Source organism: Hetaerina americana, unplaced genomic scaffold, assembly GCF_022747635.1.
Source record: "Hetaerina americana unplaced genomic scaffold, ioHetAmer1.1.p SCAF_4, whole genome shotgun sequence".
Lineage (NCBI taxonomy): Eukaryota > Metazoa > Arthropoda > Insecta > Odonata > Calopterygidae > Hetaerina > Hetaerina americana.
Window position 1 is genome coordinate 1 of NW_027286985.1, and position 116,440 is coordinate 116,440.

Sequence of the window (116,440 nt, forward strand, 5' to 3'; positions counted from 1 at the left end):
GTGGGGGTGGATAACATTCCCGCGGAACTATTGAAATGTTTAAGAAAATGTGGGAGGAAGAGGCTATATGGGCTGATCCGTAGTATTTATGAGTAAGGAATCTGGCCGGAAGACTTAGTGAGATCAGTTTTAGTTCCTATTCCGAAAAAGGTAAAGGCTACATTTTGTGAGGACTACAGGCCAATAAGTTTGATATGCCGCGCAGCTTAAGTTGTTCTCAGGATCATAAACAAAAGGATACAGAGTAGGGCAAATGATTACTTAGGGGATGATCAGTTTGGGTTTAGGAAGGGCAGAGGTACGCGTGATGCCATTGCAGTAATGAGATTATTAATCGAGAGGAATATAGAACACAACCAGGAGGTATTTGCCTGTTTCGTGGAATTCGAAAAAGCGTTTGATAGAGTGAATTGGGAAAAACTAATGAGTATATTGCAGAAAATTGGAATAGATTGGGGGGAAAGGAGGCTAATCCGCAACCTGCGCTAGGCAAAGAGGCTTTCACAAGGAGGAGGGAGTTGATGACAGGGACGTTGAGTAAGGATGTTCAGAAAAGGCTCGTAAAGACTTTGATATGGAGCGTAGCTATGTACGACATGGAAACGTGTTCATTGAAGCAAGAGGATAGACGTAGACTGGAGGCTTTTGAAATGTGGGTGTGGAGAAGAATGGAGAAATGGATAGAGAAGAAAACAAATGAGGACGTACTTGGTATTGTGGGCGAGGAGAGGGGTTTGTTGGGAGAAATCCTATGGAGGCAGGAAAAGTGGATGAAGGGTGTATTGACCGGCAGTTGGGTGTTGAAGACTGTAATAGAGGGGAGAATGTTAGGCAAACGAGGAAAGGGAAAGAACAGGATGGGGATGTTGGACGGGATGAAGGGAGGAAGAAGGTACTCAGAGATGAAGAGTTACCTGATGTAGAGTAGGATGCTGGATGTTGTGTTTTGCTAGGAGTTGCAAAATATTTACTTAGGAGCTGTGTCCATCCAAAAACGTACCCTAAGCGGTAGATTACCTTATAATAATAATAATACATACCTACACACACACACGCACGCGCACACGCAAACACACACGCACGCAGGAAATATTTTTACATTCGTGATCTGCTTGATTCCGCCTTCCCCACCTCTCCTGTGTTCGTCCTTTATGTGTGTTCCCATTCCTTTTCCTTATATCTGTTTCTATATAAATGAGTATTTGTTCGCCATTTGGCGGGATATCGTGTTTGAATGTATATATATATATATATATATATATATATATATATATATATATATATATATATATATATATATATATATATATATATATATATATATACACTCATATATACAGAAACATATATAAGGAAAAGGGATAGGAACACGTATAAAGGACGAACACAATAGAGGTGGGGAAGGCGGAATCGAACGGATCACATCTCCTTTGGTGGGTGAAACAGCCCCCTGACGCCATCTCTTGGCTAAAGAATCGGGGCGCTTGGCGACATATTAGACCCACGGATCTCAGGGTAAATTACGTTTCCTCGATAGCTGCCTTGACAGCAGGACGTGCCTGTGTTCACCGAGTGTCTAAAATCGCCGGCGTCCGAGGCTTCGGCCGCCGGGGTTTGGAGAGCGGCACTGCCGGACTCTCTCGGAAATCGAGGTTCCGATCGTGTTTTGTTTCGAGCGGCGGTTGACCGCCTAGTTCATCAAGAAGCGTGCAGTTTGACTCTCGACTTCTTCCGCCGGGAAGGCCGTACTTTTGTTTTGTTTAGTGGATCAAGACTGACCTTGACTCCTGGTGTAGAGATTAGGCTCCTTTTGTTTGCTACCGCCGGGTGCGTGTGGCGGGGAGGGAGCGTTCGTGAGTGTTTTATTTCCCTTTAAAGTGCTCGTTTTTTTTGTTGCGCTTTCCTTCTTCATGCTAGTGTGCTGAATTTGATTTCTTCAAATGGCTGTGCGCCGCTTAAACACGCTCGCCTTGCAAGTTGACGAGAAGGCGAAGCCCCCTACCCCGTTGGAGGTCCACCTCTTCACGTTAGAGTCGCTGGGCCTCACACCCGAAGAGATAGTGGCGATCCAATTTGGATACAATCGCCATTTGATATTCCTGAAGTTGGCAACCGAAGCTACAATGACTAGGATTTTAGACAATACTCCGCGGAAACTACCGTTTCCGTCTTTAAGTGACCAGAGGACGACAATAACAATTGACGAGACTTCCGGCAGCCCGTGTAATGTCAGGGTTCTTTGTCTCCCCGTGGAGACCCCATTGGAAGACATAACAGGCGAGCTCCAACGCTTTGGTAAAATCCATCGCTCGTGGGAGAACAGGTGGGAGGGAGACAAGATGGCGCGGGTGCTTACTGGCACCAGGGTTGTGCGGATGACGGTCGAGAGAAATATCCCCTCGTACCTCCACATCGGCGGCAACCGGGCCATCATCATCTATGAGGGTCAGCGCCGCACTTGCGCCCGCTGTAACCAAGAAGGTCACGAGCGCAAGACCTGCCCTCGGAACCAGGGAGGTAAGAGCTATGTGGAGGCAATGACGATGCCCTCCAACCCTAACGCCGCCGTGGAGATGGACGAGCCCGAAGTGGCTGTGGAGGAGAGAGCGCGGTCGCTTCTACTCATCGAGGGTGCGGCCCCGGCTGTTCCCGTCGGTCCCCCGCATCTCCCTTCAATTGGAGGGAAATGTCAGCGGGAGCGAAAATCGTCAACGGAGGAAAGGGAACCGAAAAAGAAGAGGACAGACAAACCCAAGCTTCTGGTCTCGAATACCGATCTACAAATGGCTCACGTACCTACCACCTCGCCTAATATCACACGACCTCCAGCCCCCGTCTCCGTGAGCTCGTCAAATGAGGAGGGATGGTCTTTCGCCCCCCCTCCCCCCGCTCACGCCATCGACGCCCTCGCTACGCGATCCTTGCATCACGGGTTTCAAACACCCGGAGAACCTCTGGTGACAGGTGAGGAGGATGCATCTGATTGCGATGTTTTCCCGTCCCCAACAGCTCATCCCTCGACCCCTTTATCATTGACTGTAAAGGAAGCGTCACCGACCCCGGAAGTCGACCCGCATACAAGTTTCCCAAAGTCAAAAATCCCACGTACCCCATCTTCTTTCCCCGGACAGCCAAGGTGTCGACCATCTTCCCAGCGCTTCTCAAGATACGGACCACAAGCAACTATCGCCCCTGATTTTTCCCGACCACAACCCTTCCGCAGATGAGCCCCAGCCCGCCACTCCGACCCTCCCCGAGGGTACCTCCTGCCCCTTGGCGGCCCCCAGCGGTGCTCCTTCGAAGAAGGCCCCCTGTGGAACGCTGCCGAGTTACCCGGTCTTCGTGGGGACCACGGCTGGCTCTTCCTCTTCGGACGAGGCCGGGGGGGAGGGATGTAGCGAAATGCCGCGTCCTCGCTCGTCGACCCGTTGGACGAGGCGTCCCAGGAAACGGCGAAGCACTCGTCGCCCGGGGTCGAGTCGCGACCGGAGCGACGCTAGCCACGATCAGAACTCTGGGAAGTGATGTCCGGTAGCCACCCGGTGCCGGACACATTTCGTCCATCGTTGAAGAGTTTTTTTTCTGAATGACTGATTGAATCGATAATTTCAACCCTGCCATTGACAATTTCTTACAATACATAATTTTCCATTGCTAGCTAAAATCTCCCTCCTAATATCTGTGGACCTTGTCTTCCTTTCTTTTTTCTTTCTAAATGTTAATGGTCAAATGTACGAGTATGCGTCTGTATGCATATGCTTATGTATGTGCGTGTGGATGTGCATGTGTGCGTATGTATGTACAAGTGGATATGTATGTGGGGTATATGTATCATGTATTTATCCATGTATACACTTATACTAAAGAAAAACATGATGTACCCATAATCTGTGACCTGATATTATGCATAATGCTAACAAACTCTGTAATATTCTGAGCCGAATAAAATAATTTATATCATAGCTCAAGTGGTTAAGAGCATCCGCCCGGCAAGTGGAAAGATCCGGTGTTCGAGTCCCGGTTGAGGAAATATTTTTACTCTTGTGATCCGTTCGATTCCGCCTTCCCCACCTCTATTGTGTTCGTCCTTTATACGTCTTCCTATCCCTTTTCCTTATATATGTTTCTGTATATATGAGTATTTATTTGCCGTTTGGCGGGATTTCGTGTTTGAATGTGTATATATATATATATATATATATATATATATATATATATATATATATATATATATATATATTGAATTATATTGAAATTATATCTATATATATATATATATATATTGAATTATATTGAAATTATATCTATATATATATATATATATATATATATATATATATATATATATATATATATATATATATATATATAATTTGATCTCCCACCATCATTGTCATATTTACTTTCGAGTATGATAATTTTAATACCTTGTGTTAATGTTTCTATTGGGATTTGTCTTTTCTAAGAGTATCTGAACGACCATTCCTATAGACATGTTTTTTTCACACATGCCATCAATATTTATGTTATATTTACATATGGCAAAATGCCACATTTCTTGAGTAAACATTTTCAAGATTTATTGTTGTTAGCCTTATTGGTTCAGTCAAAATAAGGCGTGATACCCCTTGACTCTCAGTGTTCACTTGTTGTATCAAAGAGAAATTCAATTCAATTCAATTCAATTTATTCATTCACCATAAGCATAGAATTATGCATGGCTTTGTCAATACATGTTTTACACTTCATATCAATAAAAAACATTATGCAAAATATCAAAACAATATGAAAAATACAAATACACACAATTTATAATTTTTTTGGGACTAACACATTCCAATTATACATTTAAAATGGTATGCATTAGAAAATCATCTACACTATAGAATAATTTACATGAAAGTAGTTTTTTCACGGCACACTTGAATTTAAAGGAACTTTTGATATTTTTAATATAAGCAGGCAATTTATTGTACATAAGTATTCCCTGATGATCTATCCCTTTAATCGTTTTATTTACTCGGTGCTGACTTACATGGAATGCATTTTGGCTTCTCGTATTATGACTATGAAGGTCACAATTTTTAATAAACATGTCTTGATTTTTGTTAATAAGAGACACTGTTTCAAGAATGTATAGCCAAGGAAGAGGCAAGATTTCTAGTTTTTCAAAAATAGGTTTACTGGGAGCTCTATTATTAGAATTAGTTATTATGCGAATAATCTTTTTTGCATTTTAAATAATTTTGGAAGGAAGATAGAGGAGCCCCAAAAGGGAATATCATAATTGAGAAGTGACTGCACATAGCCAAAATATATAGTTCTCAATACCTGAATGCAAATGATTTCCTTGAGTACACGGAATGCATAACAGATTTGTGCCAGTTTTTGAGTTAATTTATTAATATTTTCCTCCCATGAAAGATTAGAGTCAATCCAAATACCTAAAAACTTTGTTACCTTTAGTTCTTTTATAGGGCAACTGTTAATTATTGGATTAAAATTTATTAACTTCTTCTTGAGATTGAAATTTAAATAATGGGTTTTACTAACATTTATAGATAGCTTATTGTCAGTGAGCCAGTTCATCAAATTGTGTGTAGTTTCTGTTACCTCGTTCATTAATATAATTGAAATATAATTGAAATTTTTACTCTATATGAAACATGCACATTGAAATTTTTTTTTTCATTAAGTTTAATAACTTCAAAGTAAAAGCAAGTAAAAATTAAAAAAGAATCATTGTCAAATGTGAAGTTTGTTGTCAACTGAAGCTTTGTAGTCCACATTATCTTGGCACTCGATCTGTTGAAGTCATCTGAATAAACTTAAATCAATTTACGAATTTATTGAAATGCAAACATCCAGTATCATGGGAGTGCCTGCTTCCCAATGGTGGCAAACTCTCATCAAATTTACCGTTATATCATGTGAGTCAATTGTAAATGTTCATGAATTTAGAAATGCCCTTAGCTTTATATACTCTAGTGAATTGCCATATTTTAGATCGTGCTGGTTGAAACAGAGCAACTAAATGTTGCTGAATGACACTCAAAACTTGGGGGAAAAATCATACCCAGCCAATTCGCACTGAATCATACATTTCCTTGAGCATGGGTTAGTGATTGAACTACACCATAACAATCCATCCTTTGACAAGTTTTCCATTAAAATGAAATTAAGGATAATGAAGGGTGGTGGGGCAGAGGCCAAGAAGTCCTTGCTTTGAGTCCCGCCGGGGTCATTGGTTTCATCTTATCTCTGATAGTTCTGCTCCTGGATGAACAGATGATCATCCAGAGTGGTTAATTGGAATCCCAAGCATAGCCTAGCTTATTGAAGATATGCATTGGTCAAAAATTTCAAATAATACTGCATTTGCCCATATTCGTGAGCTTTGTTTTCCTCCATTTGTGGCAAATGTAAGTCAATGGACATTCATGAGTTAATATCAGTTCTTCTCATCCAATGGTGCCCATGAAATAAGGCCTTCAATGCAAAAGGAAATGTTTTCATCAGAATCAGCATTAATTGTTTGGTCCTTTGAGTAGTTTTTATTTTTTAGAACTTATAATTAAATAGAAATTACTACTTATCATTCCAAAAGTAGTCCTTTAATTCAAAATGGTAATGTTTAGTGTAGAATTGCTGCAATTGTCTGTTAATACTAAAATTTTTTGGGTCTTTAATAAATTTGAATTTTTAATCAAATCAATGTCCCACTGCAAACAATCATATGAATGTTTTTAAAAGTATCATCTTTAATACATTGGGGTAGTTGAATAAATTGTGCCTTAGATAATGAATTCCGCAGTAGAAGGAATTGAAGGTGAAATGTTGGCATCACTGATATTTTAGATTAGACATACTTATCTAATAGAAAATTAATATTTTGAGTCATGCAAGAAAATTAATACATTTCTCTCTTCCAGGTTTTATTGTCTACTTTGCCATATCATGCACATACTATTGGCTCAACATCATGTTCATCAATATTTACATTAAATTCAGGTGAGATGTAAATTTATTTAAATCTATGTTTAAATATTTTCATGAGCCAAAATGATTTTCTAATCTGGTAAAAGAGAAAAAGCAAAATCTTTTTCATAAATTAAAATTGATGACACAATTAAGATTAAGATTAAGATGGCACATTCATTGGATGAGGCAATTAACAGTTCATGATATTTAGCTCCTGCAGTTATCACATTATTCCAAGTAGGGCTTGGATGATTTTCGGCTAGGAACAAAACCTGGTGTATCTATTGACTTTTTGGAATTTTAAGATGGTGCTGTATCTTCTTTAAACGTTTGAGACAATTATCTTTTTGCAGAGAAAAATTATGAATAGTTCAGCTGCGTATTCATCAGTATCACCTTCATGTGTGCATAAATATGGATTGGGGAATTGTAGTTACTCAGAATACCATTTGGATGGAATTGAATGCTAAGTAATTAATTCATAAATGAATCAGGTCCCTCAAGTACAGAGAGGACTTATGAAAGTAGAGAGCTATGGTAATTGCTGAATAGTAGGGTTTGATCGGGCAATAAATATATTTTTAAGAAAATATAACTAACCATGATACTGGAGTGAAATATTTAGATAATTGCAAAAATGAAAAAAACATTCATTCAACCAATTATAATGCCCTGGGAAGGAATATTGACAGCACAGCTTAGAGGTGGCAAGTACATTATTTAAAAATTGATTTAGAAGTAAATACACTCAAATAGCAGGTAATAAAATTTCATTGGTTACAAAACTGGCACCTCCTGTTAAAGCAGATAATTTTTCTTTTCTTTTCTTTTCTTAATTTTTCTTTCCCTTTTTCTCAATTGATGGTTGGTGGACATGACCAAGGATGCAATGAAAGGCATTTCACCTCCCTTTCTAACCTCTGACAAAATGACTAGTGGCCAAACAGTATTGCCAGATTCTGTGAATAGGGACATAATATGGGTGGCAAAGAGTCAAAATAAATGCTAGTTGTGTATCTTAAATTTTTGAACTCAAGCAACAGGAGACCAAAGGCTGTAAGGCACCTCAAGGCCGTAAGGAAAGGGATTGAGTTCCCCCTCATAAACATTCCATGCCCATCTGCTGATGTTGGCTTGAAAATTATGTTTACTGTGCTGACAACGGAAATGACAATAGGGTTATGGTAAGAACAGAGGTAAGTATGAAAGTAGTTGGGGTTTTCATCAAATCAGTTAGCTTTGCTGATGGTCAATCTTTAGTATAGCAGTCAGCAAAAGGGATTGTAATCATTGCTGAGCACTCTTTGAAACCGTTGTAATAGGTATGGGATCGGAATTAATAAAATAAAAATGAAGGTTATGTTGTTCACAAGAAATAGGTGCTTAAGTTACTAATAATAATCTAAGAACTTAAACTAGATTAGGTGGAACAGGTAACTTATTAACGAAACTCATTGGATAAATATGACCACAGTGGAGAGGATGTTAGAAATAGCTTCATGTTAGATAAAGAATCGTTTGCAATGAGGAGGGAGTTGACATAAAGGAGATTGAATGATAGTTTATAGAAGAGATTAGCATAAAATTTGATATGGAGTACAAATGTGAATGACTTGGAAACCTGTCCATCAAGGCAAGAGCATCGGCAGAATTTGTTCATTTTGTGGTGCGGGTGTGGAAAGAATTGAACTGGTAAACTAAACTGAAAGAAAAACAAAGAAAATGGGGGGAAAGATGGAGGAATATTGGGAGAGGCCGAAATATGACAGTAGAAGCGAATGTAGGTCATTTGGAGTGATACAAGGTTGTGATAGTAGGAAGATTGTTGCTAAGCATGGCAGTTATGTAAAAGGCAGAGGGAGGGAAGCATTAGGACTGCTGAATAGAAATGGAGTTTGGAAGTATGTGGATTCAAAGATTGGTTTATTATAGTCTAGGGTTTTATGTTGATAGTACTGTGAGAGATGAAGCTAATTCGAGGGTAGGCTGAAAAGTAATGCACACATGATTGTAGACTACAAACAAAAACAAATTGCCAGATCTGGCGAGCAGTATATTAAAGTACAATTCTTAAGTTTCAAAATCATGGATTTATTTTTCAACATGGTCACCGTTAAGGCTAACAATACATGTCTCTCAGCGTGTAACAAGTTTTTTCATTCCGTCACTGAAAAACCCTTCCGACTTTTCTCGAATCCAGGACTTGACAGCTGCCTCCATCTCATCGTCCGAGGTGTAATGATTACCCTTGAGGTGTCTCTTGAGTTGAGGAATAAAATAAAAATCGCAAGGCGCAAGATCCGGGGAATAAGGAGGGTATGGAGTTGGGGTTCAAATTTCAGGTTTCGCAGAGCCTCTCCAGTTGCGCGCGAGGTGTGTGGGCGAACGTTATCATGTTGCAAGATTATTGGCCCCAGGCTGCCTTTAACACGAAAAACTCGACCAAATGGTTTGCGATACCCTTACCTGCGTATGCATGTTGAGGAGAAATGTTACTTCCACATACCACAAGGAGTGCTTCTGAAGGTCATTTTGTTTGTGGTCTATAAGCATGAGTGCCTTAGTTTTCAGCCTACCCTCGTAATATATGCTGTGGTGGTCCACCGCTTTAAAAAATTTTAATTTTGAAATTTTAATGATAAAAGACACATACTGAAAGAGTGGCATTTCTCATGGCAAGTGAAGTGGACAGGGTGATTCCCTTAGTGATCGTGTGCCCGTTGCTTCAGTTTACGTTTCGCACTCGCTTCCCTAGCATCTTAGCGATCACAGATTTTTCCAAATTTGGTTCAGACATTATTCGAGACTTTTTTGTGCGAAGTTCAATGTTGTGCAAGGAAATCAAAATGCTTCAGAAGAAGAAGTCGTAATAAGACATTCACAATAGAATAAAAAGGCGTAAGAAATGAAAAGTGAGAAGGAGGTGTGAGCGTGGCTGATCTAGGACTCACATATTCGTGCAATCGGTGGACATTAGAGATATTCACTATCCTCAAGAACGAGGACAAAATTAAGGGCTTTAAAGGAAGTGACAAGGATATCTGCGCCAGGATTTCGTGTTCTCAAGGATGTTGAAAAGTTGTTTCTTATATGTATGAATGAAAAGCAATTGCGAGGTGACGCTATTAAAGAGGACATCCATGCGAAACTCAACTCGCACTCTTTGTTCATGTAATAATGCATCCCGGTGATATGTATATATGTATATATATATATATATATATATACTATATATATATATATATATATATATATATATATATATCTTATCTCGTGATCTTTTTTTGTGTTTCTATATTGTTTGTTAGTGTCTAATGTACTATTCGGCACTCCCGTGTTACGTTGACGAAATCATCTATACATATATATATTTGAAATCGAGTGGTTACTAAGTTTTCATGACTCAAAGAGCATTTTATTATACAGGAATCACAAAATATTTATTTAGCAGCTGGGTCCATCCAAAAACCTACCTTAACCGGTAGATTACCTAATAATAATATATATATATATATATATATATATATATATATATATATATATATATATATATATTTTAAGGTAATCTACCGGTTAAGGTAGGTTTTTCGATGGACACAACTACCAAACAAATATTTTGTGACTACTAACAAAACACAACCCTAAATTCTACTCTACACCAGGTCCCTCTTCATCTCTGAGTACTTTCTTCCGCCCTTCATCCCGTCCAACATCCCTATCCTGTTCCTTCCCTTTCCTCTTTTGCCCAACATTCTACCCTCTATCACAGTCTTCAACATCCCACTGCCGGTCAACACCCCCTTCAACCACTTTTCCTGCCTCCATAGGATTGCTCCCAACAAACCCCTCTCTTCGCCCACCATACCAAGTACTTCCTCATTTGTTTTCTTCTCTGTCCATTTCACCTTCTCCATTCTTCTCCACACCCACATTTCAAAAGCCTCCAGTCTACGTCTATCCTCCTGCTTCAATGACCACGTTTCCGCGCCGTACATAGCTACGCTCCATATCAAAGTTTTTACGAGTCTTTTCTTAACATCCTTACTCAAAGTCCCCGTCATCAACTCCCTCCTCCTTGTGAAAGCCTCTTTGCCTAGCGCAATTCTTCTCCTTACGTCCCTACTACTTTGACCATGTTGGTCCAAAACACTACCGAGATACGTAAACTGTTCTACCTGCTCTAGCTTCTGCCCTCCTATTTTAATGTTAAGCTTGCCCTTTTTCTTTCTAGAAAATCACATAACCTTTGTTTTATTAATGTCGATTCTCATCCCATACCTGTCGCACTGAATTTCCAATTCACTCAGATATGCTTGCAGCCCCTTGGCTGACTGACAAACTAAAGCTTGGTCATCAGCAAACCTAACTGATTTTACGAATTCCCCGCCCACTTTCATTCCTACCTCTAGTTCTTCCCATGCCTCTTTGATCATTTCCTCTGCATACAGGTTGAACAGCAACGGTGATAATGGGCAACCCGGCCTTACACCTCTTCCTAACACTGCCCAACCGGACTCCCCGTTTCCCACCCGCAACTGAGCAGTCTGAGACATGTATAGGTTGCGGATAACCCTCCTTTCCCTCCAATCTATTTCTTTTTTCTGCAGAATACTCATTAGTTTTTCCCAATTCACTCTATCAAACGCTTTTTCGAAATCTACGAAACAGGCAAATACCTCCTGGTTGTATTCTATAATCTTCTCGATTAATAATCTCATTACTGCAATGGCATCGCGCGTACCTCTCCTCTTCCTAAACCCAAACTGGTCATCCCCCAAGTAATCATTTGCCCTACTCTCTACCCTTTCGCTTATGATCCTGAGAACAACTTTAGCTACGCGGAATATGAAACTTATTGTCCTGTAGTCCTCACATGACGTAGCCTTTACCTTTTTCGGAATAGGAACGAAAATTGATCTCACAAAGTCTTCCGGCCAGATGTCTTCCTCATAGATACTATGAATCCCCCCATATAGCCTCTTCCTCAAATATTGTCCTAAACATTTCAATAGTTCCGCGGAAATGTTATCCACCCCCATGGCCTTATTTAGTTTCATCTCCCTTAATGCCCTTTCTATCTCCTCGTCTAGTATGACTGGAACTAAGCTATCTTCCTCTAAGTCATATTCTTTTTCAATGTCCTACATTGTTGGTCCAAGTTCTTTACTATATAGTTCTCCTATATACTCTTTCCATCTCTCTTGGATCTTCCCTGAGTCAATTATTGCCTGACCCGCCTTATCTTTTAACTGTTAGCATAGATCTCCTCTACTTACTTCCCAATCAAGATTTAACTCTGCTTGCACAGCGCACCAATTTCACCCTTCTCTGCAGACTTTCCATATCCTCGCACTGCGTCTTCCACCATGCTTCTTTTGCTTTATTTGTTGCCCGTCTCAATTTATTGTTTAGTTCCTTGTACTTCATTTAGCCTAAGTCTGTATTTACATTCTTCCATTTTCTCCGCTCATCCATCTTTGTAATCATCTCATCCGTGATCCATGGTTTTCTAGTCCTTTAAGCATTAACGGTTCCAATAGTGTCTTTTGCGGCTTTAGATAACCTTTTCTCGATACTTTCCCATTTTTCTTCGATAGTACTTAGCTCTTTACCATCCTCCATGATTTCCTCTACCGCATGTATGTATTCCTTCCTTTTCAAACCATTTAATGCTTCTACATTCCATTTTCTAACCCGCCGCCCCTGCCATATCTTTTTGAAACGGACGCTACATTTTATAACAACTAAATTGTGATCTGAGTCCGCATCCGCTCCCGGGAAGCAGTGCGAATTTATCACACTGTTCCTAAACCTGTGTATTACCAGGATAAAATCTAGCTGATACCTTTCTGAGGCACCTTTCTGAGCAATTATTATTTTTATCACGCCAGCATACCTCTAGGGGTCATCGGAACGCACAAGCCCTTCCACCACGTCAAGGTTGTAGTCCGGGGAGGAATATATATATATATATATATATATATATATATATATATATATATATATATATATATATATATATATGTATGTATGTATGTATGTGTGTGTATTTGTGTGTGTGTTTGTAAAAGTGTTGTTTGGAAGACAAAACGATTTATTTTCATATTCAATGCATTCACTTCCTTCAATATTCTTGATAGCAGATAGATGCATTTCTTTCAACAACCGATTCAGGAATCAATTTACCCTCTTTAGAGTTCATTCTAATAAGTTTATTGTTTCCCACTGCACCAATTAGTCTACGCTCACCAACACTTATCCTGCTCGGGTCAAGGTTTTACCTCCCTTTACTGCTTGCCAGAGGAGCCGTGCGCTTGATAACACTGCTGACTGCTGTCTCGGGAAATAGTTCACTCCTGCACACATGTACACGAGCCATACGGACGAACTTTCGAGCCATCGGTAAACTTATGCGGCTCTTAATCTATTCTGCCATCTTCCGTCAGCATTCTCCCGAGAAAAAACAAAATCAATCGTTTCTTTGACCTTTTACGAAAAATGAAACATATTAAGGCATTAAATCCATCACTCTTCCAATCTACGAGCGTAATAAACAGACATTTTCATCAACAGTAACTATGAAACAGCGAAAAAATGTTTGAAAACAACTTAGATTTAGGTTCTCTGAGGGATTTCCATGGTTTAACTGTGCCTTGTTTTTAAGGAATATTTTGTTTTCTTTCGTTATACACTTTTTTATTTCTTTCTTTTTCAGTTCTTGAGCATGCGAAGCCCGAGTCTCTTGGGATGGGTGACCCTGAGGCATTTGCTGCTTAGTTAGCCAACGGACGAGGTCGCAAACATTGGGAGCTTCCTCGCAGCTGCCTGTCTCGCTGAGGAGGGAAGGGGCGAAGGGAGATGATGACGTTCGTTTCCAAGGAATTTTAGCATCCTAACCGAAAAAAAAGTCGCACCAAGCAGGGGCAACTGGTCATGCGTAGCCTTAAATAATGAGCAAAAACAAATAAATTGGGACTCTAAATTGAAGTTGCATCCATCCGCAAAGCAGTGCGAGGAAGTCGTTGAAGGAAGCCTGTACAATTTTTAACTCGGTGGTCGGAGCATAACGAAAAACATGCACCGGTGGTAATGCCTTCTTTTGAAAAGGATCGCTAAATCCGCTGCAAAAACATCATTGGATGCGTGGAAATCTCAACCTTAACTTTGAAAAATAGTTGGTTAACACATTAAATGCATTTTATATAAATACTAGCGTTTACCCTAATCTTTTACGCACATATACTATGGTTATGGTACTTGCTGTGCGTGTCCTTTTCAAAGGAAACAGTGTGCTACTTTTGGGCGTTTCGAAACCATGTCTAGCTTATGTTAAGAATGTGTTCTAGTTTTTCCATTGGTTAAGTTCTCAGACCATGACACTGTGTGTTGTGCGACGCCTGTCGACAAAGAGCCAGGTCTTGAATTTTCCCCGAGCACAATTGTAACTCAGTGTAGTCCCACAATGGATTCGGGAGGCCCTCGTCTTTTGTTCCCCATTCAGAGGAGAATGATCGAAGGTGTGAAAGGTACAACGTAGAGCAAGAGAGATGTGGAGAAAGGTTACATAACTTTCGAAGAAAGTTCATTAGATTTGTGCAAATTTAACTTTTAAGCACGTTAACTCCTTACATATGCTAAATAATGGGTGGAATAATGGCGTTTATATAGCTGAATGATTTACTAAATGTTCCAAGCCATATTGCCCTAATATTGGCTGAGTACCATGTGCGCAGACGCAGTCAAATTGATTCCATGCCTTTTTCGTAAGTAAACATGACCCACATATGACGTTTTGATGTCATAAACATGCGTGCAACCTATTTATATTATTGATTCCACTAAATATTATTTCCACTCCTAATAACTCGGAGAAATAATACTAATTATTAATTACAGGGTTCATGATTTACTTGGCCGTTCTCAGCGCCTTCTTTTGGCTGAACATCATGCGCGTATACATGTGTTCTTGGCTTTTCGGTAAGCTCGAAACTATCGATTGATTCGCTCGAACTGTTCATTGAGAAACATTTGCCTTGTGCATCCATCACTAAGTTGTTTTTCAGTGCGAAGGAATGCATTTTACGGCTTACTTTGGCTTCTTAATTTTATGGACAGTAAAACTTCGGTATGCCACACTATACCGAGTTTAGATTCTCATGTGTTTATAATTGGTACCTGAATTTTTGGTAGCTATAACTATACAATGTACGTAAAATATTTGCTTTCCAGTTCACTCGAGACTAATTTTCACGCGTGGACAGGAGTCTTCCTTAAGGAAACTATTCCTCCGTAATTCTCGCTTGTTTTTCCATCAGGCCAATATGTATTTTGATTAAACTTAATATGTCTGTTGAGAGGCAACATGTTGTAGATTAAGAATTTAAAAGCCTCCATTAGATATTATATACTTCTTGTACCAGCATTTTTCCAATCCTCGAAACACTTCTGGATCTCTATCTTTGGTATAGCTTTTGTCTTCCTCTCTTTCAGCGGTGCGTTGGTAATCTCGTCTATGCTAGCAAAAGGATGACGGCCCTTTTAAGGTTCTCTTTATTTTTGAGAAGAGAAAAAAGTCGTACGGGGCCATCCGTGTCTGGCGAATATGGGGGTTGGGAAATCATTACTACTGTGCTGTTTTCGACCAATAATTCGCGAACAAGTAGTGAGAAGTGTATGTGAATTGTTTTGGTGTGAAAGGCATTAATTGATTCGTCACAATTACGGCTGTATTTTTTCGTATTCCTTCAAGTAAATGGCGTTGAACTTGTAACCGATACTTTTTGTTGATCGTTTGACCTTTTGGCAAGAACTCATAGTGCACCATGTCGTGCACACTGCGAAATTACGAAATTCCAGCTACTTTTTGATCGTATATTGTGTCACGACAGTGCAACAATTCCCACAGCAGTCCAAGATGTAAACGTAATTTTATTTGTAAATTAGGTTTATAAGATGTTATATACATTTGTCCATCATTATGCTGTTGGGGGTGGGGGAAGAGAGGGTTTTGTTGGGAGAAATCCTATGGAGGCAGCAAAAATAGATGAAGGGCGTATTGATCGGCAGTGGGATGCTGAAGACTGTAAAAGAGGGGAGAATGCTAGGCAAACGAGGAAAGGGAAGGAACAGGATAGGGATGTTGGACGGGATGAAGGGAGGAAGGAAGTACTCAGAGATGAAGAGGGATCTGATGTAGAGTAGGATGCTGGATTGTGTTATAATTTATATGCTCAGCTATTTTAACATATTCATCTGCATTCAGTAATGGAATTCAATGCTCCATACATCAACATTAAATAAATATGTTGGTAAATTACCCCTGCATCCTCAAGTACTTGCAATTTTAACTTTAATTGTCCACTTATATTGATGTATGATAAAGAAAAATCATCTTTGTGTGGTAAAACCATAATATATTTAAACAATCTCATTCGTAGTCCAATTGGAATTACGTAGATATCAAAAATATTTCGTCGTAATGTTTAAAGTATTTAACCAGATATTTCCTGGACATGATTATCCGACGTTACGGTTTGATTTACGTTGGGGTACAAAATGGTAACCAAGTAACGCTCTCTTAACTCTTTGTAAACGTCGCATTAATTTTCTCCCTTCTTTTGTCACACATCATTCCCGTATTAAAGCGACGTGCAGCCGACAAAGGGAAGGGCTGGACCGGAGAAGTTCCTGTGGCAATTAGCGTATACCTAGAGATCATCTTTCATCATGCTGATTGTGCCAATCTTCAGGGGTTCTGGAGATCCCCCGGGAGTTCTGTCCCTGAAGATTGTCTGGGGATCATCTTTTCGTATTATAAATTGGAAAAGTTGTCTGTTTGTGTCTTTTGTTTTGAAGCATTGAATTTAAATTTTCTGCGCAAACTTTATTCGTTAACACTTTACAACTCATATTACTGATAAAAAGATTGATATCGATCAAATTATTGATTATTCAATACCTTGATCCCTGTTTTATTAAACCTTTTCACCTGAATGCTTCATATTTGTATAGCCCCCATGCTTGCGGTTTCTGATTATCCTTTCTTTTTTATGTCTAATTGAGATCTACTTGTATATTTTTAATTAATGCTTAATTAAATGAATAAAACAATCAATCTAACGATTGACCATGCCTGAATGTAAATTAGATTAATATAAACAATTTTATTCCGCCGGGAAGGGGCAAATGAGCAACAAACCATTGATAGCAACAAACCATATGTTTTCAGTGCCTCAATCCCTGATTTCTATTACCATTTCGAGTGCCTGTTTCATATTTTTATAGTTCTAATGCTGGCGGAATCTGATTATAATGAAAGCCAGCGCTCTCCTGTTTCTTAAATGAAGACTGCTGGCAGTGGTGTACGTATGGGCCAGGGCAAAAGATCCGAAAGGAAGTCACGGCCGTTCCTATTTCTTTTTCTTCTATCTCCATTCGTCACCGGATTCGAACTCTACGCAAAGCTCTCCGCAGTCATGGCAATCAGTTGGGCCAAGTAGATGGTCTCCTTATAAGTAGGCGGTCAAAACATGTTACTGGATCCTCGCCGACTCGATCAGCATCCTACAAGGCGTCTTCATCTTACTCATATTCATCTGCAACGAAGAGGTCCAGGACATGGTAATCAAGAGACTTAGTCTAACCCTAGGCAGGAAGAAGTGGAGCATTTTGAAAAATTCTTCCGGCCGATGGCGTGCATCGCAGCGTTTGCAATAACAACTGCGTCTTCGGCGATTGTTCGTGAAGGCGTTGTCAGCGTCCAGGAAGGGGTAGATGTGTAGGAAAGTGGTTCGTACTTTGTCCAAACAACGTGAGAGATCTGCGAGGTGACATTTGAGAATTCCATTGAACGTCTTAAATGGAATAAAACATCTTTGATGTCAGGTCCACGAAAAAACGGGTGAAAAACTCGTAGGAATCAAGCCTTCTCTTACAGAAAGAGCTTCGTGGTTGGTTTGAATACCCATTGAAAATGAAGAGCAACCTTATCATTTCAAAGAATATTCCATTCACATTACGGTGAGGACTGGCACGATTGTCCTTTTTTTCAATCGAAGTAGTCCCAGACGAATTTTAGCCCTAGTACTCTTCTTCGACCTGAAAAAGTCCGCCGACAGCGATTTCAACTTGGTTAAAAATGTAAAACTCAGCAGAGCTGTTTCTGCACTAAGAATATGCTTGATTTTAATTGGCTCTTTCTAGGCACCGAAGTGAATATTATGGTATAGAATATATAATCCACAAAATTAGCTTAATTTCTGTAAAACTTGGATCTGAAGTAACTTTCTTTGAGCGAATGCAATGGGATCAATGGTATGTATTTTGACTAAGATGTGAAATTCATCTTGCAAAAAGTTTTCATTCGTCACACCCTGATTTTCCTCCCATTTCCTACGGTTACTTTTATTTTCGCTTAATAAAAATATTGACACCGTTAGTCGGAAGCAAGTATTTACATAAAATTCTTGAAATCACTAATAACACCTCAAGGTTAGTTTAGCCATTATCATACCAAAATCGTTCACATTTAAAAGTGAATATTTTGATATAAGTATTCACGCAAATTCAGTGGTCGCATTTTTTTAGAATACTCGTATGTCATCAAATTTGTAACTGTTGGAATTTCAAAATCACATTTTGTCCGTCATTGGGCGAAAAAATAATTTAAAGTATACACCTAACTTACCGTCAATTTTTATCAACTTGACGGACGTTTTGTTTAGTAGCATCGTGGATTTCAACTCGTTTTCCCGAGAACTTCATTCATATGGCTTCTCTTTGCACAGATCTCGGATTTCTGGTTTTTAATGGTAATGGTAACGGCTCAACTTCTCCTCGGTGAATGTGAAAAATACGAGGGCTCTCCGGAGGGGAGAAAGTGAGAATAATACTTTTCCGGAACAGAGCAGTATCCATTTTTCGTCCCTTGGTCAATTGGAATGCAATGAATAAATACATAAGGTCAAATCAAAACGTGAAATTGACGACAAATACCCTTCTCGTGTTGGCTCCTCGGGCCTAGGATTTTGCAGCATATGACTTAGGTCTCAAATGAAGGAATGAGTCAATGTATTAAACCAACCCAAAGAGGAGATTCGACGATTGTAACACGAAATCCGAACCTCACTTATCGCTATTAGATTTAATTCGGTTTTCCATAAATAAACAGAACAAGAAATAATTTCCACAATAAAAACAGTTGCATAGAATCATCCTATTTATATGCGTGTACCTATTAGGATATTTAATAGAATTTTATTTCTAAACTCCATCATAGTTTCTGAGTAATAGCTTTATCTAATATAAATGTATATATATTACGTTTAGTAATGATTTTTTCATTACATTTTTTCATGATATATTATGCAGAATAAAGCAAAAGTCTTTGTAAAAAGTATGTCCGCACCCTCGATGACTGAAATTAATAATTCAGATCGTCATACAAGGCGATTATTTTCACACTCTTATTTCATTCGCGAATGATTCTGAACAGCATAGAATCGATTCTTTTGTCTATTTTAATTCAGTTTGTTGTAAAGCGTTCAGCCAAATTTATCACGCACAAAAATGAAGGTCATTGAACTTCTACTGGAAGAGAAATAACAACAAAATTACCTATATTTTGTTTGTTCAACGAAGGCTGATCACATTAGCCGTGATGTCATGTACTGTGAGTTAAGCAATACCGATAGAAGAACTGGCATGCCAATTTAATGCCTTGAATGAGCTCCCCTCACTTCAGGCGTAGGATACCATTTCCAACGAGTGAATTGATGGCTTAAGAAATAACACTCAGTCTTAATAAAGTCGCATGATTATTTAGATTCATTGTGATTGAGTTCGTCCAGCTGGTGCGAGTTTCATTTCAAAAGCGCTGATATTAATGAATGATCTCCTGAGTCATTGGAGGGTCAGATAATGGTGGACGAGTGAGTAGTTGCATCACTTCAAAACCAGAGGACTCTCTTCCCTCCAATTGCCTTCTCTCTACCTTTCTCACCCACAGAACTCAGCGTGTGATACTCTCGGATGCTTCTTCCTCTTGGTCTCCTGTCACGTCTGGGGTTCCCCAGGGCAGTGTCCTTGGGCCATATCTTTTCAATTTATTCGTTAATGATCTTCCTTCCCAACTCCTTTCCTCCCAGGTCCATACACTTCTCTACGCTGATGATTGCAAGATCTACAAGCAAATTAATAACATATCTGACTGTACTCACCTTCAACTTGCCTTACATAAAATTTCCCTATGGTGTGACACCTGGGGGCTTAACTTAAACCCTGGAAAATGCAACATCATGACTCTTGCTCTGAAAAAAAACCCCTTGATGTTTAACTACTCAATTAATTCAACTCCCTTAAATCGAGTAACAGCAATTAAAGACCTCGGCGTTCTAATTGACCAGAAACTAAATTACTCCGGCCACATTCAGACTTTAAAAAATAAAGCAATGTCCCTACTAGGCCTTCTTTACCGCTTCACAGAAATTAAAGATCCAATTGCACTCCACTCGTACTTCTCATTAATTGTCCTTCCCATCATATCATATTGCTCCCCCATTTGGTCCACATCATCCCCAACTAACCTTAAATCCCTTGATTCCATCTCTCACTTCTTTACCAAAATAGTCCAACACCGAGTCCCACATTACCGCAATATGTCCTCAAATGCTGTTCTGTCTTCCCTATCCATTTCTAGTCCCCAAAGCTGCAGACTTAAAGCTGACTTAAAACTCCTCTACAAGACCCTAAACTCGGCTATTGATTGCCCTGAACTGCTATCTTTCTTTAACTTCAGAATACCAACCCGATCCACCCGCACCCACTCCCTACTCCATCTGCCTATTCCTAGAATATCTCTCACCAAGCGCTCACTGTTATTTCGCCTCTCCTCCCTTCTAAATTCACTCCCTCACACTGTCGACCCCTTTAACCTATCATGCAAAAACTTCACCACCCAAGCTTTATCCCACCTTTCAGTAAATTAAAATTTTCCCCTGTCCATGCTTGGTTCTCGTTGTTATTGTTATACTGTTATTGTCTTTGTCCTCTTTTATGTTTGTTATATTTGTCACTGTAAATTGGCGCCACTGCTGTATGTGAACAATGTTTTAAAATAAAATAAAATAAAATAAAATTGGGTACAGATGGCGACTATTTGTTTTCGCCAAAAAGGGTTTCTGCATTTCCAAATCAATGTCTGATATATTTTTCTTCTCCCCACCCAACCAAACTTCTTCAAAGTAATCATTACTTTTGAATTTCTTACTTCAAAATCATATTTTAGTTTTGGAAGCCATTTAAATAAGGTTTATTGGATTGAACAACATTTAACAGCTCAAATTATTTTTTCGGTTTTATGACTTACTGACAAAAATTAGTCATTTAATCCGCTAAAGCGAAAATAAATGGTTTTGCAAGTCTTATTTAAGTTGGTAGGTAAGTAAGTAGTAGTGGATAATTAGTAGTTTAGAAGCTTTAAAAAAATATCTCTCGAGTTAGAGATGAAAATAATCTTACAGCAATATAAACTAGCAATTGACTAAACATGTAAATGATAAACAATTGGTTGACCTATTCATTTATTCGTAATTATTCAGCTGACCAAGATTCGATAATATTTCTCAAAATCGTGTTGAAATGTTTAATTTCTCTGGCGCCTCAAAAAGTCATCTCGACATCGACTCATTCCAACTCCAGTCGCGCACTTTTTCATCACGGCGCCCGAAGCACGTACTGCCACATGTTTTGAGCGAATGGGCAGATGTCGCAGAGGGTTGAATAGTGAGCGACATACGTCTGAAAATTATTGAGGAAATATTGCCACTGTAAAAGAATTAAGGGTACGGAAAAGATTATATATACTATATATACTCAAGGAGTGTGTTTTCACTTAAGGTTAACTAAATTAATTCACTCACAAAAGCTTCAATTGAGAACTTTTTTCTATAAACGCAAAGTCTTCGAACGCTCAACTAGTCATGCAATTGATGCATTCCCTCTTCTCATCAAATCATTTTCTCGTGCCATTGTAGCAAATTTCAAGTGTAGATCACGTAGAAAGCAATGTTACTTCAACGCACATTTAAGCATAAATAATGGAGCAATTTGAACGAGGTATATGATCCGCCTCTCGTGAAGCCATCGGGAATGGTAACTTACATGTAATGTACAGAAGCTGCGGCGTTTGCAAATATTGTTCCATAAAATTGGCTCGCGTCAAAAAGCCGAAGCCTAAAGTGCACTTCAGAGGCACCTCTTTCCCCTCTCCACAGCAACAGCATATTTTCAGTCTCACTTGAAGAAGGCCTCTGAGAGGGCCGAAAGCTCGAACAATTTACCGTGTGAGTGTCCTTTTAAATGTTGCTATTCTATTCTATTTGTGTTATATTGTGTCAGCCCATTATATATATATATATATATATATATATATATATATATATATATATATATATATAATGTATAACTTTTAGCACTAGTGGACACAGACAAAAAAACACAGAAACACACAAAAAAGAGACTCACTATTTTTCGAATTTTCGGTGGTCGTGACCACCTTTATCAAGGAAGAGAGGGACAGAACTAAAGGGAATACGAGGGCTGGAGCGATGGATGGAAGGGAAGGTGGGGAGAGAATTCCGAAGGGACGGGTTTGGAGGGGCAGCGTTAGAAGGTTGGGGAAAATGTAGAAGGTGATGGGGGTGGAAGGGGATGAATATATAATTGGAGCAGGGTAATTAATGCCTAATATTGATTCCTGGCCAATTCCAGGACTCCAAGAGCCACATGAAGGATTGCTCTAATGTCTTGAGTTTCAGTGGAGGCTCAGAGGGCGGGAGGGATGCTAAGATGGATACACTATAGCATTTATCAAAGGGAGTGTTGCTTTCGGAGGCGTGTGATAAATTCGCACAGCTTCCTGGGAGCGGATGCGGACTCTGACCACATTTTAGATGTTATGAAATGTGGCATCCGTTTCAAAAACATAAGACAGGGGCGGCGGGTTAGAAAATGGAATGTAGAAGTATTAAATGGTTTGAAAAGGAAGGAGTACAAACAAGCGGTGGAGAAAATCATGGAGGATGGCAAAGAGCTAAGTACTATCGAAGAAAAATGGGAAAGTATCAAGAAAGAGTTATCGAAAACCGCAAAAGACAATCTTGCAACCATTAAAGCTAAAAGGACTAGGAAACCATGGATCACGGATGAGATGATTACAAAGATGGATGGGCGGAGAAAATTGAAGAATGTAAATACAGAGAGAACTTCTTGAATACCATACGCCGGGAAAACATGAGATCCTTCATGCTTAATGAGGCATGGGAAGAACTGGAGTTAGGAATGAAAGTGGGCGGGGAATTCGTAAAATCAGTAAGGTTCGCTGATGACAAAGCTTTAGTTTGCGTCAGCCAAGGGGTTGCAAGCATTGCTGAGTGAATTGGAAATTCAATGCGACAGGCATGGGATGAGAATCAATATTAATTGAACAAAGATTATGCGATTCTCTAGAAATAAAAAGGATAAGCTTAACATCAAAATAGGAGGGCAAAAACTAGATCCGGTAGAACAGTTTACGTATCTCGATAGTGTTTTGGACCAACACGGTCAAAGTAGAAGGGACGTGAGGAGAAGAAGTGCGCTAGGCAAAGAGGCTTTCACAAGGAGGGAGTTGATGACGGGGACGTTGAGTAAGGATGTTAAGAAAAGACTCGTTAAAACTTTTATATGGAACGTAGCTAAGTACGGCGCGGAAACGTGGTCATTGAAGCAGGAGGATAGGCGTAGATTGGAGGCTTTTGAAATGTGGGTGTGGAGAAGAATGGAGAAGGCGAAATGGACCGAGAAGAAAACAACTGAGGAAGGTTTTGGTATAGTGGGAGAAATCCTATGGAGCCTGGGAAAATGGATGAAGGGCGTATTGATCGGTAGTGATCGGTAGTTAAAGACTGCGATACTGGGGAGAATGTTAGGCAAACGAGGAAAGGGAAGGAACAGGATAGGAATGTTGGACGGGATGAAGGGAGGAAGGAAGTATTTAGAGATGAAGAGGGATCTGATGTAGACTATGTTGCTGGATTTTGTTTTGTTAGGAGTCACAAAATATTTATTTGGCAGTTGTGTCCATCCAAAAACCTACCTTAACCGGTAGATTACCTAATAATATAATATTATACGAGGGTCATCCGGAAAGTAGTACCCGTTCGTGCCGCATGAAGTGCTGACGACGCGAGTAGCCGCTGGACGAGGTCAGATAGCTTCAGTGGCTTGTCTGCCTTCTCTGAGCCAAGTTGCGTGACGCTAGCATTGCCTGTGTTGTTTCTGTGATTGTTTACAATGTTTAAAAAAATTGAGAACGCCGCCAGTTGTGAAGTGAGGGCAGTGATTAAATTCCTCAATGCAAGAAACGTTCGCCCATGTGATATTCATCGCCAATTAAAGGAGGTGTATGGAGACAATGTAATGGACGAGTCGTCTGTTCGGCGGTGGTGTCGCAACTTCAACATGGGGAGGGGGAACACACACGACGATGAGCGTTCGGGGAGACCGTCTGTCATTACAGACCAACTGGTGAGCTCAGTTGACGAATTCGTGAGGAACGATCGGCGCGTCACAATTGATGAGATCTGTGAGCATTTTCCCAATGTTTCTCGAACAATTGTTCATGAAATTGTTAAACACCATCTGCATTATGCAAAAATTTGTGCAAGATGGGTCCCTCGCGTATCTCAAAGAGCTGGCGGCGAAGGACTATGCAGCAGGAATACAGAAACTTGTCACACGTTATGACAAATGCCTTAATTTGCTTGGAGATTATGTTGAGAAGTAGTTTAAAGTATCCTCTTTCAAATAAAATTTTTTATGTTTGTTAATATTTACTTTTGTGTCTTTATTTCACGAACGGGTACTACTTTCCGGATGACCCTCGTGTGTGTATATATATATATATTTTTTTTTCCACGATGACTCAATCCGAGACTCATGGTAAGTACGAAAAATTAAATAATCAGCTGATGAACTTCCTCGGGAAAACTGATGAGTCGAAATTTTCATTTGCCTTCTTTTATTTTTCAATTGCGTAGGCAATACCCTCTATAAATTCCAGTGAGCGAACAAAACGGGGAGGACAGGCGGAAGCCGACTAGAACAATCGAAAGTGAAATGACTACCGCCATGCGGGAAATTCATATCACGTCCTCTGCTAAACGCGGGCTTACGACTGCCGGCGTGCCGTGCAGAATAGCGCCAGGAGCGTGACACTCACTATCGCGTGAAGAGGAGCTCTCGATCGGGGGCGCCGAAGCACCGCCTCGACTATTTCACAGTTGAGTGATGATTTAGCAAGCGAGTCACACGAACTTAAGTCGAAGGAGATGTGCCGCCTATAGATCAGGTTGTGCTTTCGTGACACTTTTTCTCAAAAAAATAATATACTTCGGACTGAGAGTGACTGAGTCTATTTCCGTCCTAATTTGATTTGTTATGTGATTTTTTTACCGTTTCTAATTGGAACGGTAAAACCCATATATTTTATAGTCCACATTTTTGAAAAATATCGAATGTAGATATCGAAAAGTCTTTCCATAGATCTATTAAATAAAACGATATAAAACCAACTAACACATTTGTCGAATATATCCATGAATCATATAGACCGATATATCATTGCCAAACGTATCTTTGACTGTAATAGTGGACGCTGTAACTATGTGGAACTACTTAATGAGGCGTAGGAAAGAAAAATACTCTCTTATTTCACACAAATATAAATGCACCGTGAAGGGTTTCGAACCAGCATATCTGGCTATTTTTACGAAGTTTTCGCGTGGTTATATTATACGAAAGAATATTCAGAAAATAAGGGAATTTTTAAATTTCGCGAGTTTGAAGAGCCCAATTGTCATCATTATTTCAAATTATATGTACATGCCCCTAAATTATGATAAAACATTCAGCTGTATTGATTGTTTACTTTGTCTGTGGCAGCTGCGTTTAGATAGGACGTGTTTTTATGAGCGGGAGGCGATTTTTGCTTGTTAAAAAAAATGGATCAGAGAATTTTTATGAAGCCTTTGTTTCGACGTGACCTCATATCCGTGAGCTCATATTTCGTCACCTATTATGACACGCTTTAGTAATTCTGCATCGTCGTTGACTTCATTTAGTGACTCCGTTGAGCAACTTCCATTCGCCGCTGTTTTTGTTCAAAATTCAACAATTTTGGGACAAATTTTGCTGTCGCGCGTTTCACACCCAAAACATTGGAAAATATTCCGTGGCATGAGTCAGTCGACATACGTGCCAACATCATTAGCTACGTCTCTGATTATAGTGATGCGGCGATCCATTTCGTAACCATTTCTTTCACTTTTCCACGTTTTCATCGGTTGTTGATTTACTGGGGCGTTCGTCATCTTCAGCGTCCTCACGGCCATCTTGGAAACGCTTAAACCACTCGTAAACTCTTGTTTTACTCATGGAAGACTCACCATAGGCCTTTATTTACATTTAACACACTTTGTCACACTTAATTTCGTTTTTTAAGCAAAATTTGATACATATTTTCTGATTCATTTTTTTTAACAAACGGAAATCGCCGTGCTCATAAGAACACGTCTAACTTTAGCGGCCGCCACAGACAAAGTAAACAATCAGTACAGATGAATACTTAATCATAGTTTAGGGGCATGTATACCAACATGATAAATAAAATTTTGACAGTTGGACTCTCCAAACCCGCGAAATTCAAAAATTCCCGTTATTTCCTGCGCATGCCTCGTACAGCAGTAGGTGATCATTGGCGAGGAGAGGGGAGAAGAGGCTGGACGTTTGCTTTTGGGAAGTAATTGTAATGGGTTGTTATTGCAAGGGGTGACCGAAAGTCGGTTTAGTTGTGTATCTGGGTTTAGAAGAGAACAGATCAAGTAGGGGTGACCGATATTTTCATGTGGAGAGGTTTGATCTACCTATGAGAATATTCAACTACTCAATAGGGCCACGCCACGACGTTATGCAATTTCCCTCGGTACTTATCCACGTTGTATCTTTTTATTCGGTGACGGTTTGATTTTTTCTATTTGGTTTTTGATGAAATAATTTTTTCCTCTGAAATTCGCATTATCAATTTTCTGTGATCGATAACTATGATATATTTTCATATCTTTTTAAACTCTTATTCGATGTTGGCTATCGAGTGTATTCTACGTATACTCTGCTTCGTTATGCAGGCTCCACGAATATCAATCGGAATTCAATCGTTTTTATTCTGAAAATAAATGTTCTCCCCTTTTCGTGGGATGAAACCCGCTGAAGGCGAAGGTCTCTCACACTCGAAATTGCCAATGGAGGGACTCTTATCGGATTAACTGCGCGCGTTTTGGAATTATGACACTCGTGAATTACTAATTTGTCATAGCATTATGAATGCGATGGCAGAGTGGCATTTATGCGAGCAGCGGAGTCATGAGGAGAGATTATTTTATCTGCTCATCCAGTCATCGCCGAAGTTGCGGTGGGGATGTTGCAAAACCAGGAAGGGAATGAGAATGAACCAGGAATGCATGGAAGACCTAATCCATTGCTAACGAGATCTTCAATGCACGTCATAGAATGCTGATTGAGCAGAGGAAGGCGCCGAACGCGTCACCGCTCACGCAACAATAAATAAGGGGATGTTCCTAAACCTGCTATTTATTTATTTAACGTCTTTGATTGGAGCGAGATTGTGGCTATAAGTATGCTTCACTCTTCCTCATTACACCTAATCACAGCATTAAGAACAATTACAAGTACCCAAGCACTGGGTGGAGGAATACCCACGCGGGATCGGCATGGTACGGTGGCTAGCATACTGGATTCCCACCGAGAGGGCCCATGTTCGAATCTTTGAGGCGACAGTTCTCTTTCAGTGGTATCCCGATCCCTACTTGAGGTGTTTTGTGGAGGGCACTTTGAGTGAGTACGCCGTCCGTCGGATAGGGCGTTAAACTGCTGACCCCTTGGCGCTTTTCGTTAAGAGTAGGCTAATACCGACGCCGGGTTTCGGTCTATCCTTTCCCATCCATTCCTAATAACGCAAATGACCTCAGCTGTCGGTCGCCTCCCCTAAATACTATTACTACTAGGAATGCCCATCTCGGCAGGAGTCGAACCCGCGACCACTGGGTTGGCAGACGAGAACGCCACCCTGCCGCCCCTGGGGTAGTGAAAATGTTTCGGAAAGTGGGAACCAAGGACGTAATGTCGCACCCAAATTGATTTGGCCAGCAAAATGAAAAGTCTTTTAACTTCAAAAATTAAAAGATTAAACGAATTTATATGGATTATGTCTTTAATTTACTTAAAACTGAAGCTGTTATCCGCTACTTATTGCTATCTGTTACGTAATCAAAGTACTTTTATCATACTTAGTTTTGACAGCTCGGCACTTGTATCAATATATTGAACGGCATTCCAGGATTTTCATTCAATTTACCATGAACCATAGTCCATTCACGTTAAAAAGACCGATAACGTCACGCGAAAGGAGGATTTAATGAAGGAGAGGATTTAAAGCCAGAGGTCATTCAAGGTGACCGCTGAGGGCATTTCGTTGGCACATGAGCGATCCAAGCTGACCTGTTCCGGTGGAGTGGAAGCAGCTGGCCCCTTCCCTTTACTACAGCTCTTCGAGTACAGAGTTCGTCCGGAAAATAAGTGTACTGAGCTCAGGAAAAAAATGTATTACACTTTTACATATCTTAAGCTAATATTCCTCAAAATAGGACCCTTGTGAGTCGATACACTTGTTCCAGCGGCGTTCCCATTCCTGGAACGCTCCCGCTAAGGCATCATCGGGAACCTCTCGAAGACTCGTCGTCGACCTCTTCTCTGCCCTCCACGAAAATCTTGTGCCACCGAAAGATCATGTTTCTGGACATGGCTGACTCCCCGTAAGCCTCGTTAATCATACCGACAGTTTCGGTAGACGATTTCCCAAGCTTTACCGCAAATTTGATGGAATAACGCTGCTCCAAAAACTTCGGCATCGCGTTCCGTGACGTGGGTCGAGCGTGGAGGTTCGCGTTAACAGAGATCCTCACTACACCACAGCTTAGAGCCGATTGTCTTTTTCAGCGTCGCTTGCCAACATACCCCCTTCCAATCGCAGCCCGTCAGAGCGGTGCTGGGCGCGCCTGGAGCGGCGCGCCCAGCCCAGGAGTCAGTACACTTATTTTCCGGACGAACCCTGTATATCTTCCTCCTTCCCAGCAAGCACCATCTCCCCCATCAACCGAAATGACGTTCCTCACCTACGAACACACTCCTAGGTGCCGTTCAGCATATCTCAAATGGGCCAAGTCATCAAATTAGTTGTCGAACAGAGCGAGCTAATTGTGCCACTGAATCGGAGCGCTGAAACTATACGCGGGAGTATCGTATATAAGAAATTATTCCTAAGAAATAATCAAGATAAATGGATGTAATTCACTCCGCATTTAATCGATCCTTATATGCATAACATTGTAAATTACAACTATCAATATTCGTTTTTTTGCTACGGGAAACCGGAGATTGAAGTAACTCGCAGTTTGGAGAATACTATAAGAGGCTCGCAAATTGATTACATTCCTTCATTTGTTGTAGGCCACAGTACTCGGCAATTCCACGATGAAACTATGGCCGTTTATGGAAAAGATGGCACGTTATATGACACAGTTGTGACGTGGAGAAGGAATTTTCCAAACGGCAGCCATGCGTCCCTCCAAGAAGATCCAAGACCAGTTACTCACGGACGATGCTTCTTCCACGGTGAGGAAAGTGATGAGGACTATATCCTGTGTCGCATTGGACCGAAGGCCAACCGTCCAAATTGATGTCACTAATGAGATGGATACTATTTACGTCATTGTGCGGAAAATTAACAAATTAATTCCATTTGTATCGCGAGAAAACTCAGGTACAAGTATCCTGTGCTTTTCTGAGAGCCGAAGCACTTGCGTGCTCTATCCGCGAGTCTAGAGGAAAGTTAAGCGGGAGCTTTCATAGAACATCTCGGATGGAAGTGAAATTTGCCATCCTTGACCTATAGTACGAGGGTGGTCTGAAAAAGTTTTGACCAAACGATTGAACGAGACATTTTTTCGTTGGCTACATCACGCCCGCCCGCCCGCCCACGGGAATCGAAAAATCCCATATCCACATTACCCGGGTCCGAATCGAATGACTTCTTCATCGACAATATCGAATCTTAAAGAAAATATGATGCACTATACATGATACCCTGCAAGACACCGATGGCGTGTGTGTGTGGCATGGGGTGAGCACACACCGGACTACGATGGACACAAATGACCCATGGTGATCGAGCACACTCGTTTGATGGAACACGTTTTTGGTTTTGAAATTTTCACCACCATCTGCTCCAACACATAAATATTTCTAAACTCCACATCTAAACCACTGATCTGCCGGTTGATTGTGCATGCTAAATTGATCTTTTACAACACCAACTCCAGTGTAATTCTGCTTTCCTTTACGCACGAGTATGCTAGCCATATATGGATTATTCATCACCATTGGGGCCAAATGAAGTGACCGTTTGCTTTCTTGGTGAGTAAGCCCGTGAAGCCGGTTTGGTAAATCAAAGGGGATTTCCTTTATTCTTTAATTTTGCCCCTGCTTATTAGCGGTGTTCTATTTGAGCTCTGGGTTGGAGAAAGAGGAAACATTGCTGTTCCATCCATCCCATAATAAAATAAGCGATTAATGAAAAGACTTTAAAGCCAAACAAATTGATAAAGAAGCTAGGCTTCGCCCTGTTTGTGGAAATGCAGTTTTGTAAATCTTTTTTTATTGTCATAATCATTGTAAATCCTCTGATGATGCAGAAGTTTAGACTGGAGTTATGTCTCTAAAAGCTTTCGAAGATGCGCAATGCCGTTCATTGTGAGGAAGTCATGTAGTTTTTTGTCACTTTTGTATGACCGCAATCTCCATCCCAAAGGGATGATTATCAATGCCGTCTTGACAAGTTTCTATTCGGCATGTTGGAAACACTCCCGGCAAGGTGAGTGTGATTACATGAGGTTCCATTCGCCAAAAGCCCTTCGCTTGTTTCGTGCTCTGACGCAAATTTTTCTTGGTCCTGTTGATGCAATTGAAGACTGCCGACATGGCGATATCAATGAGCGCTATCGTACGTCATATTTGTTAGCTATGCAATGGCGACATTAGAATGCGATTTGCAACTACCTTGTCGAATTCTTGAGAATCTTACTGATGTCCGACGTTCAACGATGGCAGTGTTTCCTATATATAGTCTGGTTTTCTGTTTTCCGAAACACGCTCGATGCCTCTATTATATCTGGGCCATATACTTCAAATGTATATAGCATTATTATAGACCAAATTTATAAATAAAATCACATTCACATCTAGGACTGCATTGGAAAATGTTACAATACCCTAAATGTGTCGTGAAACAAAATATACGATGAAAAAGTAACGGGAGTTGAGTAATTTCGCATAGCGCACGACATAGCGCATCATGAGTACTTGCCATAAGGTCTAACGATCAATAAAGGAAGTACTTCATACAAGTTCAACGCCATTTGCGTGAAGCAATTCGCAAAAACGCCCGTATTCGTGGCGAAATAATTAATGGTTTTCACACCACCACGCTAATGAATCTGATAATCACACTACTCACTGCTTGTTCGTAAAAATTTGGCCAAAAACAGAACTGTAAAGATGTATCAGATCCATATTCGACAGACATGGCCCCGCGTGACTTTTTTCTGTTCCCAAAAATAAAGAGAACTTTTAAAGGGCCGTCGCCCACAGATGATGAGATTAAGAACGCATCGCTGAGAGAGCCAAGATCCATACGAAAGATCGAGCTCCAGATTGAGGATTGGCAAAAGGGCTGGCAGAGGAAGTGTATAATACTAGCATCTAATAGAGACTGCTTCGAAGAGAATGAAATTGCAATAGACGAATAAATAAAATTCTTTCCAAAAAACTCAAATTTTCGTTCTTTATTGAACACCTTTCGTGCGTTTTAGATATGCAGGACTTATTTAATTCTTCAACTAAAACACTTCTCCCTTAGTGTGGCTTAGTATTTGTGTGTAGCAGAAAGTTCCTCGAGACAAACCAACAAACGCTGGGATTTATATAAATGAATGGTACCTGTAAAATATACCTGTGTATTTCTAGAGAAAAATAGAACAAGAAAGACAAAAAATTTTTGCGTGTTCTACTGTATTTTTTCCTGTTTTCATGATGTGATTAGCCCCCAAAATCAAATATTAATCATCATAAATACTAATAGGATGAAAAAAATCACTAAGAACAGGACAGAGTTCTTGGTATTTATTTTTTTTTCGGGATTTCTCTCGTATACTACACTGGTCTGTACTCTGTACAGTCCATCTCTTTCAATTACTTGTTCCGTAACGGTTAATTGTGGCTGTAATTAATTGCAATGGAAGTGATGGAGTTGATGATGTATTGCTACCACCTTCAGGAGAAAAGCCGCCTTAGGTTTACTAGAGGGACGCACCATTTTCGACCGTGATTCCCCGAGTTATTAACGGCTCCAGTTTTTTTTTACGATTTGGTGAAGCCTCCAACTTTATTGCTACATTTCCTCTAGAGGTAGCCGTATTCCACAGTACTCATTATTCGTAATCTTGACATGCTACCTAAGGATTCGCATACAGTACACTCTCTCCTTATATCTTTGCTGCAAAGCGAAAAAGATGGAGCAATGTTTCATTTATTTCCTGACTGATCTTCGTTGATCGAAGAAATAAGACTGTCACTCTTCTCGACATGGTGCTCTTATAACTTATCGTCATTGCCCGCAGTAATAGGAACTATAAAGGTGCGGGGGACTGACAGCCGAGGTGATTCGTGCCAAAAAGAAAGGAAAGTTTGGCAATTTGGTGGAGGTAGGATTATCAGGGAATAGGAAGAGGATGGAAGGAGGGAAACACGGCCCCGGCATCAGCCTACCTCTACTGAGTCCTTAACAAAAATCCAAGGAATCGCCAAATTCAGATTTCCATCTGAGAGATAGCATATTCAAAATATTCTTCACTGCCGGGATTCAAACCCGAAACCTATTGAAATGTAATGAAATAATTGACTTTTTAATTCCACACACTTTATTTAAAAACACACGACCCAGGTTTCGACGTTGAACGTCATCATCGTCAACGTCGAAACCTGGGTCGTGTGTTTTTAAATAAAGTGTGTGGAATTACAAAGTCAATTATTTCATTACATTTCAATATGTTATGCAAATTCCACAAAGTTACGCCTGAGACAACAAATTTTCCGAAACCTATTGTTTGGAAGCCAGTATGCAAGCCACCGCACCAACCGGATCAAATTTTCCGTCGGAGCTCCCACGCAATCCACATGTACCCACGCACGTACACTCCGAGAAGACATCCCTTGGAGAATGATTTCCCATTGTTAATACGTCAAATAGACTTAAGAATGCGTGACTTAGGGAACTGCGGGCTACTTCGAGGAATTGAAAGAATGCGAGAGAACCCAATCCACAACCGTCGAACCTCGACAATGACGTTCTTTCTTCTGCGGTTTGTGACGAAAATTGCGGTTGGACGATAATTTATCTCCGTTTGAACAGTCTATGATACGATCCTTAAACATCCGGGCAGCCACAGCTGGTGTCCTTAAAAAATTACTGCGAGGGAGAAAAACGAACGAAGGAGTAGTGGACATTGTAGTGGATAAGAGAACGGTTTATTGGTAGGCCTGGCACATTTAACGGTACATCGACACCAAGTCGTTATTTTTTCGCTTCAACGAAGACGATATAGATGACTTTTACGAATCGATAAATATTTGGTTGATTACTATTGTCGGTAGGACGTAATATACGTAATTGCCAATGTGGAAGATTTTTGCGGACATTGATAATAATTTCGATGCGACAGTTCGAATGCTATGCAGAGATAATGAGTTTGTACGTTGGAAGCTAATGCCAACGTGTCTATGACATACATCTTGTCTAACCATTGTATCTATTTATCATCTCCGTTCCGTTGCTCCGTTGATATTTTTGTTCTTTCCCGATGCACAAGTTGTTGTCGATACTACTCTTTAAACGCAAGAAATAGCGCAACGTTGGTTAATCTCCGCCGCTACGATAGTAATTGCATGTAGATTGTCGATATTGGTAAATGAATATCGTAACGTCGTCATTGTGATGTATTGAAAACAGCAGAGAAAGTTGACGGAGAACTTACTGAGGCAACGGAATGTTGAGGATTGTGATGGGGGTTTCCCATTACCATTACAGCAGATAGAACAGTTCATTTATTTAAGAAGGGTTTTCGAAGGGGCAGGAAAAGTACATTAAGAGAATAGGGTTGGGAGGAAAGAAACTTTTGCAAAGAGTACCTGAGGCAAAAGATACGACGAGTGAAAACTTGAAGAGAATGGGAAAAGTTAAATTAACGGAAAGATAAACAAATGAGGAAGTTCTGGGGATGTTAGGGGAGGGGAGGACTTTGCTGGGAGAAATTTCAAGAATACAGTAAAATGGAAAGAAGGCATACCGTGTAGAGATGGAACAAGAAAGAGTGCATTCGGAAATGAGGCCGGAGGGAGCGAGTAACTGGGAATGCGGAATCGGGATGAAGGGAGTCGGAATGTGTGTGGAGCTGAAAAATTGCTCATGGGGTACTGTCGTGGTGAGGGGGCCTTAGAAGTTTAGCTTAATCTAAATGCGTTTGCATAAATATTCGCGGTCCCCCATAAAGGTGTGTGGCAGTGCGAGCAAGCATCAGGTGGGATGGGTAAGGAAGAATAAGGGAGAGGAAGGAAAATAGAAGCAAACATGCGTTGAAAAACTTAGAGAAAAACCTAAACATTTAGATGAATTCTGGATGTACAATAATAAATGTCGAGATCACCCAATGAAATAGTTCTTTGTCACACCAAAAAGGAGAGATTGAAAATGAACGATGGCCACTCATCCGGCAGATCAGCTCAATGAGTCTGATCATGCAGTGCTGGAAAACCTAGCTTGGCCAATAGACTGGTCATAGGGAGAATAGGGAGGACCAACCTGATCCTTTCGGAAGCCAATGAAAGACGTCTCTGTTCCGAAACCACATTCCCGTAGTATACCAAGCTTGTCTCTTCATTTCCGGGTTCTCCATCCACGTTGTTTATCTTTTGGTGACGACAGTTTCGCTGGCCATCCTTCCTTCGCCTTTTGGTCACCTTTGACCTGAAGATGCAGGAAAGATGGCCAGCGAAACTGTCGTCACCCTAAGACTCGGAACCCGGAAATGAAGAGACAAGCAGTTCAACGTCGCGGAAATCTTCGAACGAATTTTGTAGAAGATAGAGTTATATATATACATATGTATATATATAAAAAAAACCATAAACACAGTAATCAACCCGAAGGTCGGCTCGATAGGTGATGATAGAGTTCACCCAGTGCTAAGCCCGACGGCGTGTGAAATTCACACATCAGGTAGGGGGGCCACTTCCTTTCCCTGTACCGGTAATATATATACATATACATATATAGATATATATAAACATATATTATATTAATAAATGAAAAAGAAACACTTTGTTCCAATCCACCACTTTATTACAGGTACGACTAGTTTCGACGCTACGGCGTAGGATGACGCCGTAGCGTCGAAACTAGTCGTACCTGTAATAAAGTGGTGGATTGGAACAAAGTGTTTCTTTTTCATTTATTAAAATGAACTTCCACAAAGTTGAGGCTGAAACTATTGAACTAATATATTATATTATTATTAGGTAATCTACCGGTTAAGGTAGGTTTTTGGATGGACACAACTACCAAACAAATATTTTATTACTCCCAACAAAACACAAAATCCATCATCCTACTCTATCTCTTCATCTTCTCTCTGAGTACTTTCTTCCTCCCTTCATCCCGTCCAACATACCTATCCTGTTCCTTCCCTTTCCTCGTTCATTCTCCCCTCAATTACAGTCTTCAACATCCCACTGCCGGTCAACACCCCCTTCAGCCACTTTTCCTGCCTCCATAGGATTGCTCCCAACAAACCCCTCTCTTCGCCCACCATACCAAGTACTTCCTCGTTTGTTTTCTTCTCTGTCCATTTCACCTTCTCCATTCTTCTCCACACGCACATTTCAAAAGCCTCCAATCTACGTCTGTCCTCCTGCTTCAATGACCACTTTTCCGCACTGTACATAGCTACGCTCCATATCAAAGATTTGACGAGTCTTTTCTTAATATCCTTACTCAACGTCCCTGTCATCAACTCCCTCCTCCTTGTGAAAGCCTCTTTGCCTAGTACAATTCTTCTCCTTACGTCCCTACTACTTTGACCGTGTTGGTCCATATAACATATATATAGAACATTTAAACCGGCACCTGACACAAACCCCTGGGAAAAAAAGAAGACGATCGGATCACTGAAGGCTGAGAACGAGGAAATATCGCGGAAAAGGAAAGGGACGCGTCAAAAACAAATAAGGAAGACCTGGAAACTGGAAAACGGAACGGACACATCTCTGAAATCGCTGATCTTATTAAAACAAAGTCATAGTTCGGCAAAATGATGCAGCTGCAAATGCAAATGTTGCAAGATATGATGACAAAAAGAAGTGGCATAATTTTAACAAGCACCAACAATCATGGGAAGTAAACATAAAGCTCAATACTCATTGGTCATTTGCCTGTGGAACGCAAACGGAGGGCTGGAACATAAAACTCCCGAGCTCTTGCATTTCCTCAGACGGAATAAAATTGACATATGTCTTCTATCAGAGACACACTTATAGTATAATCTGACGACAAATGGGAACTCCCAGGCTATAAAATAAGAAGGAACGACAGAGCTCTTTCAAAAGGACAAAAAGCTGCAGTGGGTGTGGCAAGAGACGTGGCTGACAACTTTCGAACTGCCAATTTTAAACTCTGATAACCTAGAGAGCATAGGGCAAGAAATTTTAACGGACAAAGGAAAGATTAAACTATACTCCTGCTACCTACCACCTAACAAAAAAATGCCAAAAGCAGAATTTGATGGCCTAATGAGCCCTGACGAACCAAGTATTATTGGCGGCGTTTTTAATGCTAAGCATTATGACTGGGACTGTCCCACGAAGAATGAAAGCGGAAAACTAATCAGGGAGTGTACAAAAAATCATAGAGCTAAAATAATAGCACCCAATGAACCAACGAGGGTATATGGCAGAAATGTTATCGACTTTGCAATACTCAAAAACATAAAGAGACCAGCGAAAGCCATCACCCATAATAATTTAACCAGCGACCACTACCCTGTGATACTAAGCATTGGGGTTAAACCTAAATTAAATCCGGTCAGACGTAAGCGACCTTCCTATGGACTAGCAAATTGGCGACTTTTCCAGGAAGTTATCGTGGACAGTATAGAAAAAAAGAAAATCAACCCAGAAACAACTGAGCTGGTAGATGAACGCAATTCCGGTAGCTAAGAGGCGGCTGGACGATCATCTAAAACTAAGCGATAAGGTAAAAACCCTTATAGATAGATAGATAGAGGTCTTTATTTGGGCGAAATTGATACCAAATGGTCCCTTCTTCCTTATCAAAGAAAGAAACACGCTCAGAAGATTATATTACCGCCATGGCAATCGTGCTCTAAAAATCAGGGTCAAATATTATAACAACGAAATCAAAAATCAAATAGAGGAATTAAGGACCAATAAATTTAATCAGCAACTTGCCGACCTGAATAAAAGCAACAACTCTGTGTGGAAGCTAGCCAAGAAACTGCGGAAATCCCCGCCCAGTGACCCAAATATTAAAGCAAAAACGAAGACACTCACGACGTCTGTGGAGAAAGCCAAACATATGGCTAATTTCTACGAAAAGGTTTTTACGATTAATGACTCGGGAACTGAAACCTCGGAAATGAAACAACAAACTGAAAGCTACACAGAGACAAAGGATGAACCACCGAAAATTACAGTAATAGATGTTACCGAAGCAATAATGAAACTTCCCAACAAGAAATCCCCAGGAGAGGACAACATCCCAAATAAATTATTAAAAAGGCTCCCGGAAGCGGCAGGAGAACATCTAGTCAAAATTTTCAACGCCTCAATCTGCCTGGGATATTACCCAAAAAATTGGAAGGAGGCATTAATCAGATGTATCCCTAAAAAAGGGGGAAAACCATAATAGAAGAACACTTAAGACCAATTTCCCTCCTCTCCAACCTCGGCAAGCTATTAGAAAGGGTAGTTGCACCGCATATTAGGAGACACGCGGAAATAAACGAGGTAATTCCGAAACAACAGTTTGGTTTCCGCCAGGGCTACTCAACCGACCAGCAAATTCACAGTAACAGATTTTATCAGCGACGCTTTTAACAAAAAGGAACGAACTATTGGTATCTTCCTCGACCTATCAAAGGCTTTTGATAAGGTATGGCATGGGGGACTTATACACAAAATGAAAAAATGGAAATTTCCGAAATGGGCAGTAAAGTGGACGACTTCCTACTTAAACGGAAGAACCTTCAAAGTAAAATGGAGGGATTGAAACAAGTATTAGCACAATTGCCAAAGCCGGTGTCCCACAAGGCTCCATACTAGGCCCCCTCCTCTGTAACATATATACAGCCGACTTCCCAAGAAATAGCAATGACTGGCGTAGCATAATTGCCCTATAAGTGGACGACGCTGCAATCCTTGTTAAAGGAAAACATATTAACTCGGTGAAAGAAAGAGCGCAAGGCGCACTGGATGAAATAGTCAAATGGTACAAAAAATGTAAACTGCATATAAATACAAACAAAACGAAAGCCATACTATTCACCCACCCTAAAACTACAAAAACTACTTGCAAATGCATCAGGATTAAACAGCAGCCGATTGAATGGAGTAACACCATAAAATATCTTGGAGTTATCATAGACGATAGATTAAACTTCAACAGCCATATGAAAGAAATTCGAGAAAAAGCGGCCATACTAAGATTACAACTGGCACCAATTCTAAGGAATAACGCTACCCCTCAGGAAATAAAAATACTAATATACCAAACAACTATAAGACCAGTCTTAACCTACGCATCACCTGCGTGGAAGGGGCTAGTGAGTAGATCCCAAATAGAAATATTAAAAAGCACTGAAAGGAAAATACTAAGACTGGCCTTTGGACTCCCTCCGAGGGAGAAAAACGAGAATATATGGAAAAAAATTGACATAGAAAAAACTACAGAACCTTTTACTGAGGCAAACAAAAAATTATTTCGAAAAACTGGCGGAAAATTCTAATGAAGCTATGACATACACAAAAATCAACAAGATTGGTCCATACGATAAATATAAAAGACCAAATATGGTGTTAAACCCCTAAAACATAGGAAAATAATAATGGAAAATAAATAAGGAATAGGGAAAATAAAACGACGCTAGATAGGTAGTCCAGGAAGCAACGGGAAAATATACGTAACACAGAGCAAAAGCCCAAATAAGGCGACCTCTGAAACAAAAAGCCACCTAAAAAAAGGCTAGGCATTTCAGCAGCAGTATACATATATACTATATATTTTTTTAAGGTAATCTACCGGTTAATGTAGGTTTTTGGATTCCATTTTTCCAGGCTCCATAGGATTTCTCCCGACAAACCCCTCTCTTCGCCCACCATACCAAAAGCTTCCTCAGTTGTTTTCTTCTCGGTCCATTTCACCTTCTCCATTCACTTTTCTTTTCACCTTTCTCCTACACCCACATTTCAAAAGACTCCAATCTACGTCTATCCTCCTGCTTCAATGACCAGGTTTCCGCGCCGTACATAGCTACGCTCCATATCAAAGTTTTCTTAATATGCTTATTCGATGTCCCCGTCATCAACTCCCTCCTTGAGTAGCTTCAGGCGTGGTGTGGTGGAAGTCGAACATAATGAATAACTGATTGACTGGAAAAGTGCTTCAATCAGTTATTCATTCCCTCCTCCTTGTGACATCCTCTTTGCCTAGCGCAATTCTTCTCCTTACGTCCCTACCACTTTGACCGTGTTGGTCCAAAACACTTCCGAGATACGTTTTTGTTCTACCTGCTCTAGTTTTTGCCCTCCTATTTTAATGTTTAGCTTAGCCTTTTTCTTTCTAGAAAATCGCGTAACCTTTGTTTTATTAATATTGATTCTCATTCTATACCTGTCGCACTGAATTTCCAATTCACTAAGCAATGCTTGCAACCCCTTGGCTGACTGACAAACTAAAGCTTGGTCATCAGCAATCCTAAATGATTTTAAGAATTCCCCGCCCACTTTCATTCCTACCTCAAGTTCTTCCCATGCCTCTTTGATCATTTCCTCTGCATACAGGTAGAAGAGCAACGGTGATAATGCGCAACCCTGCCCATTTTCATCCTCCTTCATCCCATCACCTCTTCCTAACACTGCCCAACCGGACTCCCCGTTCCCCACCCGCAGCTGAGCAGTCTGAGACATGTACAGATTGCGGATTAGCCTCCTTTCCCTCGAATCTATTCCTATTTTCTGCAAAATACTCATTAGTTTTTCCCAATTCACTCTATCAAACGCTTTTTCGAAATCTACGAAACAGGCAAATACCTCCTGGTTGTGTTCTATATTCCTTTAAATTAATAATCTCATTACTGCAATGGCATCACGCGTACCTCTCCCCTTCCTAAACGCAAACTGATCATCCCCTAAGTAATCATTTACCCTACTCTCTATCCTTTCCTTTATGATCCTGAGAACAACTTTAGCTGCGTGGGATATCAAACTTATCGTCCTGTAGTCCTCACATGATGTAGCCTTTACCTTTTTCGGAATAGGAACTAAAACTGATCTCACAAAGTCTTCTGGCCAGATTCCTCCCTCATATATACTACGAATCAGCCCATATAGCCTCTTCCTCCCATATTTTCCTAAACATTTCACTCCTTGGGCTTGGGATTAATGTTATTGTAACATTATTGTTTAATTTCCAATGAAAAGGCCGAAAAGCAATTTTCGGACTAATGCAAAATAAAATATAATTTTATATGTGGGTCACGGTAGCCCAGGGGTTAGAGCGTTGGACTACTGACCGGAGGGCTCTGGTTCGATTCTCGGGCAAGCCTCTCTGGGCACCTGCAGCTCCACCCAAGCTATATGATTTTTCGGGTGCCAGAGTTTCCTGAGAAATCTTAACCGGCACTGGGAAAGGAACTGGCCCCCCAACCCTGATGTGTGAATTTCACACGCCGTATAGGACTGAGTGCGCGATCGACCATAATCGACCGCTAATGCCACGAAATGGGATGTTCGCGTCGCGTCGGCGTGAATTGGACGTGAACATTAACGCTAAAGAGACTGCGAAGAAATCACGTAGTGATCGTACGAGTAACTTATGTTTCATTCCCGAAGACCTTTCAACACGACGCTCACCTAAGTTACTCGTAAAAATGACTCAATAGAGAGCTTAGCGTTAAATCTTTAACACTGTCTAAAACTTCGATGACAACTGTATCTCGCTGCACGTTATACAGTCTGTACCAATAAATTCATTTTTGTGATACTTTTTTTACCAGGATATCATGAAATTGACGATACATTATATCATATTCAGTAAACAAAACCACCTCGAGTGAGAAAGAGAGATAGGAACGTAGAATAAGAAATAGAGAGCACCACGTGGCCGTCTTTCTCTGAGTTTTCTAACACTCCAGTGAAGCTAACAAGTTTCTCTTTCGTGAAATTTCTCTCCGTTTTTTCGAGTCTTCACGACCTGCGTTGGCATTCTTGATAACACCGAGATTGGAGTCAAGAACGTCAACAAAAGGCAACATGAGGACCCAAAGATATGAGAGGAATTCTTCTGATCAGCACCGTGAAGCTTTAAGCTCTAATATGTTTCTCTCAAAAACCTGTTAGAGCTTAAGGCTTTTTCTCTCAGCATTTTCTGGAGAAATAGATGTTCTCACGTCTTCACTCTTGCATACAAGTCTCTTTAGCTGGCTGCTTTGAATCAGGATGTTCAAAGTTAGATGCGAACTTGGAGCTATTTCCCTTTCACACCTTCCACCTCGTCCGTTGGCATTCGATTTTCCGCGTGAGCAAACAATTTGTTTTGCTTTCGTTAATCCCTTTTGTTGCTTGAATAATAATGTCGAATCCGTCCCTAGAATCGCTAGTCCCTGCTGCTCATCTGAAATAGGTAAATTGAGTCGAATCGAATCGGATATGGAAATTATCATTAGACTAATTTTTTTTCAGGTGTTGTAAATGGAATTCAATTATTTTGGTCGAATGCGATACAACCACCTTATGCGCGATATTATCTTAAGCGTATTTGATTTAAAACTGAGGCTTTAAGGTGGAAATTAAGAACCCTTAAAGGGCGTGCGATTGTTGTTTCCTGCCTGGGAATATTTCCGGCGAGGGGTTCGCATCCTTTCTTGGGGAGGAGAGGCGTCATGTAAAAGCGCCAGGCAAAACCCAGACGTCATTGCTCGAGCGATAATCGAGGGGTTCTTAGAAGTCTCCTGCTCTCTCTCTCTCTCTCTCTCCTAGGCATGAAGTGGTGCTCTGCCTCACTCCATTTATCGCCCTTCCTTTCCCCCCTTCGTGTCGCTAAGACGAGGAAACTTGCGCCGCATTGACGTTCGAACCGCGCGATTGGGCGGCCCACGGAGTGAGAAGGAATCTCTGAGGAAACGGTCCGCGGCGAAGGGAAGGTCGCCGTCTAGTCTGGTGATGCCGACCCCTCCTTCACGTGCCCGAAATGCCGTCAAACGTGTTTCCATGTCCTCTTCTTCTTTTGTCGATTTCTCACGGACCCTATCCGTATATTCGTCGAAAATAATACAAATTCGAAATTAACTGCGGGAGTTGCCGCAACAGTAACTTTTAACGATGTCATCCGCTAATATACATTACAATGCAACCATTTTAGAGTAAAAATCATTCGCCTTGACCGGGATTCGAACCCGGATCCCTCGACGTTCGGCCGAGTGCTTTGGCCAGCTAAGCTATCGAGCCGTCCTCAGACACTCCGATCGGGTAGTAAGAGGACGCTTGGATAGGTTAGCTGGACGTCGAGAGATCCGGGTTCTAATCCCACTCGAGGCGAATGATTTTTACGCACTGAAATTCCTGCGATATCGAATAATTCAGTTGACCTCATCCCCCATTACTGATACTCGGGCATTCCTACTCAATGCTGAGCATTACCTCACTTCTTGAGGAGATTCTCGGAGGAGCATTTGGTTTTTGCAAAGAGGAAACACCTAGAGCAAACTCCTCATTCACTCATGATTGTTTATGGAAGCGTTATTTGAAATATTTCATTCATCGACTCCCTCAATCTGTTGTTTTTGTGCAAATCCCATTCCGGCAGATACTTTTGCACTTTTTACAATTACTACAATTAAAAAAATAATTTCAAGCCCTCGTACTAGTGAACAATAAGTATATTTAATGAAACGATCTCCGAGCTTTGATGTAATTTTTTTACAAATGCCGCGAATTTTGCGATTGAAAAATCGTCATCTTTTTACAAATCATTGAAGTTTTGTAATGGGAATTTCCTGATTTTTCACTGTATTCCGTAAAAACCCTGAGGAGTCATTAAGGTACCATATTAATCCGCGATACCCTGGCTGTTAAACCAGGCGATGCGATGCTCTTGAGAAATTTACATGACCTTAGAGGCACGTTTAAATTCTGATGTTTCCTAATTTACACGTGGTACTATTATCCCGCTGGTAAATTGCTTGTGCCAGGGACTAGAGACTGGAAAATGTGCGACCACGGACAATGCTCTCCCCTCTTTCTGCAAAAGCAAGCCGAAATTCACTATTGGTTTCGGCGATGACTGAAGAGTTAGGAGCTTGAAGCACCACTTCAAATTTGCTGTCACGAAGAAATTGAAATTTGGAAAACGTTGTATCCGCAATTATATTCTTGATATTATTGCCAAACGCGGAGTTGGCGGGAATTCCAGTTAATTCTTAAATGCGAAAGTTTTAGCGCCCACCTCAAAATTAAATGCATGGGAAGAGAGTGTTAGTGATTTGAGGTAACTCGGGACGGAAGTTCTCAGTCACCTGGATATCAAAAGAAAGGCGGAAACGAATCGAATTACTCGCAGAATGACGCGCGAAAGATCGAGGAAGAGGTCGAATATCGGGAGATCCGGGTTCGAACTCATTCTATGATCAAAATGCCCTCCTCCATCCCAATACTTTCCCATCACTTATCTACTTTTCGACCTTTCGTGAAATCGCCGTCCCATTCCACCTCAGGCGCGTGTACAGACAGGCGTGTATGGCGTTATGACTTCATAGATTTTCCCAACGCGTGGGCACCATTGGGAATGGGGATGATAAGATACAACACCGGAAACCTGACATTCCTCGGGGGTCGCAAGTGGATGGGGCAAAAAAATGACGCCTTTAGACCATTTATTTGCCGAGAAACTTCCTTCGTCGATTCTAAAATGTTTCCCTATTTTCAAAATAAGAAATATATAAATAAAATTATCTGATACATATCCATACTTGCATCTTTCTTCTACAATTCAGTCAAACGCGATGCCGAAATCAACGACATAAAGGCAGAATTCGTTATTGAAAAGGAGAAAATGTGATTGCAATATTCATCCACGTTACCAAGTCTATCTCTGAGGGTAGTTAATCAATTTTGGAAGATTACTCCTACTAAAATATTTCCATTACGTTGAGGACATGATGAATTTTTTTTCATTCAATAAATGCCAATTTTTTCCATCTCATTATCCAAATATCCAATTTTTCTCTCGTAGGAACGTGTAAACAAGATTGAATGTGCATCGAGGCTTGATTTTACTCCAATTTTCGTCAAGTTTTCACCGTTCAGTGAGAGGTGGCGTAAGTTGAAATAAAGGCTCATAATTAATGAAAACGTGATCAATGGTCAATCATGGTAAAATGTTTCATACCTGACCCATGTCTCCGGCGTTCAAAACTCTCTAGACGATCTCTGGCGAATTTAGTTTTATGGACTGATTGATAGAGGAACTGTTGTGACTGTTCGCGGATGGAGGTAATGATAAATATATATTTTATCAATATATATATGGGTGGGCTCGAAAATAGGTGAACGCATAAAGGTGTTATATATATATATATATATATATAATATAATATAATACATATATATATATATATATATATATGTGTGGGTTAAGGGTAGTCCAGTGGGTAGAGCGTTGGACTGCTGACCGGAGGGTCCCGGGTTCGATTCCCAGCCAAGGTACTCTAGGCACCTGCAGCTCCACCCAAGCTATGTGATTTTTCGGGTACCAGGTCTTCCTGGGAAGCCATAACCGGCACAGGGAAAGGAACTTGCCCCCCTACCCTGATGTGTGAATTTAACACGCCGTCGGGCTTAGTACTGGGTGAACTCTACCATCACTTACCAAACCGACCTTCGGGTTGATTGTACTGTGTTTATGGTTATATATATATATATATATATATATATATATATATATATATATATATATATATATATATATATATATATATATATATAAAGCAATCATAAGGAGGAAGAAGTCGATAGGATGTACACTCATTTTTAGGACGATCGCGTGTGTTCCTGCAGGGAAACATTTGATAGTGATGGATAGAAGGGTTGATAGTAATGGAAGATTGTGGAATGCGACGGTAGGCGAAGGAAGAGATGGTGATTAGGTGGGGGACTACGCCTTAGGTACGAGGAATGACCGCGAGGAGAAACCAATTGAATTCTGCGGAAGACAGAAGTTAGTCATCGCCAACACTTGGTGTAGACACCACAAAAGGCGCAGGTATGCATGGAAAATGCCAGGTGACTCACAAAGGTATCAATTAGATTATGTAATGGTTAGGCACAGATTCATCGACAGTGAGATCAATTGGCACAGTTTCCCGGGAGCAGATGTGGACTCTGACCACTATCCTATCGAAGAAAAATGTAACCTTCTCCACACTCAGATGTCCTCTATCACAACGCAAAATATGAGCTGTGCTGTTTTGAAATTGATGGAGTATCGTAATAAATCGAACGTTGGTATAGGGATGGGCGCTGACCTGGATACGTGAATTTCCAAAAATGTGAATTCTTGGGTCTTAGTCCGAGGTGACCTATTCAAGGTAAGCTGCTTCGGAGTAAGATGGATAAATAGATAGTCGTCTCTTTTTGGGACGAAATTGAGAGATTGGGGAGAGATCGTGCTTCATTTTACCAAATCCAATCTTCGGCTTCATTTCGTGTACTAATATACCAAAAAATCTATTGAAATGGACCCTACGAAAAAAATTAAAATTTCTTGAAAAAGTTTTGGTCACTGAAGAACTCATGAAGATATTATGAGGTCGGTGCATTCTTCAATTAACCCTCATTGCCACTAAGTGAGACTCCTTAATTATGTCCCGAGAAAATTTAATTTAATTAATTTTGATAACATTGTCAGATGGCTGAATCGTCTATTCATGCGTGCATGTTTCCAAAATAAATGCTTTGGTATTAGGATGATTAAAGAGAAACAATTTCATCAATAGTTGATGAATGTGATTATGTTGGCATCAAAAGAGCACATTCCGAGTCTAATGATATTTCTGTTTGCAATTCCTAAAAATGCCAGATCTTCACGAATGGCGAAACTTCTCTCGCCCTTATCTAAATAAGAATAACTCACCAAAAAGAATAAGTGAGTAAGGGTAGCCTATCGAACCGATTGCTTAACTGTTCAATGAAAAATATCAACGTAGTTACGTTTAGTTTTTATACTAAATGAAATGCATTTTGTGATACCCTGGAACTCACATTTAAATACATTTTATAATTCCAAGAAACTGCGGGAGATATCGCGGCAGTAACTTTTAATGGAGTCATCCACTATACGCGCATTACATTGCAACAAATTCAGACTGTAAAAATCTTTCGCCTTGACCGGGATTCGAACCTGGCTCCCTCAATATCCAGCCGAGTGCGTTGGCTAGTTAAGCTAACATGGATTTAAATACGAGTGTGGCGAGTCTAAAATGACTTTAAGCTATCGTACGAAACCTATTAATGATACTTTCAACGTGCAAGCACGAATATGACTTCAATACATAACTTCCTCAAGGATGATATTTTGAAGACATTCCAAAAATATGCTAAAAATAGACCCTTATTGTTTTTTTATGCCGTATATCATAAGCGATTTCTCATAGATTAAAGTGACCAAACCGACCGCGTGACTACAAATATTGACATACTATGCATGATTGATGCTCACGCACCCCTCTGCCTTGCCTACCTTTTGATTGGCTTGCAGATATTTTAGGTTTCTTACGCCTTTTTTGGGTCTTAGGCACCCTTTTTTGGTCATGAACTTTGTTGAGTGTAGCTGGATGATACATGATCCAATTGCTTAATTCAGTTATGCCTTCAGTTACTCCATAATTATTAACGTGCCGTAAATAATCAAAATCAATGCTTTTTGCATTACCAGCTCCTATTAATGGACCAATATTTCCCCGCCAATTTCCCATCCACCAATTGTAGGTCCACGATCTTCACGAATGGCGAAACTTCTCTCGCCCTTATCTAAATAAGAATAACTCACCAAAATGAATAAGTGAGTAAGGGTAGCCTATCGAACCGATTGCTTAACTGCTCAATGAAAAATATCAACGTAGTTACGCTTATTTTTTATACTAAATGAAATGCATTTTGTGATACCCTGGAACTCACATTTAAATACATTTTATAATTCCGAGAAACTGCGGGAGATTGCTAGACTATCTCGACTATTTCTCCGTGCGTGTGACATATACGCACTGGTTGCTATGTGCTCATCACGCAAGTGCATTGACGCAATACATGGACAAATTGGAGAGAGTAAGTCTAATCGAAGCATCAAATCCTACGAATCAGTCGAATGGAGGAAGTTTGCTTTCGCTACTTAAAACTAGACTTTCCTACAACGGTTTCTTTGCGGAAATGGTCATTATCATTTCTGGTTACATCATTATTGCGTGAGAGGAATGATTTTAAGTGGTTTCTGGACGCCTTCATCAATTGAGTTTTCAATGCGACACCATCGCTTGAAATTGCCTCCCCGCTTCACTGAGGAGCACACGCTTCTCTCTAGGATCACCATGGAATGAGTGGGAATGAGAGCAAACGTCATTGACGCCAGGACGGCCCCTCGTAGTACGGTCGTCGTACACGCCAGCGCCCTTCCACCGCGTCGATGTCGTAGTCAATAAAAAGAGGGCGCGCATGCATTTTAGTCTGTTGGCCATGACTACCGGAACGTATTTTTGTCGCGGATCTGGTTTCCATTGGTTTCAGACTCGACGTCCATCCGAATTCTTTGACGCTTCCGGCAGTGTTACTTAAATGTCCGCCCGGATGGCTAGCGATCGAAATATGTGTAATTGAGGCGCGCGCGAATGGCAAAGGAGTTGGCTATTCACAATCCATCTGGACGGAGCCGCTGCGTTTGGATCACGTGGGCATGGGATGACAAACAATGTGTTGTTCGGATTCACGTCCAAGCCAGTCGCGTGTCCAGTTGTCTCGTGGAAGTCTTATGAATGGACAAGAGACAATGTAATTGCAAATGGCATTGTTTATTCACGGAGAGTTGAGACTCACAAAGGAAGAATTGAAAGTGATGTCTCATAAATGCGAAGGGAATCCACGTTTGTGAAAATATTGAAAGAACTCTTGATTGAACCATCTGATCGACGTAACTCTCATTTCTGGACGACACAACGCGAGTCTCCATTAATTAAAGCAAAGCTACCAACAGGAGAGAGAAAGAGAGAGGCCATCGACCCTCTTGAAATGACTTTGACGATCAATAATCAACGACGTCTAATTCGAGGCTCGTTTTTATTTTCAGGCCTCAGGGGGGACGACAGTTTTTCTCATTGGCTTTAATATGGAGTCGACCATGGTTATTGGACATGGCATTGACCAAATCCACATGAAGGTCACATAATAGTAGCATTTCTAATAGCAATCGAATGAAAAGACGCACGGGCTCATCACGATCTGAATGCCCATAGCATACTAATTCTTTTTGGATGTTCAACAAACCGAAGGTCTGTTTCCCTAAGCTACATCAGGCCCTTTGAAAACAGTTGCTGGGAAATTCCATGTTAAGCGTCATGAAACTGGTTTTTCCTGAAATGTATACGGGACAATTACTGAAATATTGATTTCCTCTGAGAATCTCCTGTAAGAGTTGGGACTTTAATTGAAGGATTTATTAGATTAGGCGGAGGGTCTCAAGACTGCAAAACAGTTAAGAGGGGCAATTTGGACATTGGGAGTGGCGATGGGCCAATGGTGCGGCGACGGAAGGATTCCCCGCTGGGGAGTGTCCCAATCGGAAGAACGAAACGCGTCTCCGTCCTGAACGCCGACCCACTCACTCATGTCCACTCCGCCAATCACTCGAACGACAGAGCGAACGACCTCTGTCGTGAGGAGTCCACGTCCGTTGCTACTGTTTGTTTTTGCCATTCCTCTGCCAGTGCCGGCCATCGACTAATTTTGCCTTCACCCTCTTGAACCAGTCCCTCCGAGCCCCTCCCCACCCACCCACCCCTCAGCGCGCACGCGAGTGACGTGCGATGGCGCTCGGCCTTGAGGCAAAACAGGAGAGCGGGAGGGATGCGAAGCGCTTCTTGACACCGCGCATATACGTACAAAGGGACGCTCTCCCGCCGCCGAGGCCTCAGTCCACTCTGGAAGTCCGCGAGGGTCGGTCGGCGTTCAACCGATTACCGTCGCATCCATTCATTCGCTGTCCGTACGAACGCGAGTCAATTACGAGGACGCCCCGCAAGTGCAGCGTCGCCCAGCCGGAGAGGGAAAACAAAGAGAGAATCATCATCCCCGTAACGAGTGCGGCCCCGCCCCCCGGAAGCTTTTGAAGGAGGAGGGCCGCAGCCTCTGTGATCCATACCCGCAGACGTGAGTGTTCATGTCCGTCAAAGTGGTCCTCTTCCCCTTAGGATACAACTGCCCTCACCGTTAGTATCGCCGTATGTTGAGTTTCGTAGTTCTGCGTTGGATTGAAGGATTGATTGGAGAATCCATATGCATAGTGACCATCCAGAGTTGTACGTTTCTCCCAGCGTTTATTGACCCGTCAAAGGCCGTCAATTGTAGAATTCAGTAGATTGCGTCGAAAACTATTGTTCCATTTATCGAATGACGTCATTTGCGTCGTCATATCTCCGACCCAGCAATGGTTTTTTGAGTTCTGGGGACAAGAAAAAGTCCCTCGGAGAGATATCGGGAGAATATGGGCGGATGTGGCAAAATTTCAAAGCCACATAACTTTCCAAGAAACTGCGGGAGATGCCGCGGCGGTAGTAACTTTTGACGGAGTCATCCGCTAATATGCATTTTTTACACTGTGAAATTGTTGCATTGTAACCACATAATTTCGATTGCCCATCGCGATTGCAGGTCGCGCCGTGTTTGTTTCTGAAACGGAGTCTGTTGTCGTGTAATCCAACGTGCTGACACCTGTGACATGTGCAGTTCTTAGTGAATAATTTTCCTCATTCTGCCGTACCTAAGATCAGTCTCATTCGTGATCATTTTGACTTTGATCTTTGACTTTTGATGAATTGAAGAGGCACATCTATTATACAATTTCATTACGTTTTGGTACAATCCGTCCGATAAAACGTATTTTCTTTTATGGCTGACCTGTGCTAGTCCTCTGGTGTTGGTGCCCATTGAAGGGATGCATCTCTATTCTCCATAATCAATTCAATATCAGCAGGAACATTGTCGATCAGGGTGCGCCGCTTCAATCTGGACAAATTTCAATTTAAATTTCCCGCCAGAAGGTAGTTCAAATGGATGTCGCAATTGGGGTTCTTGGAAGCTAAAGGCATCTTGTAAACAGTCAATCTCAAAATGGCAGAAATACTATGTACAAGTGCGGAGTACAATCGAAGAGCCGCTATTATCAAAAGTGTTCGCGCTGGGCGTTTCGAAATAGTTCGATTCTTCGGATATCCAAGTTGAACTATTTACGATATTGTGGCTAAGTATAATGCTCCGGATAAGTCCGGGGAGGGTTTTGCGGACCCGGAGAGGAAACCTCATTCGAGGAAACGCGTGTTTGTCCGGATTTAAGCGGCGCACCCTGTAGTTGCAGAAGTTGGGTGAACTGTTTGTTTGTTGGTCCGTTGTTGGAGATGCCAGAATTAAATGGGCAAAAGGAGATGGATTCGTGTTTTACTCTCTTATCATGGAGGAAATTGCAATTGATTTCCCCAGAGCCACCCATTAGTAGAGACTGTATTACGGATTCGATTCAATGATTCAAATATTTCAACGAGGAACACAGTAGTGATTGATTTCACTTTGGGGAGAGCGACAAGCATTGGTAATATAAACGTGTGCGCCTTTCAAATGTGCCTTTCTTGCTCCAACTTCCAAGTTTCGTTCTCCTGGGAATGAATCTGCCTGGGAAAGCGAATGAAGTCCTCCCGAGGATTCGATGTGCGGGGAATGGAACGAGCGCCTCGTCTCCCGGCCCCATTGCCCGGGCATGCCGGTCGCCGACGAGCTCGGACGCGGGTCGCTGACCAGCCTCCCACACACGAGTGTGCACGTTGTTGTTATTCCTCTGTCTTTTATTTAGTTTCGATTACGCTGTGAGGTTGTTATTCGAGGGAGTGATTAAAAAGAGGAGGGGGGAATTGTTGCAATCACCCACGGGCGACGCCATCGGGGGAAGGGTGGGGAAAAGCATACTCCCGCCTCCCACTTCAGTTTTATACTGATTCGATGCATTTCGGGAATGCTATTGTAATTCAATTACGGGTTGGGAGTGGGGCGATCGTCCAGCGGGGAACGCCATTGGGCACCATCACCCCTACGCCCAAACTGAGTGATTATCTGGGTGCAAGGGGGATCGAGATGGTGCCGGGGCTAACGTACTGGCCTCCCACCATGAGGGCGCGGGTTCAAATCCCGGCGGTGTTGAATATTTTTCAGAGGTATCTCGATCCCTACTTGAGGTGCTTTGTGGAGGGCACTTTGAGTGAGTACGCCGTCCGTCGGATGGGACGTTAAACTGCGGACCCCTTGGCGCCTTTCGTAAAGAGCAGGCTAATGCCGACGCCGGGTTTCTCTCCACCCTTCATCCTTTCCTATCCATCCCCTATGGCGCAAATGACCTTAGCTGTCGGTCGCCTCCCCTCAAAACTACTACTACTTATCTGGGTGCAAGATCGCCATGGGAAGTCGCAGATGGTGCAGTGAAAGAAATGGTCCCCCCTCCCCTACCCTGATCACTCACCGTTGGGTTTAGGACAGGATGAGACGGCTTCGTTGAAAAAAAATCTACCTATTACTATTACGATGATTAAAAAATTTTTTGTCTCTGAAAACTACTGCATCCTATGTCATTCTATTTTCATTAGGTTCTGAAAATTATTACATCCAGATGATGACCTTGGTGTGTGATACACATTTTGAGTCATTCAAAAAAGGTTTCGAAAACTCTCTTGCGTTATTCCGCATCTGTAATTGCCTCCTTAAGAGCATTCAAGGTCCTTGGTCGAACTTTGAAAACCTCAGCTTTGAGATATCTCCAAAGAAAAATATCACATGGGCTCAAATCCGGGGAGCGAGCGAGGGGGCAATGGAACATCCCCTCGTGAGGACATCAGGGGGTTGGGAAATTGTTCTTGCGGGATTGGGCGTGAACACGCCAGGGAGTGATTTTTATTTTCGCTCAAATCATATTCCCCAAGAATTTGGTCCATAGCATTCAATAGTTTCTAGCAGGCGTATCTACTAAAGTAAGTAGGGAAAGTAATGGAATCAGTGGAGCGCCTCCTCCCATTTCCCTTCCATCCCACGAGGTCACCAAGGTCGCTCTGTCCGTTCCCCGCCGGTCCGTCTTTCCGCCCGCCCCGACGAGTCGTCATTGCGACCGCAGACGTTTCGCAAGGCTGTAAAATGTGTAACTTACGTCCCACGAAACTCAAGCATGGGGTATCGTGAATGCAAGCGACTTCCTCACCGTGAAGTTTTCTGTGGAATCGGGGAGGTGAATAAAGTGGGCCACGGCGAACCCTCGACCACTTTTCGTTTCGAAGGTCAAGAGAATTTTGATTTCTTATCGTATGAGCGCCACAAGGTAATGATTGGGCGAACTGGAGCAATTTGAGAAGATTATGTCTCCTGGACCACGGGTGGAGCCCGGCTGGGTCGGTCGAGGCTTCGAACGCCTCGGAAAAAATGGTTTTCGGCAAAAGTTTGAATCCGCATTGATTAAAGGATTGAGGGAAGCGGATTTTTCTCATAAACGACATGAAAGTCACGAACGATTCGATGACAAATCCACTGCACGCAAATCTCAACGCAGTAACTCCACGGTCTAATTAGAGAATTTGCTTTGGATACGGATACGTTTAAAGAATCAGATAGGGAGCCCCTTCATTCAAGAAGAGAGCAGGTAAGATCGCCTTCTTCGCACTCGTTTGCAGTGACTTAGCACCGAGAGTGGAATTCAAAGACTTCCTATGTATGAGCCGCCAGAACGAAGGGGGAACTCGAGGTTGACCTTTGCTTACCTTCGCTTTCTTCGTGTAGACTTCCTTCGAAAAAGAGAGCTTTAAGACTATCGCATAGATTTCATTCCTTCGTTCTCACCTGTGTCTTTTTAAAGGTTCGCTTCTTAGGAGCGATTCTCGGTGTGGGTCCAAGACTATCAGGAAAGTGTGGGGCACCTGACTTCTAGACCGAGTGAATTCTTAAGGGTACGCATAAAATTGAAAGATTCGACCACGAGGATGAAACGCGAGAGAGAGAGAGAGAGAGAGGCACCGTCACGGACTGTTTCCAGCACTCTTTCTTTGATCGCATGATAGGACGCAACTACAAGGTGGGATAGAATGAACTCGATGGTTTGACGGCTTAGTTGTAAAAAAATCTACCTATTAATAATACGATGATTAAAAAATGTTTTGTCTCTGAAAACTACTGCATCCTATGTCATTCTATTTTCATTAGGTTCTGAAAATTATTACATCCAGATGATGACCTTGGTGAGTGATACACATTTTGAGTCATTCGAAAACTCACTTGCGTTATTCCGCATCTGTAATTTCCTCCTTAAGAGCATCCAAGGTCCTTGGTCGAACTTTGCAAACCTCAGCTTTGAGATATCTCTAAAGAAAAATATCACATGGGCTCAAATCCGGGGAGCGAGCGAGGGGGCAATGGAACATCCCCTCGTGAGGACATCAGGGGGTTGGGAGATTGTTCTTGCGGGATTGGGCGTGAACGACGGGCGGTATAAGCCATCAAGGCTTCTGTGTCCCATTCCTCGCCATACTCTTCCATTTTGGGACGTAAAAAGTTCTCCAGCATCTCGCGATAGCGCACAAAGATCACAGTGGCAGTTGAACCTCCAGATTAAAAAAAGTAAGGCCCAATAATGCCTATGGAGGACACAGCGCACCAAACTCTCACTTTGGGGCTATGGAAAGGTCTTGGGTGAAGTTTGCAAGGGTCTCCCAGTAACGAAAGTGTTGCTTCTTTACTGAGCCGGAGTGGTGAAAATGCGCTTTATCGCGAGACCACAGCGCCCTCGGCGTCGCCACGACACTATCATTGTTCTCAAGGAACGTTTCCACGACTAAGTCTCAATGCTCACCAGACCACTGCATGGTGACTACTGAAATTGAATTCTCGTTTTTCAGCTAACGCCACTACTCCCACTCCACTAATTCATCTGCGCGCTCTTCAGTATTTTTTTAAACTAGGGAGTGTGTTCTGACTCATCCAGTATTAGGTAAGGTGTGCACCCACCTGTCATACCAACTCTCGGGCTGTGATTACTTTTAGTTTTATTACCATATATTTCGTAGACTCAGTCATTTTAACCTACTTCGGATATGCGATTTTTTGCCTTGGGAGATTCCTCCAAGAGGAGTTAGAAAGGTAACGGTTGAAACTTCAATTGCCCTCTGTCCCAGCACCCCCCCCCTCCCACCCCAACCCACCCCCCCAACCCACCCCCAAACCCTCCCTTTGGTGTGGACGCACCACCGTTCGTTCATTTTCTCAATGATTAGTGTTCTTTCCGAGGGTCGAGAAAATCCATTCTGCCGTTGATATTGCCAACTTTCATATTATCTAATTCCAATGAGAAATTGCCTCGATGAATCAACTTTAATTTAGAATTAAGAGTGATGTTTGATATGAAAGGAAAAGGAAGCAGAAAATTGCGCATTCGTATTTATTGAAAGCGTTTTTTTTCGCTGCGGCGAATTTTCGTGTTTCAATAAATATTCATGTGGAATGTTCGTCATTTTCCTGGTCCGTTCTTCATCAAAGAATTCCGCTATAGACGTTCAACTTTATCAAGAGGAATGTTTATCAACGTGTACGAGTCTTATGGTGTTGGCATAAATATGGCGCTTGCTTGCAGATAATGGCCTCGCCTCTCCTTCTCTTATCCCTCGAGGAACATATCCCACGTCCGCTTCCCTTTCCTTTTGAAAGCCTCTCATATTTAAGTTTTTCTTGAGAGATGCTTGAAGGCTGGGACTTAGGGAAAGGATGGCTTTCACAGGAAGTTAGTACTGAGTGCGTCAATCAGACGAGTATGTCCGATCAGTAACGTTGCAGAATAATGGCTAAAATCTTCGTTATCACTTGCTCGAACACTATCTATATAGCGTAGAGTATTAATATTTTCAATCACTCGAGAACTGCTCCTAGCGACACGCTCCCTTATTTCAGAGTACAACACTTTTTAAAGTCGGAGACCAATTAAACCGTTAAAAACTTCCAGTAAATAAAACAATTTTTTACATTTCATAAACGCTAGAATGTACGTATATAAAAATATGTGTTCGTGAGTGTTTTATTTTTTGTGATACGCCTCAAAATAAATTTCCTTATAAATAATACATTTATTTCCTTTAAAATAATTTAAAAACTTTCTCGTAATCATTGTTGGCAGAATCTAATGCTGCCAAAATCATTCGAGGAATTGTTACTTGATTTGATGAAAAAAGCAAGAAGTATAACAATTTCAAATCAAAAGCAAAAAAAAATGTTTTCAACTTTAAAGCCGACCAAATTAGTAATATGCTCTTACCGTGAGTGGAAAATATTTCCAGCCCTTATCAGAGTGAAGCTTAAAGTGCAACGGAAGCCTCCAAGGCAAGCTGACCAAGTTACGGTGGCAAAATTGAAAATCCAGCCCTTGAGGTGCGCGAAGCCCCTGTCACGGACGTTGCGAACTGACCTACCGTTATTCGCAAAAATGCCTACGCCTGCGCAAATAATTAGACTTTGCTGTTCTCCTTTACTTAATGAATCCAAGCGAAGCAATAGAAATTGCTTGGCAATAAAAATATCATGATGAAATTAAACAAGGATTAATGTTTCGGCCATAGCCTCTGTCCAGCATGCATCTGTCCATTCTAATGCAATCGCAATCTTTTGAAAGGAATAGTCATGGTATACTGTGAAATCTTCAATGAATGCCTAAACAGTCAGTGAATGTGATAGACATGCTGTAAATGTAGGCATCATAACAGGAGTGTATGAGCATCGAGGATGCGTATAAAAGTTGGAGGCACTGAAAGATCTGTTATTTGAAGTTGAAATGAGTCCACACTCCTCGTGCATGGGCGGATCAAATCAAACCCGCGCCGTTCGCCGATTCCTCTGGAAATTAATGGGATTACTCCGCACAAGATCCCTTCAGATTCACTGGTGACTCTTGGCATAAAATGCAATGCGGAGAAGATCCAACTCTGAGGTCATTTCAATCGTTTACAAAAACCTCAGAAATATAGAAAGTTTTGGATACAGCATTCGTTTTTTACGTGTTTTGCTCCGAAAACAATCAGGTAATGGAATAGATGTCACCCAAGAAGTTAAGTCACTGAATTTGGTGTTTCCTAGAACGTCGGCAGCTGAATAATAAAGTTGGAAACTGTTTCGTGCTTGGTTGCTGAAAAAGCCACATTAGTTAGACGCCGAAAAACTTCAGAGCAGGTAGTTAGTAAATAGGAATTTTAAAGTAAATACGTCGAAGTGGGTGTAACCATCAAATTATTCTTTGAATATCATTTTTCTCTGTTGAAAAACGCTGCATTAAATATGGTATTTGAATTTTTGCGCATTTAATAAAATATTAGAGTGTAGTAATTAACTCTCATGTTACGATATCTTATTTATGTATATATTCATGCATACATACATACATATACAGATAGCACAGCAACGGTTGAACCGCTACCTTCTTAACATTGGCGGAGCCCTTTAGGTTGACCACCGAAACGCCATGGTGAATGAATGATGATCATTTGATACCATACCCAACTTCCATAGTACTGATCACGAGTACATTTACATGATAAATGTCCATTCAAATAAGTGCTTTGCTATTTTACTGAACCGGATAGCTGTGTCTCTCGGTTGCTTGTGTTCTCATGTTTATATTATTTGCCTCAAAAAATGTTAGTCCCTGCATACAGATTTTATCGCGCCGAGGGCAATTAAGAGATCATACGCCAAATCTTCGAGTTTTTTTGGCGAAATATTAAATGAGCATGGTTGTACACGTAATCAAATGTATTGATATAATTTTAAAAAATTGCTTGCGTGAAATAGCTCAAGTAAAATTGTTCGTCTTTAACTTTCATTTCATAGTTGACCAACTGTTGACCCAACGCATCCGGTTCAGGTTTGATCGCATTTTCTCTGTGAATAATAAACCATAGCCACAAAATAAAAATAAGGACTCAAAAAACCAATAAGAAAAAATACTCTTTTTTAAATAGAACTATTATTGATTGGAACCAGCTGCCTGGAGGTTTGTTTGAGCCCTTTCCATCCAATTTTAGAAGTTTTAAGTTGAAATGTAAAGTAGCCACTGGGTAATAAACTTCACTGTAGTTTTGAAAATATTGTTTGTATGTGATGTGGACGACATTTTGTATGTGGTGTGGAAGTTTGTTTGTATGTGATGTGGAAGTGTCATTATGTAAAAATATTTTGTCTCTTATCTGTTTTTGTAGTGCGAGTATGTAATTTTCGTTGTTAGCAGTTATCTTTGACCTAACCTGACCGTTGCCACCAGGAAATTTGCCTAATTGCAACGTAATTGTGTAAATAATAATAAATAATAATGAAATTTGTTTCCAAATGGCTTTCATAGGTTTTTATCCTTAAAACTGGTATTGAACGCAGGAATAGGCTCTTATAGGTATGATAAAATTTAATATATTTATCAATCTTAAATACCTAAAATAAACTTTACCCCAAACTTTGTCTATTGTTCCGAGAGCGGAAAATTTTAAGAATTTTAATAAATTCGCCCCATACTTACAAATGCTGCAGGAAGCTCGTATGGCATGCTTAGCGCACTGGTTTAAGCTTAAGTACTGTGGTGCACGTATGGCTATTTCAAAAATAGTCGCTTTAATCGTCATAATTGTATAACGTAACTCCTCCACCAATTTCGAATCATTTTGTCGTATGCACTGGACGTAGCTGTTGCCTGGCACGGACTTCCCTATATTGTCCAGAGACTTGCGTTCTTGCAGATGCGTTCGTCGTCTCTGATGCGAATGGCGGGGTCATTAAAGTTGATGCCATTCGTATGCTTTCCTCACGGCACTCTCCTCCCCTCCACACCGCGGGGGTGTGGATTCCGGAGTCTGTTTTGATTCACGAGCGGTTAGTCGGCAGAAGGTCGGGGCGAAGACACGGTGAGGCAGTCGCACGTTGAGATAGTCGCATACGTGAGCAGTAAAAAAAAAACAAACAGCGTAATGCGCTTCTGCGATATGTCCACGCCCGCTGGTTTCATGGCGGGCTGGTTTCGATGGAACCTCTTTCTTTCGAATTCTTCAACAGCTCTAAAAATAAAATTAAATGCCCACTTACATCCCGTGGATTAGCGTGTTATAATATCCAAAAGTCTTTAGGCATACACGGGCGCGCTGAGAATCGGAGAAAAATGAACATTTTCGTCGGGTTGGCATGCACTGACTGGAAGGCACTCCGTTCTTAGAGAGCTATGAAAATATCTGAGACATAAGTGTCGGCCTACCATGGAATGCCAGCATAAATACCGTTTAACGCGATGCTTACTTCATTCATATAATTCAATCAATAATGAAATCATGATGTTCAATGTTGGATGCGAACTTTGTGCAAAGTCTCAGATGAACCTCCTTCGAATAACTCTCGTTTCGACTCCCCATTTTTGTGTAAGTGCAAAGGATTTTGTTTAATGTTTTCGTCGACGCGTGTTGATTAAAAAATAACGCTTATTCCAGGGTAAAAATCAGTATTCTCTTGAAACATCCATGCTCATGTGTGATTGGTTGTTGGTTTCATGTGTACACAAGATCGTTTGAAAACTATAATTTAAAAAATATTTGAATGTAATGGAATTTGCTAAAAGAACATACACGCTTTCTCATCTTTCTCTGGAAGATATGAGCTTTAATTCCCGATAGTTTTTATTGCTTTAATGTGAAGTGGCAACTTGATTAAAATAAATTCAGGACATGGTTCAGACGATTGCCAGTTTTTTGTTAATGCTTGTTTGTTTCGGTCAAGATAGTTCCTAGCTGCCAAAGATCCATTATACGATTTCCACGATTGATTAAAGCAAAGGAATAAAAGTTTTTGGATCAACTTCTCACCTTGTGATGAAACACAATTTGACATTGATTTACATCTATCTACATATCTTCACAATACCCTGCAAGCAACCGCGAAGGAGTGTGGCATAGGGTGTATCCACACCAGGCATGCAAAGGAAAATAACCAAGTCACCAATTGAACCAATTTTTTCCAACTAATTGAAAGTTTTCTTTACTCCTCAAGCATCTAAAGCTTCCTCAGCAACCGCGAGTTAATATCCGCAATATGACGAGAATTTGACAAGTTATCTTGGCCAAAATTGGTAATATTGTTGATCAGGAGTAATATAAACACAGTACCACACAGGTTGGTTATGATACTTGGATGACAGTACTATTTACTTTTATAACAGGTATATATGTTATGAGAAGCACTTTTGCTGCACGAAAGTGATTGAAAAGACTGATCATCTCGCTATAGTTTCAAGTTTTCGTCCTGGAATCTCTTTAAGCCGACAGACTCGCAGTGTATCCGACTTTCGCTTCGTGAGCGATGGTCTTCTCTTGACGTCATGTGGTCGTTGAAATTCGGACTCAGCAGGGATGGTTGAAATCTTGCGAATGCAGAAAGTGGTGAAATTTTAGAACCAATTGTGCTTCTTAATGCTTCGTGGCATAAATTGAGATGTCCCTACGAAGTGATGGAAAAGTATTCCCGGGCAGAGATTAAAGAAAAGATGAGCGGAAAGTGTTGCAGCTCCACAAACTCAGTGGTCGAGGCAAGAGCGACTGGAGCGTTCGAGTCGCGGAGAAGAATGGAGAAAAAATAAAATGGACTGGATGGAGAACAAAAGAAGTGACAGTCGTGGTAGGCGAGGGGGGAGAGAGAGAGAGAGAGAGGTTTCGGTAGGCAGGTGAAGGGACTGCTGAGTATTTGAGAGACAACGGAACGTTGAATGGCATGGCAAAGGGGAGGAGGATGTTTGGCAAGCGAGGTAGAGCGAGTGAATAATGGGCATTTTGAATTGCAGGAAGGGAGGTGGAAAGTCGGTGAGCTGATGAAACAAATACTTTATTTCAATATGAAGTTTAAGGTTGTTTAGTGCCGTGCAAAGCGGGCCTTAGAAGTATTACAATACTAATTTACTGGGTCCTTAAAAAACTACTCCATCCAGTGATCGACCGTTATGTACATGGATTTCATATGTCCCGGTCAAGAGAACTTTTTTGCGCTGGTGATCTGCTCGATTTCACCTTCCCATGTGTTCATCCTACTTATCTCTTTGCCATGCCATCACCATGGTTCTTTTTTATGCGTCGAAATCAATGTTCATGCAGTCACTTATTTTTCTCCTTATCGATCGAGCCATTTACTATTCGCAGACGTGTAAAATGCACTAAGGCCATGTCCATACGCATTGAAGATTCTCATTACTGGAATCTTCGCTAGATGATTTCTTTACTAAGATTCGGCTCAAAAGTTTAGTTTGGAATAAGATATTTTTATATGTCATTCCAAACCAGTTTTAAAAGAATTTTCGCGATTCCCCAATTCTCCTCGAATCGGTTCTCCGGGAAGCATAATTTTTATTCGTCCTGGTCAGATTTTTCGCGTCAGCATCTGTAGTTCTTAAAATGGCGTGCATTTCCTTTCCTATTACCGAGTGCAGTTAATTGCCACGAGCGACGGTACGTTTTTGTACGGCGCCCCTCTGGATCCACCGACGGACACTTTGATCGCTCCCACCCGCAGGGAAGGTCGCACCCGAGCGCGAAGGAAGCGCCTTCGGCCCAGACTGCCCTTAAAGAAACACGTCTTGTTTTCCGCTGTTCCCTCGCATCCGATTGGTGGGAGGCCAAAGTGCGCCATTGGGCAAAACGAGAGAATGAAGAAGCAACGGAGGAAGGTGACCACCACGGTGAAGGCGAAACGATCGTCAGATTAAATTTACCGGGAACCTGGTGCTTCTGATTGGAGTGCATACTCAGCATGCCAAGGCGGTAGCGAACATGAGCCATCCTTCCTTGGTACGTAATAGGTATAGTCACAAACAGAATAGGTAATTACGATCGCGTACTGGTCGAGAACCAAAAGTTGAACGGCTCCTCTTTTTCTATTGCATGAAAACTTTTGTGAAAATGTATTGTATGGAACCAGGACTCGATCGAGTGACCTTCCAGATATAGTTTAATTACGAAGTGGCTTTAGTCGTTTTTTTCGTGGAAATAATCCTTTTTGATTAATGTTTGTGTCCTGAGATTCTCCAAAAGAGATTATTTGCCGTACTTAAATGCCTCCCTTACCGATAGTTCGTCGTCCCGTAACCAGTCCGAGCAATGCCTTTTCTTAATGTATAAATAGCCTCTTCATAATGTATAAATAATTGAGCAGTAGAATAATGAAAACGACTCTCGTTATAAGCATCAATGTTTGGTGGGTAATTAGTGCAACATCTTGGTTTGTCCAGAGTATATGCTAATAAAATAAGCGGAGAATGTAATACTCGCACGATATCATTTGTGCGAAATCATATTTCCTCATCGTCTCTTATGCATAAGACCGTCTCGTCTTTTAAAAGTTTTCAAGTTTTCGTCTTTTCAAGTTTACCGCAGGGCTTGTTGTGTACTCTATTTCAGAGCTTCGTATTCTTTCCCTGGAAAAATGAGGAACGTATTTACCATTTTGGTTTCTGCATAATTGGCGTTGTGTTCTTAACCCTAAACTTTATAAACTGACTTCAGTCTTTTAAAGCTTGCTTTTCTTACAAAATACATCGCAAAGTAAATTCAAAATAAAAAATAAAGTGTGTCGAAATATATTGTAAAACGATTTCAAATAACTTCTCACATTGCAAAAATGCAAGTTAGAAATGAACTTTATTCGGGATATATTAACTATAATGGAATTAGAAATACACGTAGAACGAAATGTGAAATTGAACCTAAAAGGGTCGGTGGGTCCGAGAGTGCGTATTTACAAACGCCAAGATGACGAATCAGCGGAAAGGAAATGAGTCTAAGTGACTTGTTTGCACGATTGAAAGTCGGTTAAGGAAAAAGAGATTAAAATGGAAAGGTCGATGGGAAGGTCAGGGTGGTCGCTAGCATTAAGGTATCGCAAGAAGGATGAAAAGGCGTGGCACATAATGATATGACCCCGAAGTTGCCGGGGCTAACCCAGATTTGTATTAGGTCACTGTCTGTCGCGGGTCCAGAGATCCTCGAGTGATCCGGTAAGAGGGGGAGGGAGGGAGGGAGACTTCTCATATACCAAAGATAACAAAAGATGATGAGAAAATGAAATGATAATAACTAAATGAACACCTTTTTCTCCTGCAAAGAAAGCTGAAAATTATTTTTTAAATAAAACTATTTTAGAGCTCGCATCCTGCAGCCGATAACTTGTACCTCGGAGAAACAGAGTTTATCAAAAGAGGTGTCGGGCATGAAAGGAACATCAATCAGATGAAATACCCTAGGCCAATATCTATATTAAAGAAAATCAACACCTAATTTCCGTGATCGCTACTGTTTTAGCACTTCTTCACTGCTGCCGTAGATGGTCACCCTTTCTTCCAAAAATATTGATATACGTAAAATATCGCTTAAACATGCGCTTCGAATACACGTAGTCGTCAGTTTTTATTTCATTTAGATATTGGCATGGGATATTTATTCTTCTGACAACTCTCAGCGTTTCTCAAGAATACCCTTTACGTGCCAGCAAAATTTTTAAATTATCAACATATTTTATCTGGACCCGGAAGTGAATCGAACCAGAGGCCTCCAAGAGATCGTACCTAGACACACTTAGTCTAGGAGGCGATTTTGGCTTTTGGCTTTGCTCTTTGCAATTCGTAGCTTGAGCAAATGCTTCCACCGACGTTGATGAAGCGATGACCTCACGTTGGCTCTAGGATTGATGATGGCCCAAGCAAATCAAGTAATGAAGTCTGGCAGACATGGAAAACGACAAGTCGCCCCCGTTCGCTCACTAGCCTTCGCAGTTCAGAAATGGCTCATTGTTCTTACAATAAATCGCGACATAAGTAAGAGTAACAGAGAGGAAATGACGAAAATAACTTGTTAATGGACTTGATTAAATATTTTTTCCATCGAAGTGTCTGAATGTAGATATTTTTATTTGAAGGTGATATAAATTTAGTGAGGAAAAATCATGAGCAAAGGGGATTAGAACGTTCAACACTAAAAGGCTTATTACTTCAACTTTTGCTGTTTTAACTTAAAGATAGTCATTGAGTAATATTTGGACCTTAGCATCAATCGTGGACGAATATTCTTAATTTTTTACGTTAAAGTTTTATTGCTAAATAAATGAGCGGTCCGAGTTCAAATTTATTATACGCCCTCTCCAAACCGAAGCATACGACATGCATTCAGAATTTTTTAAAATTTTGTATGGTATGATCGCGTGCAGCGTATTGGAGCTAGATTTGTAATACGTTGTGGTGATAAACTTAGTGGCGTGTCCAAAATATTAGAGCAGCTAGGCGGGAAACCACTCAATAGAGCGAAGGTCAAATTACATATGAAATCATTTGCATAAATTAGAAGGGCGTCCCTTAGCAGTGATGTTGAAACTGTATTATTATTCCAATCGTACTACGGTAGGAGAGGTCATGTAAATTAAATTCGAGAAATTGAGTGTAGAGCAGATAGATTTAAGATGTCATTTTTCCCACAAAAAATAAGGGATCAGAATAGCGTTGTCCGACCGCAATAGAAGGGAAAAGTGCGTGTGTTTTGGGTCAAAAGTAGTCTGGCTTGTAATCACACCCTGCCACCCACCTTAGCTGTGCCTTCATCGAACTACGTAATGTAAATGTAATCCATGAGCAGGGGGCAGAGCAGTTCCCCGATGCATCTTTCCCACGCTCGGGGAGCGTACACGTTGGTCGCATCTGGCGCCTCGATTTCTTAAGAAACCAGTGTCGAGAGTCGAGCTGATTTCATCACCTTTCGCAGTTATCGTTCGATTCACTGTGGGTCACTTGTGTTGGGACGGATGAATATTCCAGCAATTATGATGATTCTATTGAATTCCTAGTTGATGTGAACGTCAGCTTTTACTGTCTCTAAATTTAACATTTTGTCGTGAATTGGTGTAAGGGATGGATTTGGGCAGTATTTTCTGGGAACACACGCACGTTGCATTGGGAGACATTTTAAGCAATGAGAGTTTATACGAGAACAGCCAAAGGTAAGAACTCTTGGTAAATAACATCTAAGTGAAGATTTCTGAATGGAATATTGCACTGAATGGTGTGTTTTTTTGTGTAAAGGGGAATGGCGTAGTGTAGGTCTTTTGAGCTGAGAGTCTATAATGGGCGGAGAAATTATGTTGAAAGGAGATGAAGAAATTTGAGAATGAAAGGTGAGATTTGATTGGATCAAATAGGAAGCCGGATCGGGGAAATCCGAAGAAAGCAGGAAAAATGAACGAATGAGATACTGAGAGGCAGTGAATCTAAGACGGTCGTGATTGATGGAAGGCCACGAAGTAGATCTCCGAAAAATACTTCCAATTACTTGGGTAAATGATGGCAACCTCGCACCCTCTGCCGCACGCCCTCGAAGCGGCTCCCTCGGTTCGACGACGGAGATGGAAGGAAACCCATTCCACCGCACCCGGAGAATGGGTGCGGTGGGCTGTTTTAATGGCTTCCATCGTCAATTTATGGAAGTGCCGTGGCATTGTCTCTGCTTTTTCTCCGTGCGGAGGGAGAGAGTCATTTGTTTCCTCAGGGTTGTGGGAATTCTGGCGGTGGACCATCCGTCACTTGAGGGTCCCCATGTACCGCATTCGGGTCTTCTTTTGTTTTAACTTTCCCACCGACCAAGCCACAAGAGTAACCGAGACACCGACTGCTGGAGAGGTGGGGCTCCAGCCTTTCACTTTTAGAGTTCGAGGACCGACTCCTTAACCCACTGCATAGAGATTGATTCGGTCATCTGCGGCTCCTTTCATTCGTTGCCCATTCATTACAAAGTCCCGGTGAAAAATGGAGCAGCGGTGGGTATTCTCCCTGGACCTCTTCCTTCCAATAATTCCCTCAAACCGTTATCAGATGTCTTTAATAAAAGACGAAAATTGCCTTGGCAATCACGTACAGTTGATAACGCTCCCTCTCCAGATGTCTTCTTGTTCACAATAGGGAGGGGAATGCGAGAAATGAACGCTTCCTCATACTAGTGCAAGTCTCGGGGTCATTGATATGCAGAGTCCTTCGAGTCTCGTTAAACGGTTTAAAGCACTTGAACCAATTAAAGGGAGTTATGAAATGGTAGGAGACGGATGAAGAGAGAGAGAGAGGGTGTGTATGTAGGAAGTAAAGGAAAATAGACAAATAGGCTGGCAATTAAAGCCATTTCCATCCCACTGAACAAAGATGGTGTTCTCCATCTCCTCCATCAATTTCATTCAAAGACGAATGTATAATCAACTGTGTCAAATCGTGTCCGTAGCTTAACTGCTGGAAGAACGATCTTTAAATAAGAGAGACTTAAATAAGGAGGAAATTGAATATGAGGGACTTAAGATGATCTGTGACATAATATGCAGTAGGCATGGACGCAGAGGATGTTTTCGTTTTTTGATGCCGGGGCCAAGTGATATGGCTAAGTAGGATGTCTCTTAAGCAGTGATGCTGAAAATGAACTATTAGTCCCATCGTACTTCGATAGGAGAGATCATGTCAATAAAATTCGAGATATCAAGTGTAGAACAGATAGATTTAAGATGTCATTTTTCCCACAAAAAATGAGGCATCGTCAGAAAAACGTCCGACCGCGGTAGGAGGAAAAAGTAATTTTGGGCCATAGGCAATCTGGGGTGTTATCATCCCCGGCCACGCATTTAGTGGTGCCTTGCAGCGCACCATGTTAAAATTTCACCTTCGTATTATAAAGAGAAGTAAAGGTTTGTATAGGATTGTTTGGCATCAGGTAGAACAATCATTTGAAGGGAGTTCTTTCAAGAAAATCAGTGATAATGTCAATCACGGTGTAGACGCACATTGCCTGAATGCCACGTTGTAAACCGGTCACTGATAGACGACTATTAACTCAACGCCCCCTTTAATTGACTATATATTATCGAAGGAATTCCATTTGTCTTGCAAATATTCGCTGGTCATTGCAATTACGAAATGTTTCAACTTTTGCAGGACAAATTATATCGTGAATAACTCTTATCGTTGGTCTATTTACGAGATTTTTTGCTAACTCAGCCGAAAACTCGGCTCTTCAGCCAAGTAATCAATTTCCTATGACAACCTTGCACTCCTTAAATGAATCATACAAGTGAAGGAGCACGTAATGCATCAAATTTAATTCTCTCGAAATTTGAGCTATGATGCCGGCAGCAATAAATTGAATTCGTCTTTTTCCACTCATGAATTTAAAACACACGATTTCGGATTCGTTATATGACGAATTCAGCAAAGGTCAATTTCACAAGATTGCAAAGTCATTATAATTTGCGCGTACGATGTCTGATGTGTGGTGTTAACCATTGCAGAACTTTTAACATGCCTGCCTTATGAAATATATGAATCGGAAATTGGGATTTTACACATAAAACTGCTTGCAGAGGGGTTTTCTGTAGCTTTTAGAAATGGGCTCCATGTATTAAAACAATTATCCCCAAGTTGGTTCTAATACATTTCTGTATGGAAAAGAAAGAACAGTTTATTATTAAGGGGAGGTTTATCCGAAGTTTTCACTCAGTTGTTAATTTTTTCAGTTTTTCATACAATGTATTTGACTTCTGGATGTTTCCACTCGAGGAAGTATTAAAGTTGCGCCTTTGATAGATATTAATTTTTCCATGCTATATTTTTTAACATTCCAACTTATGTGCATTGATCTTCAAACACCTGAAAGCTTTCAATACGGCGTCGCGCTTCTCATCGTCCCTCCAACCCTAAAAGTTCAATTCTGTCACACTTTTCAGAACACTTGGCATGCCTTTTGGGTTTGGCTTCGTGACAGGCCTGAAGTGAGTTTATTTCCAAATGACCCGCAGAGTTGGAAACAGTGAAAGGTCACCGATTTACAAAATAGAAGGGCGGGGTGATCACAGCAATCGATTCGAATGTTGGTTCGATGGCTTATGGTCGAATTTCCTCGTACTAACCCATTCTGTTACGTCGTCTGCAGTCAATACCGAGAAAGCTCCAGGAAGGGCATTTGACGGAGTGGGATTGCCTAAACATAATGCTTATTACAATGCAGCAATGTCCGTGTGTGAATATCATTCGCCTTGACCGGGATACGAACTCGGATCCCTCCACGACAGGCCGAGTGCTTGAGCTTATTAACTGCCGAGGCGTCATCTTACACATCCACATTTGGGACTTGGGCGGATGACTCCGTTAAATGTTACTGTCGCGGCATCCCCAAAGTTTCTTGGAATATGCAAAGTAATTCATAAATGAATTTGAATGTATATTATCGCATATAAAGGCACTCGCGCGAACTGTTGCCTGTATAAATCATGTAATAAATGTTGACATCAATCAAACGCAAAATAAATATATTCGGGTGCTTGGGTTCAATTTTGTCACACAGGGTGGAGCAGAACACACTCCCAAGTTTAAAAAGAAATATTGAAGAGCGCGCAGATGAATTAGTGGAGTGGGAGTAGTGGCGTTAGCTGAAAAACAAAAATTCAATTTCAGTAGTCACCATGCAGTGGTCTGGTGAGCATCGAGACTTTGTCTTAGAAACGTTCCTTGAGAACAATGATAGTGTCGTGGCGACGCCGAGGGCGCTGTGGTCTCGCGATGAAGCGCATTTTCACCACTCCGGCTCAGTAAAGAAGCAACACTTTCGTTACTGGGAGACCCTTGCAAACTTCACCCAAGACCTCTCCATAGCCCCCAAGTGAGAGTTTGGTGCGCTATGTACTCCATAGGCATTATTGGGCCTTACTTTTTTAATCTGGAGGTTCAACTGCCACTGTGATCTTTGTGCGCTATTGTGAGATGCTGGAGAACGTTTTACACCCCAAAATGGAAGAGTATGGCGAGGAATGGGACACAGAAGCCTTTTGGTTTCAACAGGATGGCTCATACCGCCCTTCTTTCACGCCCAATCCCGCAAGAACAATTTCCCAACCCCCTGATGTCCTCACGAGGGGATGTTCCATTGCCCCCTCGCTCGCTCCCCGGATTTGAGCCCATGTGATATTTTTCTTTGGAGATATCTCAAAGCTGAGGTTCGCAAAGTTCGACCAAGGACCTTGGATGCTCTTAAGGAGGAAATTACAGATGTGGAATAACGCAAGAGAGTTTTCGAAACCTTTTTTGAATGACTCAAAATGTGTATCACTCACCAAGGTCATCATCTGGATGTAATAATTTTCAGAACCTGATGAAAATAGAATGACATTGGATGCAGTAGTTTTCAGAGACAAAATATTTTTTAATCATCGTATTATTAATAGGTAGATTTTTTTACAACTAAGCCGTCAAACCATCGAGTTCATTCTATCCCACCTTGTAGTTGCGTCCTATCATGCGATCAAAGAAAGAGTGCTGGAAACAGTCCGTGACGGTGCCTCTCTCTCTCTCTCTCTCGCGTTTCATCCTCGTGGTCGAATCTTTCAATTTTATGCGTACCCTTAAGAATTCACTCGGTCTAGAAGTCAGGTGCCCCACACTTTCCTGATAGTCTTGGACCCACACCGAGAATCGCTCCTAAGAAGCGAACCTTTAAAAAGACACAGGTGAGAACGAAGGAATGAAATCTATGCGATAGTCTTAAAGCTCTCTTTTTTGAAGGAAGTCTACACGAAGAAAGCGAAGGTAAGCAAAGGTCAACCTCGAGTTCCCCCTTCGTTCTGGCGGCTCATACATAGGAAGTCTTTGAATTCCACTCTCGGTGCTAAGTCACTGCAAACGAGTGCGAAGAAGGCGATCTTACCTGCTCTCTTCTTGAATGAAGGGGCTCCCTATCTGATTCTTTAAACGTATCCGTATCCAAAGCAAATTCTCTAATTAGACCGTGGAGTTACTGCGTTGAGATTTGCGTGCAGTGGATTTGTCATCAAATCGTTCGTGACTTTCATGTCGTTTATGAGAAAAATCCGCTTCCCTCAATCCTTTAATCAATGCGGATTCAAACTTTTGCCGAAAACCATTTTTTCCGAGGCGTTCAAAGCCTCGACCGACCGAGCCGGGCTCCGCCCGTGGTCCAGGAGGTATGATCTTCTCAAATTGCTCCAGTTTGTCCAATCTTTACCTTGTGGCGCTCATAAGATAAGAAATCAGAATTCTGTTGACCTTCGAAAGGAAAAGTGGTCGAGGGTTCGCCGTGGCCCACTTTATTCACCTCCCCGATTCCACAGAAAACTTCACGGTGAGGAAGTCGCTTGCATTCACGATACCCCATGATCGAGTTTCGTGGGACGTAAGTTACACATTGTGCAGCCGTGCGAAACGTCTGCGGTCGCAATGATGACTCGTCGGGGCGGGCGGAAAGACGGACCGGCGGGGAACGGACAGAGCGACCTTGGTGACCTCGTGGGATGGAAGGGAAATGGGAGGGGGCGCTTCACTGATTCCATTACTTTCCCCTGGATATTGTCGCCTCTCAATTTAAAAGAATAGCCTATAGAAATAGTAGATACGCCTGCTAGAAACTATTGAATGCTATGGACCAAATTCTTGGGGAATATGATTTGAGCGAAAATAAAAATCACTTCCTGGCGTGTGGAAAAGGGAAGCTGGTGACAGGTATCTCAATTCGAGGAGTGAAACTAGATTAGGATATTCCTTTGTTTACCTGAGCAGCAGTTTGACTTCAAATGGAAGAAGTTTGACGGACACCAAGCAAAGAATTGCTCGAGGTAAGAAGGCGTCTATGAAGAAAGAGGAAGCCACTGCCTTCGAAGAATCTAAGATTTCAACCGAAAACGTTCGTGTGGAGCATTGATCTCGTATATGGATCAGAGAAATGGCAATTGGACCAGCGATGAATACGTGGAGTTTGAGGGAGTGGTGAATACCAAATTGAGAGGCTAAGTGAGGACCAAGGAAGTATATATAAAAGAGGAGAGGACGGAAGGATGTTATAGAGAAAAATATGTGAGAAAGAAGAACTACAGGTAGATGGATTGGACGCACTGTAAGGCGCAATGGATTATATAGAAACATTATAGATGGAAAAATTAAAGGAAAGACCAAGAGACTAGTAAATTTGACAAATTTAGAAGGATGTAATAACAGAGGAGCTATCATTTGGTCATGTTTAGCATCAAATCGAGAATATTAAAGGTCAGCAAAAATAAAATTTTCGAATTGAAGTTATTCTGAAAAGGGGATAAACTTGACTTGGCCATTTCATAGTGACTCCATCAAAGGTTACCGTGTGTTTAATTACGTTTTCGACAAATAATCGACTAATCGCTCCCTAATAAGTCTACATATCGAGCGAGCTTCTCCTATTTTGCCCCTCATGATTTCTCTCTCCAGTTTTTCTTTCCTCCTCGAAAGCCCTTTCTCCCCCTTCCCTGCGCTTCCTCCACGTTTACCTAACATTCGCCCCACGGCCTCAAACATACCACTCCCTCCATATTATCTCCACCAACATTTTCTGCCTTCTTCCGGTTTCGGGGGCCGGGTAGTCCAGCGGGTAGATCACTGGGCTGCTGACCGGAGGGCACGGGGTCGTTTCCGTGTGTTCCCTCAGGGCACCCTCAAATTCACACAAATTGAGCGATTTTTCGGCTTACAGACCTTCCTGGGAAACAAGGAAAGGAGCCACCGTACCCTTTGCTGTGTATTTCACACGCCCCTGGTATTAGGGAAGGGAGCTCTGCCCACACCTCCCAAACCAAGTTGGTTTGATAACTTTGGTTATTTATTTCTGATTTCACCCAGCAACCTCCTCTTTCCCCCACACCTAAATTGCCATCGCTCATCTCTCTGGAGAACGCTAACTTCCATCACTCTCTCCATAACTGCTCGGATATATTATCGAAAATATTCATGACTTAAAATATTATTTTCAATCTATGATGAAAGATTAATGATTCCTTCCGTCTTCTCTAATTTAGGATGATATCAAAGCTTTTCCCTCTCGACTGGTCCTCGTCAAAAGGTTTACCGACTCCTGAATTGTGAGTTACCCAGGCAGCGTTCCGGTTTTTTTAGGCTAAGGAATGATTTTTAAGCGCCAACGTAAGTAGCGGGAAGTGTCAACAAAAGGTCATAAGGGCATACCCTTGTGACAGGACGCCATTATCAGATGCCCGCTCTCGCATCCCGTCCTTGCGTGCGGGTCACTTCGCACGATTTTATCGACCGATAGCATGGCGAACTTAGTTTGTAGACATTTTTACGGTTCTGTTGTCAAACATTTACCGCGATCTTTGAAGACTTGCTTTTCCGCTCTGCTTGTTGTTAATTTGGATGAGGAAGGGGAGGGCGGATGGCAAATCGTCCGCTTGATTGGGTTTGCGGGAGCAACCCCATTCACGTTATTATTGTCCGGAGGAGTGAAAAAATGAGAGGCTATCCGTCGGACATTATTTCTCTTGAAACTACTGAATGTATCCTCCATTCATTTCGAAACGACAACCTCTTTTTTATGAATACGGTGGCTAAGAATATAGTTAAGCAAGTTTAGAAATATTGAGGATATGCTTTATAATGAAAGATTCCTGCCGTTTAATATAATAGTAGGGGTATCATCACTGAAGTTCTTCTATTTTTCTTAATCTGTAATCTTGCGTAATTTACAAAGGTGACATTATCATTGATGTGCAAGAGATATTTTTAAATCCGAAATTGTTTTTCGCATGGCATTGAATTATTTATTTTTTATACATTATTATTGTAATCGTTTTTTTGTTGAAACTGACTCTTTTATCGAGGACTTCGCCTCCCGTTTGGGTTCCCACGCCTTGGGATTGATACGCTATTAAACGGAGAGCTCCGAAAGGACGAACTCATAAACTTCTTTTAAAAAAATCAACCCCAAAGTTTCGCCGTGTTTTACTTTTTATTTCGCGACTCTTAATGCAACGGCGACGCCTCAATGTCTTTGGGCAAATGACGGCCGTCGACCGCATTACGTACAGCATCAAGCCACAGCCGGCATCGATGACAGACCAGCAAGCTTCTTGGGTGCCCCGGCCTCTTTTGCCAACATTTAACGGCCAATGTTCACGCAAAAAGGCGGACCCGAAGATCGCACATGAATTTCTCCCGATGTGGGTCTATGAGTATTATTTGTTTTTCTCGTTTTCCACCGTCATGTGAGTTTTAAACCGGATCTCTGAAACGCGGACACGTGACATCCCTTGAGTAGCGAATCAGTGTTAGGTACGCTTCGACCTTGTCGTGACCCTTTGAGTGATTGTATCGAGGCTAATCCATGCGAGCATTCCTTTTCCCCCGGCAGGTTGACATCTACGGAGGAGATGAGAGACTGAAAAGGCTAACGAAACTTCCTTATTAATCATAGTAAGAACATGGAAACAGGAAAAGCGCCAGAAATGCCTATTTCGACTATTTTTGCGTGAAAAAGGACGAAAACGCTGAACATCTAGTGTCCAGAATGGAGGGGAGAAGTTGAAGGAAGGATTTCATGTCCCACAAAAGAGACGCGCACATTCAGATCTCTCTCCACGAAATAACGCGTAAGGTTATTTGCAACCGGTCCCCCGGAGACATCTTAACACCAGTAAATTACCGCCAAAAAGTTCCAGTTCTCTTTGGTGGAAAATGTATCCGCTTATTTTTCCATCATGCCACTTCAATGCATAACATTTCTCATGAGGATTTAGTTCAGAAATCATTTTAAAAATACGTAATGTTATAGGGTTTTTCGAAAAATAACTAAATAGAATGGGGTCCTTTTGTCTCTAAAATCAGAAAGCGAAGCAGGAAAGAACATTGTTCAAGAGTTGCAGGCAACACAGTTTTACTTCCGATATTACCTTTGGATGGGATTAGTTATGTTTCGAACCGCGCTGGGATATTTAGACTATCCGAAGAAAATAAGAGAAATAGATTTCCGCGATGATTATTTTAATTCATCTCCTCTTAAAGTTATCGATTAAAAAAGCGAATTTAATTGCAATGATATAATTATGATTTTAAAGATGGTCTTTTTGGAGTAATTAATGAAACAAATACATCATTTATTCCCATTACTTAATCAAATATGGGTGTCCAAATATCCCAAACCCTACATTCACACAGCGACTCGCTCAGGATTATGGAGAATAAGTACGCCATCAGTTATCTAAATTGAGACGGTAAATGAATTCATACAATAGTTATAGTTTGGACTCCCAGCTTTATATATATATATATATATAATATATATATATATATATATATATATATATATATATATATATATGTTTGTTTAAGTTTTTATGCTTGCTAAAGTGTCCGATAGTCCAAGCACACAATCTAAGCTTTTAGTGGAAAACATTGCGTGTGCAATGGTAACGAGCCAAAATGGTTCAACATTGAGGTAAGAATGGTTTTAAGACAACAAATGAAATTGCATTCGAAATGCAAAAGAAAACTTTGGAGAACGGCCAAGGAATGCCTTCTGAAAGTGCTCGAATAAATACTTAACACATCGTAGGGAAACAAAAAAAAGTAATACAAGGCGCCTTAATAAACTTCAAAAGATTCTGGTGATTACTTGGAGAATGACCTCAAGGCATTCCGGTCGGGCGTTAGAGTAGTCCGGAATGCGTAGAATACGTGTCTGAATTGCATGTGTGCCTGCCCTATTTCAATCTATTTTATTTTCCTCTCTTTGTGTAGGAAAAGGAATTATAGCTGCTGAAAATGTTAAACTCGTAATAATATGTAGGCATGTAGCATGGTTGGTGTTCGGCCGCCCCCTTTTCACTTTGGTTTTAAATGGATCGCGGGTAGCCAGGTGCATGCAGAAATAGAGGGAATATAGGTAGAATGGCTGGTGACCTACCACCCCCATGCCACACGTCCTTGCGACGGCTTACGGGGTGTTGTGTATACGTAGATGTATGGCACCTGTTATACTCTTATATGAACTAAGAGTTGGAATGCTGATTTATACTGTTGTAAAACGGCGATCAAACCCTTTTTAATACCGCTGGCCTCACTTGTCATCGTTTTTGTTCTTCTCAAAAAGAGCATAGTTGGCAAAATCTGTATCTTTCTTATTCCAACTATGATCGGATTCTTGATTATGGTTTTGTTTAATAAAACTGAAGCAACACATTGGCTTACACAAAAAACATATCACTGCGCGTGCAAAGTGGTCAAGTTTGGAGTAGAAGTTAAACTTAGGATTCTCAAATTTATACCACATCGAGTAGTAGTAGTTTTGAGGGGAGGCGACCGACAGCTAAGGCCATTTGCGCCATTGGGGATGGACAGGAAAGGATGAAGGGTGGGCAGAAACCCGGCGTCGGCATTAGCCTACTCTTTACGAAAGGCGCCAAGGGGTCTGCAGTTTAACGTCCCATCCGACGGACGGCGTACTCTCTCAAAGTGCCCTCCACAAAGCACCTCAAGTAGGGATCGAGATACCTCTGAAAAATATTCAACATCGCCGAGATTTGAACCCGCGCCCTTTGGGTGGGAAGCCAGTACGTTAGCCCCCGCACCATCTCGATCCCCCTATACCACATCGAGACAGTTACAACCCCTTAAAGAGGAAGTAGGTCCAGTGTGCTCCACCCTACTGATATTGTGTTTAAACATTTCTCCAAACAAGGCCTTTCCTGGGTGCAATGAATCACGTGGAGTAATGCGCTTTCGTAGTCGACCAAGTGGCGCCGACATTTGCACTGTAAAAAGTCCTGTGGAACGAGCTGACGGATCGCATGCGATGCTGCGTGCGGGAGGGAGCTCTCCGACCATCGCTAATTAAGCATGGGAGGCATAAATTGAAACATTGACATGGACTGATGTGGAACGCGACACAGACGCGAGGGGGAGGATTTATAGGAAATTTAGTGATTTTTTAAATGTCAGAAAGGTTTTTAGCCCGCCTAATTTGTGAGACTTTCCTTTAGTCGTTTGCAGTACCGTATTAAGGAGCTGAGATATCTTTAACTATAAATTATTATTCCATATATCTATGAGATAATTCCTATTGTTTTCCATCGTCCAGATTATGGTTGATTTCTGGGATAATTTTTAATTTTTTGGACCCATTTGACCAATGGTTTCCTGGGTCCACTTTTATTTTACTTCACAGTTAGTTGGGGATTCCTTTGAATCTTAGTTCCCCTTTTTACAAACAATAATGAGACATAAGGAAACAACATACATAACAAAACAGACAAAAAGACAAAAATAATCAGACATAAGGAAAGTTTTTCTAAAATTTTAACATCTACAGGTGCTTATATATGTTGGGAGTTAAACTAATGATAAAAAATTCAAGAATCCATTAAAATTAACAGTAAGGCCTAATTGTTTTTAAAAATGCATGTAAATTAAACGTTCGCATGGGGCATCACGCTGTGTCGGGAATGCCAACCAGGAGTCCCGCACCCCTCCCTGTTTCCGCTTTCTCTTCGGCCCCGCGCCCTCCACATCCGTCGAGGAGGACGTGACCAACATCCAGGGCGGCCGCACTCCCCACACCCCTTCACCCCCTCCCCCCTGCCTCCACACTTCCTTCCTTCCAGGGACGTGAAAATCTTCCTACGCATGATTCTCCCCTTTCCTCCACATGACTATGGCCACTGGCAACTTTTTGTTGCAAGGCCTTTTTTCCTTCAGTTTGCTTTGGAGGGCTACACTGAAGCCGAAACACGTTTATTCGACGCACACTCTCGTCTTTCACTGTGTTTATGCCAACTTTGCTCAATTTGAGTAATATTCTCCCATTAGTGAGGCCCTTTTTGAATGTGAGTGAGTGATTGTTGATCCTGAGTGGTTTTGAGTGTTTCAACTCAGCGGTTGTCTCTGGCGTGGAATTTATTCCCGAAAACAGTCACGGATAGTGTGTGCTTCTCTCCATCACCCCAGTTATCCTCAATGGAGTCCCTTTTACCCTGTCAATGATCCCAATTGGGTTTGAGTCCGTAGTAGGTTACTGACGAGGAAGTAACATTCCCGCAAACTACTGCAGAAGGGTGTTTTGGTTGGGAGGTTATGGTTGGCCAATCTCGTGGAATTTATTTTCCCACAAACCATCACAATAAAAAATCTTGTTTTCACCGTGGATCGAGGTGTGCTAAATTATATATATATATATATAATAAATTGGACAGCAACAAACAGTATAGAAACACATAAAAAGAACACTCACACGTTATTTCTTGATCATTTCGACGGAATTCTGCTCCGTCTTCATCGGAAGATAGAGAAGTAATGACGGTGTATATATATATATATATATATATATATATATATATATATATATATATTATAATAAATTGTACAGCAACAAACAATATAGAAACACATAAAAAGAACACTCACACGTTATTTCACTCACACTGTTTATATATATATATATATATATATATATATACATACACACATATATATAGTATATACACACATATATATATACATATATATATATATATATATATATACAGTGATTTGGAACAACATTTGTATTTAGTGAAAAATACGAGATGGGTGATCGGGTTTGCTTTTGTTATGGTCGTGTGTCGCACGAGGGAAGATCGAGTGTTTGGGTCTGTCGGGGATCAAATCTATCTCTTTTATATGCTATCCCGATGGTCGAATGATTATTATGTATCCAATTAGGAGACATAATTCTCTCAGTGGCGCAAGCAAACTCGGCTGTTCTTCATTCCTTTCTAAAATTTTGAGGAACAGTCTTTCCAGCCCTCTACATGGCTCTCAAGGGCCTCCCACACTGATCCCTTCACCTATGACGACTGCTATGGTGGAGGAATCAGGCTGGCCGAAGAAGGATTACTCTTTTCTCTCGGATATTTTTGACAAATGAATGTCGAGGGTATTTTTAAGCAATTAATTTAATTAAAACAAATATGACGGGTAAATAAAGAAACAAAGGATTAACTAATTAAGACGTTCATTATTGATTCATCACTTAATTATTACTTAATAGTTTTGCGTTTAATCCTAATTTTTCTTTCCAAAGGATGTTAGTTTCTCCTCCTCTAGGGTTTTATGTTATAGAAAAAAATCAACTCCATTCGTTTCTCCAAAAAATCAACTTTTTTCAACTTTTCTTCCAACTTACAACTTTCTTCAACCGAGCTTTCTCATTCATTCAAATCACTTCTCTTCCTTTTAGGTCACCGAACCCAGGCATCAGGATGTCTGGGAGCGCAGCCGCGTTCTGTATGACGTGCGCCGTGCTGGTCACCCTGCACGCGGTGAGTTACGCGGAGGTTTGCGAGCCGTCGATGTCCGTGGAGATACCCAACGTCCTGATGATGGGCAACGGCAGCGCCTGGGACCCAGACGACAGGGCGGAGTACAGGCCGGGGACCTTCTGGAGCGAAAACGGCACGACCCGCGGCTGCCCCTGCATGCAGGACCGCCCCTGCTTGAGGAAGTGCTGCCAGAGGAACCAGGCGATGGACTTCAAGACGCTGGAGTGCATCCCCATCGATGAGCCCGTGCCATGGTTCAGGCCGAAACTGAGGGTAGACGAGGAGGGGAACAGCCGCGTAGCCGAGTTCGGGGAGTTTGGCATCCTCTACGGTAACTTCTGCTTCGGTTACCTTCTCGAACCTGATTTCTACCCGGAGGACGAGTTCCACATGGACTACGACAACGCCTCGTTGAAAGTGGCGAGGTTGCCAATCGGGTGGCTGGGGACGAAAGACTTCTGCGTCGACTACTTCCCCGAGGTGAACAGCTACCTGCCCTACGTGTGCTTCTCGGGGTTCAAGCTGCCGAAGGAGGACGAGAAGTGCGACAAACTGCGCTTCGTCCTCTATCCCATCGGGATGGTCATCTCGATCGTCTTCATCGTCGCGTCCCTCGCCGTCTACGCCATCGAACCGAAGCTGCGGAACCTCTGCGGGAAGTGCATGATCTTCTACATGTGCAGTCTTCTTTCCTCGTACGTCACGCTGACCACTGTGCAGGTCATCGGCGAATCGATTCCGGACGGCGGCTGCAGAGTATTCGGTGAGTTCCAAATCCTCGGAATTCCATGAAATACGTACTTTGCCCGGCGAGGGCTTCAATTCCAGGATCTCAATGTTTCGTTTGAACGGACGTGTTCAGAGGCATAAGAGGCGCGGTTTTAAGTCGATCCAATCGAAAGGCCTCGGAGAAGGCCGGAGGCAAACAAACAATTTACAATGTGAGTGTCCTTTTCAGTGTTACTAGTTTATTTGCTTATTTGCTTTGTGTATTTCCTTATATATATATATATATATATATATATATATATATATATATATATATATATATATATATATATATATATATATAAGGAAAAGGGATAGGAACACACATAAGCTCAAGTGGTTAAGAGCATCCGCCCGGCAAGTGGAAAGATCCGGTGTTCGAATCCCGGTCAAGGAAATATTTTTACTCTTGTGATCCGTTCGATTCCGCCTTCCCCACCTTTATTGTGTTCGTCCTTTATTGTGTTCGTCCTTTATATGTGTTCCTATCCCTTTTCCTTATATCTGCTTCTGTATATATGAGTATTTATTCGCCGTTTGGCGGGATTTCGTGTTTGAATGTGTATGTATATATATATATATATATATATATACTATATATATATATGTGTGTGTGTGTGTGTATTGTACTATTCGGTACTTCCGTGTTACGTCTACGAAAGCATATATATATATATATATATATATATATATATATATATATATATATATATATATATATATATATATATATATATATATATATATGTGTGTGTGTGTGTGTAAACATAATATATAATCTATATATATAAATATATTATATATATATATCTTAATTCTCTTTTCTTTACTTTTAATATTTTGTAATATGCGCCCCTACAAATAGTGAATAGTTAACGGCAATTGTTCCCTTTTACCTTATATATCATTGTATATAATAGCCCAAGGAATAATACTGTGACACTAAAACTTTATTGTGCAATTGGGCTACATTTTAGCTGGGTATATTAAATTCATAAGATAATAATTTAAAAATTGCTTTAGTAATTTTGTGCTCTCAATTGTATAAGTAAATATTATCTTCAGATTCTATTCCATTCTTTGCGCCAGGAGAATGGTGATATGAGTCATACATTTTCAAATTCCACCGATGTTGAATATTTTGCTCTGTCAGTGTCCTGATTGAAACGTCATTGTACCCGCATATATCAATGGCATTCAAGCTTGATGGGGATCGAGATGGTGCGGGGGCTAACGTACTGGCTTCCCACCCAAAGGGCGCGGGTTCAAATCTCGGCGATGTTGAATATTTTTCAGAGGTATCTCGATCCCTACTTGAGATGCTTCGTGGAGGGCACTTTGAGTTAGTACGCCGTCCGTCGGATGGGACGTTAAACTGTTTGATCCCTTGGCGCCTTTCATAAAGTGTAGGCTAATGCCGACGCCGGGTTTCTCTCCACCCTTCATCCTTTCCTGTCCATCCCCTATGGCGCAAATGACCTTAACTGTCGGTGGCCTCCCCTAAAAACTACTACTCAAGCTTGATTTTGGCCTTTCTGGAGAGTTATGGGAAGTGAGATATTTTCCTCTGTGGTTGTGGTTGGTCCCTTTCGACTTCATCGTAGAGGTATTTTAACATTGTGCTTATAGTGGATCAGCCCAAAGGCGCATGTGTTTACGTTAAGTGGAATGCCATTTCCAGTACTCTCTTTAGCGGAAACGTGTGGTGTCCTAGTCTACCGCTTCCTCCCCGTGGCTTACAAAAAAAAGTAACTGCTTTCCATTAGTGACGACCCTGGAAGCCTCACCGGTACCTGGGTTATCAGTCGCAATGCTGGTGTCATTAAAACATTTCAGATTTACAAAAAAACTTACGGATTGGGTGTTGGATTTGATAATAAAATGATTGCAATATTTCATTCTAAGATGTAAGTAACAGGCTTTCTTAACTATGTGTCTTCAGTAATTATTTTACTTAAGATTAATTGATCTTATATTACACGGTAATTAATGAATATTCACTTGTTAATTACGACTTATGGTTATTATTCAGCCGCTGTATTCCCTCAGTATGGTACTCACTGATACAGAACGGAGAGTGACCGGAGAAATTGGAAACACCTTTTATTAATCGATGGCCAAACAACCCCTATGGGGCCACGAAAATGTATCTAGTGCAGTAATCTCCCACAGAGATAGTAATTCTTCAGCGGTAGAAAAAATGATAGAGTAACTCTCTCCTAAACTATCAATTTCAGGGCATTTCGTTGCTTAGTAATATTCAATGTATTGTCCTCGCATGCTTCAAGCAATACCCAGTGGATCACCGCTCCCCTTCGCCATTAAATAGCTCCAGTTAATCGAGTACTTACTCAGCTGGGGTAGGAAACTTCCAAATGAAAAAAAAGAAAGTAAAACAGGAATTAGCATAATTCTTTTTAAACTTTTATCCAGTGGAAGACCCTCTTTAATTCTTCAAGACTTCCCATCCGTAAGGGAAGTTAGAGTAAAGCGATTACCAGGGCGCTCGCATGAAACCTAACCGCTCTTCTACGCTTGAAGCGTACGCTTTAAACCCTTTTTGTGCGCTAATGCTGGTGAAATCAGAAATGCGGCTTTTCAATAAGGTGTGAATTAGGTATGTTAATATTTATGAATTTAGAAAGGTTCGCTGTCAAAGCGTTATAATCAAAGAGCATTGAAGTGATTAATTATTCTAAAGATGCTCTTCGTGCTAATCGCATCCCGGCAAAGGAAGCACGAACTCACATTTATCACGGAGAAAGTTTACTCGTCGAAAAGCTAGGAATTTAATCAGACGCGCGGGAAGAGCGTGAGACCACTCCCGATATAATGTAGACCCTGACAAAGCAGCGGTAGACGTGAGGTTTTTACTCAGCCACTCCCCGTTCGCATCCAAATTCAATTAAAAGGTCACCCATTCCACCTTTAAATCACACAATAATAAATAAACCCCTCCTCAACCCTATTCGAATCATTCTGAGAAAAAACTGATGGAATGCCGAAGTTTCACAGTCAACCACAGGTGATGATGCTATTCGCCATAATCGGTCGTGTTTTTTTCAGCGAAATTTTATCCCGGAAAAAATGTTAATTGCGAACAGACGCATACCTATTTCTTCTTCTTTATTTTTTGACTTATATCGCGGTCACACCCCTCGGTGAGTTTCAATTTCAAGTGGCAATACACTTTTTATTTTCCATGGTAACGACTATTTACTTTTATTTCGCACTTGTTCGTTCTCAAATGAGATTCGCAAGTAGGAGATTCATCCCTCTTAAAAAAACGGTGTACGTTGGGATAAACGGTTTCTGGGAGGCATTTCCGGCGCGCGCAACAGCAATTTGCGGTTGGGATGAACCTACGCGTGTGCGACGGGACTTTAAGGTCAACTTCCAAAGTTATCTCGCAAAATATTTTTAGGCAATCTAACTTACATATCAACGCTGATGGTGGAAATATTTCATTACTATTTTCAAGTTAACTATGTTTAGTATGCTGTTAATATATCTGTCAATTCGCACGATACTGAATGTTGAATCGAGTTGCCAATTAACGAAGATAACGCTTAACCCGCCGCAGAACTTTTTTACTTTTTCCTTAAAAATACTCATTTACTTATTTTAATGCCCGAAGTAAAAAAAAAATTTGAGACCATGGCTCACGGTCTTCAAAGATTTAGCATTTCATGATTATGAATGACGGACACTGCCCTTAAGAGTTCCAAGCTGAAATCCGAGCGGTAAAATAATATTCATAATCCAATGTATGTAAATTTAAGATGGCAAAATTCTTCATCAATGAACTAAAATTTAATAAGCAATATTCACTGCACACTGGTAATTAGCACTAAATACTCTTAGTGCTGGTCATCAAAAAAGTATCAGTATATTTGTAAATTATTCCAAATGAATTATGGTTTGCTGGTTGTTTCATCCCGATTGGCATACGTTAGCATATCATCCCAATCTAATGTTTGCTCTGATCATATCTTCCAGGGTTCATCATATACTTTTCTCTGCTGTGCACCTTTTTCTGGCTCAACATCTTGTGCATCGATATCACGCTTACATTCAGGTAAGAAAAGTACCGGAAGTTTCACAACAACCAATGAAATTCCAAGCATGAATACTTGACGTGCAATGGGTGCAATTTTACTTAGTCCAGGCGTATTCAATCCTTAACGAGATGGGAAGGGCGATAAGGGAACCGAAATCCCTTGAGGCCGTAGGGTTAGATGAAGAACGCCCAGCACTCCTTAAGAACTTATGAAAACAAGGAAGGAAGAGTTTTTAGGGTCTAATTCGTAGCATTCATGAGGAAAGAATTTGACCGCAAGATTTAATTAGATTAGGGTTAGCTTCTGTACCAAAAAAAAGGGAAAGGCAGTGATCGGCGAGGACCACAGATCGCAGGTATCGAAACGATCAGGGGAAACAATTACTTGGGGGATGATCGGATTGTTTTCAGGGAAGAGGCACCCGTGATACATTTGCAGTAACGAGGTCACTAATCGAGAGGAACAAAGAATACAATCAGGATGCATTCGCCTGTTTCGTAGATTTCAGAAATTCGTTTGATAGAGTGACCTGGGACAAATTAATGAATGCATCGGAGGAAATAGGCGTAGGTTTGAGGGATAGGGGACAAATTCGCAGGCTGTACATGTATCAGCTCGGGTGTGAGTCGTAGGATGAGATTTGGGATGGGCAGTGGTAAGAAGAGGGGTAAGACAAGGTTGCCCATTATTACCCTTTCTTTTCTTTGGTATATGTGGAGGAAATGGTAAAAGGACATATGGGAATAACTGGAGGTATGAATGAAAGTCGGTGGGGAATACGTCAACTCATTTTGGCTTGCGAATGACCAAGCTTTGGTTCAGCCAAGGTCTTAGCTAGCGCTGCATTACCGAGCGCATTGGAAATTCGGTGCGATAGGAATGGGATGGGAATGGATGTAAGGAAGCAAATATGATCAGGTTTTACAGGAAGAAGAAGGCTAAGTTAACAAAAGTTGCTTGTAACAAAAGAGCTCGTATGATATACCAGTTAGTATATGCAGTGTGAGTGGATGGTGGTTTTATACGGCTGGGAAACTGGAACATTGAAACAGGATGATAGGGATAAATAGAGCGTTATGAGGTGTATAGTAGAAGAGGATGGGCAAGGAAAAGTGGATGGAAAGTAAAACAAACGAAGGAGTAATAGGCATGGGGGTGGGGGAGAGGATTGTTGGATGAAAACCAAAAGAGGGAGGAAAGGTGTATCCAATCATCCAATCAATTTCCGATGGAAATTTGAATGTTGTGTTAGAGTGTAGAGCGTTAGACAAGTGTTGAATAGATTGACAAAGAATAGAAAGGTTGGGCATAATGAAGGGAGGAAGGAAATATGCGGAATTGAAGAAGGATTTTGAGTATTTTCGGTTTTCAGGTTGGTCTTAGTTAGGGGAGAGGTAGTGAAATGCATCGGTGTGTTCAGTCTGTGTTCTTCGAAATCCTATCTTAAACGGTGGACTGCCTGAAGATAACAACGCATCCATTGAATCCACTTTTGTGCAGTCACCTTAAGCCATCGGAGTGGAAAATTTATTGTGAAGATGATCAACAAGCATTGTTGTTCTTTTGACTTTCCATATATCCATCGACTCTTATCCATTATGACTCCTATAACTGACCGAAATTACCTTTACACAGTAGTTGACAGTATTTATCGCAACGATCATCACTCAACACATTTGCTTCTGATATGCTCAATATAATACTGGCGATAGTATCGACAAATTTAACTATTGATCAAGTGTTTGCCAGAAGATTTTCCAGTGCAACTGTTGTTTACTGAGAAATACGTTAACATGAACGGGTATCGTTTATTTTTTAAGTAATCTGATAAGAGTATTTGACTATATAGCTCTCTTAAGGATGTGCCATGTAAAGTTTGATAGCTATAGATGAGCACGGGTTGGTTAAACTTTTCCTGTTATTGTCAACATAAAAATACTTTTTGAGAAAGGAACACGGTATTTTTCAGTGGTATCTCGATCCCTACTTGAGGTGCTTTGTGGAGGGCACTTTGAGTGAGTACGCCGTCCGTCGGATGGGAAGTTAAGCTGCGGACCCCTCGGCGCCTTTCGTAAAGAGTAGGCTAATGCCGACGCCGGGTTTCTCTCCACCCTTCATCCTTTCCTATCCATCCCCTATGGCGCAAATGACCTCGGCAGTCGGTCGCCTCCCCTAAATACTACTACTACTAGGAACGCGACCAATTATGACATATGATATCGGTATTTGGCGTGACGAGGATATGGCCATGACATCTGCACGCATCGAAACCCAATCGCGTTCCCTCCTAAGGGGGGGCATCATCATCTTCGTGGAAGCAATGTGGAAATCTTCACCGGCACGAGTTTCTTCGTATGATGACTATGCCTTCACATTTTGCCTTCACTGATGGATTCATGCCTTTCCTTTCTGGCCACCAATTCAGTGAGACATGTGACCCTAAAATCCTAAAAGTAAGAATTAACCTCCCCTATGCAAAGAACCCCGTTTTAAAATATGACCAACTATTTCCGTAACTGTGTGTAAACCTTCAATAGTGTCTACCCCTACCTGATGTAGCAACTAAAGAACACAGTAACATCAATGGTCTAAAAATAATTTCCCCATTTCGTATAACATAAATATATATCTATTTGTACATTTATGGACGCGGGTGTCTCGTTTTAAGCCGCCTATTAAGTACACGAATAAAATGTTGAATAAATGTATTATACAGAACAAGAGCATATAACCGGTAAAAATAAAAAATAAACATTTTCGAACGCCATCTCCTATGACAGTGTGGCAAAATATATAAAATGTTTCATTTTTTCTGATCCACTAAGTGTCTTTAATTGATATCATGTAGGGCTATTAATCACCTCTGAGAACTCATTGCTTCGCGAGAATGCGTTTTATTACCATTTTGTGTAAAAAACATTCAGCTTCTTCGAGTCTAAATTTCATTAAGCCCATACTTTGCAAAAATTAAAGATCAGTATTATTGACATGATTATAATTGTTGCGACAATTACACCATATGTACTGTATGTATATGTACAAATGTAATGTAATGAAAAAGTTAAAGAGAGCTGTTATTTTGCTCTAGTTAGACCTCATTTGGAATATGCCGCAAGTATTTGGGATCCGTGGGAGAAAATTTGGCAAAAAAAATTAGATAAAGTCCAGAGAAAATCCGCTAGATTCGTTAAAAATTGTTATGATAAAAACACAAGTGTGACAGGTCTCTTAGGGGATTTGGGCTGGGAACCACTTGAAGTGCGGAGAGAACAAGCGAGGCTTAGACTTTTAGAAAGGTTCAGAACAAACGAGTTTAACTATGACACTGAAGGAATTATAATGGCCCCACACTACTTAAGTAGATCAGACCACAAAGATAAACTAAGGGAGATAGATTCTAGGACAGATAGGTACAAATACTCATTCTTTCCCCGAACAATCAGAAATCATAATAGTAAGAAACCGAAGTGACTTTAGAAATATTAAAAACGTTGAATTTACAAGTCGGAACAAAATTAAACACTATAGAGATGTTAGTTATACTTTCAGGTGCATGTGTATGTTAGTTGGTAGTTTGAGTGTTTGCATGTGTGTGGGGTGTAAGTGTTCATGCATGAATGTATGCCATGTTTTTTTTTTGATAAATGATTTTGTCGTTATTGCATGCGGTTTTTTTTTCTTTTTATTTTCTAAATTACGGGTGGTGTCCTAGCACCCCCCGCCACACGCCCTTGCGGCGGCTTGCGGGGTATTAAGTAGATGTACCTCGCAAGTCGAACACAATTTTAGGATGTCAATGTAAAATAAAAAAGTAATTACAATAAAAACCGCTCGTTCTCTCTTTCATTTGATGAATACATTATAGTATGCTTTCTGTGGTTCCATTGAAATTGAGCATGTATGGTAAACCCTCTTAATAAATTGACCTAATATTTCACAAATGTAACTCATTTTATGGTTTTGATATGATCAAAAAGGTATAATTTTTCCTTTTTTGATACTGATGCCTTGCCGTGGTCTGTTTGGCTTTATAGAACCAAAAGGAGTTTTTCTCAATTTGGAATTTCTCCCAAATTCTATTTGTATCTTACATTAAAGTATTTCCAATTGCACGTTTTGGGTTTTGATTAAATGCTCTCTCATATTGTGCGTAGCCTAGTGAAGACTATTAAATGAATTGATCTAAAATTATATAGAAATGAAGGCAGTCCATCAATTCTAGACCAGCTATTGCAAAATTATCTAATTTTTGCGTTCTAATATTGAGGAAACCCTTGAAGGAGGTCTGAGGTTGTTTCACCAAGAGTCTTGTTCAAACTTCCAAAGTTTCTCTCTGTGATATAAAATGTGGATTTGCTGATCGATTTTTCGTTCGTAGGGCGTCTCGTTCGATCGCCGGCAATCCTGCTGAGAGGGACAGGAAGAAGTTCGTTATCTACTCCGTGTACGCATGGGGGATGCCTCTGCTGATCACGGCGATATGCATGGTCACCGAACTTCATCCCGGAGTTCCCGACCACATTCTCAAGCCCCATTTCGAGTTGACCTGCTGGTTTTACGGTAAAGGACTCGGCCATAATTTATTCAAGTCCAGTAATTAAAAAAATATGCCCTCAAAAAAAGAAGTGATATAACGGTGAATTCGCTTGGTTCGCTGAAGCATATGTGCATCGATATAAAATGAATATTCAAATATTTGTTATTGTGGTGGCCAAACCAACTTCCTCTAGGGAAAAAGGAACTGTCAGTTGCAGATCCCTCTTTCCCCCAGAGGAAGGTGGTTTGGCCACTGAAAATTCGAAATATGTGTGAGTTTCATTTTTATGTGTTTCTCTGTCTCTTTGTTCGCTAGCGATGTCTCGGTTTTCCGTTTAAATTATATTATTTATAATTATTAAGTAATCGGTGAATAATAAAGGAACCGGTTAAGATAGGTTTTTAGATGGACACAACTACCAAATAAATATTTTGTGACTCCTAACAACACAATCCATCACCCTACTCGACATCAGGTCCCCCTTCATCTCTGAGTACTTCCTTCATTCCGTCCAACATCCCTATCCTGTTCCTGCCCTTTCCTCGTTTGCCTAACATTCTCCCCTCTATTACAGTTTTAACATCCCACTACCGCTCAATACGCCCCTCATCCATTTTTCCTGCCTCCATAGGATTTCTCTCAACAGACCCCTCTCTTCGCCCACCATACCAAGTACTTCCTCATTCGTTTTCTTCTCTGTCCATTTCACCTTCTCCATTCTTCTCCAAACTCACATTTCAAAAGCCTCCAGTCTGCGTCTATCCTCCTGCTTCAATGACCACGTTTCCGCGCCGTACATAGCTACGCGCCATGTCAAAGTTTTTACGAGTCATTTCTTAATATCCTTACTCAACGTCCCCGTCATTAACTCCCTCCTCCTTGTGAAAGCCTCTTTGCCTAGCGCAATTCTTCTCCTTACGTCCCTACCACATTGACCGTTTTGGTCCAAAACACTACCGAGATACGTAAACTGTTCTACCTGCTCTAGTTTTTGCCCTCCTATTTTAATGTTTAGCTTAGCCTTTTTCTTTCTAGAAAATCGCATAACCTTTGTTTTATTAATATTGATTTTCATCCCATACCTGTCGCACTGAATTTCCAATTCACTCAGCAGTGCTTGCAACCCCTTGGCTGACTGACAAACTAAAGCCTGGTCATCAGCAAACCTAACTGATTTTACGAATTCCCCGCCCACTTTCATTCCTACTTCCAGTTCTTCCCATGCCTCTTTAATCACTTCCTCTACATACAGGTTAAACAGCAACGGTCATAATGGGCAACCCTCTTCCTAGCACTGCCTATCCGGACTCCCCGTTTTCCACTCGCACCTGAGCAGTCTAAGACATTTCATTTACAGGTTTCGGATTAGCCTCCTGTCACACATATACATACTAACATATATATATATATATATATATATATATATATTATATATATATATATATATATATATATATATATATATATATATATATATATATATATATATATATATATAATTCATAGTTAAGAACCGAAATTTCTTAAGTAATTTTATCTGTGGTAAGATATCTCTCGCACTAAAAATTGAACTCCTTGATTGCTGTAAATATATTTGCGGCAATTAAAATAAATTAAAATTTATTTTAATTGCCGCAATTTATTATTAAAATTATTGTTACTGTGGACATTACTGGAACACATCTGCAATGGTTTGCAATGGGGGAAGGGCATGGATAGAGAACACTTAAGGACGCTTTCATGGTTGGTGGTGAAGGTGAAACAACCGACAAACCAAGAAAGAAAACCCTGGAGTGAAGAAAGCTTGCAATGAAGAACGTTAAGCAGAACTAAGTGATTGTGGTTCGATTGACGGGAAGGTAAGAGTCAGGGGAGTTGGAAATAACAAGGAATACGTAAAATAGTGACGAAAGACGAGAATAGCAAGAAAAAAATTCTAATGCAGAAGAGAACATTCCCTCGGAATTACTTTAAGGTTTAAGCGAACGTGAGAGGAAGGGTACAATGGGCTAACTCGTGCTATTTGCTGTCATATTCCACCCCGTAGAGGGGGAGAAGCATTCCCTCAGGTCAGCGTTAGTTCTAAATACAAAACATTGGTAGGCATTGGTATATGAGGACTATGCGAAGAACAATGTTTCATTATGCACGGAGCCAGTGTGGCACGTTGTATCTCCAATGAGAGGAGGGGGTCATCAGGTTGGTTGAGTTGAGGAAGGAGAAAGGAAGCCTTAATGAAAGAGGAAGATCAGGAAGAAGGCTCAATGTGTATTTTGTGTTTCCAATATATCGAAAAAGCGTTTGCTGTCGTAAATTGGGTAGAATTAATGAATTGAACGTGTATAAGAAAATAGGAGTGGATAGGAATGTTAGGCGACTCACATAACGTGTGCGTGAGTGAAATTGTTCAGCTGCCAGTGGTGGATGGAGATTTGGGATGGGCAGTGTCAGTAAGGCAAGGGTGTCCGTTATCACTAATGCTTTTTATCGCACATGTAGTTGAAATGTTGAAAAGGGTATGCGAAGAACTGGAGAAATGAACTATAGTCGTTGGGAAATCCATAAAATTAGTTAGTCTTAATTTATCTAGTTTCGAAATCCATTAGTTAGGTTTGCGAATGCTCAAGCTTTAGTTTGGATCAAGGCTGTCAGCCAGAGGGTTGCAAACCATTGCTGACGCTTTAGAAAATCCGTTTTTTATGCATGACATTAGAATTGACGTGAACAAAGAAAGCCTATGAGATTTTCGGGAGGCAAGCAAGGAAGGCGTAGACGAAGACTAGACTTGTTGTACGCTATCAAAGGAGAAAAAGAGTGTATTTAAATAATGGCTTATTTTAGCATCGAATGGCAGGTAATGTTTTATTATATGCGGCAAGGAAATCTATCGTTCCGCCGTTGTCTAGGCTGTGTCAATCCATGGACCTACCTTGAACGATAGAATGCCATTATAAACGACGATTCCATAATATAAGTATCTTGCATCATTGTACGATAATAATTAACACAGAGCCAATCATTAAATTTAAAATGCAAAACATTTGTTGTGAGAGATATTTTATCCCAGGTAATCATACTTAATTCGCCGCGGATTCTCAACATGAATTCGAAATAAATGTGAAGCTTTAAGTTGTTTTAAAATAAAAGTTTTGTCTAGTGGTGGGCCCAAATATTTTTAATAAACGTTTGCTTGACCATATATTTATAATCTTAGTTACTTAATTAGATATTTGGCTGAAATTGACTTTGTACTCAATGGAACCGAATGTTGTTAATGTTTAGTGCTTAGCAAAATACTTGATTCTCATAATTCATTCTCTTTTTTCTTCTCTTTATCTCAGATGACAGGAGCAGGTTTCTGTACTTCATTTGTCCAGTTGGCTTAATAATATTCTGCAACCTGTGCCTGTTTTTAGTCACTGCTTTCAATATATGCACCATAAACAGGAATAATCAGAAATGCAAGGCGAAGAGAGACAAGCTCCATTGCTCGAAGGCAGACAAGAAAAGGTACTTATGCTGTGACTATGGTAAATGTTTGATCAAGATTCTCTCCCTTCTATGATCCACCCCCCATTCATGAAATAGATTCATTTCCGTGTCAAAATTCCTCCATTAGGTGTGAGAAGCCTTCTTCAAGTGAGGGAAGTCTTGATTCAAAGAAACTGCGGAAGATGGGGTGAGAGTGACTTTTTACGGAGTCATCCCCTAATTGTGCATTACAATGCAACACTTTCAGAGTGTAAAAATCATTCGTCATGACCGGAATCCCTGTAAAGGCAAACGATTTGTTACGCTTTTGATAGAGTTGCATTGCAAGGGTATCATGTTTAAATAGTTCGCTCTACGATAGAGAACAAGAGCTAAATTATTTCCGCCATCATGATATTTGCATTACCATTTTTCTACGATTTCAACATGCTTCCTTCATTTGGAGACATTTGTCATGGTGCTAATCTTACGAGATAAAATCATGACTTGGATTGATTTAGGTATGTTAATGTGAAACACGTAATAGAGCTCCCAAAGTTTTTTATTCCCCTTTGTTTATTTTGCTTTAACATTGCCAAGATATACGTAGTATCTTGGATAAGTCAAGATATACGTAGTATCACTTATAATCACGAAACGGTTTATTCTTTCCTGTAGTGATATTAACATTTGGTGCATGAGGAGAGTAATCAAAAAAGTACCAAATTCCATAAATCAACAAGGATTCGAGTATAGTCCTAATGGGTTTCAATCAAAGAAGGCGGTGTTGTATAATTCTTATGTGGCCATTTTTATGTTGACAAAATAAAGCTAGGGATTTTAACTTGCACAATTAAAAATGATAAAATCACTTGCATTGTTGGATAGTAAAATCAATTAAAGTGTTTGAGTACTGTTTTTCATGAAGAGGGTTTTATATTTTCAAAACTTTTCTAAACTGTACATATTTCATTTTTCTGCTTCTGAAAACATTGATTGTGGCGATAATTTTAGTTCATGCGAGTGATGCACTCGTGCCCATCTCTGTAAGTTATCTTTCACTCATGGTTATAATTTACCCTTTAACTTCAGTGGTTTTTTTTCATTGATACCATTTAGTCTTTCTGTCCTGAAATTATTATTAAAATTATTAGTCATTTTTGCCTTTTACGGGTCATTTCGTAATTCATCATTATAATGCTATCACCACATTTTGATCATTAATAACGAATATTATTTAACTTAAGCACGACGAGTAGCATTCGTATTTAATTTGATATCTTTTTGGGATAATCTCTGGGTTAATTGATGACTACGTTTTTTCACCAGCACATACCTTCATGCGCATTTAGCAATAGTGGGTGTGTTTGGCTACTGTGGTCAAACTAGATCAAATTAGATGCGAAATATATTTATTTCCGAACAGATCCAATCCCTTAAAACCCTTGGTATGTATTTTTGTCCATATTTCCATAATTTCATATACTGCGAGTTTTGCTAAAAAAAATTGACCCAGTTCTTTAATTAGACACCGATTGTCGCATGGAAATTGTGGAAGATATGGAATCCACCTGGAGGCCAATTCCTCCTTCAAGCCTACAGTTTATCCCGTAGGTCCCCCCTTAGGTGTTTGGCAAGGGGTTATTCCACAACTGGTCTCCAACTTCAAAGTTTGAATGTTAGCTGCCACCAGAAACTTTTAATATTTCAAATTATGGAGGTAATTTTTACCACGGTTTAAATATGTTTGGGCACTTAATTGTAAAGTACATCTCTGCACATGTTTGACGACCTGCTTGTAAAGTTAACAGTAAAATAATGGCCATATAAAATAATGACTGCCCAGCAGGAAGCCAGTTTCCTTAGCGTCGTCGTTTGCAGTTATTCTGACACCTGATCTTTCGTGGGAAAAAGTATTTAAATGACTTTAAAAATCAATTATCTCTACAGTTGATCTCTTCAATACTACTTTCATGATCTCTCCTCTCATAATGCGAGGATCCGCGCGATACATTTTTGACACACTCGTAAAAGAGACTGCTTCCATTTTATCGTGCATACGAGATTCAAACCGCGTCCTTCGCTGCGTGAATGATTCTCAACCTAGTTACACTAACACTCAAGATGGCCTACTAGTTTATCATTACTTCCTTTACTTTTAAAAACACAATTTTCCAAGATCCGCAGTTACAAGTAGTGTTAGAGCTGTTGCCTGCTGAGAAAAGTACATACATACTACTTACAAAAACAGCCCCTTGGAGTAGTGGCGGAGTGAAGCCTTCAAAAAAAGGTGACACAAATTTTGCATTGAGTATATCTCAAGTTTTTCGGTTAAATTTTTGTTGCCAGAATCGTATGCTGATGCCCTCTTCTGCAGCTAATTCCTCGACGTTTTCGAAGATTTCCCTCGACGTGGTCATCGTCTGTTAAGCTGAAAGGTAGTTCAGGTCTAGGATTTTCAATGAAGTCATGACTTTCACTTTAAAGTGTTTAACACATCCGCTCATGAAGTCCTCTCCGTATGCTTGGTCAAACAATTGAAGTGTCCCTGTGTTGTTTGCCAAGTTTTCAAAGAAATTTCCCGTTCACTCACTGACCTTTCAAGGTCACCCGTTCACTAATCCGACGTCAAACTGTGCATTTCCTGACGTAGATGATGGAGTCGGTACACGTGCTACCTCAAGCAGGTTTAGTTCTCACACTAATTCTCATTACGGGAAGGATCAAATGGAAGTTATCGGTCCAAATCAGACACCAGACAAATCCCGTGGCCGCCGCTGCTCGCTCTAAGACTGAGTCTTACAATATTTCGTTCAAAATACTCGGGAAGTTCAAATGTGCAAGTTTTCTTAAAGGTGGAGATTACCAACTGGTGCAATTATATGCCAAAATATCAATCACTGGTTATTGAAAGTGATCAGAGTAATTGCACCGTTGGTTTTAGACCTAACTACAGTTTATAAAACTAATCTTTGGAATTAACCAGAGGTTCAAGTTGACCTTCAGTTTTACGAGTTGCTATAAAACCGGGCCTAAGTGTGGTCCGGTGGAAAAAAACAAGTGGTGGTCTTTTTCAAGATGCCAGAACACCATGGACAACGTAATAGTGGCGCAGAAGGAAAGGTTTCGGCTTCCCTTGCACTTCCATGAAATATTCTTCCATGTGGTGGAGATCTCAGCCGCGTAGTGGCCAAAAAGATCAAACACCCAACTAGCAAAACCAACCTCCTGGTTGATTACTGGAAACAAAACGTGATTGATGCACAATACGAATTCCGCGCTTGATGTAGAAGGCTGACAATTATTATTATTTATGTACCCTGTAAGCCACCGCCAAGGCGTGTGGCAGAGGGTGAATACACACCAGAATGATTTTACCCGCACATGACCCTACCCCGGTCGGACAATGCTATTATGATCCCCTATCGTTCGTGGAAAAATAGCATCTTAAACCTATCTGCTACACACCTAATCTCTCTAATTTTACTAACACGATCTTTCCGACCGGACTACAGTGATCATACATTTTCAACATCACTGCTAAAGAGACGTCATTCCAATTTATGCAAGAGATTTAATCTGTAGTTTAACCTTTGCGTGATTCCCAGCCTAGCTGCTCCTAATATTTTGAATGCGCTGCTAAGTTTATCATAACAACGTTTTATAAATCTAGCTCATCTACGCTGCAATCGCGATCCAACTCGGTAATCAATCCAACTTCATGAGGATCCCATTGTATACTTGCAGCATATTCTAAATGAGGCCTAACCAGCCACAGATAACAGTTCTCTTTGACCTTTTCATCACATTTACCCAGTACTCTTCTAATAAATCCTAATTTTTTGTTAGCTTGCCAACATATTCCCCGTATGTGTTTCATACAAGAGAGATCGTGAGTGAGGGTAACGCCTATGTATTTAATTGAGTCTACACATTCCATTTGGGTGTTCCCAATGCAGTAGGTGGGAATTGCTCGTTTTAAAAGAAATTATGATAACTCTTTTTTTTAAGTTTAATTCTGATTGCCAAGTGTCGCACCAGCGTTTTATAGCATTAAGGTCATTTGATAAAGCCGCCGTGTCCTCGGGATCACGGCAAACCACTGCATCGTCGGCGAATAAATGTACATTACTGGTGACTACGGAGTCAATGTCGTTAACGTATTGTAAGAATAAAAGAAGTCCGATAACACTTCCCAGTGAAACACCTGAGGACGCTTCTACTGCATTTGAGCTAACTCCATCTATCACTACTATTTGTACCCGGCCATTCAAAAAGCCTTTAATCCAACCTCGACTATATTTACCAATGGACAATAAATGCATCTCTCTTGTCCCTTATCCAGGTTATCGTTGTACGTCAAACTGTACATCGTCATGGGCCTAACGTGGATGATGGAGATCCTGTCGTTCGTGATCGGGGGCTCGAAGTGCATCTGGTTGTTCCCCGACATGGTCAACACCCTCCAGGGCCTCTTCATCTTCCTCATCCTCATCTGCAACCGGAAGATCGTGGGCGTCCTGAGGAGGAGGTTCGTCGCCAAGATGTCGGCCCCGGACGACCCCGTCACTCGCCTGGACGAGAGCGGGACCTCCTCGGAGGATGACGAAGATCTGAAGACGTCCTCGACCTCGACGGACGCGAACGCCGCCTCCGGGCCGGGGAGGAACGAGTTCCGGCTGAAGAGCAAAGCGGCGACGGTGGACGGCGTCGAGCAGTCTCTCGGGAGAGTCGACGGCGACGCGCATAGGAGGGAGGACAAGTGACCTCCTCACCCGGCGGAGACGTCCTGACCTTAGGTGTACTCTTCCTCGAGACCGAGGGGTGAATTTGGGAGGGGGCAGGGTGGGGAGGGCGAACAATGTCGGCGACAGCGATGGAATGAGACAATACAACGCTTCCCGCTTCGCCTTTCTAGTCATTGTTGCGCGCGGAATTTCGTCCCTGATTCGTCGCAGACTGCCCTCGAACGCCACGTGCCCGGCGATGCGCACTCCTCGTTTGGACGGGTCTAAATGTGACGCTTGGGGATATGCGCCCCATTGCGGTGGTCCGAATTAGGAGTCCAGGAAAGAGTGAGTGTTGGCTTGCGAATTAATCACACCCTCCGCTTGATCGACGCTTATAATGACGAGCGAATATTTTTCTATCCCTCGCAATTCGGTTTCATATCATCGAACTCCCTTCATCTCCCGTGCAACTTCAAGAAGTCTATTCTAGCGAATGCTTCTCTGACTGATGTTTTTGCTTTCAACCTACGGGTCGTTCGCGGATCGCTCATCAGCGTGCTCGGGTGCGTACTTAGTTGGAAAATGTTGACATTCTCACATCGATACACTCATTTAAACTTCATCGGTGTAAGTGGCATAGGAATGGTGGTAATGAATTGCTTGACTTTCCGCAGAATGTGCTGAAGAAGTCCCATCTTTTGTCGGTGGTGGCTTAGTTCGTTATCATCCATGTTGGGTTTAACTACGGTTCCCCTGGTGACCTCTCCTTCGGTTGCTCTTTCAACAAGACCATCCGATGGAACCGACTCGGGTTGACGATTGTTCATTGTCGGCATCGAAGCCATTCCCCGGATTGGAATGACCAGGGACGTGCTCATGTTTCCATGCGTTTGACGTGTTCTGCCAAAGCAGTCCTGATTTTGGCTCGGTGACTTATAAACCCAAGAAAAGGTTTTTGCAGCCATCTTGATGTATTTCCATTCAGTAAACAGTTTACTTTAAAAAAATATCAAAATTAAGTATAAAGATTCAACTTCATTGGACGTAACTACTTCAGTATTCGGTCATATCTACGATCTTTAAGAGAAGTCGAAATTGTTTTCTCAGTGTTTACGGTTAGAGAAAAGTAATTAGCACATCCAGTGATTGTTTTTTTTCATTTAAAGAATATCTACATTATTATGCCGTGCTGACCAACGCGGCTGATGCAAAGTGTATTTCACTTGAGGACCGCGGGCGTCAAGACCAGCTGAAAAGAATGAGCTTAACAGCGCGACGTTCACTGTTTTCCACGTTTGACCGAAGGAAATCAAGTGATGTAAAGTTTATTAATCACATGTGCTACGAATGGTGCCATAAATCAGATGTTACATTTTTGTCAAAACACACCTCAGTAATATGCTTCCAGAAAGTGTCCCCTTACCCGCATGGTGTCATTCATTTGCATTTTACTTTAATTGTATGCCTCCTTTGAGGAATTGACGAGCCCTATAACCTATATGGTGACCCAAAAGAAAGTCTGACCAATATTCGCCACTTTGTATGTGCATATGTCTTCTGAGTATCTTATATAATTTTTCATCCGTGTGTGACATCAATGTCAGCCTATCATATTGTGTATCAAATCACCTACACACAAACACATACTAAACACTAATAACTCTATTTACAGATACAACAGGTTTTTTTTTCACTCCATGTTTATGTGTGTGCCCAATGTCTATGTATCTCATGTTTTGTATAAATGGAACATCGATGTAATAAAAACTATCCTATAGTTTCGGCTATGAATTACCCGGTGTTCGGAGGGTACCTACTCGAACATCATAGGTTAATTTTGCATGTTATATAACCTTCCGATCACTTCTCCTATCAAATCAATCATTAAGCGATGTAACCATCCAGCTATTCAGCAAAGAGTGAAGTTTTCGCTTTGATTTTCCTATGTAGCCGACGACTGCTGAACGGAATTCCAATGTTAAGTGGAACATGCTAAGCTACGCTCACCCAGCTGAAGTTGCCTTAATAGTTTTGTTCGGTCATGATGATTACAGAGTGCGTTCCAAAGTTAATGCAATTGTTTTTTAAGTAATATATTGAAAAGATTTGCACCAAGACTTAAAATTCTTCAAAGTACTACCCTTGGGCCTCAACTTATTTTTTCCAGGGACTCTGCCATGACCGGTACGCTCCCAGGAAGGCGTCTTCGGGGACCTCTCGCAAGGTCTTCGTCACGGCTCTTCTATGGACGAAAAACGGGTTCCTTTCAGGACTACCTTAATCCGAGGGAACAAAAAGGAAGTCTGCTGGGGCGACGTCATGACTATAGGGTGTTGGTGGGGCAGCGTTGGCACCTGGTGTTTGGTCAGGAACTCGCGGACTCGTAGCGCGTTGTGGCAAGGCGCGTTGTCGTGATGGAGTTGCCAGGTAGCGGAGATGCCTTTACTCGTCCTGATGACCCTTTTTCGGAGTCTTTCCAGCACGTCCACGTGGTAGGCAGCGTTAACTGTCTGTCATTGAGGAGCAAACTCCTTATGGACCACCCCTTTAGTGTCGAAAAAGACAATGAGCATTGTTTTCACTTTTGATTTGCTTATTCTTGCCTTTTTGGGCTTTGGGTGTGCTTTTGGACTGGTGTGTGTTCCACTCAGAGCTTTGGCGTTTGGTTTCTGGGTCGTATTAAAAAACCCAGGTTTCATCACCAGTGATTACGTTGTCCAAATAATCAGGTTCATTTTCAATACGTTGCAAAAGTTCACTTGAAATTTCCGCTCAGTTGGTCTTTCGTTACATGGCCGGCGGTCAGGGTTTTACAATGACTAATGTCCTGCCGCTTCTACGGCTTGGAGAGCACTGAGACCGATTTTGTGGAAAAGCTTAGCGTCCTCCCCACCCACTCTAAGTGCTTTAATCCCATTCCGAGCAATTGGAGCGGCGCGGGAAACTCCATTGCATTTTTTTAAACGCACCCTGTAATTTGAACTCAAATTACGCCTGATGTTCCCCCATCGAAATATATGTGGGAGGTCGCGTTGATGGGGCGTTCAGAATGTGTAAGTGTATTTCAGAAATCTCTTCTCCGTTGCCTTTGCATCATATGAATGTTTTAAATAAATATTCGCAACATTTTATAAAATAATTGTTGGAATGAATGGACAAGTTTAATTCTGTGAAATAATTTTTCCCAAATTGCACAGGGCATGGGAGAGCTTATCCACGGAGCCTTTCAGGATCTAAGAGGAGTTAATGTATTTGTATTACATTCCAGGGTTTTTTGTGATATTGGCGTTGGATATTCGCATGCATCAAAACACGTCTGACAATGCAATCGCTGAATTGAAGCAAGGCAACTGACCTTGGGCTAATTCATTTGCTGTCCACCTGTTGAGCGGAGTCTCTTGTTTGCTCACATCTTCTATTTCTCGCCAGAGCTTCGAATATTTTATTTCCGTCTTTAACACGATCGCCACTCGAGGAGATAAGAAACAAATGAGGGGAATATGCGAAGAGGCTAAAAAAAGTAGGATTTAATAGAAGAGTACTCGGTAAATGTAATAAAAAGGTCGGACAGATATGTTGTCTATCACTGGTTAGCCCTCAATTAGAATTAGATTTATTGCCGAATTGGATAGCGGGCAGCGTAGATGAGCTAGGTTTGAAAAACGTTTTATGATAAACTTAGTCATCATCAGTATTTCAATCCTAGGATTGGCTTACTGCCGCCCTCCCTCCACTCTACTCGATTCAATGTCAATTCCCTCAATCCTTTATACCTTCTTTCTTTTACGTCCTTCTTAATTTTTTCTTATGTGCATGTCTCTTGATCTACCTCGTGGAATCTTCCCTTCTATTTTTTCCTTCTATTATATTCCTAATCAATCCATTGTGCCTCAATGCGTGTCCAGCCCATCTATTTCTTCTTCTTTGCCGTAAAGTTCTCCGTATGGTCTCATCCTCTTCGGTTCTTCAATTTAATTCCTCGTTCCTTACTTTGCCTGTCCATTTAATCTTCAGCATTCTCCTCCAGCACCATGTTTCAAATTCGATTAACTGAGGAGCGTATCCAACAATATTAAGAGCAGCTAGGCTTGGAATCACTCACGGAGCGAAGGTTAAATTACAGGTTAAATCTCTTGCATAAATTCGAAGGTAGTGATGTTGAAATTGTATTATTACCCCCATCATACTAAGGTATGCGAGGTCATGTCAACAAAATTAGAGAGATTATGTGTAGAACAGTTAGATTTTACAGATAGATAGTAAATATCATTTTTCCACGAATTATAAGGGATCAGAATAACCTTTTCCGACCTCGTTAGAAGGGAAAGGTGATATGGTACAAGGGTAGCCGGATGTGTCAACACCCCCTGATATACTAAACCCAAGCGGTGGCTTGCAGGGTACTATCAAAATCTAAATCTAAAAAAACGAAAGGAACAAACCGGTTGGAGCCACGCTTCAAATGGAATTTTTTTTGGCATCCCGCGGTTTAGTTAAAAAGAAACTCATTGTCGCCTTATCTCAGGTCAGGAGCCATTTTGATACCGAGCTGCTGAAACAATCAAACAAAATTACGTACAGTTATTTATCTCGATTGATTTAATTTGATTGGTTTAACACCAATATGGAGTGATTCATTTATATAAGTTAGGCAGAGAATATTTTCTGTCGTAAATCATCTAACGTTGGCATTGATTTCATTGTATGTCTACTCTGTATTTCTTGTAACTTATTGATTACTTTTGTAAATTCGTTCTTTTATCTAAACGTCTACCATCTCACTCATTACTACTTGTGCATAATACCCCATAAGCCGTCGCAAGGGCGTGTGGCGGGGGGTGTTAGGTCACTAGCCATGCATTCACAATCTCAATCATGTTACATCTACACAAATATTATTTTGATCATGCACTGGAACAAAGTTAATCTCAATAAAGAAGGTAATTACACGCAACAAGATTCAATTACAGGATACCTATGTTCGTATCATGTTGAAGGGATGTTAAAAAGTTGGGTTAATGAATATAAACATGCAGGATATTGACAAAGTGTATAGAAAATATACATATGTATAATATAATATATTATTTATATTTATTAAGGCATATTTGCGATGATTGGCCGTTAATAACAAACTTCCACTCCCAGAAGAATAGTTTTAGTGCATAAAATGTAGTAGTCGACGCCTGTATCAAAGATAAGTTGAGTGATCATTACTATTGTCATGACTGTTTCCCTATCTTTGGCAATAACACTGCCGATGTACATCGAGTCATGCCCCAAGAATGATCTCATTGTCTCATTGGTGTCCCATCCAATCTTCATTGATCAATAAGCCAATAATAACACCTACTATTCGTTCACCTTTGTTTTCTATTCATTCCCACTGCGCGTCGGTTGGAGGGTGGTGGTTGCTTCCTTAGTGCCCAACGACCTTGGAAAGTCGGTTTCTTGAATGTCTTACCCCTCATTCGCCATTAATGAAATCGGAACGCGGTGGGCAGGGGCGGCCGGAGTGGAAGAGAGCGGGCGCGTCTCGTAATGGCATATACATGATAATAATCGACATATAGTAGTAGAGCTAGAAATACAACAGTAATGCAAATGTGGTTCAGACTCAGCATCAATTTCGCGTGAAAAGTGCTTAAGGCATTAGAAGAGTCTCCGTTTTGTGATTGGCAACCTTACATTGGGAGAGATGTTTTGTCCTACGCTTAAAATTTCAACTGTGTATTTTTTATTTTAAACAGTAATTATTATAATTTAAAACACATTCAACGTATGCGGAAACTCATTCTTCAGTTTTTTAGCCTGCCTTTTGCTGTTAATATTTTCGGCCCCTCTGGATAGTAATTGGCTTGCTTCCCCCCTCCCACTCTTTCGAACGACTGACCCGAAGTATGATTGCCTGGCAACGGATTCACCCGCTGCCGGAGGTTGAGCATGCCCATTTAGATGACCAGAACTCGACATTAGGTTTTCTTGATCTTTCAATTGATTGGTTAGGGTCGTTAAGTTAAATGACTCGAAAATATTTCCTGGGATCTATATCTATGGAAAGCCTCTCTCATCCCAGCACAGAGCTAGGAGGCATGATGGCACGGTGTTTGAAGACACCACTCATTATAAACTTGCTACTCGTAAGTTAACGCGTTCACAAAAACAAATGACAGGTATATGGCTTTGCAATCACAATAACTCGAGTGCTCAGCTTTGGTTATGTTGTGATGGCAACATATGTGACGCAAGAAGTATATTTATTACGTCTGGAGGGGATCGAGTTGGTGCGGTGGCTAACGTACTGGCTTCCCACTGAGAGGGCCCGGGTTGAAATCCCGGAGGCGGCAGATATTTTTCAGCAGTATCCCGATCCCAACTTGAGGTGCTTCGTGTAGAGCACTTTGAGTTAGTGCGTTGTCCGTCGGATGGGACGTCAAACTGTTTGACCCCTTGGCGCCTTTCGTTGAGAGTAGGCTAGTACCGACGCCGGTTTTCTCTCCACCCTTTATCCTTTCCCATCCATTCCTAATGGCGAAAATGACCTCAGTTGTCGGTCGCCTCCCCTACTTATATCTGGATTCCATTTCTCTTATTAAATGAGAGTTTTATCTGCCGATTCACTAAGTAAAGCTACCCAATGGTACCAAAGGTAGACTCCTGAAACCTTCACCTCTCTTATAGGGTTATCATGTCTACCTTTCTTCGTTACATAATATAATTCTGTTCTATTTGCTCCAATAAATCCCGTGCACTCCTTTTCTTATCCATTTATCTTTTTGCAAATCCAGAGCAAGTATTATGTGTTTATTGGATTCCTGAATTTAAAACTTGGTCCGTTTGATTCCAAAAACTTGCCAATCATTCAAAAAGTTGATGGTTATTAGATAGGAAATTTGGAATTTTCGTATTCATCATCCTTAAAATAAAAATGTCCATGTCTTGAACGGGAAGAAATACGATTTTCTTGTTCGCCGTGCTTCAGGGAATGGATGTAAATACAAATAAGGCGTGAGATTCGTGATCATCCTCAGTGGATATCCAGCAGTCATTTCGTTGTCGGCTTGCTATCACGTCGGTGCGTCATGGAGACGCAGATTCGGGCTCACGTTTCCACTATAGTGTTGAGAAGAAGGACCTCGAATAAATCGATTAGTCATTGGATTTCAATTAAGAGTTCAGGGCAGGGTGTTGTGAAATGAGAGCATAATGACTACACGCACAATAGTCGTCCTACCTAGCCACGAAACCTAGGTCGAAAAGAAACAGTCGGTCCTGTGGAAAATTCCGACTCATTTGTGTTGCCATTATAAGGACTACATTAAGATTCGATACATGAGTGTCTCCCTTCGAGAACTTGCTGGTATACTTTCTTTACCCATCGGAGTGAAGCGGAAGGAACTTAAGTTGAGGAGGAACTACTTCTGGGTGTCAGTGAGCTAAAAATAAATAAATTGCATGTTGCCAAATTTATTAGTGTCACGACCGACTGGAAATTGGAACATTAAAGTTCATATCCCAATCAATTATTTGATTTTTGTTTGTGGAAGACTCGAAAAATACATTGTCAACTTATTTATTCTTGGGTTTGACTCCGCCCATGTCGGAATGTTTGTTTATTTTTCAAATGAACTAAAAAATCCCCATTCAGAATAATCTCTTAAATGTCAAGAATGTTCTCTTCGAATGAATATTTCATATTTACACCAATTGGAACCTGAAACAGCGGCAAAGTTTACATCATATTCATATTTATCGCGGTCCTGCTGAATAGTGTTGGGACATAGCGAGTCAAATCCAGCCGCTGTGGTTAGTTAAGATTTTTTTTTGGCCGGCGAATCAACTTTGCTACCATATTAACATCCTTGCTGAAGATAAGCTATCTTCATTTATTTTTTATCACGCATGCGCTAAACAAATCTCGAACGTTCAAAGAGAGAAGAAATGAATCCAGGTTTCCGTTTCCTTTCTGAGGAAAGTTACCTCATCACTGCGCGGAGTCTACGAATGAGGAAGCGTTCTCGGCAGACGCCTTACTAAGCAGAGAAATAATCTTACTGAGGTGTCGAAGCTCGACTGGTGGCATGGTTTAGTCTAAACTTAGCGGCAGAATGAGACATTTGACATGTTGTAGAATAGCGTAGTTAGTATTCGTGCTCCCTTTTTATTTTGGCGAACATTACAGCTCTCTCTTTTACGCATTCGAGTGTTCTCATTGACGCGAAGATATTTTTTTTAAAGTACTTCAGAAGAATTTTGTTTGAGTAGACGGTTTCGCCACCAGCGCTCACATAAATCATCATCACGGGATAAAAATGGTAATCGTGATTCGCGAAGGGTAGATTGTGATAAAATATTCACTCTCAATTCTCCCGGGATTCCGTTCATATACTCGTCAGAAAGAATCTACGGAATGGCTCCCGTACTCCGCTCGTCAGTTGTTAAAAAAGAGTCAGTGCCAAAAAGAATACCTTTCCCATGGTGCGATTAAGAGGAGCGACTAATTCTTCTATTGGGGTAGAATCATCTCCCGACGGTCGTTGAAGTCCCCGCACGAACCCTCCCCAAATGCGCGTCGGGAAGGTGGCGCTGGTGGTCCTCACCGTGGCCTTCGGTGCGAGGGCGTCCATAAGTAAGGCTCCGCTCGACCCGATGAGAAGGCCGGTCGCTCGGGACAGACCGCCGTGTGAGCTGGAGTTCAGCTTCGGCCTGCAATCCCCGGAGGTCTTCGCCAACGGGAGCCTGTGGGATCACCAGCGACGGGAACTCTACCCACCGGGAACGTACTGGAAGTGGGACTCCTCGAGCAAGGACGACTTCTACCTGGGCTGCCCATGCAACCTGGGACGGCCGTGTCTTCGGAAATGCTGTCACCTGGGAATGGTGTTCAACGAAGACCAAGGTTGCGTGCCGAGTCCCCGAGAAGACGAAGAATTCCGCGTCTCGGTGTCCAGCGACGACGGAACCGAGAATCACCGCGTCCTCGCCTCAGAGAACTTTTACCTCATCTTCGGGAACACTTGTCACTCCGGCTACTACAGGCTCAGGCCGGAGACGTATGAGGACAATGCCTACTTCGTACGGGCCTCCAACGGATCCCTGGCGATGCCCAAGGCTCAGGTGGCCAGCCTGTGGAAGGATGAGTTCTGCGTGGACCACGACGTTGGCGTGGGTGAGGTGAGGCCCTACCTGTGCCTCCCCTTGTTCAAGAGGATGTCCACGGGGATCCCCTCAATCCAGTTCCCCACCTTTCTGCTCGTCACGGCCCCCGTTGTCTGTTGCACCTTCCTCGCTTACGTCTTCTTGAAGGAGGCGAGGCAGACGCTGGACTCCAAGCTGAGGATGTTCCTTCTGTTCAACGTGTTCTACGCCTTTCTCCTAGAGGCCTGCGTGATGATATACGCGGGCGAGATTAAAGAGTTCCAGACGCTGACTTTGGGTAAGATGAGGCGGAATTTCCTTCAAAACGAGTTTCTCTTAAGGCGGTTGGAATTTCGATAACCACGAAGAATCTCTTTGGTGTTCCTTACATTTCCTACGGCAAAAAATAATCAAATTCTTGCCAGGTCGAAAAATGTTCCTTTCCTCCCGATGACAGAAATTCACTCCAGGTTGAATTTCCCTCATTTGGGGGAATTCCAAAGCTCTTTGAGTGTTTGAAAATTTCAGTGAGTGTAAGGAACAGACAGTGATTACTGTCTATGTAAGGGTTTCAAATTCGGTTGATTATTTAAAATTATCTGAAATGGGGTAAATTTTTAGTGAATTTTATTTCTTATTTTTTACACTTGATTTGTATTTTTTAATAAGTTAATCAAACAAAAATTTGCGGATTTTTTTAGCTAAAATTCACTTCATTTTTAACTGCAAGATGTGTTTGACGGGCGTCTCGTTGTCTATCTATTTTTCATTTTTTTGGAACTACTTTTATAACTTCATTGAACCACAATGTCTAATTATAATTATTATTATTATAATTTGTATTCTACCGGTAAAGGTTGGCTTTGGACGGACACAGACTATACAATGATACAGCGATACGTTTTTATGCCTCTCCTAGCAAAACACAAAAATAGAAGTATTTTACGACAGCTCTTATTCCTAAAGTAAAGTTTCCATAACTCGACACTGCTTTCTTTGCTCAAGGCGTGTCAACTTTTCAGCATTAGGAATATCCTTCGCGAATCTATCTAATTTGCCGAAGCAGATATCAGTATATAAATCTTTGTCTTCTAAGGGGTTTATCTGTACGGTTGGATCATTCACGCTTTCTTTTAATTTCCCTGATCACCCTCCTTCAGCGGTTTTATTTTGGATTCAAACCCACCGCTAAAGTACTCTTTCGTACAAGGGATTCTAAATATACGAGAAAATATTTTCTGGATTCTAGCCCCAATTCACGCGTGGTTAAATTAAACTTAAAACCTTGAATAAACCTCCACGTCTTACCTCGTCAATGCCTCCAGACTGGAAGATTGAGAGGTCAAATGGGCTTGAGAATGGTCTGCGCGAAGCACTCATTGCTTGCATTGAATGCAGGCAAAGAATGCATTCATCGGGTGTCAGCGTTTGAAACTCCTCCACGCGACGCGCGAGGAATGCGCTGCGTTGGAGGATAACTTCGGAGCTCCACTCGTCTCTGAGAAAGAGGAACTCTTTTACTCCTTCGCCCTCGCCATGAACCGCGGGAAGCCCTACCGTCGGCAAATCGAACACATGAGTCACAGGCAAGGCCTTATATGTACATTACATAGAGAAAACACATTAGACACATATGGGGATCTAAATTGTTTGCGCTAAAATAACGTATAACGTGATGTAGAAGCACCCACGAAAGCAATATACAGGGTTCGTCCGGAAAATAAGTGTACTGAGCTCAGGAAAAAAAATTTATTACACTTTTACATATCTTAAGCTAATATTCCTCAAATTAGGACCCTTGTGAGTCGATACACTTGTTCCAGCGGCGTTCCCATTCCTGGAACGCTCCCGCGAAGGCATCATCGGGAACCTCTCGAAGACTCGTCGTCGACCTCTTCTCTGCCCTCCACGAACATCTTGTGCCACCGAAAGATCATGCTTCTGGACATGGCTGACTCCCCGTAAGCCTGTTTAATCATACCGACAGTTTCGGTAGACGATTTCCCAAGCTTTACCGCAAATTTGATGGAATAACGCTGCTCCAAAAACTTCGGCATCGCGTTCCGTGACGTGGGTCGAAGCGTGGAGGTTCGCGTTAACAGAGCTCCTCACTACACCACAACTCAGAGCCGACTGCCTTTTTCAGCGTCGCTTGCCAACATACCCCCTCCAATCGCAGCCCGCCAGAGCGGTGCTGGGCGCGCCTGGAGCGGCGCGCCCAGCCCAGGAGTCAATATACTTATTTTCCGGACGAACCCTGTAACATTTGGACGGCACAGCAGTACACAAAATAACATAGGTAACGCGTAAAAGGACCCTTACATTGTAGATTGTTTGAGCTTTTGGTCTTCTCTATTTCCAATTGGTTCCATGTTGGCCAACATGGAACCGCTGACCCGGCGGAAGACCCGAGAGGACTTAATCGAATAACTTCTGTGGCTTCAGAAATACTGAATAGATGGCGCTGCGTTCGTACGACTTTGGTCTGACTCACCATGATTCAGGTGTAACAAAACGGCCCTTATTTTTCGAATATCTCTGGTAATTAACTAGTACATGATATATTAAATTTCATTAAAGGATGTTTAAAACGTGGAAGTGGTAGTCCAGTTCGTAGGCCACTGGGCTACTGACATGGTTCCAAGAAAGAAAGACCAAGCCCAAATGCAAGAAAGGTACTGACTGACCCCTCCCTACCCTGCTAATGTGTTAATTTTATTAAGGCATCTCATTCGATGCTTAAATCATCATCCAATGAGATGGCTTTTAGGAAAGGGGACGTGAGATTGACGGAGGCAAAAGAAACTATGGCGGGTTCTCACTGAATGTCTTGGAACAATAAGTAATTTCAATGTATTACGGCAGTTAATATTCTCAAGTGGTACTGAGTATATGGCTTCATTAACATTAACGCTAATCGGATTGAATTTTATTTTCAGCAATTGGCTCCCAGTTTTTCGCCCTTGCCGTGGGATGCTGGATAACCGTCATGCTCTTCTGTCTTTCTAGATCTTCTTGGTGAGTAGAGACAAGCGATCCCAAAATGCTAGTTGGAATTATCCGTTTCAAAATAAATAGCTATAAGTTTCAAAGAGTTTGGTTTTATGAGCATTCTAGGGGCGAGGAATCCCATTTCCCCCAACGATGTCTTAAGACGGCAGGAACTTGTTTGCAAGTTTCCATACAATTGATGCCGATCTTGGCAAGAGGACGCACTTAGAGGTCTCCATTTTTGTCACTCACCTTTAATGCATTCTGCAGATTTTTAATTCCGAAAATGTCGACTTTGAAATCTTAAAATCAATGGAAGTAAAAGTAACAAATAAATTTTCTACAATTACATACATACGATTTTATTAAATTTTAAGTCCGGAGAAATGCAAGCGTAAAACTTCAATGCTTTGGGCGCTTTCAATGAAATCGAACATTTATTTATTTTGCAAAAGTAAACCTTGCAGTTTTTGGGTAATTGGTTGGAAAGACAACTCAAAAATACGAACTTTTTAGAACAAAACGAACGAACTGGATATATATTGGTATATATAGTATACCAATATTTGTTGGTAACGTTTTGTGAGGTTTTTGCTGTGTGGATAAAGTTAATTCTCTATTTTCATTTAATTTTGGCGTTCAACCGTAATAAGAGTAAACTTCATTTGCAATTTGTAATTTGCATAATTTGCAAACCTTTGAGATCTTCATTGCTAACACTTAATGTATTCCAGTAAATTTCTCAACTTGGCGGAAGAAAAACGCGAAGATGCGCGCTTGTTTCTCGCTGTTGCGAAGGAGTGATAGCATGACGCCGCATGTCTGTTTCCAGGGCCACAACCTCTGACGATTCAGGAGAGAAGAAGGCGAAGAAGCTGGTGTGCTACTGCGTCTACTCGTGGGGAATCCCACTGCTGGCCACTTTACTCGCGGCGGTCAAGTTGAAGGGCGAAGTGCTGCCCTACAACGAAGTGAACCCGGGATATGCCCAAGACAGAGCCTGGATCGGAAGTAAGACCATTTATGAATTCCCAGCATGCACTCTCCCTGACTCACGGGTTTTCTTGTCCATATTATTATTTTCGCCATATTCAATTGGAAAATAATGGCGACTCAATCCCGAGCCCGTTCGTTAAGCGTTGATGATTGAACCAATCCACGGTATAATGAAATTGTTGAACTAGCAAAAGCCGAACTGTCGAATCGGTTGGATTTGGATTACGACCGCCGTCGCATTTTATTTAAGAAACGAGTAGTCACGACCATAAATTCCTTCGTTTTTTTATGCGTAAACACTCTGTAGGGTTTCCAACACAGTATTATAAGTAAAGATTGTGCCTTGAAACTTACGCCTGTTTCTTTGGATTTAACTCTTTGAATGTTGGGAGACAACGTAACAACAAAACAATTACTGATTAATTGCCAATGGTTCATGGAGGATGCCAAGGAGGAAAACCCAGTGGCCGCTTTCCAAAAGAGAAGAGAGGGACTCAATCCCAAGCTTCATAGACCCGAGCATACCCGCTGGATCCGATCGCGGCGCAACAAATGCGTGATAAAGCAGCAGGGAAGGGTTGGAGTTTGGAAAGAGAAGGGCAGGGCTCTTTAGCGTTTACAACCTATCAGTCGTTATCAGGAATGGCAGGATGAAAAGGACCTTTCGTGCGAAGTGTCCAGTGCAATGGAGGACGAAGAAATCACCCAGAGTATTGAGGGTAAACTGCATTAATTAAGAAACACTGTGTGCATATATGTGTTGGTATAATATTTAAGAAATCATTAGCAGAAGAAAGCGGGCCTAGCGGCTGGAAGATAGCTTCTGTGACACCCATTTTTAAAAATGGAGACCGGGAGGACCCCAGTAATTATAGGTCAACATCGCTCACCTCCATCTCCTGTAAGATTCTTGAGCGCATCATTGTTAGTTCCATACTGAGGTACCTCGATAGCCAAGATTTATTGATTAATAACCAACACGGGTTCCATAAAGGTAGATCCTGCGAAACTCAACTCGCACTATTTGTTCATGACATAATGCATTCCGGTGAAAGTAATATTCCAGTTGATGCAATATTTCTAGATTTTTAAAAAGCTTTTGATAAAGTCCCTCATTGCAAGTTACTCGCGAAGTTGAAAACTTATGGAATACGCGGGAGTATTATATGCAGGATTAGACAATTTAAAAAAAATCGCGTTCAACAGTCGTCCTGGACGGTGTATCATCCGATACTGTCAAGGTCACGTCGGGTGTACCACAGGGAAGTGTCATAGGCCCCCTTTTGTATCTTATTTACATAAATGACCTCAGCGCCGTGGTTAATAGCAGGCTCCGTCTTTTTGCTGACGATGCAGTGATTTATGGGGACATTCGAAGTCGCGAAGACAGAGTCACGTGAGCTAACGACCTAAATGCAATCCAGACTTGGTGCGATACATGGCAATTGGAATTAAATTTGAAGAAATGCGTAGTAATACATTTTTGGGAAAAGAGTAACACCCCCCCCATTTAGTTACAAAGTGAAGCAAACAGAAATCGCGAGGGTAGATTCCTTTAAATACTTGGGTGTAACAATTACTCACGATCTGTCCTGGGGAAAGCACATACGGGAAATATGCGGTCGTGCTAATAAAAAATTGGGATTTGTAAAAAGGGTGCTGGATAAGTGTGACGAAAAAGTGAAGGAACGATGTTTTCTTGCCCTAGTCAGGCCCCACCTAGAGTATGCTGCCAGTATATGGGATCCTCAAGAGATAAATTTGATTTCGGAATTGGATCGAGTTCAGCGGAAGGGGGCTGGATTTGTCAAAAATTGTTACGACCCACGCAGTAGCGTAACTACTTTGCTAGAAAATTTAGGCTGGGATTCCCTTACACTGCGTCGTTTACAATATAGATTAAACTTATTAAAAACATTTAAAGATTGGCCCTTTCCCGATGACATCAAGAATATAATACGAACCCCAACGTATTACGGGCGGAGGGATCACGAATGTAAGATTAGAGAGATCGACTGCAGGACAGACAGATTTAAATGGTCATTTTTTCCAAGAACAATAAGAGACCAGAATGCTTGTAATCGAAATCCTCCAGGAGTCGGCTCGACATAATAAGTATTAACATACAAGGTAGCGACTGCGCAGGGTTATACTATTATATACTACTACTACTATATATTTATATATTTTTTTGAAGGTTCCCCTTACCTTTCCCCATCCATTTGAAAAACCCTAACCCCCTCATCCCTTACCCTTTCCTCCTGGTGCTGCACCCTATGCCACACACCTTTTTGGTGGCTCGCAGGGTATTGATGTAGATGTAGAAGGAGTGAGCAAGTTGCTCCATCGTTGCCTGGAAGCATTTCCCGGTCCTGCACGGTGTGCCATCAAATATTTAATTTTGTCCTAGGGCTTACTGGTATTGGTTGAGCTCTGCCCTCGGTTTTCCGGTTTATTACTGTATTTATGGTTTTCATTTTAATCTCACTCTCCGTTTCTGAAACTGATAGAGCTTTTAATTGTAAATATTTGCACATAATAAACATATGCTTTTTCGGGATGAGCTTGACGAGGTAATTTTACATTTACTGTGACAGGCATTGGTGTTTGCCATATTATTTGAGCAATGATTGTATGAATTAGCGCCGGACGCCGCAGTATTGTGACATACTTGTGAATAATAAAAAACTTTGTAAGTACCACCGATTTTGATTTAAAAAAAACAATCGGTCTCATCGAATAGTCGAAATCACCTGACGAAGACGACTATTCGACGAAACCGGTCGTTTTAAAATTAAAATAACTGGAACTTAAAAAGTTATTACTACTCATTTTTCATCATGAAGTTCCATCGGGTTAAGTCTAAAGCCATAGAATTGACATGTATGTAATTCATATGATCCAAAAAAAGCACCTTTTTCCACAATCGAATGTACACCTAACCACTTCAAGGTCATATTCAGCACATCCGCACTAGGGAACGCTTTGTATGACACTGGTGATCGCCAAACGCTCCTGCGGTGACTTGCGGGGCGCTGTGTAGGGGTAGATAGATGCACCCTCGGCTCCCTGATCGAACCTTTTTTTTCTTCTTTCTCAAATATTCAAAATCAGCTGACAATAGCCTTTCGCAGTGAACGTATAGCGAATATGTATGTTGGCAAAACTAAGAGAGGATGAGAAATAACAATAATATTGAACTCTAAAATATTGCCACGCTTTCAATAGTGCCTGCTGTAGTCACAAAAGACCGCACAAAGTTTGCGCCTAAATAGTATGAAACACTGAGATGAATGCCGGCAACAGAAAGCCATGATATTTTTTTGGACGACTGGCAAGAAGGCGAGGGGCGGTGAGCGGGTAATTTGAGGGAGGGGTGAGTTGACGCAGGATGAGTTGAAAGATTTGGTGGGAACAAGGTTTGCCTGGAGGGTGAAAGACGCAGTGCAGCTAGGTGCAGATCACCACTGGTGGTAGTTCGGGCAGAGATATTTAGGGAGAATTAGGCAGGGACATCAACGGATCTGAACCCTGGGATGCAGTTCTATCCCGGAATCGATCGCGAATGGAGTCTAGCATCGCCTTCGTACATTTCTCTCGACACACCACCAGGGAATCTCGATCAAATCTGCCAATTTGATTTGCTGACTTTTAATCGCCACAGTGTTAAGTATCCAATTTTTGGCAAAAGTGAGAGATGGAAGGGGAAGGGCCGAGAGGCGGAAGGGTTGCGAAGAGCGAGGGACGCGTTGGACTCCAAGAGCGACCTTGACGTAGAGGTCAATTTCGTGGACGGCTGCCTATTCAATGCTCGGGGCGAAGCCGCTGTGCTCCTTCCCTTCTGGTCTCTATCCTTCCACTCCCCTTTCCTCTCGCGCCATTACCCATTGTATTTTCCCATCATCTACTTCAGGTATTTCGCACAAGGATTCAACAGTGTCAATATGTGTTTGGCCCGCGATTACAATTTAACCTAAGCAAAAGTGTTATGGATGATTAATTCTTAAAAGTTCAATTTCTTGCAAATATCCCTTGTCTACATAACGCGTGAACATTACCTATGGCAGAAGTATCACCTAACACATAATATTAATGTTACAGAGAGTGGCGTAGGAAAAAAAGCGAGTCAAACCTAGATTTCATAGCCGGGTTACATAGAATCTTTTCTTCCCCTTAGTGTATGCGGGGATCCACACCTTCTTCGTCCTGAGGGAGACTTAGAAAACTGGAAAATTTACAAAACAGTGTGTTTCTTGTTGTTTTTTTGTGTTCCTGATAATTATTCTTTCTCCAATTCGTCTTAAAATACGATGTCTGTTCAAATTTAGTAAGATTTACAACATATAGGTAAGAATGGTTTGAAGTGCACCCCTACTGAAAACATGGTTTTTATTTACTTTGCAGTTTTCCAAAATTCGCTACTGTTCTTCTTTGGGGCGGATGCTGCGGTCCTTCTTCTGAACTTAGCCCTTTTAGCTATTAGCACGATGAAGTTACATCAATTCAACAAGGAGATCTCCGTCCTGGGCGACCAATCGGTCTTCTCTAAACACAGGAAAGGCCTGTGGAATCACAAGAAAAGGTGCGCACGGAATCAACGGTTTTAATTCTTTTGGAGCATGGAACATTTCTCAAAATGGAATATTTATCAACATCACGGATTATCAATTTGATGATTCGTTTGTAGCAGTTCTGAAAAATGTTGTTCCCTGCCATTCCATTCACTCCCTCAATAATCCTTGCTCCGACTTTTTCCATCACCTGTTTTTCGTCGTCTATCGTACGTATTCCTTCAACTTTCCTTCATTTTTAATCTTCAGAAAAATATCCTGCTTCAAGACATTTTTCAATCAATTTCCGACCGACGTGCCTATCCTATTCCTGCCTCTTCCTCATTTACATAACATTCTTCCCTCTATCAGTCTTTGAAATTCCCTTGCCAATAAAGACGATATGCATCCATCTTTCCTGGCTCCTTATGATATCTCCCAACTATCCCCTCTCGCTGTGCCTAGCACTTCCTCCTTTGTTTTCTTTTCGGTCCATTTCATCTTCTCCACACCCACGTTTCAAAAGCTTCTAATCTACATCAAAGTCTTACTTCAGTGACCATGTTTCCGCGCCGTACATAGCTACGCTCCATATCAAAGTTTTTACGAGTCTTTTCTTAACATCCTTACTCAACGTCCCAGTCATCAACGCCCTCCTCCTTGTGAAAGCCCCTTTGCCTAGCGCAATTCTTCTCCTTACGTCTCTACTACCTTGACCGTGTTGGTCCAAAACACTACCGAGATACGTAAACTGTTCTACCTGCTCTAGTTTTTGCCCTCCTATTTTAATGTTAAGCTTGGCCTTTTTCTTTCTAGAAAATCGCATAACCTTTGTTTTATTTATATTGATTCTCATCCCATACCTGTCGCACTGAATTTCCAATTCACCCAGCAATGCTTGCAGCCCCTTGGCTGACTGACAAACTAAAGCTTAGCCATCAGCAAACCTAACTAATTTTAAGAATTTTCCGCCGACTTTCATTCCAACTTACAGATCTTCCCATGCCTCTTTAATCATTTCCTCTACATAAAGGTTAAACAGCAACGATGATAAAGGGCAACCCTGCCTTACACCCCTTCCTAACAATGCCCATCCGGACTCCCCGTTCCCTACTCGCACCTGAGCAGTTTGAGACATGTACAGGTTGCGTATTAGCCTCCTTTCCCTCCAATCTATTCCTATTTTCTGCAAAATACTCATTAACTCTACCCAATCACTGCCAGAACCAATGAAATCCACGCTGATGTCCATTTGTTCGTTCCCAGGTTTATGATGGCGTTCCTCCTGCTGCTAATTGACTGCATTTTCCGCTCTGTTGAAGCGGCCTTCTGGATGGTTGCCCTACCAGAGCCTGGTTTGCAGGTCGTCGATATCGTAGATTCCATCTCCGGAGTCGCCATCTGCGCCCTACTGGTGATTGGCGACGGGATATATGTCCTTCTGAAGAGGGAGATGCTCCTCTTCCGTTCTTCGTGGTTTTCTCATGGCCGCGAGGCGAAGGAAAACGAACCCCGCCCGAAGAAAGTCGAGGGAATCCAAATTTGAGCTTCAAATACGATGCATTTGAGCTAAGAGTCAAAAGGACCGAAGTGAACTTAAGACGCTCTTTGTGGCAAATACTAGAAACTGAATTTTGCCAGGAAACCAACAACCAGCGGAGGAAGATGGAAGGGGGAAATTTAATGTTTGTGCCTTTATGTTCTTGGCCCTTTTCTAATTTGAAACATTCGTTGACAAATTAATATATTATTCAACGTAACAGTTAATGGTGAGATGCAGGTAATATTGAGACATAGGTAATATTGACATGTGGGTAAGTAAGGGAAATATTCCATGGCAGTGGTCAATCATCTTAAGCAAGAGAACGAAAGGAGCCAAAAATGTAATTCTGCATCATATTTGCGCCAATATAGCGCTTTGACGACCTTATAATCGGAATAACCTTAAAAATATTTATTTCGTATGATATGTACTTGCACAAAAATTAAACAAGTGACCGAATGATTATCTGAAACATAAGGTTTGCGTTTAAATTTGCCTGCATAATATGTTTATGGAGCTTATGAGGATAACTTTAAGTCAATTGGTAATAAACCGAACGGTATTAGGGTTAACCCTGTGAAATTTATCCATGATGGAAAGGAAACAAACTATGCAAATTTCACTTGAATAGAGATTTATTCACGACCCGGGTTTCAAACACTTAATTAAGTGTTTGTAAGTAACACTTGTTAAGTAACACTTCATTAAGTGTTTGAAACCCGGGTCGTGAATAAATCTCTATTCAAGTGAAATTTGCATAGTTTGTTTCCTTTCCATCAATTGTTAATGTTAATGTGAAAATGTTGGCATAACCTTTAACGTTTACGGTACTGATGTTAATAAAGTTTCAATTTTCCATCGCATTTGTGGCTTAACATTATTTTGGATTTTAAATTATACATTTTTCTACAAGCGGCATTGTTGAATAGACCAGAGAACATTTATTCGTCCCTGGTAGCTGCTACTTCAAAATAAAAGTGTTTAACTCCAGAGGCATACACCGCGGAAAATCTCTTTACGCATATACATGTATATTAACACGTATAATAATCAAGTGTAATTAAATCAATGTATTATTTTTGTTAGGTCTTTAATCATTGAAGGTAGGTTTTAGACTGACGCAGTCTGAACACCGATGTCTTTCTTAGCCTCTCCCAAGGAAATACAACCTGATACGAGTTACTACGATAAAGCCATCTTAAATCCTTCGTACCTTAATTTCCGCCAACTCCGCCTGTTTCCTACTCCACCCCGTTCCTAAGATTCTCCCCTCTATCAGATTCTTCGACATCCCAACACCAATCCAAATGCTCTGCATCCGTCTCTCTCCTGCCCCCTTATGATTTCTCCAAACAATCCCCTCTCCTCACCCACCATGCATAGCACTTCCTCGTTGTTTTCCTTTGCGATCCATTTCACCTTCTTCATCGATCTCCTCACCCATATCTCAAAAGTCTCCAATCTCTGCATATCTTACTGCTTCAGTGATCATGTTTCCGCACCATACTAAACCATGCTCGCTATCAAAGTTTCAACGAGTATTTTCTTAAGATCCTTACGCAATGAATCTGCCATTAATTCCCTTTTCCTTATCATTGCTCCTTTGCCAAACACAATACTATTCCACGTCTTTT

The 116,440-nt window shown here is 41.2% G+C and overlaps 2 protein-coding genes across 2 annotated transcripts; both read left to right on the forward strand.

Annotated features, from left to right (window-relative positions):
• Positions 1–49,750: 49,750 nt before the first annotated feature.
• LOC139692397 (probable G-protein coupled receptor Mth-like 3) lies at positions 49,751–97,350 on the forward strand. The gene is made up of 6 exons (XM_071590564.1): positions 49,751–49,965; positions 77,940–78,784; positions 82,789–82,867; positions 87,229–87,410; positions 90,729–90,897; positions 95,204–97,350. Exons 2-6 carry the CDS (start codon positions 77,962–77,964, stop codon positions 95,622–95,624), a joined length of 1,674 nt encoding a protein of 557 aa, XP_071446665.1. The 5' UTR covers positions 49,751–49,965; positions 77,940–77,961; the 3' UTR covers positions 95,625–97,350.
• A 6,307-nt stretch (positions 97,351–103,657) lies between these two features.
• On the forward strand, positions 103,658–115,450 carry LOC139692233 (probable G-protein coupled receptor Mth-like 4). Its single transcript, XM_071590301.1, has 5 exons — positions 103,658–105,024; positions 107,666–107,744; positions 108,550–108,728; positions 113,118–113,295; positions 114,530–115,450. The coding sequence occupies exons 1-5, from the start codon at positions 104,154–104,156 to the stop codon at positions 114,807–114,809; spliced, it is 1,587 nt and encodes a 528-aa protein (XP_071446402.1). The 5' UTR covers positions 103,658–104,153; the 3' UTR covers positions 114,810–115,450.
• Positions 115,451–116,440: the final 990 nt, after the last annotated feature.

Bases quoted from the DNA above. Each gene is read 5' to 3' on its own strand.
- LOC139692397 (XM_071590564.1), top strand. From the start codon at position 77,962: ATGTCTGGGAGCGCAGCCGCGTTCTGTATGACGTGCGCCGTGCTGGTC. The intron at 82,868-87,228 runs GTAAGAAAAGTA...TTTCGTTCGTAG, and splicing joins GATATCACGCTTACATTCAG to GGCGTCTCGTTCGATCGCCG. The intron at 90,898-95,203 runs GTACTTATGCTG...TCCCTTATCCAG, and splicing joins TCGAAGGCAGACAAGAAAAG to GTTATCGTTGTACGTCAAAC.
- LOC139692233 (XM_071590301.1), top strand. From the start codon at position 104,154: ATGCGCGTCGGGAAGGTGGCGCTGGTGGTCCTCACCGTGGCCTTCGGT. The intron at 108,729-113,117 runs GTAAGACCATTT...TTTACTTTGCAG, and splicing joins AGACAGAGCCTGGATCGGAA to TTTTCCAAAATTCGCTACTG. The intron at 113,296-114,529 runs GTGCGCACGGAA...GTTCGTTCCCAG, and splicing joins CTGTGGAATCACAAGAAAAG to GTTTATGATGGCGTTCCTCC.